The 143,270-nt window shown below is 38.0% G+C and overlaps 2 protein-coding genes across 4 annotated transcripts; both read right to left on the bottom strand.

Annotated features, from left to right (window-relative positions):
- Window positions 1-44,388: 44,388 nt before the first annotated feature.
- SLC13A1 (solute carrier family 13 member 1) lies at window positions 44,389-93,249 on the bottom strand. Of its 2 annotated transcripts, XM_085042132.1 has the most exons (16): window positions 91,884-92,371; window positions 70,543-70,676; window positions 68,520-68,648; window positions 67,594-67,730; window positions 64,165-64,352; window positions 63,513-63,570; window positions 63,360-63,423; window positions 62,716-62,876; window positions 60,000-60,119; window positions 58,739-58,837; window positions 58,548-58,649; window positions 52,686-52,789; window positions 51,694-51,803; window positions 50,881-51,042; window positions 49,205-49,342; window positions 44,389-49,106 (listed from the first exon to the last, which is right to left on the bottom strand). In XM_085042132.1, exons 2-16 carry the CDS (start codon window positions 70,639-70,641, stop codon window positions 48,963-48,965), a joined length of 1,815 nt encoding a protein of 604 aa, XP_084898258.1. In that variant the 5' UTR covers window positions 70,642-70,676; window positions 91,884-92,371; the 3' UTR covers window positions 44,389-48,962. The 2 variants fall into 2 exon arrangements, with proteins under 2 accessions (XP_084898258.1, XP_084898266.1); XM_085042140.1 differs by lacking the exon at window positions 58,548-58,649 and having other exon boundaries at window positions 91,884-93,249.
- Window positions 93,250-95,882: 2,633 nt separating this feature from the next.
- On the bottom strand, window positions 95,883-141,599 carry LOC146443294 (V-type proton ATPase subunit S1-like). 2 transcript variants are annotated; one of them, XM_085042155.1, is made up of 11 exons: window positions 141,259-141,599; window positions 134,965-135,091; window positions 134,794-134,862; window positions 128,577-128,770; window positions 127,499-127,542; window positions 123,816-123,901; window positions 122,137-122,238; window positions 108,748-108,989; window positions 108,115-108,168; window positions 101,423-101,660; window positions 95,883-96,572 (listed from the first exon to the last, which is right to left on the bottom strand). In XM_085042155.1, exons 1-11 carry the CDS (start codon window positions 141,387-141,389, stop codon window positions 96,363-96,365), a joined length of 1,497 nt encoding a protein of 498 aa, XP_084898281.1. In that variant the 5' UTR covers window positions 141,390-141,599; the 3' UTR covers window positions 95,883-96,362. The 2 variants fall into 2 exon arrangements, with proteins under 2 accessions (XP_084898281.1, XP_084898289.1); XM_085042163.1 differs by lacking the exon at window positions 122,137-122,238 and having other exon boundaries at window positions 141,259-141,581.
- Window positions 141,600-143,270: the final 1,671 nt, after the last annotated feature.

The raw sequence follows: 143,270 nt of genomic DNA, 5'->3' as shown, positions 1-143,270 counted from the left end.
ACTATATTTTGAGATACAGAACTGTATTTCTTAAGTATGACTAAGTACTACTTCATTTCAGGAAACCAAGGGCTTCTCAAGCCTGATGTTTCCACAGCAGGGATTTCTCTGCTAGCTGCTCTTACCCCTGTATTACAGCATTTTACATATCTGATGATTTGTAAATCTGTCGCACCATTTGCATGCAGCTGTACTTTTTGCACCACTACTTTGACTTAGCTCAGAGTCAGAGACAACTTTGACACAGAATTTCTGTGCAAAAAAAAGACCAGATATGGTTATTATTAAGCAATTGCAGGCCTGGATGTCTCAGCAAATCACGATGATCACAACCCTGTTCTGTCTATTGATGGCAACCATGCTGCCTCGCACTGTGATCTTGTTAGAGCTCATAAGCAAAGCAGAGCAGTGATAGTAAGGCAGCAAGATGGATTTACTTTGGAAATAAGGCAGAAAAAATAACACAAATTGAATTGGTAGTTGAAGAGGTAGTGTCTCATACAGGCAGCATTGCCAGTATACAGAATTCTATCCTGAAACTTCTGGTAGTGGAATTTTTATTGTCTCCTGATTTTCTAGGTTACTAAAGAAACATAAGTTTAAATTTAATTAACAAGATTCTAGATAGTAAAAACAGATTTGAAAGATATCCCATGTGTATGTGGTAAGATGGTAAACAATGCCTTCCTGTGTCACTCTTTAAAATACTCTTACAGTCTTGATGTTTGACTTGCAATCTTTGAACGCCTGGGCAGAAATGGAGCACTGCCCAGCAGTACCCTTCTGATGAGACACAGAGCTCACCCCACTGGGGCAGCTGTATTTCTGACCTCAGAAACTTTGTCAGGAGTGAAACCCCTGACCACCTGGTGCCTCAGGAAGACCCTGGGCACCAGCCTCTCTCTGCTGAGTAAGTCAAAGGCTGTGTTTTTCTACAATATCAAGTTTTTCTACAATACCAGTTAATATATTCATTGCCATAGGAAAAGTTATCCCTGCACTGTTTCCCATGCCTGCTGTGTCTTATCCTCACATCATTAGTTCCCTTGTACTAAGTCAACCTCCTGTCAGCTGTACAACAAAGGATTTAAGATCTTAAGTGGGTTAGAACACACTATATATGGAAAAAAAGGAGAGACAAAAAATCATAATTAAAAAGCAGATAAATTAAATTTGAAACAGTTTAAAAGCACCAGAAACCTTATGGATCTTAAAAATCATCCTCACAAACTTCTTCAACAGTGATAACCATAATAACAACTGGAGCTATGTATAACAGAATTACAATGAAAGAAAGAAAAAAGCAGCAACTGAATGCTCCTTGCAACACCCAGGAGTGACCCATCATCTAACTGGGTCTGACATGTGGGATCAGAGATTGGAAAAGATGTTGTTCTGCATAAGTTGTGAGTGCACTAGCCGGGAGGCAGTGTGAGTGGGTCGCCTGGTTTACCCGTGTCAGACCTGATGGACCTGCTGAGAAATGCTTTGCTCTCGGGCAAAGTGCTGGAGGGGTTCTATCAGTTTTATTGAATTTATTTTAAAGGTCTTTGAGTCATAATTTCTCTGTCTTTTCTGCAAGGCAATTCATTCTGTAGTTAATTGTGAACATAGCTGAATAGTTTACATTAGGCCTATAGCAATATTAGGGCAAAGGTTTGTCAAAGAATAATGTAGCTTCTAGATATTGAAGGTGCTTTATTGTAAATACTGGAGGCAAAAAAACTCCCAAAGCAAAGGATTTTATGAACTAGACAAATCCTTTGTCACATAACAATCTGCAGCATTCTTTCACGTAGTAGAAAAAAATACTTCAGAAATCAGAATAAATATGAGATACAAAGCTCTCTCACACAGTTTTGGCTTCTCTATTCCAGATTAAAAAATTGAAGTGTTAGAGAATAATCACATAAAAGTTTTCTATTTGGCATGTGGCAGATTATCCCTTTGCCAAACATAAATACATAAAGATCTCTGCAAACACTTCATCACAACTTGGCAGTAAAGAAAAATTGAGTCTTTGAGGTGAGAGATATATGAGATTATTGCATGGAGTGACAGAAGCAAACCAGGAAAGAATGTGCTACTTATCAAGATTTTCTGTACTTCTCCTATGCAATCTAAATTACATTAGGTCTTCTCCCACCCTTGGGCAGACAAACTATATAAAGGAATAAAGATGTCAAGCACAGACCTTAACTTTGCAAAAAGCTGCAATGATTTAAGAAGTTCCTAACCCAGAGGTGTTTCTTGGAACCTTTCTTCTGGGGATACTTGCTTCCCAAGCTCTCCTGCTGAACAGATGGGATCACAGAAGCGTTCTCTTTGGAGCATTGAAAGAGGTGATCTGAGTTAATTTGCCTGATTTTGCCTGAATTGGATGATGAACAATTCACCTCTTATTCCACCAGATCTGAAAAACCTCTGAGCTCCAGCTGGCTCTGCAAGGGCAGGTCAACTCTGAGTTTTAAAGTGCAGTCCACAAATTCACCCTAGGTCATTAGCAAAGCAGAATAAAACCCTGATTTTGTTAATCAGAGATAGTTATCTTTGTTCAAACACTGCACTGAGAAAGGTCATCATTTAACTGTTAACAATTTTGTCCTTTGGGTCTGTCCCTTGAGTTCCTCTGTTTCACACATGCAATTACTTTCCATATATTTAATTGGTTTTGAATCTCCTTGAATGACAGTGAATATTGCTGCCCTCTTAGACCATCAGTCACACTAAAATTAGCTCGTCTTAAAACCAGTGACACTCACATGAAAAATATATCTTTTAATATAACTGCCTTTGCTCATTGCAGCCTGATTTTAACTTGGGCTCTATAAAGATTAAAGCATTTAGCTAATGAGAGCATGTCCAAAATTACCAGAATAATGTAATATGCAATGCCTGATTATATACTTTTAATGCTTAGGGTTTTTTTTCAAGCATCCTTTTAATAAATAAGGTCCTCAAGAAGAAAATAATTAAACACGTTTATCTCACATATAAACACACTAAGAGTGCCTTTTATTTCTTTTGTATTCATACTGATGATGAAGGAGACATCAGTCACGTCTTTGGGTGTTTCAGTAGCCAAACAAACAAGTTTCTGTTTACAGCTGTGCCAAGCAGAGCAGTGCCATCTAGTCGTCTGCAAGGCAGTGATTCCCAGAGCTGCGGTGTGACCTGACACAGTGTGGGCTGCCATTCCCCAGCAGGTCAGTTCATATGGAGGACTTTTTCTAAACTGCTTTTATATCAGCAGCAACGAGGTTGTTTCAGACTACTCTTTTTTTCACTGTTTGTGGACTACCTTGAACACAAAAGAAATAAAGCTGAAAAACTGTTCACAGAGTTTTATATAGGTGGTTTGAGTTATAATCAAGTATCATCATGGCTCCTCCACCTGATAACACAAACTACATTTGCTCCTATGAACTTATATAAAATCCTTTTTTTTTTTTTTTGCCTTATTGGGTAAATTGCATTTCTTTAGTTAGCAGTCCCTCACAAAAGAATTAATTATCTTAGTACAGAAATTAAGAACACATTACTTAGGGAAGTATATCGCACTGAGTGAACCTAACTGATAACTCTAAAAAGCTGGGGTAGAAGTTTCTGTCAAAAAGCCCAAAAGCTGGAATCACTCATGTTGACATAAGTGCAGATACTTATTTTTGGAAGGTGCAATACATCATAGCAAAATTTTATATATAATTTGTAGTGAGGAAGTGACCCTGTGATTAAGGGGCAACACCTCTGGTTTTGACAGCTAAAAATGGACATGGTAGGAAATAAATGGCCTTTGCATGCTGCAAAACCATATTCAGATCTGAACAATGTATAGAGATTAACACAAAATTGTTCTGCTCTCCTTTCATCTGCTTTAAGTTCAGAGAGTCTACTGGGACCATCAAATTCAGCGACAGTGGAATTGGGACTCAGACCCTGAAGGATTTACATTGTTTCCATCATCATGGTGCCCAGGAGCCTGAAGCCCTGTCTCAGACTTGTTTATCCCAACAAGCATGACATAAGAAACAGCAGATTTGACATAAGGTAGGGGAGTGGCAATGGCCAGTGCTGACTACCATTGCTGGAGATGTTCAGTGAGAGCTTTGTGCTAATTGTGGAGGGAGGCAACTCAAAGGCCTCCTTGAAAAATTAAAAAGTGCACAGTGGAAGGTGGTATTACGTGAATGGAAGCTGTCAGTCAGCTCCTGACTCTGAATAAGAGGTTCCAGTGGAATAGACAGAGGCTGTGAAGAGTCCAGAACACAAGGTGTGTAGCTGGAGAGAAGAAAAAGTAGAGTCTGTGGAGAGACAGAGTGACACTGCTATAACCACAAGCCAAGAAGGTTCTCCTTGAATAAAAATTTTGATAGATACAATTGGGCAAGAAGACACACATCAGGAACAGCAAAATAAATTGTCACAGCAACCAAATACTGAATCATAAAAATCTGGCCAAATATATAGATTCAAGATAGTAAGAAATATCATAATTTAGAAATACTGTTTAGAAAAACTGTTGGTGATTTGGAATTCTTGCCAAAGGTGCCAGCTCTGCTGTGGGCTTGACTGACAGGCTAGATGGAGGCAGTTTCCATGGTCGTGACCAAAGGTGCAGCAGATGTAAACACCGGCAGAACCAGCTGCACACAAGCTAACTAAAGGGCAGACAGAGTGGGCGAGAATCAAGAGCTGTTGGGAAGTCAGGCTCACAGATTTAAAGTTGTAGAGAGGCAGAAAAAGATATGCATTGGCCTGCCTCACCTGGAGTGCTAGGGGCAGTTTTGGGTGATACAATGTAAGATATAAAGCTATTAAAGAGCATTCAAAGGAGGGCAACAAAGATGGTGAAGGATCTGGGGGGGAAGCTGTATGAGGAGCAGCTGAGGTCATTTAGTCACTTCAGCCTGGAAAAGAGGAGACTGAGGGGAGACCTCATTGCAGTCTACAGCTTCCTCGTGAGGGGAAAAGGAGAGGCACACACAGATCTATTCTCTGTGGTGGGCAGGGACAGGACTTGGAATGCCCTGAAGTTGTGTCAGGGGAAGCTTTTCAGCCCTCTGTTGCCGAAAGGCTGTAATTTGTAGCCATGCCTAGTCTGGCCACCTGCAGATTTTTTATCAGGGCAAAACTGAAAAATCCACATCACTATTCAGTGTGCCCTGTTTTCTTGGGAAGGAATGGGAGAGACCAGTCAGGGCTCTCCAGCGGCTCTTTCAATCTTGTCATCTAGGTAGTGTGTAACAGGGACCTATGTGGGTTCACATTGGAGAGTTCACATGTCCAGCAAGAGATTAAATTGACCAATAACCTGTCAACATCCCCTCATCTTACAAACCTAATTAGACTCTGTAAAAACAAGTGGTCTCTTGGTCAGGCTATATTTCTGATATCTTTTATTGCTTCGTTTTCTTGCTACTGTATTATTTATGGTCATGATCTTCACTAGCTATAGTGAATTCAAACGGAAAAATTGAAGGACCACAGAGTTGATAAAGTACTAAAAATTTCATGAGTAGTCATATTCTGTACTGAACCAGTGCCCTGGCATGGGCTTGCCTCCTGGAAATGCTGTCTCTTCAATTATTGATTAAGTTAAAGGTTTACTACTTGCAAGAACAGTGCTGTACAAACCTTCTCTGATTTAGCCTGAAAGAAAGTGTATGCCTTTGATCCCAGATATGCAGACTTAAAGGTGAGGGCTGGTCTGATAAGAACTGGGGGCAAAGCAGGCAGTCCTGGTTTCATTTCCTGCCTGTGCCTCAGATTTCCTATGTAACTCAAGATAAGGTACTAAGCTCTTTGTTCATTATTTCATGCTCTGTAAACCTGGAATACTAATACTTCCCTTCCCTTTGTATGCTCTTATTCTTGCCTAATAAAATATTACGCTTTCTTGCTCAATGTAGCTGGTTTTGCATTAGTGTATTAAGTAAACAAGTACATGAATACAGAACTCCCCTTCTTCATATCTATCCATATTTAGGACTCATAAATGCAAATTCATCTTGAATGTGACTTCTTGTACAGTCTGCCTGGTATATTCAAGTCTGGGTACTGATCAAGAGTAGTTTCCAACTGGACTTGATAAATATGATATGAGTTTTTGGGACCTAATAGTTCAATCAGAAACAAGATAGTTTTTTTCTTTATTTAGTGTTCATTATCAAGTAATAAGATTCATTCTGCCATATACTTCTATTACTTGCATTATTTGGTTGGAATCCTTAGAATATATTTCTTCAAGATTTCTAGTGCATTTTACTGGAGATCCAACAACTTTGTAAATCAAGAGCTTATTCATATCTCTTTGCTTTCCTGGGAACTCTTAGTTAATAAATTTTTAATGCAACTAACAATCAACTTGGAATTTTTACCTGGTATTATTATGACAAACTGTACCAGATGTGAATGGTCAGCCTACCCTTTATGATTTTTCTGATTATTTCCTTACAGCCTTAGAATTCTAAGTAAAAGTTTTATGGCCAACATTAGTGAAAAACTCACAACAAATGTCACCATCAGTTAATGAACAGAAATACATTTGGATCTAAGGTTGATAATGTGACTGAGCTGAGAAATGAAGTAGTGTTATTTACATTTCTTTATAAAAAACAACAGAAATGAAGATGTTTATCATGTATGCTGACTGATCCAAACTTGAGTAAATACATTTATTCTCTCTCCAAAATATTTTTGCAGTCTCAGTATCAATGAATTTATTCTTTATGTGCTTTAATCCCCAACAGGCATGTAGATGCTCATTTGTACCAAACCATGCTGTAGCCTTGAACTTAGCTGTAGGTAGAGGCATTGATCTCTGATGCAAAGCGTTGCCATTAGGGCAAATCACACCTCTCATCTGTGTCAATGACACCATCAGCTTGTGCCAAAGAGCATGAGAGAACAGGGTTATGCAATCCCACTGTCTTAATACTGTAATTTTGTTTTGGAACAAAAAGGTGCTTGTTGGCTCTAGTCATTAAAACAATGACAATTTTTCCTGTGGTTAGAATTCAAGACATATTGGTCCATAACAACCACAGATTGCTGTTCTTTTATTAAGCATGGGCCCGATCTGTTGGTGGCATATTCTAAAAATAAAAATGTTTAAATTTCACAGCTCTTGAACCTAAAAAATTAAATCAATAGCTGTTGATCTTTTGTATATCTTACCTTTAAGATTTATATATTAGATTTTTAAAAAATTTTATTTGCTTAGATGTTTTAATGCTTGGTAAATATCTATCTGCTTTTTTTGGCAGATACGAAGTAACAAGTGTCACAGAGGCTACTAGTACAGCTTAAGTCAATATGATTACTCTGTGCTGTAAGTATTGCTAAAAATTTCCTAAATCCAAAGTGCAGAATTCACCTCGTCGTTCGATGTGCAAGAGAACTGTAATTCTATTTCCTTCAGATTGATGTAGCTTTATAGTATTTTGCTGTGAAAGCCATAACCTCTGTCCTATGTTCATCACATTTAGAATCATAGTCCATGAAAGCCACCAGTACAGGTTGGGATAATGTTGTTTTCGGTTTCCTGTGGTGCAGGTAACCTCCCTGAACTCAGGTGCCTCCAACAGCAGAACTGTGATGGGGAGGAGACAAAGGGCACATCTCTAAGACACTACAAACATAGTCATGCCTCCTGTTGCAAAAAGCCACTGGATTACGGTAATGAGATTATGCCACAGAAGCTTTTGCATTGAGCTGACTCTGTTCAAGTGCTTATGAGGGGGAGCAGTTAAGACATTGGGTAGTAAAAAATGGTGATTATCAGATACTTGATGGAAACCAGTGCTGGGGAGACATCATCAGCCAGACAGCCAATAAATCAATATAACAAAAAAGTCCTTTTCCTCCTAAGTCACAGACTTGTTTTGTCTCTTGTAAAACCACATTAAAAAAAAAATCTCATTTAATATTACAACTAAATAGCTACAAAATGTAGCAATGAAATAATCCAGGAAATCCCCAAGAGTCCCTTTTACCAAAATTAAAAACAGCTTTTTGTATGAGAGTATATTTTCTGAAAAGTTGTTTGGTTGTTTGGTGTTTGTTTTTGTTTTGGTTTTGGTTTTTTGTGTTTTGTTTTTTTGGGGGAGGTTTTTGTTTTGTTTTTTTGTTGTTGTTGGTTTTATTTTGCAAGGGTCTAGTAAGTATTCCTCCCTGTGTACAAAGGAAAAGCATTTCTTTCCATAGTAGGTGTGATACTTCCTGGACTACCCGTCAGAACTCTCCATCTCCACTACTCTGCCTAAGGCCACTTTGGTGTTTGGAGCCTGCCCACGAGGAGTTGGCATTATATTGTCAGAAATGCTCCTTAGCTTTGCTGTGATGTCCTTTCTGGTAGCCTTATCATCTGCAGGTATATAAAAGTAACACCTGTTGAGTGAATTCTGAATAAGGACAGTCTGTGGAGGCAGCCACACAGAACATTACAGAAACTATCTGGTCACCTGGAATATTAACAAAAACATCAAGAGAAAAAATATTAATCCTATTCAGAACTCCTGCAGCACTGAAAAACAGACAATAGCACTCACATTTAGGAAAAAGATTGATCTTTCTGACAAAGGACAGAGATCATTAAAAATGCTAGAAGTTTGGACCAGCTCCACTAAAATTGAGGGAGTTTCTTTGAGTTTGCACAGACAAAAGTGAAGCAAGATATTAGCCTTCAGTTTCTACATTTTTAAATAGTCTACTAAATGGGTGCCTGTTCCCTTCTTCTTTACCAGAGGGCTTTCTATTTAGCTCACATTTCATTTCTTAATGAATCAGGTTCTTCTGAAAGAGACAGAGCTTTGTCTTCTGCTATCCTTTGATTCACTTTGCTGGAATTAAATGTTTAGCCTTTACTTTCCCATTAATATGGCATTCTAAGACACATCTATTTTATGTATTCTAATTCTTTATGCTTGTATGGGCTTTCATATAGAAACTTGCTACTCTAATATAAGTCTGAAAACAGTCCCCATGTAACACTTCTTTTCCCCGTTAATTTTTAATACTTTTTAATGCACTCATTATTAAAAGTTCTGATTGTATGGAGACCTTTGCTGCAGAGATTCACTTCATACGGACAGGCACATGTGTCCATTTGCCATGTTCAAGCAGGTCAAATGAATCAGCATGTAGTTGTTTCCTGACAGAGTTCATGTTATGCAGGACAAACTCTGTGTTGACTGAGTTGTGTCACGTTAAAGCCTTATAAACATACATAAATACAGTCTTTGATCATTTAGCTGGCTAATAGCTTTATTGTTTCAGTTTTGTGGAATCAATTAAAGGAAGGCTATAGTTCCTCTGCCACTGTTTTTTACCACTCTTTTCTGTAACATGACATTTTTTCTATTGCAGGACTGGAAAAGGCACAGAGATCAGACTTCATGCATCATTCAGGGATCCTCCTCTGCCAGAATCCTTATGATTCTTACATTCTTGGTTTTATTCATCTCAGCCTTGAAATGCTCAGTTTCCAGCTTAGGAACAGGGTATGGAAGAAACTTATCAGTTTGCTTTATGTGATGCATTGGCAGATCTGTATCACTGGACTTTGGCTGTAGGCATGGCAATTAAAAATAGAGGTTATGATTCATTTCACACTCATGCCACTGTCAAAGGCAGCCACAGTAAATGGAGATACAGTGATGCAAGACTCAGACTGGTTTCAGCCTTCTGTTACAGTGCTGAGGTTAAATTGTGGTTCTTCATTTCCCCACAAAAAAGGATGGAAACTTAAAATATTGGCCAAGTCATTTTTTCTCTCTTGAAAAGTGTGTATTTAACCATTTGGGTAATAGTGGCAGAGCAGCTTAAAATTAGCCACAGCCTCAGACTTGGGCAATGATCACAGAGCTGTTGAGTAATTCAGCTTGGCAGGGACTCAGGAGGTCATCTAGTCCTACAGTATAGCTGAAGAAAAACAAAGCACAATTCAATTATACTGCTTTAGTACTGCTGCCTGAGTCAAAATAAGAAAAGAAAAAAAAAGGTAATATTTAGAAGTTTCTATCTAAAAGGAATGGCTTCTCTCATTGTAATCTAAAACACTAATAATTTGTAAGTAGGTTTTCTCTGTATGCTGTGTATATGTTGTAAAAATATGTACCAACAAATCATGGCAACAGTTTGTGGAAAAAATTAAAACAGGAGCAAATTCTGACATTAAGGTATTTAATTTTCTATATGACTGTAGATTATTGTGATAATACCACAGCCTATAAAGGAAGACATCCCCGAAGATTTTGCCTTTTTTGAAGTTATGCACATATAATTATAATATGAAACATAATTATGGTACCCTGAGGAATATTCCATTGTCTTTACAAACAACCTGACAAGGAATTAAAAAATAGCAGGAAACAATCCAATAAAACAATTTGCATCCGTTTTATCTCATTATATAAATTTAAAAACAAAACTCTTAAAATAAAATTGTAATGCACTTACAACAAATTATTTTACAATGTGCTCCTTAAGACTACATGTAAAAACAAATACAAATACATTTATTCCTCCCTAGGGAGGTGGTCTTCTAAAGACTGAGAGATCGTAGAGCTATCTAGTATAACACCAAATTTTATTGCTTGGAAATAGTTTTTTTAAAGCTAATCTATTTTACATATATAGAGTTAGGAGTGCTTATTTTCATCACATCTCTGAAGTTACCTACACTGAATTTTCTGTTCCATTTTTTCACCCTGGACCATGCAGATCTCTGCGTTTCTTTACAGTGGTAGCTGTGTGTTACCTTTTGCACCCTCATTATCTCCACAATTATTGTTGTCATGTGTGGGTCCCATTACAAAAAGACGTGCATGGGATTATATAATATATGCATATTGAAGGATCTGTGTAGGAGGCAAAAAGAACTATGGTCAAGATCTGCAAAAATGGAGTTGGTACTTGGTGGATCTGGGAAACAGAAAGCTCTTCTCTCTCTTGTGCCTTTCCCCTGTCCTTGTGTGAAGCTGCACTGGGTCACCTGGATTGAGCTGGGTTTGCTCAAATTGCAGTGCAGTGTGGAACCAAAAATAAAGACGTGGGGGCACATGCATGCAGGTGTGATTTTTTGGCTACAACAGAACAGAGTTGCCATGCTGGGCTGATCTGCGTGAGATCTTTGAGACAAAGGCTGTGCTTGAGCCTCCTGTGGTCCATGTGTTCCTGCAATGAGTGCTAAGCACCCACCTGCAAATGCCGTAGCCTGAGAGCTATTAAGGCCACAGTGGATGTGAGGAAGAGACTTTATTACCTGTGGCAACCCCAAAGACTGGAGGGCAAGTGCACATCTCTGGAGTGATGCAGGAGTAACAGTTCACAGCATCTTCATGTGGCTAGTGGTACTGGAGATGAAGAGAGACAGGAAGAGGAGATCTTGACAGGTGCACATATTGTGCTAGGAACAGCAGTTGATGCAGTTGAGTGCCCTTGGCAGCTAGCAGACATGCATTGATGAGGTGGGGAGAACCACCCAGCACCATGTTTCTTTCTGCCCCACAAAACCCACATAGATGGGTGTGTGTTATTGTTTATTCATGAGAGGGCTTCTCACCTTGTTTCAGTAAAAATCACTTCTACTGCGAAGACTGCTAACATGGTTCCCATTTAACTTAGGTTTAAATGTTTTTCTGAATCAAGGTCAGAAGGCACTTGTAGGGACTGAACCAATAATGCTCAATGTTTTTCCATTCCTGGTTAGCTGTCCCAAATGTGACAATATCAAATATTGCATGGTTAAACAGGAACATCCTCATGGTTCAATAGATCTGACTAGAGCATAAGGTGACCTGCAGGTGGGTCATCCATGTGAGAAGCGTGTTATTTTGCCAGGACAGTGATATCTTCTAAGAATGAGACTTCTCATCTTCAAATTACAGCCAAATTGCCAGGTGAGCAAATATAGGTACTGAGCCACCATCCCTGTCCAGCTGAAAAGATTACTTCATCCTCTAAGGGTGTCATGCAAGCTGCTTTAACGATGGGCTAATTTAAATTTCTTATGCTTTAGCTAAGATTAGTTCATCTAGTGACATTTAAATTTCATTTGCTTGCAGTAATTTTGTTGTGCAGAATGTTACAGATAACAGAAATGGCAGATTATGTAAATAGCCATTTATAAACAGCAGCTTTTTTGAATCCATTGTTCTGAACATCCTACCCAAATTGCCTCGTACATGTCCCTCATTTTAAATATGTTTGTCTGTGACCAGACACTTTGCTTCAGCAAACTTTTTAAAGTTTCACCTGTCTCCCAATGAGTACACTAGTTAAATTAAAATTGCTGCTAAAACCCAGTTATTTCATCAAACAACAATAGCAAAAGTGTTCCTGTGCAAAGGGCAAAAGATATAACCCAGCCACCTGCTACAGTCAGCAGCAACAACAATGCCAAGGGTAAGAAGGAACTGGTAGTACTTGAAGTGAGATTGCCAAACAATTCGCAGAAAACCATATACATACCTTATTTTTCATTATGGTATTTGGAAGTCTTTTCTAACTATAGAAATGAGGGCTTGAGACATATCTTTAAGTTGAATATTCATACAAGTCCTAGCGCTAAACCCTGCATCTTTCCACATGTCTCTGATTCATGCAAGGACAGTGCTGTCACACAAGTAAGCAGCGCTGTTCTGTAGGGACTTTGTTGGGGTGGCATAAGCACTTGCTGCCAAGCACAGGGCTTTTCAAATCCTCCTTGAAAGACAAACTCAAGGAGGAATTTTTAAGTCTGGTTTCTGTTTCACTACCAAAATTTGAAGTGAAAAATTTTAAAAAAAGAGAGAAAGCAAAAGACATGATGGATTTGATGAAAAGAGATGATACTAGCCGAAGGCCAAACGTAAATTCTGGTGGCAAATGTCAGAGGGAAAACACAAAGAAAAGCAGCATTTCCAGTTGTATTCACTGAGGGTAGCTAAGGGATTGAATTAAGCGTTACTTCTCCAGTGGTGGTGAGGCTGTCTGAAGCTGATGTGGCCTGTGTGAATGCTTGATGGAGTCTTCCAGCAGCAGCAGGTCACATCAGCCCCACCAAGCATGAAGACTGCTTTCCTCCATGAGCTGCAACCACAGGTTGTGCCAGTGGGTTGGGCTTTTGCAAAACTCCCCATTCTCTGTATTGCTCCTCTCTGTATCTTCCCTTTCTGCATTCATGAGTGATTTTCAGAAATGCCAAGATTTAAACAGAAGCCAGAAGGAAATAATTTTTATGTGAATGGGATTCTGCTGGCCTCTTTTGGGTCAATTAATTATATTCAGCTTGATTTTAATTTTTCTGGGTTAGGTCTTTCAATGTCTGACTTGGAGAGAATCACATTAAAAATATTTGAAAAGTGCAGAGAAGTAGCTGTGAAGTGTTGTGGAAATTTTTCATAAATGATACAAAGTATATATTGCATAAATAAATGGTAAGAAAAGGAAGACAAAGTTGCATGAAGAGTGAACATGCAATTAACAGTGAAATCACTTAAACACAGCGGTCACTGATGAATATATAAGTATATGCATAAAAACCAAAATCTTCTAATTGTTTGATGATTATTAGTAACTATTATTGATGTATCTCTATGGTATTTATTATAATCAGATTTTTAATTTATTAATAACTATTATCTTAAAAATTATTCTAATGTAAGTACATGTGTATCACTTTTTTCAAAATAATGGCTGCTATGTGCTTTCATTATAGCTCAAATATAAATAAATGGTTTCTAGCACATTTCTTAAATATTGCCTAACTACTCAAATAAGTTCTTTTATATTTATGTTTAGGTAAACTAATTGCATGAACACTGTTTAATGGCAGATGCAGGACAACAAATTCAACTATGTATGAAGCTGCAGAGCTGTATTTTATACATATATATGTATATATGTAACATATATGTATTTTATACATACAGACAGACCAATTAGGTGGTCATTGCAATTTTTGGGGGGTAAAAATCAAAGAAAAAAAACATGTGATCTAATAAACTGTGACTATCCACTTTACATGGATCTGACAAGCATGACCAAAGATGAAAGCGTGAACCTGGAGAGAGAAGGATGGAAAGAGTTAGTCTGAGAGGCATTTAATTTTCCCTGAGTTCCATTGAGATAAGGATATGGATGGAGTACACTCCATAGAAGAGAGCAGTTGAACAGCAGCACTAGAAGCTTCCCCCATATTGCATTTATTAGCATGATAACTGGCTTTCTACCATCACAACTGTGAGTCATGCCTGTTTGAAAACTGTGGCAGCTGTGCAGAAGGTTTTGGTCAAGTTCAGGGGCAACACAAGCTCTCAGCACAAATCTCAGGAGCTATTTGGAGGCTGCAGTTAATGCAGAAAAAGCACAGGGAAGGCTGCCAGCCCCACAGTCTGCCCCTTGCATGTGGGATAAACACACAGGAGGTAAGCTGCTACACACAATTTCTGGTGTCCATCTCTCCAGCTAGGGAGAAGAGATGGTCTTCTTGCCTCAGAGGGTCAGAAGGCTTAACTGGACTGATATAAGGATGTATTAGTTTGAAAACAAACTAGAGGGAGATCACAAGTCAGTATTAAAATATAATTGGAAAATTAAAAATAAGTGCAATAATACAAGGAAAAGCACTGACAAAGCCAGATACAACCTGACACCCTGTTAGGGTGGTGGTAGCAGTCTAAGTGAAGTAGTTTAGTTGAAGCAGTGATCCCGTGGAAGGTCTGGTCTCCAGCTGAAGTTCCAATGGTAGCTCTTGTCCTCTGGGAACCCAGTAGACAGGGCTGCACTGGGTAGTTCCAAGGCCAGGTTATATCCAGGTGGGAATGCTTGGCTCATATTGACTGTTACCAGAGGTGAGTCATAGCAGGAGATAACAGCTAATGCCCCACAGCTGGTGGTAATAGAATAATGAATACATCTGTATTGTAACCTAGGACAAAGGACTAGAAGAAGTACTTTTTCAGGGTACATATGATCAAAGTGGGCCAGCAAGGACAAGCAAAAAGGCACTGTACAATAAAGGGGAGGGGGTTTGGTCTTCTCCCTCTTTCACCCATCAGAAGGAGGCACAAGGATGCTTCAGGTACTGTCTAAATCTCTTTTGGGCAAATGTATCTTGAGGGGCTGAGGAGAGGGATAAACTCCTCAGTTCATCTTTGAAGGATGAAGGATCTTTCAAGGGTGATAGCTGGTGGCAAAGGAAAAAACTCCCATTTTTGAGAAATGGAGGGATGTAATAGCAAGGCTCATATGCTGTGCCTGCAGTTTTTGTGCTGCCCACCATCTGCACCTTCCCAGATCATCAAGAGGACAATGTCCATCCTATTTTGGAAAAGAACATGTAAACAGGTACATGTGTACCTGCTTTGGACATTTTTAGGGTGCTCAAAGGAGGTAAGCCAGTGACAGGTGATTGGGTGACTGCTTCATGACTGCATTGAAGTCATCAACTAATATCCATTACAGCCAAGAGATGGTTTTGACTTTGAGACACTTTTGGTGTAATAACTAGGTCCTAGTTTTGATCTCATAGGTCCCTACTTTCCTAATATCATTTACAAGAAGATGTTTATCATGCAATTCAGAAAAATGTAGCTTTCATTATGAATTCTATACAGTTAGTTAAACCATTTAAATAAATTTCCACTATCATGCCATTTCTTATTGTCATTTTCAGAAAAATACAAAACAAAGTTCAAATTTTTTTTAAAAGTAAGCAGAAATACTTTCTCAGAATTTATTTTAAAACTTTTCAAAACTTGGTTAGTCTGGGATGAACTATTATATGTAAATTTCATTATATTTTTCTCTCTTTTGATAAAATGTATAAAAGGGCTGAGGTTGAAAGCTTTATTCAATACCAGAAGCATATTCTGGTACTGAATAATAATATTCTATATTCAGTATTAACTTTGGAGAGGCTATCTGCATTCCACACACATTCCTGAGAATTTGTTAGAGAGTTAAATAAATAATTGCATATATATACACCTTTTAAAGGTCTTTTGCAATCAAATCCTCTATAACTCCATTCAAACACCCCTATGGTCTTCAAAATTTGCTTTTTTCCCTTTTTGAGGTTAAGTACAAAACTGCATCCTGCTTGTCTAAAAAACTGCAGAAAATTTTTCCCAGCTTACCTCAAACCTTTTTTAATCTTCCTCTTCCCACTTCTTTCTCAGGTCTCTTTCAGAGGGTGCTTTTTTCATCTTCTCAACATGATAGGAATACAAAAACTCAGTTTGGGGATCTAATTCAGAAGTTGCTAGTCTAGGTGTCTCCAAGAGAAAAAAACCAGAGAACTACAGAGGATAATGCAGTTCTCTAAATAAGGCTGTAAAATAGTTGGTTGACCTAATTAGTTAACCTAAGTCTAGCCTGGTTCTGTAAGTGCTCTGTGCTGGTGACTCCCTACCTTTTAGCTGAATAAAAAATGTTATGAATACTTACAGAGCAAACTTTCAACTACAGTATCCTTTTTGATGCTCATGAGTTAAAGGCAGGTTTTCATTCATGCCTTGTGCACGAGAGTTATATGAAAAATAACTGGGAGCATGATGCAATTTAGGACTTAAAATCTTCTGATCAGAACGGAGTAAAATCTTCAAATACTCCCATTACCTAATTTTCTGTGTCCGCATCACTTTAGCCATTTTGCTTTCACCAAGATTAATTGTTCTCTGTTTCCTAAGTTCCTATGTTATTATTAAATGGAAAGATGAGATCTGAACTGCAGTATCAGAGCACTTTCAAAGTAGAATTGGTTATTAGTGAAATAATTGTCTTTATAATTTGCAACTTTTTTGTCTGTAGCATATGTATATCATTAATATCACTAAGCTTGGTTGGCAATTTGTAGATTTTCAATTGTAGAGGGACATGGTGATCAAGTAATTCAACCACTTGACTTATAAGAGCATATAAAAATTTTAAAATTCAGCAAATAATTTTGGCACTAAATCAGTTATTTTCTCTTTAAGCTACAGTGTCTCTCATTGAATGATAATTCTAATGTAAAGATATCAAATAATGGAAAATCCACTACAATGCCTTCATGGGCTGCATTATTACTTCTTTCTCATCACAGTGATTTTCTAAAATGGAATGTGTCTTGTCCTTCTGGAAGTATAATTTAATGATTACTGGGAAAACTTGCATTTGCTTTCAGTTGATTTTATATACTTTATTTCCAAAATTAAGTTTACTTTAAAAACTTTAAAAAATTAAAAAATTATAGTGTATCATTCCAACCAATTGCCAACCATTACTGTTCAAGTTAATTCTCATACTGTTTAAGTGAACCTGTCACTCCCACACTGTATTATTGTAAGAGATCACCAGCACAAGTCTGGCAGGGATGTCAGTTTCCAAGGCAGAGTAGTGTCATAGTTTTTAGTAAAAAAAAAAAAAAAAAAAAGATATCACTTGATTGTTCAGGGAAAACATTAATTAGCTGTACAGACCTATAGCAATTCTTTGAAAATTAAAAACACTTTCAAAGTAGTAGATGCTGCCTGCAGCTGCACGAGCTTGTAGCTTGCTCTCCCATTCTGCACTGATGTTGGGTAACACCTCACCATGCCCTTGGGATGAGGAAGAGTGTCCCCCTGCCCTGGGGAGCTGGGGTTTTTCAGCAGAACATGAAAGCCCAGTGTAATTGCCAGCAGCAGCTGAGACACCATGGCTCCCAGTTATCCTCTGAGCATGGGACCAAGAGCAGCCCCTGGGATGCAGATGTCGCCTGCGCAATTCCATCATCTGCAGTTGGTGCTGGAAGTCACAACGTGCCAGGTAGGCAAGAGCAGCTGTCATCCTTGCACACTGTAAGGTGTAATTGCCTAGTTTTCTCATTTTTTTCTATTCTGAGGGTCCTAAGCTCCCTATTCTTTCAAATAACCACTGAAGCAATGACACAGGGGCAATGTCTTGTCTCTGTGAACCAAATCAGCACTTTCTATGTGTAATCCATCTTAGTTCTGGATCTCGAGGTCTATTCTTTCCAATTTAGATTTCACTAAATATATATTCTCTTCTAGTTGAATCCAGTGGTGAATTTTACTTATGCACAAGCCAATGTGAACTTAAATCTCTACCATTTTATCTATATGGTCTATCAGGCTGTCTGTAAAACATATTTGCTTTTATGGTCCCTGTCACACAGTGCTGTCAGCAGAAAAATAATCAGGGCAGAATTTCTTTTACTATTGGGAACTATAACATAGGATAATGCAGAAGTCACAATTAAACCTCATGGATGCTCTCTGAAATGTGCTGGTGGTTTATTGCTGTCTAAAGAATGTCAATTTTCTCCTGTCCCCTGAGTAAGCAGATGGGACTCTGAATACTGAAAGAAATTATAAAAGAGACTACAGTGACTAAAAGGGTATTACAACAGAGCTTGATAGAGCTCCGAGCTGAAAGGAAAGGGAGAATGCAGCTGTCCTATGAGTATTTCTGACTTATACGACCCCTTAGGCAGTGCTAACAGGGAGGAAAATGGGTACAGCTCTCTTTTGTTCATCCCTTTCAGAATAAGAAATGCAAAGGCAGTGACGCATACCCCTGGCAAAGCCTCGGTGATGGTTACACTGTTCAGGACAGAAATGCTGTTTCCAGGACTGAGTAATCCAGTCGAACCTAATGGTATCTGCTGGTGTGAATTTTTTATTACAGATGGTAAAACTACAATGACTTCCTTTCCCCTCAGCCTCATTATTGTTTGAGAGAGATGTGGTGGGAGGAAATGCAAACAGAATCAATCTTGTTTTCATGATTCTAACTTGACACAAGTGCTGTTCCACTAGGTCTGGCTGGTGGAAAGATTGGCATCATCTTTAAATGACAGTTTTCATCTCTAGTATCAGAGGGCAGGGTTTTTCTCTCTCTCTCTCTCATCCGTACTTTCTGAATTGATTTGCCACAGAAGGTGGTAATCCTGGAAGCCTCTCTACTTTCTGATATCATCTTCAGGATCAGTCCTTGGATATCTCTTTTATTATGACAATCTACATATTAGATCAGCTAGGTGCTTCTGCTCTGGTTTAACGACAGAAGGAAAAAGCAGCATCTGTTTTCTGCTGGGGATGTGCTGTGGTGTCTCTTGACATGCAGGTCCCATCAGCAACCCCACAGGGCTGCCCAGCAATTCCTCTCCAGCTAAACTGAGGAGCCTGAAAAACATCCACTAGGAAATCCTGGGCCTGGTTTTCAGGCAAAAGAATCCTGGGGTTTCACTCTCTTCACAGAGCTGGGACATAGTTGGAGACTGCCAGGAGCTCCTGGGCTCTCTGCTCTGGATGTAGTCAAGAAGTTTGTGATCAGATGGCTGATTGTCCCTTCCAAGACAAGAAAAACTGAGAGGATTTTGAGTGTCTATTTCTATCCGATTTTTCTTTTAAACTTTGTTTTTAAATGATTAATTTATATTGCATGACATAACTCATTCTCTTTTGCAGTGCAAGGTTAGACCATCTGATTATCAAGCTTACTGCTATGTGGGACTCTGGATCCCTGAGGGTCTTCATATGCCAATAATCTTAATTGCAATTCACTGTAATTGACATCTTATCTATTTTGTCTACGTCTTGCCACTTAGAAAATTGAAAATGCTGTAGTATTGGGTGAATGCAATAATTAAGGAGGAATTGGCAGCCACTCCATTGTCAAACTTTTTTTTTTTTTAAGTTAAAATTGCATTTAAGGTTTTGGTGAGACATAAAGATAAAACTTAACTATAACCAGACCTAGAGTAGAACACTTGGGTTAAGTGATTGAACTGAATCAGCAGCTTTTGAGAGACAAGCCATGACAGGTTCCTTTCCAAGGGACTCCTACTATCAACCTGTTATCTATCCCCTTTGTGGCATATGTCACTCTGATAAACCTTTCACGATTAAATATCTGTCCTATTTCTAAACTCTGTAGTCTAGAATAAAAAGAGTGAATAACAATTTATTTTCCTATGAATTTTAGTTGATCTATAACTTAAATTAATGACATCTTGGTTGCACAGCCTCTTCTCAGCTGAACCTTTGTGTCATTCATTGGAGCAGCATGCTGACTATTGATTTATGACTGCTCTTTTCTTCACTGTGAATTCACACATGGTAGCACTGAATATATAGGCCAAAAACCATACACTTAGAAATTGTGTGACAGAGATATATTCAAGGTCATACAAAAGGAAGGGGTGTTTCACGCCATGCCTAATTAGACCAGAACTTCTTGCTCTGGAACATTATGGATGTTTGAAAAGGGTTCAAGGTGAGTGGAGAGTTATTAGACATTGAGAAGTTGCCTTTAGTGAACTACAGAAATTTTCGATTTTCTCCAGGTAAGCAGGATATTCTGCTATATGGATTTTCCTAAGCTTTTTCTTTCAGGCACTCTTGCAGGTTCCTCAAGTCTTGTCATTCCCTGTGGAATTAGAAATAGTCCAGAAAAAAATAAGGAAGAAGACTGAGAATGATCAGGGAAACAGTATTCTTTCTGTTAAATGTTTTTTTTACAAGGAGTCATGGTAGATCAGTGCACCAAACTAACTTTGAGGTTTTATGTGGTGATTTTCACTAATGTTACAGTGGCAGATAAAATCCCACACATGACTGAAGCACAGGAATGCAAATGAGGAATAAACTGATCAGGACAGGTGAATAAAGAGGAAGCTGACACAGAAGAAGCCAAATTCTGATATTATTCTGTGAAAGGGTGGGCTTTGCTCCTTTTCTGAGAAGGGAGGGTTGTTTTTCTTCACAGGGGCATAGAGAAGAGAAAAAAGATAATATTTTAAGAGGATGTTAAGGGAATTGTAAATTTGTGCTTAAGGGAAGCCAAAGTTTAATCTATAAGCATGCCCTCCTACTGCAGAAAGTCTGGGTTGAGAAAAGGGATCTGTAGTGCCTCATGGTAGTTTGTGCAGTAGAAGGGCATGTGTGTTTTTACATTGACATTTATTTTTATAATGACATTTATTGCTTACCTATATGCATACATTGCATATGTGACAGCATATGCATATATAGAGATATATGTATGCTTGTGTATGAATTGTATTGCACTTGATATACAAAATCAAATGGCATGAGAAAATACCCAAGATGGACTGGATCTGAGATGAAGCATGGTGGCTTTCCTCTGACATGAGCTAGGCAGTGGGCTTGAGAGGCCAAGCCACGTAGTGTTGGCACGGAGAGGATCATGTTCCTTCCATCATGTCAAGCCCTGCCCAACCTGCTGAAAAATAGAGCCTCGATAAGCCTTCAGGGATAAAGTTTAGCATCTCTTCTTACATTTCTTTTTTTTGGTGATGACATTTCTGGGTATTATTGCAAATAATACCTACTATGTATTTAAATGCTTTGTCCTACAGTGTTGTTGGGAGATGCTTTCAGTGCAAGGCTGGATGAGGCAGGCAAAATGAGAATAACCTGTCCTTGATAAGGGAGGGTCAGAGAGATAGGGCACAACAGTCTTTTAAAATGGAATATTCTTGCTAGTTTCTACAGATGAAAAACACTGGCTCTGTAACCATAGAAACATGATGGGCCAAGGATGATGTTGAACTTCTGATGAGTTTCTTTTGTTTAGAAGAAAAAGCTGTTTGGAGGCAGAGATATAATGTAGATACAGTGAAGAAATAACAGTGTTTTGCTTTCTTTTCTTCCTTCCACCTTAGGCTTTAGAATACTTTATATAGTTCTTATTATTCCATTTTACAGGAAAGGAATGACATACCCTGTGAAGCAAAGATCAGCTCCCTGAAGCCACAGTGCAGAAACAGGAATAAATCCCAACCCTTCTCAGATTAATCAGGCATGAATTAATAGAAACAACTAATATGCTTGCAAGCAGCTTTTGAGGGATCCAGTAAAACTTGCTCGAGATGTAACAGGATTTCCTGCCAGAAAGACAATATACTCAGCCTTCTCTTTGGCTACATCTGTACAATTAGAGATGTGTTATATACCTCTGAACCAGCAGCTCTAATATAGCCAAACTCTGGGCAATTGCTTGGATTTCTTGCCTAAGCTAAAGGCTTCACTTTCTAAAGGCTTCACTTTCTACCTCTATGACTTTTTGCTTGTGATATCCCACAGATATAGCTATACTTGGGCTAGTTTGATGTCCCTACCCTACATAAGTCACACCATTAGTAGCATGGAGATGTAGCTTGAATCTTTCACTCTGTCCATGACAAAAGAAAGATACTGTATAAATCCAAACATGCAACTTTCCAACAATATTTTGGGTAGTAACTCCTAAATACTCACTGAGGATTTAGGATAATACTCTGCTTTCCAAAAAATAATAAACTCTATTTACTTGGGTTTTTTTTGGTATGAATGAGGACAAAATCTGATAATGGAAAATTGACAAGATAACAGGAGCACAGTGAGTTAGTCTGAGCAAGAAGGGCAGCTCTGTAGAAAGCTGGGCACTCTTGATAAATGTCAGTTGTCCTACATTTTGATGTGAAGCAAAAGTGTCATCAACATGAAAAAATAGATGTCAGCCTTAGTGAGCACTGGAGATCATATACCGCAGTTGCAGAAAATAGATGGAACACAAATGTCTTGCTTGGAATTATTTGCCAGGAATTTGATCTATATCCAGTTTCTGAAAATACCAGCAGTGCAAAAGCATTTGGTTTCTAAACCCATAATAACTGCACTTACTCTGTGTAAGAAATTCCCTCTGTGAAAGAAAATGTTGATTAAGATTGTCAAGAGCCCTCCTCCCAAGATGAAAGAATACGTGCATATGTATAAGTATTAAGGGTACTCACCAAGCATTCACAGATATGATATAGGATATGATAACAATTAATGATATGGAAATTACAGAAGTAAAAAACAAGCTTAAATCCCACAGAAACTAGCCTTTCAGTCAGTAAAGGAGATAATTTTTCATGCATTCAGATTAAAATGGAAACTTTTTCTGTTGGAATCATGCCTACTTGAAAGAGTAACAGCAGGTAGTAATTCGTGCCCCAGACAAGTTGTGACACCCTCTTGGACCTTAGCTGTGGGATGGCAGCAGACCTTTCCTGACTGCAGGTGGGTGCCTCAGTGTCCCTTAGCAGAGAGTCATCCTCTATCTCACTCCGTGGGATAAGGGTTGGGTGCCAAAGGCAAGAGAACTTTCAGAGCTGAAACAGAAGCACCTGGGGAATTCTAGATTCAGTAGCAGCTCACTTCAAATCATTTGGTCTTCAATACCGGATTGTGCCTCATGGCTATTTTAAACACTGTCTTGAAGGAGAGTGGCGTTTTTATCTTATATTTAACCTCTGTGGTTTTGTAACTGCTTTTTCAGATTCTCTTGAGGTGTTATGGTTACTAAAATAATTAATAGTTAAAGAATCAAATAGAATTTCAGACATTTTTTTCATATCCAACCTTTCCGTAGAGAGAGTGCACATCAGCCCATTTGGATTATATGTGGTACATCCTGGGATTTTTTGGTCCTAGCTTCAAACAGCAGGATTCTACATCTGAGAAGAAATAGATTTAGTACATTTTAAAAACTACATATGCCTGTCACACTCCCTTTGAAATGCTAATGGCAGTAGAACTGAGATATAATTTTCTATTCTGATAGGCAAATGATTAAATCAGTCTGTCTATCCCTCTTCAGCCTCTGTTTGAGATGTCCAGTAGCCAGGATGCTTTGGCAATGAATTATGATTTTAGAGGGGACATCTGATCATGGGGCAGTTTTCCTTTGTATAGACACACATGTGAATATTTTGTAATAAAGAGAATTGGCTCTGAGTACTGCATGTAGCAAAGAGGCTGACTAAGTCTTTTGTGATAAAAGAGTTAAACTTCTGTAAATAAAACGTTGTTTACATTCTGTCAGGCATGAAAATATCACACTTATTTTTCTTTATCAGGTCTGTGAACATGTATTTCCCTTTGTACATCAGATGTCCACTCTGACCCAGCATTTTCACTCAGAGCTGATATTTCCCCAAGATTGTGAATCATTTCTACTTCTCTCTAGGAGACTTTCCTTGCTTTTGTATAACGCCCAGAGTTTTGGCAGCAGTTCTTGTAAACAAATTCTTTTTTTTAGTGGGAAACATAGGCAATTGATGCAGTATATCAAACAGAATATTGAAAAATTACCTGTTGATAAGAAAATGAATGAGTTTTACCTATGGAGTGCCACGTGAGACCATTTAAATTCTTGGTTTAATTGCAGAACTGGACTTTGAATTGTGCCAGAGCAGGGAATTTCCCTTCCTGTGAAGACACTACAAGGACAAAGAAGGTGCTTTTTGAAAAACTGTCTTTCAATAATAAAAGTAACTGCTCCTTGAAAATGTAAATTAATTTAAGATTGTTGCTATGAGTTTAGAAATGATCAGCAACAAGATGTGTGTGTGTTGTGTATATGTGTAGGAGGCAGGCAAAAAGGGGGCACCAAGGTATAATTCACACTCAGAAATTTAGGTCTGGAGGGGGCTAATTAGACTAATGAGTCTAACCCTTCCTCATCTTTTTTACCTCATCTTACTCAGTGCAAGCACACAAATAAATCTTAAACTCTATAGCAAATTTAAGGTTTCTGGTATAAACAATATAAAATATCAAAAATGTCAACTGTGCCAAGGACAGAGTGCAGGGGAGCTCAAGGAATTTTCCGGTGTCATGTCTCCCACCATCTCTGTTTACTTGGTATATATCTGTTGGAAATATAAGGAACTACAGTTTAAATATGGGGTATAAAAAAAGTAAATCTGTGTTAAAGTACAGCTCAGTAAGCACTTCTATACATTTTCTGTAGATCAGCATCCTGCAGATTAACATTTACAAAAAATCATGCTTTATTTAGAAGTTTGTGGGACTAATCTCAGCCATGGTACTGATCATTTTCTACAGAATTTTTTTTGCAGGAAATCTTTGGCCTGCTGACCTATTTTGCATGAATTTTCAGATGGTTGAATGTTCTGTTCAGTTGTGTCTCCTTGTAGTTTGCAAACATACGAAGTATGATGTCTGAATTATTCAGTATCTAATGCATCGTGCTTCCTCCAGTCCATCAGTGCTTTCATTGTCCAGTGCATTGGCTAGTTTCACATAACATTTCCCATTAAAGAAAAACCTATTAAAAATGTTTTTATTGTTTGTAGCAGACTCTCTTACCTAATTTCATCAACCTTGAGAATTCCTCCTACCTTATTAACCCAATCAGAATGTGGCCATTTTTTGGTTTCTTTCCTGTTTTCTCCTCTTAACTGTAAATATTAGTAAGGAGAGTGTATTTTGTTAGTTCAGTTTTGCTCTGAAATTCTTAAACTCAAAATATATTTATGTAAAGTTAATCTGTTATAACTCTCCACTTGATTTCAGATCTTGGCATTTAGAATCAATTTGATGTTTAATGCTCTTAAAAAGAGCATCACTGCTTTCAAAAAGAGCAGTATTATGAAGCAAGGCAATGGCTTCAAAGCTATTGTGACAGCATCCATAAACCAGACGCAATTTCAGTTTGCTTATATTGGAAACATTTTAGTACATTGGAAGTTGTAATAAAAGTCTTGCATTTATGATTAATCATATCTAGAGCTACATGGAGATGTAATAATTTCTGCAGAGATGAGTAAGTGGTGTACACAGCTGTGTTGAACCAGCACCATGGGTTAAACATGTGCATGAGAGGAACACTTTGAACCATCACAATAATCAGAGAAAGATACTGTCATCTTGGTCATATCTGCTCTCAAAATAAAACAAATACACTTGAGAAATTGTCTGGTTTTACTTAGGTGACCAAATCTTAGACTTCTAAGTCTAAGCTGGATATCCTACACTGCCTTAACAATCTACACAGCAAGCATGTAACCAGAGTATTTCAGATGTATTCTGAGATACATCTCTAGTATGAACCTGATAAAACATCAACAGGACATGTGTCTTTTTATCCCTCCATTAGAAACAGAGTACAACATTGGCAAAGGCTTAGGCATCAAATGTAGGCATGTCATAAATAAATGAAATAAACTTTACCCTTACTGAACAGATTTATGAAAACTGCTTTTCATATCTAGGTCTCTGATATACAGTACATCCTCCAAATCTAGATCTTCAAAGGATCTTCTGAACTCCAGTGAGGGAATTCATCTTTAGTATCTCAGTCTATGGATGGTTTAAATCACTGTCTACCAGAGTATAAACTTTTAAATTTAGAACAAGTAAAGCTTTAAATTGTAAAGGCATTAATGATCTATCTGGCATTCCTATTCCTAGTCTGTTTGTTCTTTTTCTTATTTTTGTGAAAAAAATATTGCCAGGCTTTTCTTTCTACTTGTCTTATTTTTGAGAAAAAATACTGCCAGGCTTCTCTTTCAACTTTTCCAGGAAGTAAGCTTTTTCATCCAAAGAATGTTTTTATGCAATTAAAATAATTTCTTTTCCAAGCTTAGGGTAAACATTTGACTTTTTGAATGTATTTGTGTTTGTTAGTTTGTTAGTAAATAACAATAAATTGTTATTTTTTTGAGAATAAAGAACATCATTCCCAAAATACCCAACCGATTTCACTGAATATTATGTTTTCCAGTACACAGGTGTGTGACATCCTTTTCTGAGCCAAAGATAATAAGAAAGCTCTGTCCTACTGCCCTGTCTTTGACATTCCAAACAAAGGGTGTGTGACAGGAACAGACACCATCTCTTTATGTGACATAATGTACCCTGTGAGGATGTACTGCCTGCTAATGAAGTACAGAAAGGAAAACTAGACAAGAAAACAGCAGCAAAACTTTTGACTGGGTGCAGAAATTGAATCACACAACAGAAATGTGCAGAGATCGAGGATCTTTCAATCAGATAGACAGAAAATCTTACTTTCATAACTTCAGGTTATTGCTTCTCTCATAATCAGACAGAAATGTCAAAGAGACTTAGAGGAGCCCTACATTAAGGATAAATCTATACAAATCTAGATAGGTTTAATTAGGGAAGCAAGGACACAGATTTTCTTATAGTCTCTGTTTTCCTGAGACCTTTAGAGGCAAAAACGACTTGGGCAGTAACCTGCATTCAGGGCATTGGTAGCCCTGGACTGAATTGCGGTCTCATGGATATCTAGTATGCATTTTCATGGCCTCACTCTTGTGCCTCACTGTACAACCTTCAATTATCTAACAGCCCAACTACTGAGGAGAAATTAATTTGATCTCTTATATATTACTCTGTGGGAATTTTGCAAGAAATTTAGCCGAACAGTGATAAAGGCCTTATAAACGAAGTTAGAGATATGTAGATAAGATAGACTGGATTTAACTTCAGCTGATGCAGTAAGAGCTTTTCAAGGACTGAAATAATATTTGTTAAGCAATATCTGTGATCACCTAGGCTGAGACAAAAAGGATCAAGACACGACAGAGAAAATATTCTGTGAAGACTTATCACAATTGACTCTTAACAGTCAAAGTGAAGGTCATGCCCAATGTCTTTGCAGTGATGAGTAGGTGACATAAATCTTGGAAAAGCAGATCCCTACACCAAAGCCAGATTGGTACATTCAGGCTCAGACCACATTTCAGGGTGAGTATCATTCAGGGAAAAATCTTCTGAACATAAACATCTCTTGCTAGTATTTCACATGGGAACAAAGCCTTTTTTTAGTTCAGTAATTTGGTAATTTCCTTCCTCTTATCTCCTTGCAAATTTCAGAAGAGCGAAAACTAAAAAACCTGGAGAACTCCCAAAAAAAAGTCTGCAAAACTCCTTTGATTCGTGTTTCCTGGCTTGTGCAAATTTTGTGGTTTATTAATCATTAGCAAAGGTTAAGTATGCCTTTGTTACTTAGCAACCAAGATAGGGTTTTAAAAGTTTTTTTCAAAATTTATCTTATATTTATCCATGTTTTTGTCTGCTCCTTTTCTCCTCACTGTAATTCAAACTCAAGAAGTTTTGAATGCAGCTGGACACCTGGACTCATGGTCTTTGCTCCTACCTTATTGAAATAAGCATGAAAAATGAGAACTAAAATGAAAACCAGAGCAAGTGAGCCATTGCTATCCGTTCTGCATGAGGAACTTAGCTGGTTTTTGATTTGCACTGTTATGGCTTTTTTTTTTTAATTTTCCTTTTCAGTGTTTTGGTTGTGGTGGAGCTTTGTGCTTTATCAATTTCAAACCAAAATTGGAAGCCTAAATTTAGTTCTGAAAAGTGTGAATAATTTGGGTACTAGTTAAAATATTAGCTCTGCTGTATTTAGATTATGTTCATGTATATTTTAACTTCAAATGAATATTTAACCCAGTGCAATATGAATATAAAGCCTGTAAGCCCAAAGGCTTACCTGTTTTTTGCTAAGTATGTCAGTTACTGCAATAAAAGATGTTACTTGTCTCTAAAACCTTTGCTTTGCTTCCCCATTTTGTCACATTAAGTTGACATCCCAGCTTAGCTAAAATTAATGGGAACTTTCCTACTGAGTTTCCTGGGGTCAAAATTTCACTCTGTAGGTAAAAAAACAAAGACAATTGTAGAAAAAAAAAATTAAAAATCATAGCCTGAAGATATGAAATGCTAAAGCAGCCAGCTGTCACAGCTGCTAAGCTTTTTTCTCTCCTGGGACCTGTGGAGCAGAGCGTGCATGTGAACAGAAACTGCTGAGGCCTCTGGCTGCTCAGGAGCTCCATGCTTGGGAACTGGTAGAGCAGAAGTTACTTGGATGTCTCTGGCAGCCAAACATTGAGGTGGATTCCACTTGTCAGGGCAAACAAACCAACCTGTTTCAACCCCCTGTAGATATCTGGAAAGCTTTAGAACAGTGACTTTATATTCACAGGATGAGGAAGGTAAAAAAGGTAGAACTAGAAGGACACGGGGAACATTTGCTGAACTCTTTCTATTTCACCCTCTTTGGGAGAAGGCTTCTGTACTTAATCTCCTATAGGCAAAAAGGGAAATTACCTGAGGCTGATGCCATGGGAAGCAATGAAATAATTTGAAAATTAACAAACATTGGTGTGGGCAGAAAGAGTAGATTATTTGGCTGCTACTTGAGACTTTCAAGAGCCTAATTTGTGCCCTAATAACTCTGACTTCAACATTCCCACCCAAGAAATTGGTTTGAACTCTCTGCTCTGACTTGGCTGAGAGCAAAGGTAGTGTGACTGTTCTTCAAAGTGAAAGGTTCTAGACCAAGCTCAGTGGAGAAGCACAGAGAAGCAGCAGCAGCAGACTCCAAAAGAGTGCTGGGCATGGCCCTTTTGGCAGTAGCCAGCAGCAGCGTGGGTGGTGTGGGAGCCTTTTCACTGCACAGAGTCGCTCACACCTCACCCGTATGCTCTGGAAGACCAGCTGCTCCTCTGCATCTCCTCTCAAAGCCTGGGGAGCTTCAGACAGGTGTCCAGACTTCTCATTTCTCCACGAATAGGACTTTACATCCAGGAGAACAGTGAAATGTCTGAGGAAGGTTCTTAATTCCAGGAGAGTTCTACAGATGTGTGCCCAGATGGGAACAAACCTGCAGCATAAGTCACTCTGATTTGTCCATCAGTGTTTTTATACCAGTATTAGTTGCGTGGTGTTTGGGTTATTCAGACTCATCAAACTGACCTCATCCTTTTAATGTGCTTGTGTTTTCCTCTACACAAAAAATAATGGCATTTTCTAGATTTAAACACCAGATTAAGTTTTTAATAAAAACTTAATTAAATTCAGATTAAGTGAATTTTCAAGATTTCCCCAAATTTGCTTTTAGAAACAGAAACTGACATTTCCTTAGAAAAATAATAAGGGGGGAGGAGAAAGAAAACCATCCCTGAGCTGACAGAATGCAGCAGTAGGAGGCAAGCATTCAGCTGGCAGTTACTTACTTCCTGGCATGCAATTTTAATTAAGGAGTCAGCATGTCTGCTGCACAAGCCCACAGGAGGCAGTAACTAAAAATGACTGGGAAAATGTCCATGGATAAAAAGGTAGGAGAATTAAATAATGCAACTATATTTTGGAAAGCTAATTGAATATGTTCATCCCTACTTTTTTCCAGATAAGACCTATTACCAAAGGAGAAGCAAGCACCAATTGCCATATCAGAGTATGCACAATAATACCTACTTTGCAATGTTTAGTCAGATATTCACTAGTGATCTCGGATAAATCAAAGACAAAATAATTTGTTTTTCTTTTCAGAACTCATGTTCTGAGATATCAATTCATATTTTTAAACTTGGCCAGAAATCTTTCTTTCACTAGACCATAGCTGTAGTGATTACCTAGCTAAGTAAGTCAGCAAGTAGATTGCTTTAAATCCCTTTATAAATACCTTTTTTCCCCCGGTATGGTGATTTTTTCTTCTTCTCACAGAGCCAATCATTAGGACATGGAGGCTGATTCATATCCTGTACTTTCAACAACCATTATTAATCATCTATCCAAAGAGGTGCTGTGAAATCTGCATTGAAATTTCATTGTTGGCTCTTACTTTCTCTATTAGTAAATATTCAAATGGAATGCTAAGAAATAATAAGGAGGGAGCTCATGCATCTGCCTTGTTTTATATCCATACAGATCAAGCTGAAAGAGCTAGGATTAAAAATAAATTGTGAAGGAGAAACAAATCAGTCTAGTATGACTTAAAATTAGAATTATGTGTTCTGTGGAGAAAATAACTGGTCAGCTAATCTCAGTCTTTCAATCTTTCTGTCACTTTCATTTATTAAGAGCTCTTCAGTGAGCAGGTACATAGTTTACACTTATGGCTAAGTAAATTGCTGTGTGAATATTACAGAATACAATGAAGTCAGATGGCAGAATGAAAAAAGATTTCAAGCATTATTTTTAATTTTTATAAATATCATTTCACAGGCTCATTATCATAGGATCATAGAATGGCTTGAATTGGGATGCAAATTAATGGTCATGTAGTTCCAATCTCCCTGTAGTGGGCAGGGATGCCACCCACTAGACCAGGTTGCCCAGATCCCCATCCAAACTGGCCTTGAACACTTCCAGGGATGGGACATGCACAGCTTCTCTGGGCAGTACAGTGTCTCATCACCCTCACAGTGAGAAATTTCTTCCTTATCTTCCTATATCTTCCTGTTTAATCTAGATCTGCTTCCTTCAGAATAAAACAGTTGCCCTTTGACCTGTCACTAACAGACATTGATAAAAACATTCTCTCCATCTTTTTCATAAGCCCTCTTTATATCTTGAAATGCCACAACTTCTCAGATACGATGGAGAGTAGCTTAGCCACTTTCTCTGCCCATTCCCTTGGAATTCATGGATGCATCTCATCAGGTACCATGGGCTTGCATGCCTTCAGATTTCTTAGATGGTCTCCGATCTGATCTTCTTATGTAATGGAAGATTCTTCATTTTCCCAGTGCCTGCTTTTACCTTCTGTGACTTGGCAGTGTGGCTGCAGCACTTGCCAGCAAAGACCAAAGCTAAAACTTTGAGCACTTCAGCCTTTCCTGTATCCCAGGTAACCCAGTTTCCCATTCTGGAGAGGAGCTGTATTTTCCTTAGTCTTCCCTTTATCACCAATGTGCCTATAGAAGCTTTTCTTGTTGCCATTGTCATCCATGATTTGTTTTGATTCTGTCAGGGTTTTAACTTAATCTGATCCCTAGCTATTTGGGCAATTTCTCTGTATTCCTCCCAGACTACCTGACCTTGCTTCAACCCTCTGTAGGCTTCCTTTTTTGTCTTTGAGTTTGACCAGGAGATCATTTTTTGTGTATGCAGGCCTGCTGGCATTTTTACCCAGCTCCCTTTTTGCTGGGATACATCACTCCTGAATTTGGAGGATGTGACCCTCGAATGTCTGCCAGTTTTCTTGGGGCCTTGACCCCTCCAGGGTTTTATCCCATGGTACTTTACCAAGGACAGCTCTTCAGAGAAAAAATCTGCTCTTGTAAAGTCCAGTGTAGGGAGTTTGTGTGCACATTCCCTGCTCTCCTAAGGATCTTAGGATGAACCTCCACCATATCATGGCCACTGCTTTCCAGGCTGCCCTTGAGTTTCACATTCCCCACCAGCCCCTCCCTCTGTGTTGGTGAGAACAAGGTCGAGCATTGCACCTCTCCTTGTAGGCTCCTCTGTCACTGGGACAAGGATTGGTCATGTCTCATTGTGTTGTCCCTTCAACGAATACCACTGAAGTCCCCCATGGGGACCAGGGGTTGGAATGTGGAGTCACTCCTACCTGTCTACAGAGGGCCTCATCCACTCAGCCTTCCTGGTCAGGCAGCCTGTAGCAGACACCCCTGCAATGTCACCTGTCCCTGCTCTCCCTTTAATCCTCACCCACAAACTCTCAATCATCTCTTCTATGCTCACGTGGAGCTCCAGGCCCTCCAGCTGCTCACTGATGTAGAAGGCAACACCATCCATGCATTACCCCTGCCCGTCCTTCCTAAAGAGCTGTGTCCTTCCATTCCAGCACTACAGTCATGGGAGTCATCCCACCATGACTTCAGGGTGCCAATAATGTTATAGCCCTGCTATGGGTTAAAAACTTATTTCTCAGGGAATGTAACTTGAGATGAAACACTGAATGATCACTAATGACTTTTAGACTTCTGTTGGAATGCCTTTGTGAATCAGGATTGATGGGATATTGTGTGGAGCAAGCTGAGACCTTGTTGTGAGTTGTATGATGCCGTACACATCTCTGTCTATTTTGTTTCTCCACATCCCTGGAGACCATATCTAAAAGATTCTACCATTAATTATGTTTTGATGTCTTTCTCATATGAACAAAATTAATGAGAAAGTTGTTTTCATTTTATTCCTTTTCTTTTTTGTCTTAACTTAACACACAGGGATAAATTTTCCTTTTCTTTTGCTGAGCGGAGGAGAAAATATCCTTGATTTTTTTCTCATAACCTGAGAACTCCAGATACTGACAAAATAGCCTGAAGATTTCAGTAATTTAAATCAACTGACAATGATCACTGTAGGAGTCATAGACTCCCTGAAAATTGCCATAGTTTACTGACTGTCAGTTGCTTCTCCTACCTGACTTAAGGTACAAAATGCCCTAAAGGAACTACTGAAAGGGATTAATAAAGACCCAGTAATAAGCTCTGTACCACCTTATCACTGCAGCATTCCTAGAAGAGTATTTAGAGAAAAAATTGGAGAGGACAATAGGTCTAGAGCTACTAGTTTTGCTTCCAGACCACAGCCATGTCTGATAGAATTGAGGGGTCAGGGTCTGCACTGCACAGCCATGCTCTGCACCTCTCAGTACTCATGGGGAACCTTGGGTTGATGACATTTGCCACCAGGTTTAACCAGCTGATGTTTCTTGGATGTTTGTGATAAATGGCTTGAGGCAACAGTCGGACGCAGGCTAAACTTTTAGATGTTTTACTGTGAAATATCTTGTCTCAAGCATCCTGTGGTGGATCTCTCTCCCTTGTCTCTAGAAGGAGTCATTCCAGAGGGCAGAAGCTCTGTAGGGTAGCTGCTAAGTCAAACGGACCTGGGCATCTCCCTCTCTCTCTCTCTCTCTCTCTCTCCTTCTCTCTCTCAATTAAGAAGGAGCTCCAGGGAGGAGGATTAATTGAAAGACCTCTACTGTAGATAGCTAAAATATAGGGCAAAGAATTTCATGCAGAGAAAAGTCTCCCTCTATTTCAACGCCAGATTTTAAATGTCTCAGCTCCTACTTAAGCCTGTACTTTAACTTGGTGAACCTCAGATTTGAATATCCTTTGAACAGCCAGTCTAGGTTTTAAGAATTATTTACTTTGTGCATGTAAAGAAGGGGCCAATGTCCAAATGATGCTACAAAACTGCTTTAAATAAATTCAGTTAAAGCCAGTAGCATGCCTATAGTCTCTCTCTATCATTTTGTATGAAGACATGAAAAAGTTCTTTAGATGAAATAAAGTTGCCTTCAGGCAGTTTTAATTTTCAACAGAACTGGTTTGACTGATCCCTGTATTGCAGACAGCATAGTTCCTGGCTGCACAGCAGGGATAATATTTTTATATGGATGAGTTGTTCTTGATTAGTGTATTTGTGATGGAAAGCTCAGCTAGGCCTCTGTGACATTGGAGTGTGGTTACACTGTGATGGTCTAAATATGTACTCACATATTTGTTCATTTTTTATATTTAATTCATAGTAGCTCATGAAGAATATTTCCTCCTGCCCATGCAAAAGCTGAGTGATCCCTCCAAGGCCACATGAGTAGTCTGGGGAAGGCTGTCCCACTAAATGCATCACTGCTGATGGACATCCAGCAGGGCTTGGAGATGATTTCCCAATTGTCTGTGTACATTATTTTATCCTTTAAGGCATATCACAAGTATGAATGAAATTGTAAGGACAATACTCCTTGACAAACATTAATGATCTTTTGAACTTTTCTAATGGAAAAGCAATCTTGACTTTTAAATTTCTAAAACTTAAATTAAATGTGCAAGAGTTATTTGTTTCTATTCCAATTCTGGTATCATCCTTACCTCCAGTTTCACTCTGCCAGAACATCCTTTTCAAGGATATTCCATAACATTACACAAACTCCCCTCTTTATATAAAATTTCTCCTTCAAACTCCCTATTATGAACTGTATTGTTTTGGAGGTTATGTAGCAGAAACTCAGATGTGCCTCTGGACCCAGGTCATTAAATATTTAAATATCAGTTCAGGTTAATTTTAGTTTAGTGTATGGTTTGCATGAAGGATGTAAGCAGTTTAGAGGTTGGCCAAGCCAAACAAAAAAAAAAAACCAACAAATAAATCTAAAGACACATGTGGGACAGAGTCAATGAAAAGACAAAACAGGAGAACAATTGCCTCTGGCATAATTTTACCGTTTTTAGATAAGTTTTGAAAAAGTATTACCTCATTTTTTCTGTCATTTATGTGACTGCAGTCTCTGTGATCATGAAGGAAAACAGAAAACAACCCAAAAAAACCCCTGGTTAGATGGTCTTGGAGCTTTAAAAATATAATCACTACTACTGAAAGAGAATATCTCTTATTACAGATATTTAGGCTTGTTATTTTTAAAGCATTAATCCTGTCAGGCACCTGGATCCCCTACATGACAGCTGGAATTTAAATAAATAAATAAATATGGCGTTCAGAGTAAATCTATTTATAACAGAGAGAAAGAAAAGCACTTGGGTAGGTTCCCAAAATGAGGAACAAATTAAGATATTCTTGGGTATATCCAATTGATGTTATCTAAATTTTATCCATACAAATGCAATATTAAAAGCTCAATGGACTTTATCTTGCTTTGCATCATTGGCCACTATCCAGAAAAGCACTTACACACTGGTAATTTTAAGGACATGGTGCCCTGGTCTCAAGCCAGAACACCCAGCAGCATAGTGTAACAAGATAGTGATAAGCAGTTTGACAAGCCTTGCAACAAATTCTATCTTGCTGCTTCTCAAAGACACCTGTATGTAGTTGATTCAAACATATTATTTTACCAATATGTATTGAAGAGACACATAGATTATAATTTTTCCCCATTTTCTTTCAGTGCTAAACTGAAATTATAGGAAAATTGTTGTGCTCTCTCCAGTCTAGCATCCGAATAAATAATATTTCACTTCTGAATATGTATTTGTTAAAGAGAACAGAACAAAAGGGAGTGCTGATGTGCATTCCTGTTATGGCAATTTTTCACTGCCATAATTTTACAGAATCGGATTCCTGGAGATGCTGTCTGTGAATATACCTTTAGTTCTTCCATCTTGTTAGGAACACATTATTAGATTTTCATATCTGTTATTTGCTTACCACAAATGCCAGTAGCTACTTTTTTTTTCCCTTACTTTTTTTGAACTGAAAGGATACTTTTTCATCCAACTTCAACCTGAATGACTAAGATAACAACAAGAATGCATCCTTCCACAACATTTTAATTCATTCCCAGCAAAAATCACATTTTAGAGTATCTTCCCTTAGGTGAACTGAGAACAACAAAAGAGCCATGGTCTTTCCAACCAGTATCCAGCCCATGGATGATAAGAGTTGCTGGTGTTAAATGTATTAAAGGGTAAATTCATATGCCTAGAATTTTTAACAGCAGACAAGACAGATTTTTGGATCTGAAGTCATCGTTAGGCTTTAAGTTCTGTAAGTCACATTAATGGTACTTCTATTTAGTAACTAACAAATAGACAATCTTAAATTCTCAGGGAGCAGTAATTGCTCCTAAGGTAAAAAGACACTGATTTGTCACAAAATGGGACTATTAAATTAAACTTTTTTCCATGAATAAACTGTATTTATTCACAGACATCTCTCTCAGTTTGCTGCATGTGGGACCCTCTTAGATGTTTATCTTTTCAACGGCCAGTTTCTCTTGGTGCTATATTTTCAAGGGATGTTTCAAGAAGAGGGTGTCTTAAATAAGTCATAACTCTTTCTTTTGATCTCCACATGCTAGCACTCCTGTATGTGTGGGGGATGTGCCCTGATGCCAACTGGCAAAAGGAAAGCAATGTTCATCAAACAGTTATTGAGGCTATTGGAAATTTGGGATTTATTCACTATGTGACATTTTTGTACAAAAAAACCAGTTCTATTCTTTTGTGGACATCTGTACACGATCAGCCAAAACCTAATCCAGTCTCTTGAGGGCTCTCTAGGCAATTGCTACCTCTTAGTGCATGTGCTAAAATATTTCTTTCTGGGTAAAAAGAAAGTGACAGAAGAGAGGAGAAGACTGTTTTTGTAAAAAGTAGCTGGAAACTGACCAAGCTAGGAAAGATAGAGAGCCAGTAGGAAATTCTCTAGTTTAGATGCTGAAAAGGATTTGATGTTTCTTTAACTGTTTGAGCTTTTCTTTAAACTTCTTTAGCTTTAAACTGTGAGGTCGAGGGATCATGTTTATTTTCACAGGGCTCTGCTGTCTCAGGAAGAGGCTCTTTCACCTGTAGATATTTCTCAGTCTGGAAAGCAGTTTACTTTAGTTGACTTTGTTATTGGTACACTGGGAAATAGATGGTATTATGATGTCATCTTCAACATGAGTATACATAGTTTTAACAAAACAATATGGTGAAAATTTCAACACACCATGCATTTTGTCTGTTATTTCACCCTGTTCTACTAAAAGCATTAATTCTAGCTTGAATAATATTGAGCAACTTCTTTTGAATGTCAGCAATCCTCTAGAAGAATGTGAGAGTGTTTTTATTCCATAATCTTCAATAGTATTGGTGGAAAAAAAAAAAAAAGCACAGAAAGGTTGAGCTACTGGTTAGAATGAGGCAGCAGCACAAGAGCGAAGAGAAGTCCACGGTGCCTATCTCATGGTCCTTTTTTAGCCACTACACTGGAATTCTATATACAAACTCTTTCCTGGTGAGAGCTGAGTGGTGATTATCATGTTGCTACATGAATATAAGTTATTACTTTTTCATAGATCCATGCTTTTGATGCAAATATATTTATAGCTGAATATGTAATGTTGCATATTAGCTTTACTTAACTGTAATTAGCTGAGGCAATGCCAATTAAAACTGAAACTACAGAAAGTCCATGTATGATTATTTAACATTATCTTTCTTGCATTTTTCTAACTGCTACCTGTAGTCTGATTAGTGGCATAGGCCATTAATAAATTCAAGGTAAAATTATATTGCCTTTCTTAAAAATAATAAGGAAATCAGTAAGAGGAACTGGAAATAACAACAAAGCAAAGCTCAAGGACCCTAATAGGTTTACTGACCTTTATTCTTGAGATAAGTTAGTATTTATTATGGTGCTGTGAATGTTTCCTTAAGTTATTTAAATGTCATTGCTTGCTTCTTGGAGGCACTTCAGCAAGGTTCTGTGAAGCCAGCAAACCATGGATACATATAGACAGTTGTCCAGAAAAAAGGAGACAAAACTGCTACTCCATTACATCCTAAGTAGATACCTTTAATTTGCTGCTCAGATTTTTAAAGAACTTCCAACATGCTCCTGAATATTTAGTTCAATAATGTTGTACATCCTGAAGCAGGAAAACATGAAGCGACAAAAAGTCCATTTATGTGTCTCTTCACACAGGGAAGGTTTCTTCTATTTCCATTTTGGCAAGACTCCTTCATCATGGGTGGCCCAGTAAGAAAGAAATCAGATAAAGAGAAGTCATAGCTTAAACCATATGACTGCCATAATTGAAATTTAAAAAAAAAGCATAGAACTCAATGTAAAATACTAAAAATTAAGTAATTCAGAGATTAATTTCTTTTTTCTCAGATGAATTGAATGTACCTTCTGTCTGCCTTAAAAAATTAGTGACGAATCACATCCATTCTTTTTTTATGCACATTTGGAGCAGCCTCATAAAGGGTACAACATCTGAGCTCCCATGGCTTTTGCAATTACAGGGTGCTGAAATTTAGTTATCTGATAATGCACACATTTCTGCTGCCTGACACACACAGACACCAAGATGAGCAGAAACCATGAACTAGGACTGCTTACTGGTAGCCACTTGTTGGTTCTTGCATTTTCAGAATCCTCCCCAGCCGGTATTTAAACTGCATTTCAAGGAGCAAAGAACATAAAAGATACAAAAAATATTGTTTCGCAAACAAATTTGAAAGAATATAAAGTCTAGGCCATAGCTTACAGGGTAAGAGGAGTAATTCATTATGTCACGAAGAAGACAAAATCTGCTGACCTTTTACTTCTGTTTCAATTTTCATACAAAAGGTCAATTGAGACCAAGTACTCAATAAATGGAAATTATTAAGGGTGTGGGAAGAAATCCAGAATAGGAAAAGAACAGGTGAAGGACATTTGGATAGATACGATGTACTCAGACCAGGGGTAATTGATCAAATTTTCCATCTTGAAGACTTCAGGAATTTACATGAAACAATTTCTAAATAATCATCACTTCTTTGTGAGAAGATAGCACACAGCAAGGTCTGACATGAGCAATCAAATGTGTCAAACTCACTTGGATACACAGAATCTGTCTCCAAAGAGTCCACAACCTACAAAACATTTGTTACCTGTAAATTTTATTATATCATTCCCTTACACGTTACCAAAAGCCAGTCATATCAGAAAAAACAATACCTTCTCTGCCCTCTCTGACTATGCAGCAAGACTGATCTAGTAGTTGAAGAAGCAATAAAAATAATGTATCTTAGGTTTAGAAAGGTTTTTGTTTCACAGCATTCTCCTAAGTAATTAACAGTGATATGAACTACAATAAAATTACATAGTGTGGGCATAACACATATACAGTGTGTTCAAAATCTGTGCTCAAAAAAAAAGGGTCATTTGCCAAAAACAGTGGAGGCATATCTAGTTGGTTACCTTTGAGAAAATTTTGGTTCTGGGTTTTTGTTGCAGTATTTTAATCTGCAATTTCAATAACATGTAAGGGAATGATATAATAAAATTTACAGGTAACAGAAATGTTTTATGGGTTGTAGACTTTTTGGAGACAGATTTAGAATCCAACACTGTATTGCTAATTGGGTAAATGTTCTGAAATATGATCAAAGCCCCATCCAACGTGGTCTTCAACATTTCCACAGATGGAACATACACAACTTCTCTGGGCAACCTGTTCCAGTGCCTCACCAACCTCTTCATAAAGACTTTCTTGCTTTCATCCATTTTCAATCTCCCCTCCTTCAGTTAAAACCATTGCCCCTTGTCAGCAAGGCTGCTCTAAATCCATTCATCCCCCAGTCTGTACTGATATTGGGGTTTGCCACGGTCCAGGTGCAGCACCATGCTCTTGGCCTTGTTGAACTTGTCGAGGATAAAGGCTTCATGAAGGTTCCTCATGAAGGAGTCCATGAAGTTAACTTCATGAACTGAAGGACTTCTGACCTGGACAGCAGTCGGACTCAAAAAGTCCAAGGTCTGTAGTGGTTCATAAGCAGAGAAAGATGCTTCTCCAAAAGGAATTAAGAATTACATAACTTTCAGTTTGGGATGTAGAAAAGGAGCATGGGTTATCAAACTCAGAGCTGATAGGGATTTATCTAGATTTATCAGGTATATATGATTGAATACACAGAGGTCCCTACCTATGTGGGCACCCTGGGCTCAGAAGGGATGTGAATATACTGCAAACTGTCCAGAAAAGCACAAACAAACAAACAAACAAACAAACATAAAAGTTAAAAAAATAATTTTTATAAAATAATCAGTTGATTTAGCAATAGAAAACTATCTAATGATGAAAAACTCACTAGTCAGACATCCTAATGAAAGTTTTCCTCTGTCAGTTAAATACTTACACTTTGCTTAAAACAGCATGACTTTTTCCATACTTAATTGTGTCAATTTTTCTGGGTATGTGGGAACTCAGGATACTGAACTTCACAAAGGAATTACTGCTGCTACATACCGATAATTACATGAGCAGTACAAATTATCAGACTCAGGTACTGAGTAAGGTGTAAGTTGTCTCTGTGCTTGTCTACCCATGACTGGCCATTGGCATTGTGCCTGGGAATTTACAGAAACATCTTAGCTGTTTCAGTCTAGAGAGCTGAAGTCTGATTGAGTGACAGAATGGCAGCTCAAAGTGTTAAAAACAAAATAAACCCTTACAGGGAACACTGATCAATTGATCACCATGTCCTCTGGTTCTAGCTGAGATGTGACTAATACATGTGAGAAAAATGTAAATTATGTGTCACGGATTGGAATTTGTATTATGCAACTTGCTGTGCCACCAAAGTCTAATTTCTTGAAAGCCCAGTAGATGAACCCAGCATTTACCTGAAAGGAGTTCTCTTTCTCACTACCTCTTTTTTTCTAGCTAGAGTAGTATCCCCTGAAGTTGATAGCAGCATTATCACCTGCAAATGCTAATATGTTAACCAAATTCAAAACATTTAATTATTTTACCATGTTTTTTGCATTTTCAAGTATTGTTAATACAAGTTCCTTACTGTCTGGACTATAATCAAAATTACAAAGACTCCTTCTTGTAGTAATAACTACCTACAAAAACATTTTGCTACTGCTATGCTTTGAGGTATTAGTAGCCACAGGAAAATATGAAAAAATGCCCAGACAAGTTCCACATTCCAATCAATATTTAGTTACTTTCACAATTAAGATAGAAGCCAATATAATGCTGACAATTAATTGCTTGGTCCTGCTGAGAGGCATCATTTTATCCTAGGGGAGCACGTATCTTGGGAAACAGTTCTATTTAATTTGCAACTATAATCAAGTGATGTGATTTTATTTATGTAGGAAAAGTGTATGAATTTTATTTAAAAATGGATTTCAGCAGGATGTGGCTCACAACCTCGGGTAATCACACTGCGAGGGCTTACAGCTATTCTTAAGAGTAAAATGAGTGGGATTTTCTGTAGCTCTGATCCACTGCTAAATAGCTTAAAACTTCCATTAATATTGTCTGTCACCAGTCTCTGAAAGCGTTTTTTACTTTCATTTGCTTTGCTAACCTAAAAGAGCACCCACAATTTTGCTAGGGCCCTACACAATACAGTAGCTAGCAGTAATTAGTACTATTGTTTTATTTTAGTATCTTTTGCTTTTCTGCTAACACCATTTACTTGTCAGGAAAACAGCTCAGAGACTTCAAATCAGAGATGGGCTGATGTTTCCCAGATGTGGACAAGGAAGAAGAGCCAAGACGTGCTGAGGGGATACGCATTCTGGAGACAGTTGTAGAAGCTGGACCAAGTTGAGGATGCCTCTTTGGACTGTAAGCTGCTTGTATGGGCATCTATTTTCAGAAGAGAACCTTGAGAGCAATCCCAGGAGCTGTGCTGCCATGTGACAGGGCAAGGTAAAGTCCATGGGAAGAGGTTGGCTTAGAGCCCAGCTAACATTTTGCTACTTTTGGTTGTGACACAGTTTGAGGGAGCATTTTAGGCAAGAGCCCTGTTTGGAACAAGATCAGCTGTCTACTGCGGTGCTTTCCTGCGTTTGAAGGGGAATCAGAGCAGATGGAAGTTTCCATCTTGGATTAGCTAGGAGGAGATTTATATTTCCTGTGATTTAGTTGAATCATATCTGTGTAACAGAAAGAGAAAATTCCTAAGCTCCTGGCAGCTTCATTGACCTTGTCAGCATCATGTGTAACACAATCTATTTTCTCTATGTGGTCTGTAAAATCATCCTGTAAGTGCAATACAGCTTGAGAGTAAGGAGGCAAGTGGCTGCAAGAGGGCACTGAAAGTTCAGCTTTAGTTATAAGGCTTTAGTCATATTACATTATTACATGAAGAGTACTCCGCAGCTAAGAATTTCAAGAGTGCTGTTCAAAAATGTCACCCATGAGGTACTGTCTAAGCCATATATTCAATAATTGCTACACTGAAATATGCAACTAGGAAAGGCTTAAAGGTTTATTGAAATTGAAGAATTGTTCTTAATAGATGCAAAACTCCATCTGCTTTCACAGTGAGAACAGGGAAAATTATGGCAAGATCTATGCCATCCATTTCCTTCTCCTCTGATGTATTATAACAGCATCTAAAGAAAGAACTAGCCACCACATGGTTTTCTATATTATGCAAACTGAACTTTTCAAATCCATGAAGAATGTCAGGAGAAGTTGTCAGTCTTGTACACGGATCATTACCAGTTTTGAAAGGTGAGACTCTGAACTGCAGATTGTAGGTTAGCTTGTTTCTCTCCTCTCCCCCTTCCTCTCCTTCTTCCCTGCTCCCTTGCTCTTCTCATCTATTTTTCTTCTTCTTCCTTTTATTTCTTTGAAATAAGAGGCAGAGCTTTTCAAGATAATGTAAGGGGACAATTGTTCAGAGAAATCATCTAGGAGAGAAGAAAATGCTTTTCCCATTTGAAAACGCTTTTTCCATTTGTTATGCATTCAAGCAAGTGCTACAAAAAAACAACAACAAAAAAAAGAGACTTTAACATTGTTTACTTCTGCTGAGCCAAGTAGCAAAAACTATCAAGTATTTTGGGCTTAGTTATTCCAGATTTACTTAGCTTGGAATGCTAATGTTTTGTAGCTTTAGTACACATGCGTGCTTTGCTATCTACACACGATAGGCACAAGAGAGGATGGACATCCATCCATACAGCATGAATTACAATATTCAGGATGAAGAACAACTTACCTCAGTGGTGCTCTGTGTACCATAAAGGTCGAGCCTCTTAGCTTGTTGAATCATGTTGTTTTAAATCTCACTTATAATAAAAAGACTGTTTTATTTTTAAAGAAAACACCTGGCCTAAAGAGCCAGCTGTCTGTATTTTAGTATGAGCTTTGAAATTACTTATTTTTTTCATGATTACTAATCTAAAGAGCTATAACCAAAGAAAAATCTGTGAATCTGCTTGTCTGCCTGCTTAGTCCTGGAAATATTAAATTACTCTCTCAGATTTTTCAAATTGATTCCTGATTTAAGTATCTCTGGGTGTCACTATGCCTGTATCTCTCTGTGGTGTATGAGACCATAATCCAGCTACAGCAAAACATTCTTATCCTCAGTTTCTCAGGGTGAAATTCTCTCCTGTGCCTTAGAGGAGGCAGCAGTGTGAGACAGCACAGGTCTGACTGTGTTCCCAGATGCCAGACCCAGGGCTTCCCCTCACAGCTGATTGCCCATGCTATGGGCTTAAAGCTCTCTCTTTGGGGCTCAGGAATTTTTCTCTGTTGGCTGTAAGGTCTGTCAGAAGGCATATCCTGGTAACACTGGTCTCTCTTTTGCAATGTAAAAAGTATGGGTTCAAACTAGTCAGTGTTTGAGGAAGGATCACAAAAAAAGTTTTCATACTTCCTGTTGTGTTAGAGGATGTTGGAGAATGAAAATGGAAATCTCTAAGGGAAGGAAGCAACATGCACAAAAATGCCCTGCAGCATTCTTGGATTGATGCCTGAAAACAAGAATTTCAGGCCCATGCTTTTAATTAGAATTTTATTTTGGATGGTTTGGGCGTATCAGCTTGCTAGTTCTTTAGAATTCTTGTGGTACCTTTTATCCTACATCTTGTACAGACATTTAGCAAACTTAAGACAGCAATCTGAAATTTGCACCCAGGTTTCCCCACTTCCCACAACCGGAGACAGCAGAATCTGAGACCCTCCACTGAGAGATGACCCAATGAAATGCTTCCAAGTGACTCTTCCAGCTGTCCTTGTGGGTCTGCCCTGCTTCAGCATCCTGACCTAAAATGATCATTCCTGAATCAGAAACCAGGCACTGAAGAGCTATTTTGCATAGGTATATTCATTGCTTTCTGATTTCTAATTTCTAATTAATCCCCAAAGAGTTTGAGACTGCGTTTATTCTGTGTTTGTAGAGGAACCTGGCAGAGAGCAAATTTTTCACTATAACTTCTTTTCAAAGCTGAAAGATCATTCTCCTTTTTAAATTATTTTAAAAGTGGCCTTTTCAATATCCAGCAAATTCAAATTATTCTCAGCAGGTACTCTTTGCTGCCATGTATATCAAGCATTGAGATACAACAATAAAAAAGGTTTAAGAAATCTCAGGCACTTTTATTCACAAATCTCTTTTCTCTGCAGACCACAGTTTTAGCTCTTGTTAGTTTATCACTAATACATGTTGGACTGTACAGCATTTAGAAAATATTTATTTTAAAATAGTAGATTTGTATTGTAATGGAAAGTTGTACAGATATTGAACATTGTGTGGGGAAAACAACATACATCAGTTTCCAAAACCAAAAGACAAAGCGTTAAGGAATAACACTGACAAGAGTTCAGTTCAAGTGATTGATAAAACCATAAATCATCAAACAAACTTTGCAAAGGCAATGAACTTAGCTGATGACCGAAGTTATAATTTCTGAGCAATAGCTGCAAAGTGATCTGATCTATGTGCAGGCTTGACCACAGCAGGATAACCTCAGGTGCTCTGGGGCAGCAGTGTGTCACCATCAGAGCAAGTGGCATCCTGCTGTGGGCAGCCAAGGGCAGGGCAGGAGAGGGGGCAGGACTAGACATCTGGACATCTAAGGGGTCACTAGAAACCTTCCAGTCCTGCCAGCAGCTGCACATAACATGCAAGAGTATTTTTGTTGTTATTCACATGAGAAGTGGTCTGTTATCTATACCTAATCAAAAAGTTGTAAGATCCAGGATTTTTTTGTTTTGCTACACTCTTCCTGAGCTGCTGTGCTGCATTTCTCCCCAGTGAGCCCTTGAGCTATAGGCCAGTTGATTTTAAAGAAGCAAGACCCTGGCAGTAAACAAACACAGTCATTTCATTTTAAAAGTACATGAGGGGATTTATTCTGCAAGATTTATCTGACTATCTAATCGTAAAATAGAAAAGTCAGGAAGATTTTTTCAGGGTTCACATGGTTTGTGGTTTCCGGTAATCTAAATGCATATCTTCCAAAACAAAGTGAAAATACATTAAATATAGCACGGCCATAGAAAAGAAGAACAAAGACCTGGCACATATCCCCAGTGAAGTACATGCAAAAGCTTTTAATTCATCAGGAATGGGACCACAAATAAATAGTAAGTCATAAATATTACTTATGTAATAATTACTATTACAGCAGACTAATTAAACTCATCTGAGACAAAGTAAAAAACCCCATCACTTTATATGAAAATTATGCACAAAGCAATTTACAAATAGTTAATGTCATCATATATTAATCAACATTTAAAATAATCATAGGTGCATTTCCACCATTTGTCCCAGTATTCACATATTCTGGTCAAAGCAAGGAATATGATAGAGTGTGATATGAAGAATGTGTTTCTGCTGGTGATCAACATGGTGCTCCATGCCTGCAGTCAGAGACAAATCCATTCATTGGGCACCTAGAGCTGAAATTCATTGACCACTCTGAAATTAATTTTCCTCCATTTCAATGCTCTCAGGTGAGGAACTTCTAGCAATACTGGTCTTTGCACTGGGAGTTGTTAATTTTTACTTAAAACATTCCTAAATGCTTTAAAAATAAGTTAGTAATAACAACAAGTAATCTCAAAGACTGTGTCTGACCCATTACCTAAACTTCTGGCAAAACAAGTTACAAATCCTGGTGAGACCCTATTTTCCTGCTATTACCAACTTGATTATTTACAACTGGCTTACTTACAGGGTATGGTCTCCAAAAATATCATGCTTGATCATTTATTTTGTCACTAATTTGGTACATGATGACACAATTAAGATGCTGGTCACTGAAAGTCAGTTTATATGTAATTCTGTGTTTCTTTTCAACAAATTATAAAAACACAAGATCCAAGAGATTACCAACTTTACTTTAAAAATCTCTCCCTTCTTTCTTTGTGTATTATCCACTGCATTCACCAGTTTTAGTGAAAATAGTTTTTGAAAGTGCATCCTTCATTAAACAATTTGATTCTTTTTTTCTTGTTTACTGAGATACTCAACTATAATTTCTACCCTAAAAAGTACTTTAGGGAAATTCTGTGGTCTGAATTATGCAAGAGTTCAGAAATGACAGGCCTTTGTTGTCATATTATCTATGATACTATGAGTAAACCAGAAAGTAAAAAAAGTTAACAGCTGAAAATCAGCCTGCGTGAGCTCAGCTTCAGCTTTACTGAAAACTGCATCATTTGTTATGGTTGACAGCTTCTGAAAAATTCTAAATGGTGCAAAATGGTTATTTTCTTCCATGAAGATATACAACTTCAGGACAGAATACTGGTGTCAAAGCCTGATTTAATGGAGAAGTGCATTGATGTACCCCTGAAGACCTCATTGTCATAACCAAGGCTAAGATTACAACAGCCAATTCCACATTGTGAACATTAATAGAACTCAGTGGCAGTTCAGAAGTGGTTAACAAATTTCCTTTGGCTGAACAACAGTTGCCACATGATTATAAGACTTTGCAGAGCAGACCTGTGGAGATTGAAAATATCACATCCACTGGGAGTGGTGAACATAAGGCCACAAAGAGGACTGTGTTCCCTTTTTCATGTTTCATGAAAAAGTAAGAAAAACAGTTTTACAAGCAGAAAAGAACCTATCCCAAATAAAAGGGAGAATAATAAGTCTGTTAGCCTAAAATTAATATGTTTGTTCATTTATTTAAAGACAAACTATTTCACCACAAGGACAGTAAAGCATTGGAGAACATTAGCCACTGAAATTTTGCATGTTTGGTTTCATGTTGGAGAGTTTCGAGATGACTAAACAAATCCCTGAGCAATCTGGTTTGAATGGAATAATAACCTTTATTTGAGCAAGATTGGATGCAGCGGTCTTCTGAGATCCCTTCCATTTGAAATATTCTGTGTTTCACTGTTTTCCACTGCTCTTGAATAACTGGGAAATTACTGACAGAACTGGAAGGGGATACCTTAAAATAAAAGCACTCTTTGCTGGTTTTCCTCTCTATGCCTGCAGGACCAAAGGCCTGAATGAGCCATGAGCTCCTGCACTGCACATGCTTCTGGGAAAATACCATACAATAAAACCCAAGATTTGTATCTTGGATTAGTTACTTGTATAAGCATTTCCCTCTGGTACCTGACTTCATTTGGCCAAGTGTTGTATATCTGTAATCATAATCATTACTGTGGGAGATCAGTCACCATTATTTGTATAGTGGCAGCTCCTGATTGCCCCAGTGATGGCCACAGCCCTATTATGCCACTGTATAAAAAAGTTACGATAGCAGCCTCAATCAGCCTTAAAAGCATGGTGTCATTGACAGACACCAACACTTACACAAAACTGTTCATCAAGAAAAAGTGCTTCTTTAACAATTCACTGCAGCTGAACCTGCAACTAATAGCTACAGGAAACTACATATACCACAATGCTATACACTGCATTCCGGCATTATAGACGTCATGACAGACATCTCTAAATATGCACTATCAAAAATAAATGTAAACCATTAATCAAAAACCAAAAGCATTTTTTGGTTGTTGTTAGAAAAAATGGACACTATCTTTAAAAGATGGATTAATGTTGACAACTATCATATGGATGTCCCCAGGCATGATCCAATCTAAATATATGCAGCTTTCTTCAGACTACTAATTACATGCTCTTTACAAATTGTCATGGGTCTTCACACCAGGTAAGGCTATAGTCCTTATGGTAAAAAATGTGTAACAAACAAACAGAATATCATTATTTGAAAATATCTTTGAACTCCAACTTACATTCTGATTACATTGCACTGTTTTGTGTTTAGAACATCACAATATTAACACAGTCTAGTAACCTTAAACTGCCATCTGTCCTGCAGAGATCAGGAGCCTCCTGGTGAAGATGCACTTGACTGACAGATTGACTGTTAAATCTTCAGCACTGTCTTATGGTTTCATTACTCAAGGGGATGTATCTCTACTTTTGGAAGATAATAATTTAGTCTCCTTTTGTACAGATCAACTCAGACCTACCAATATATGTCTATCCAGAGGAATATATTTATTTTTTTTATAAGAGCAACAACATCTTTTAGTAAGTCCTGGGAGGATGTAGATTAAACATATGCTTAAGTATATATTCTCCTTCCAGGTTACAAGGTGCTTAATAGTAAAGTGCAGTGTAAGTGGTCATGCTGCTCTTCTCCATTTTTTGGTGCATTTTTAATGGGACTGTAAACTCTGTGTTCAAGATAACACCCTGCCTGATCCTTTTTTTTTTTTTTTTTTGTGATCAACACTGTTTCAAACAGAGTTTGAATCTAGAAAACAGAAAACCAATATGCTCTCTGACAACTCTCAAAAAAGTAGCAGCAAGGATTTGTATTTTAAATAATAAAATCTAAATTTCATTATTCTGCTACCCTGAGATTGGGGGAAAATTGCCAGTGATAATGGCTATGTGTATTTTTTTCCTTCATAACATGAAGATAGAAAAATTCAGACTAGCTGAACTAGATTAGAAAATGGTTCTAACTATGATCTTTAGAAAGTCTAGCACTCTTCCTGATTAGACTCTCAGATTGGATCATCAGTCTCTGGGACTGTGAAATACAGCATTTATAGTAATGTAGATCCTTAGCATTGTGGTGACTAAAAGCATTTTAAGTGACTCACCACATGTCAGAAAAATAGAAACTTTTTTTTTTTTTTTTTTACAGCCCAGTGCCATTTGTAGATGGAATGTTGGGTACCCAGCTTGGAAAAGTATAGAGATCAAACAAAGGCACTATCCATGTCATAATTCCAAGCATAACTACAGCAACTCCGATGATGTTAATGCCCAAGCCAGCTTTCACCTAAAGAAGAGGAAAAAGAAAGCAGAAACATGCATCAAGACACTGAAGAAAATTCTTAAAATGCCAAAAATCCCCTTTTAGTTTTGCTTAAAACTCACCATGTCCATAATTGTTAAATGACCATATGAAAATACAATGGCATTGGCTGGGTTTGCTACAGGAAGCAGGAATGCAAAGGAAGTACACAAGGTAGCAGGTATCAAAATGAAAAGTGGGTTCACATGAATGGCTTCAGCCTACAAAAAATTAAAGAGAGTACAGCTGTCAAGGGATGCATTTGCCAAATTAAATACAGAAATACAAACTTCTTATATTAACACAAGTGCAATGTGAGTAGAACTGCCAGTTTCAACAGTGAGAAATCACCTTTTTTGGTAACTCATTCTTTATTACACAGGCACAAAATGCAAAAACACTGCAAGAAAGATGATAAAGTTGAATTTGTATATAACACATTATTGATGATCTGGGTGAAGGGATAGATTGTAGCCTCAGTAAAGCTGAGAATGACACTGTGTTGGGTGGGAGTGTTGATCTGCTGGAGAGGAGTGACAGGACAAGAGGAAATGGCCTCAAGCTGCACCAGGGGAGGTTCAGCATGGACATCAGGAAGAATTTCTTTCGTGCATGGGTTGTTAAATATTGGAATGGACAGCCCATGGAGGTGGTAAAGTCATCATCTGTAGAAGTGTTTGAAAAACAACTGGACAGGGCACTTAGCGCCATGGTTTAGTTGGCAAAGTGGTTATTAGTCAAAGACTGGAGATGATGATCTCAGAAATCTTTTCCAACCTAAATGATTTGGTAATTCTGTGAAAAGAGGAGAAACATTTCTTTGAAAGACAGAAAAGGCATTAGTAAATGTCAAGGCAGATCAAGAGGAAAAGCTACAGACTAGAAGACCATCAGTAAGTTTTGAAGAAAGAATCAGATGTTTTGATAAATACGATGAGAAGAAAGGATAGAATTGAGCTAAGGACAGAAGAAATGAGAATTACATATGAAACACATCTATAAGCTCTGTCTTATCTTTGTGACAACCTGCAGTGTTAACCATTTTCACTGAAGATGCAGTGAAGAAGTCCTAAGAGCTCTGGCTGAGCAGTACCTGCACCAAGCAAAGGCCTTTTCTACTTTTCTCACTGCCACACTGATGAGGAGACTGGGGTTGTGTGGGAAATTGGGAGGAGGCACAGTCGGGACAGGTGACCCCAACTGACCAAGGGATATTCCATACCATATGGCATCATGCTCAGTATATAAAGCAGGGGGAGTTTGGAGTGGAGTTTATTGGGAGTTTGGCATTTCTTACCTCAAGTCACTGCTACATGTGATGAAGCCCTGCTCTCCTGGAGATGGCTGAACACCTGCCTGCCCACGGGAAGAATTAATTCTTTGTTTCGCTTTGCTTGCATGTGGGGCTTTTGCTTTCCCTGTTAAACAGTCTTTATCTCAATCCATGAGTTTTCTAGCTTTTCCCTTTCTGATTCTGTCCTAGATCCTGCTGGTGTTAGAGTGAGTGAGCAGCTGGGTGGGGCTTGATTGCTGTCTGGGTTTAAATCATGACATGAACTTTTATCTAGTTTAAATAATTTTTCAGCATTTCTTGTTAGAAATAGCTAAAGCAACCAAGTATCCAATGCACAATACAGGACAGCAAAAAACCTGCATTAAGTATTTTATTGAGACTTTTTAAAACTGCTTCTTTGAGCACCTGCATTATTACATGGATGATAGAGTAGATTCTGATTAAAAATAAGCTTGTTATACTTACCAAAGGAGAGAGTATGGGCAAAAAGATCGTAATGGTAGCTGGATTGCTGGCTACTTCTGTTACTGAGGTGACAATAAGGCAGGATACCAGGATAACCAGCCACAAGGGTAATGACCCTAGAGGGGTCAATTTACTTGCTACCCACTCAGAAAGTTTTGAAACCTGCATAAGGAATATGAGAACATGATAGTTAGCAAGTCACTGAAAGGAAAATTTTTAAAATTATATATAACAGGACTTTACTCATCTGCTAATTGTGAAGTATTTATGTAAAAGAGAAAAATCTGAAATATCTTCCATATTTCTATCACATGTTTTTGAGACCATTTTTCTTATTCAACGGTGCCCTATAGGAGCCCATGCAAACTATATTCCATTTATATATATTTGCATCTCTGTGGTGGTTAGAGGAAACTTAATCATAAAATGATAATGAGAGAATATTAAGCTTCATGACCAGAGTCTAGGCCAAAACCTTGATTTTACTGGAGAAGCCATCAGGCTCAACATGAGAATTTTCTCTGTTACATTAACTCTAAGGCTTTGGAAACAGTGGGCCTTCACAACTCCGGCTCCCATCAGGTTTAAATTAAATAAGAAACAGTAGTCTTAATTATGCATAGTCTTGGAAGACATAGGAAGCATCTTTTTCTCTGCTTTCTGAATGTCTTGAATATTCATCACATTTAACCTGTTCAATATTGCTACAGAGAGCCTTGCTAAAACAAGAGAATAACTGTGAATTCACAGTGTGTCTGAATTGCTCCTGATTGGGTCAGATATTTGTTCAGTATCTTCTATAAAGTGCATTACCTCACAGCCGTCTGCCAGTGCAAACCCACCACCAACAAGGACAGCTATTTCCCAGGGCATGCATGACTGAAATTCCTTCCAAGTAATCAGTGGAGTGTAACCAATAACAGCTAGAGAAAAAAAAAAAAATATATATATAGCCCCACCCAAAACAACATTTAAAAACATATTGACAAGCTCTTAAAATAATCTCCCTGAGGAAATACTTGGGAAAACTTCAAAGACAAAAATCTCATCATTGTAACATGAACTAAGTCTCTGACAGGAACAACCTGCACTTCCTGGGACAGATCATTAGCTGGGGAAAACTGTCACAGCTTGGAGATATTAGAGCTGTGATGTTTCCACCAGTGGAGCATTGGCCCCTTTCCCCTTCTTTTCTATGTGGAAGATAACTGTAGATCAATGAGTTTAATTTATTCAATAAAACTGCACTATTCAGACAGATTACTGAGCAAATGCTGTTTCACTTAGACTCATTTAGGTTCTGGCTTTGCATTCCCTGTGAACCCCCAGATCTCACTGATTTCAGCAGCACAACTGAATGCATAAAGAGGACAAGCCAGATGCATATTTTAAAGGAAAAATCCACCTTGAAGAGGAAAAATTACATTATAATGAATTAATGTACGATTTTGAATTTTATTGGGTACTCTAATTAGAAATAACATTTTCAAAAAATAAGCCTAGCCCTGCCCCCTGCAGTCCCATTTCAAAGCTCATTGCAGTGGGTGGAAAGGTGGTTTCCATTGGTGTCCAAGGGCTGCAGGTAGCAGCTTCCTACATCGCACTAGCACTTGCTGCTCACATTGCAAAATTTTTGGCACTGACTTCCAGGCCAGGGATGCTTTATATCCCAGTGCTTTATATCCTCTATTAAGACTTTAGCATTTGTATTTAACAATATTCCTCTAACAAGTGCAATAATTTACATTTACAGTAGCATCTTAGGTATCATATTGTAGTAAAATTTACAGCAAAATATACTCAACTGTTTTCTCCATTTGACGTCCTAGACAATGTTTTTGCTGGAATAATGAAGAACAGGAGGCCTACCACCAAGGCAGCTGTAGAATCCGTAATATAGCTTTTATACCTAAGGAGAAGTTAACAAGAAAAATACCACATAAATATATAAAGTCAGGAGAAGGAGGGGAAGAGCTAGGAGGAGGATGGAGTAGCAGGAAAAGGCTGCTGTGGACTGAGCATAATCCTCTATTCCCTATCCCTTGCACCACTAGGCGTGGTGGAAAGAGGTAGAGGAGTAAGGAACGAAGGAGTTGAGTCCAGAAAAAAAGAGGATGGGAAAAAGTAGTTTTGTTTTTGTTTCTCACCATCCAAATATATTTTTAATTGGCAATTAAATTAATATTTCCCATATCAAGTCTGTTCATTGTGGTAACTGATAAGCAATATTTCTGTCTTTATCATGACCCACAAGCTTTCTGACCTTATTTTCTCCCCTGTCCTGTTGAGGAGAGGCAGTGAGAAAGTGACTGGATGGGCAGACAGTCAAGGTCAGCTCCTCACATCTATAGAAATATTTGGTGCAGGTCCTCTAAATTCATAAACAAACATCTTGGGTAAGCTTGTGTTATTTTGCCACACAGAAATAATCAGGGGGAGGGAGAGTAGGAGTAGTTGATGCTTAAAAAACGAATTTTCACAGTTCAATGATAAATATAATAATTTTAATATGCTCTGCAATAGACTAAGAGACCTTAAAAAGCAGTGTGCATAGTCACAAAGGGCAATGCTTTTGTAGCTAAGAAATGGCAGCAGAACTTTCTTATGATCCTCCTATGGCTATTACTACTGTGGTCACAGTTACAAGGGTCATGTTTGTTTTGGCCACTTCCAGTGCTCAAAAACTGTTTGCACTACTGTTTCTTGAACTGCTTCAATACCCTTTTAACTTGTACAGAGTAGCCCCAAGATCAGACAAGGTGCAAAGCTGAGCCCCAAGGCCATTTTAACACATCCATCTGAGTCTGTTATGCAATATTAGCTGGTGACGTATCCCAGTCTGTCTTATTTCAGTCAAGGTGCTCATTAAAATGAATAGAGATTTTACTGAAGAAAGCTAACCAAAGCTAACATTTTCTTAACCTTGTTATTTTCTTCTATTTTCTGCAAGTTCTTCTGTAAGATTTTCTGAACCAATACACCAATATATTTGTTCTCTCAGCCTCAGACCATATGCTTTTCTGAATATTCAGCCACAGTAAGTCCAATAATAACTCCCCATCAGGTCTTCCCAGCAGCTTAATGTTTTGTACTGAACCAGAGTTTTCACTGAAGGGGAAAATGTTCTCTTGGTTATATGCTGCAAATGGATAACCTCATGGATCCTTTTGCTTTGCTAGGATAAATTAAAAAATATATTAATATGCATAGCTGATTTACACAAAAACTAACATAGTTTCAGCTAACACTGTCACAAAATAAAGGTGGCATAGAAATTGAAGTAATTCTCTAATATTTTCTGTGTCCTGCTTCCTAGCTTCTGCTGGCACAGAACACATTTTGAAAAATATGTTATTATATTGTTGTGGTTTCTTAGGGCAGAGGGTTCTGCCTATATATCACCTTTAGCCTAGGACCAGATGCACCAGGTCTAGAGATCCAGAATCTCTTCCTCTCAGATCATATCCTACATTCTCTTAAGACTTGTTAGAACTTTTGAAGGAAAGCAAGATCTAGATACAGAAACAATCCATGCTGCCACTTTCCTCTGGGCAGCTGCATTTCCATGTAATGGTTGAGTTTGAAAAGGACCTCAGGGTCCAACCTCCTGTGGTCAGGCAGAGTCACTCAGAGCCAGCTGCCCAGGACTATGATCAGACAGTTTTTTAATTTCTCCAAGGATGGAAAACCCATGACCCCTCTGGGTCACCATCAGAGGTAAAAAGCATTTCCTGATGTTCAGGAGGGATCCTGTAAGTTTTGTGTTGTGCCAATTGTCTCTCATGCTGTCACTGTGCACCATTTAGAGCCTGGCTCTTTCCTCTTTGCTCCTTACCACGTAGTTTTAAATATTGTCAAGGTGACCCTGCAGCCCTCTTCCTGCTGGGCTTATTCTTCCCCAGCTGCAGGACTTTGCACTCACACTTGTTGAACCAAGGAGTGCAATTTTTTGCTCATGAAACTTAGTATTCCTGATACAAAACACCATTTTCAAAAAACCTGCTTGGGACACACACAACATCCTACCATCAGTCAAACTATTATGAGGACACACACATGATGCCATTTCAAACAGAAGCTTTTCAATCATTATCAAATTTTGAGATAAACATTTTTCAAAGTCCACTTATCCAAGTTGTAATACAATTGCATATACAACATCTACCTGCTTATAGGGCTGCCAGTCTTATTGTGTTATAAGGAAGCAAAAAACCTGTTGGTTCAGGAGATCTCAAAATTACTCCAGCTGAGATCATTGTAGAGAACAGGACTGTGGGCCAAATTACTTAGTGGTCTTCTATTAGAAGTAAAGAAAGCAATAAACTATGAACAAAAAAATACAGTACATTCAGGCAAAAATCTGAGGAAGAGTGAGGGAAGCCCACCTTGCCTATGTCAGCTGTAATCAGCTGCAGCCCAGTGTTGAACTTTCTGTTTCTTATGAGTCTCATAAACCCCTGGCCAAAGGCCAACTTGGAACTCCTCTAACTGAAGCTAATATCCTACAGCCTGGAAGCAGGCCAGGACATAGAAGGAAACTTCTGTAGCAGAAATGATGTGTGACCCTGTGCTGTCAACAGATGGGAAGGAAACAGGCTTTTTTATCCTGTGCTGCTCTCTGTAGCATTATACAATATTTATTAAAACATCCTGCCACCTGCTCACAGAAGGAGGTAAAGGGTGCAGGGCAGGACAGCAAAGGAAAGATTAGTCTTTAATAGATTTACAATATTTTATTTTTTTAAGAAAAATTAACTGGTAAAGGTAATGTGTTTTTGAAAGGCATCTGCTAAAGCTGCTAAAAATGAGCTCTACTCAATACTGCTACACCAGAAATGTGGATTAAAAATTTGCTGGCATTAAAAAAGTAGCTCTTAAAAAAGAAGTACGAAGGTATCATAATTAAATACCAGTATTTCTGCTGGGATTTCAAAAATGTCAGTGTTTCCATATTAAAGGGGTATTCAGTAACTCATGAGGATGCACACAAGAGCCTTGGAACAGGAACATGAGTGGTGAGAGTGATGGGAAATTTTGTTTGAAGCAAAGCTTTAAGCATTGCATTTAATTTGTCAAGAAAAGCTAATAAGGTGATAAAATTACAAAAGACATATATTTTTAAAGCACCTATCATAGAAAAGTTTGTAATCTAACAAAGACAAAAACAGATAGCTGGAAGCTATGTTCAGAGAGAAAGCAATATGTGAGTTTATCTTTCTTAGCTTGACAACAGACATGATTATGAAGGAAAATAGCAAATTCCAAAATCTGAGGAACCTGGCCTTTGCCACCCTAACACCAAGCCTCATTTCTTTCTGGAAAATTTATGTTCTTAAAAAATTAGTCCCTACTGGGCTTAACACACAGAACAATGTAACTCTTTTGATCTTCAGGATGTTAGAATAAAGGATCAGACAGATTTTCCAGTTTAAGATCCTGAGGGTGGTGTGATTTCCCCCTAACAGGACCCACACACTAGTTTGGGAGGGTCTTGAAGTCACTTATGGCTTTGACATTATGGCTTTTGATAAGGTCAAAGCTCTTTTCAGGTGACAGAATTTCCCTGAGACCTTCTTGAGATTGTGGGATAAGACCCTGGGGAAAGCAAGTACTATCAGGTTTCTGTAAGGGTGGAGAATATTTGCTTATAGTTTCCTGTACCATAAAATTTAAGAAGTTATGCACAGGCCTATCTGTGTGCTTATATCCAAAACACTGAGCAATTTTGTGAACAGGGACCTTAGGGAACAAGTGTGTAAGAGATGTGACCTGCAGCTCAGGGCACTGCTAGAAGCCTCTTGGACATCACAGTGACAGAAACACAGTTCCTGGGTTTTGAGGTTGTTTTCCCATTTCTTTGTTGCTGCTCTTGTTTGGTTTGGGTTTTTTGTTTGGGTTTTTTTTTTTTTTTTCTAAGTGTATGGCTTGCTCACAGGTGTACCTGTGCTGAACCTATGCCCCACTCATGTATTTTCAGTAAGAAGTTTTTTGTTGCTCAGAAAGTATTGATCTAATTGACTAGTTTTATGCCTTAAAGCTATCTAGAAACAGGCAAGGTATGAATAGTAAGGAATGCTTTCTTTCATCTTAAAGTGCATAACAAAAGCTTTGTTTTTCTTCAGGTCATCTCATCCAAATTGCAGCATGATTGGGACTAATGTGACATGATGCATGCTTGCAGTTCCTTCCAAGGACAATATTAGAGGGCACCCCCAAAGCCACATCCCTGCGCAGAACCTGTAACCATGCTTATTTTTGAGAAGGTTCTGGTTTTCTCTAACAATGAACAAAATCCTCAGATAATGGTAACAAGTTTCAAATAGGAATATGTGGCTCTCTGGACTGAAAAAAAGTAATTTGAGCCTTAAGTCCCATAAGTGCTTGTTTTTCAGTTTTATATGCAGCTCTTTAAACAATGTTCAGTGAGCTCTTGGTGTTAATGGGAAGCAGAAAAAGAAGTCAACTCAGCCTGATTGCTTAGCTAGCTGATTGCTTGATTAGGTCACCACTCCAAAACCCTTTCAAGAGTCCAGCATTTGATATGAGACAATGATCATCAACTCTGCTGTTGTTACAAGGGAAAAACAAATGTTCTTTTACAATTTTTTTGGTAATTGAAAGTAAATAATTTACAAACTATCTTAGTTTTTAATACACTTTTAAATAGTATTTTTATACAAAATAATTGTCTGTTACATTTAAATCTTTGAAGTGCTAAAATTATTGCTTCTGACATCTCCCAGGCATGCTGAAAGAGCACTGGGAGGTGTGCAAGTGGTGGAAATATTTTAAAGAGAGAAGGTATGATGTATGTGTGTTCACATGTCAGTTATCACAAACACACAGGAAATCAAAATGCAAAATTACCCTCCTAGTCCAGCACTGGCCTTTGGGATATCCAGTAATAAATGTTAAATCCATAAGGACCTAAGCAGCATTAAGTCCTACTTGTCCATATCCTGCAACTACTTCCCAACCACCCCAGAGCGAAACTCAAAACTTTATCACAGAAAAACAGAATTGAAATTACAGTAATTACAGCAAGAGAAAAGGAGATATCACAGTAATATAAGCTCCTGTAAGACAGACTGATACCTTAAAGAAAAAAATTCAGGTGATCCTGGGGAAGTTGCAGCAGAAGGCAAAAAAATACGAGTTTTTGAATTTGTGGTGTTCAGTTGAACTATGATGTTAAGGGAGTTATATACAAACAGATAATAATTTATGTAATTAATTTTAAGTGTCAAAGCAGGGGATGTTGGCCAAGATGCATAAAAGTGTTCTGTCATTAAGGGCATTAGATTAAAAAATTCTGACCAGATTTATTCTTCAAATTTCACATTTGATGAGGAAGTGTGATACTGTGGCATCAATCATTATGCATTCTCCCTCACCAGGTTAAGCCTAAAACCTAGGCATAATCCTTTTTAGGAGGCACTTTGTTTTATTCTGTAATTTGGTTGATATATTTAAGCTACTGCACACATACATACATGAAATTGCTGGAATTTACCTCCTGCATACCCTACAAAGGTTTGCAACAACCTCAGCCTGGCATATTTCTGAAATATTAAAAGTATTTTAATTTTTGAAATTTGATAAGAAAAGAAGGTACGTAGTTAAGACACAGTACAGTTCTTTTTGGTGTATCAAAAGAGATCACTTACTTTGGGAAAAGTGAAGACCATCCTGGGATGAAGCCAGGATCTCTGGTGAACCACAGAAGGGTCATTAGAATGAACAGGACAAGTGTAACAGTTTCTGGGTAGCTATAGCAGAAGTAGAATGAATTATAAATTTTCCTGAATTCACACTTGAATTTACCTGCACTTGTTTGCAGATTTATAGTTTGAAATACCTAATTGGTCCAAGTTTCTTGTACTCCTCCTTAATCACCCGTGATGAGGCCTCTTCTCTAAATGTTTTCTTCTTGCCACACCTGAACATGTTTTTAAAACTGGAATGTAAAGCAGCAATATTGAATGATGAATTAGCAATATATACAGAAAAAAGAATGTCCAACCTTTGCAGTTACCATAGCACTTAACAAAAGTAAAATTGTCACTTAATAATGCAGTATCTCCCATTTAATTATCACACACCAAACTGAGCATATTGGAATTAATTGGCAATGTTCAGTGGGAGATGACAGAAGCAGCAACAAAATGTGACCAGTTCATTTGCCCAGGAAGGATGAAACTTTTATCATGTGAACTAATTGAAACTATCAAATATATAACCTGTCTATTTAATGAAAGTCACCTATGGCTTTGCTTTACTTTGTTTTGGAATTAAACAGTTTGTATCACGTAAGTAGCCTGCATATTGATCAGCACAGTATTTGCTACAAGCCAGGTTTTCGTTCCTGGATAAGACTCTTACACAGTGTTAAAAAGACCACTATCAAAACAAGCAAGAAAAATGAAACAATAAATGTTCACATATAGAGTGGTAAGCATGGGATAATTCTGTCTGCTTAAATCTAGTCTCACTATTCATATCTTGCACCATAAATAGCCATGAAATGATGGAAGACTGGTGTCCCATCAATCTCTCCAGATGTTAGTGAGCTCATGGAGAAAAAGGCTTTGAAGAATCATCCCAAAAGTATTGTACTCTCCAAAACCATAAAAGCCCAAGCTCTGTGGAGAAACAGAAACCCTACCATACCACCACATACAACTTTAGGAAAAGCAGAAGTTTTTACCTCACATTTACAAATACAGTCATCCAGTTTATAACACAGACATTGTTCAAGTGTCCAAACTCCAACAAAGGGCATACTCCTATGACTCTTCCAGTCCGAAAAACTGTGTAAGATTTCAACATTCTTCTGTCTTGCACACGTGCACTGTTTAATGATGTGTATATTATAAAGGAACAAGAACATCCTTTTGTGATCTGAGCTTTTCACACTGGGCTGAGTAGCCCAGGATCCTTATTTTAGAAAATTCTTGTCCCATCTGGAGATTGAGCCATACTAATCAAGGCTGCAAAATCATTGTTGCTGCATTTTCATCCTACTAAGCCTGTTAAACTAAGATGCAATATTTAATCCTGGCAGAAATTATCTTTCATATCAATAATCTTTGGTTTTATTGATTATACCGTTCACTTACTCAAACCCAAGGAAAAGCCACTGGAGCCAGACCCAGGAGAGCAGCAGAATAGTAACTGTGATGGGGATGGAAAGGATAAACCAGGATCCAAAATTGATGCACTGGCAATCCGGGTAACGTCTGGATGGAAAAAAAAAAAAAAGATCAGTTGAGCTTCACAAAGGAATGAAGACTTGTGCAAAGTGTCAGAAAGTACTGCTGCAGGAGAATACTTCTGGCTGGCAGTGAACTTCAGCACGAGGTGGCCTCTGGTGTCCTCTTACCTCGCCCTCCCATCCTGTTCCTGGTCATCATGACCACAAGAGGAACCAGCTGTGCCAGTGATCTGAGCACTGGATCAGCAACGGGTCTGGGGATCTGACAGTGACTGAGCTGTGTCTAAAGTGAGCTCAGTAAACAATGGAGGGCCATGCACAGCCTAAGGACTGTTAGGACTATAAAGAAACAGAACTTGAAAGAAAGGAGTTTCTTGAGATGAGACTTTAGCACAAGAAAATATACTCAAATGCAAAAGCTCCAATGAATGTAGGAGATAACAGTGGAAGCAACATTGAGACTTGTATTGCTAAGATTTCCATAAGTGATTCAAAACTTATTAAAATCAAAATTATTATTACTAATTTCCAGGAGTGTTTATTGGCTAGGTGGATTGTTTCTCCACTCAACTTGTCTCTTTGAGGCTGTCTTAATCTACTGTTTATAGATGTGGGTCATTCAAGCAGAGATCTCCCTTCCATGTGCATTTAAGAAAAGGAGAAGGGCTTTGGTCTTCTGAAAGAAATTGCCTTATTGTTGAATGTGATAGATGCCACATGGGCAAAAAAGAAGGGTAAAACCCCCTGTTTTCTAATTTACTTTGTGGACAGAAGTTACTCTTCTTTTGAGCTCCTACAGCTCTGCTGAGAGAGCTTTTAATTCTAAACGTGAGAAAATTCACATCTCCTTGAGCAGCCTTCCTCCTTGACGCAAAAATCAGATGGAGGGGAAAGAAAAATGTCCAGACAGAGTCCCTAATGACTATTTCCCATTATTAGCCAACCTTTTGTATTTCAGGTCTTGCAAGAAGGAAAATAATTTTGATTATTCCATAGTGTTTTGAAGCTATAAATGCTTATTATAAATGCTCTCTCAAGTATTGTGCAAATTTTAGGTTTGATCTATATTTACTATGAGGCTTACGTATATCACAAATGAAGTGCTGGCAGGGACCAAACCTACCACTCTACCCTCTTTTTGAGGTGATGCTCTAAGTTGCAATTGTACATAATGATGAAACAGTGGAACTAGAACAATATAAAGCATTGTACTATTACATAATTTATTGATTACATGGTTATGTATCTCTTATTACATGGTTAGCCACATCAATTTTTGAATGTAAAAGTTCCAAGAGAGGAAAAAACTGACATCAGAGTAGTAGCGATTTAACATTTCATCATCACTTGCTAAGGTGTTTATGATCTTTTCTGAAATACATGTGATAATTTCCTATTGAGCAAAAAAACAAGGTCTAAAAACTTAATACTAAAGAGTCAATTACATTATCAAATGTTAATTTATTGTTATCAGGTTCCACAGTAAATTTGTACAGGGCTGAAGTACAGTAAGTACTTCTAGCAATCTGAATATTGATGTTAGGTAGTCTTCATCTCCAGAGGAAATATTCCTCAGATAGAATGGATGATCACTTTAAATTATTTTTAAAAACAATCTATTACATAGTTCTGGTTGGACTATCTACTGTTGTTAGATAATCTACTACAGGTCTTGCCTGAAGCAAGGATGCACAGAACACATTTATTTTCTAGACCTATGTCCTCTGGAAAATGAAAAAATGTGATTGATTTTAATAATCCTTTTCCTACAGTGATTCAGTGTCAGTAACAGTAAACTCTTTCCAGGCAAATGCTGCAAATGTTACCAATAGCTGATCTTCAACAATTTGCTATGTGCATTACAAAATAGTGGGTAGAGAGGAAAAAAAATTAAAAAAGGACTGTACTTTATCTTGTTCTATTTCAAAATTGGAGTAGGACTTTCTGACAATGAGTAGTTTGCAGAAGAAAAAATGTTGAGCAAGAACCATTGGATTTCAATGGGTTTGGAATAAAATCTGCCAATTTTCTTTTCAAAGCAGCTCTACTTAAATATGAAAAGGAATGTTAAAAAATGCTTTGGAAAAACCTTAAAATGAGGTGTTCCATTGAATGCAAAGTTTCAGACCGGTTTGAAATGATTTGCTTTTTTGTTGATTAATGGACCCTGATTTCTCATTTCAACAGCCTCTTGAAAGTCTCCTGATGCTCTTTGCTAAGCAGACTGAACTCACCTCCTGCTATATTTAGAAATTAATAACAGGCCTTTACGGCCAGGTAATGCCTGTCTTATTCATGCTAAGCAGTGTTTTCCTCCTCAGACAAATCTATCTTTTTCCATGCAGCTACCCAAAGAGTAAAGTACTACTTAACCAAACAATGATCATCTTGTTGCATGTGTTGGCAGATCACATATAGACTTTCCCTGTGTAAGGCAAATACAACACAGCAATTTCATTTTTTCTCCTTAACAAACAATTAAGATAAGCCATAGAATCAAATAATAGCAAATCAAAGGGCAAGGTTTATAATGTGTTTTAGGGGACCCATGTGACAGCTCAAGAAAGAAAGTTAAAATTCTGGACTAAGAAGAATACAAATAATATAATATAATCTCTTACGAATTGAAGTGCTCAGTAAAAATCAGATTAGTTGATGTTCCTGTGATTGTGGTCAGGCCTCCAATGGTAGCAGAATAAGCAACACATAAGCACATCACTTTGAGAATCCCACTGTTTTTGTCCTTTCTGCTTTTTCTCTCTGCTTCAGCAGGTGGTAGGTTCTGTTTAGAAAGTATATACACCCATTAATATATAAGAAGGGCTCATCATCAGGCACAAAAATAGAACTCAAGGACATCTCAGAAGAGCCAGACAATTCACTGGCAATATAGTTGTCTGCAGTGTGGTTTGGTTTGCAGCTACAGTAGTAGCAAAATTATTCATGCAAAGGAAAAGGAGGCAGAGTCAAACCCTGAAATCCTTTTCCTGATCTGTCTTAGTCTTTACAGAACTTCCTTTGTCTGGACTGATACACATACATACACCAGATACACAGAGTTTGTACTTTGGTGAGGTTGCTTTAACTTGTGTAAAATACACTGGGAGGAGAAAACCACTAGAGAAATAACTATACAATCAAACTGTGTGCATATGTGCGACTACAGGTGTATCTCTTATTCCCATATAACCAGCTTCACTGCTACCTGTACCATGTTAGGAGTCGCATGGAGTTACACTGAATAATAAAAAGACACTTTAAGTACCTGTTCCCTTCCTTTTTCACTTTCCTTTTCAACTGTGCATACTGTATTACCCATATTGTTATATCTGGAAAAAAACAAAGGCATGCATTGTAACAAACATATTCTATTTAGATGAATTCTTAAAACAGCCTTTAGTAAATGAATAACAATTACCCATTAACTTGTTTTTCTTTCTCTTTCCAATCTGGCTTTTCACATTCTCCTATATTTTCTGCAAGAAAGAGTTGCAAAGACAGATAAGACTTTAAGGGAGCAAAACTGGAAAGGCTCCATCAGCATGTCTCATCCTATGCAATCACTTCACATCACCCCATGAATACATTTGCAAGCACCAATCTCAGAAAGAGTTGATTTGTGCTCTACTCCTTCATGACTCCTATGCCTGGGAATCTGAATCTTCTAATGAGGAGAAATATTTCTAATTTACAATCCAACTGTGTAGGTAATCAGTTTAGATTCATTTGTTCTTCCAACATTACCCTGTGGCTTAAAGAGTTCCTTTCTTGTGCTAATGTTTAAGCCTTAGTGTATCTATAGCCCAGAGTCATATTTCTTTCCAGCCATTTTATTAGGCTGGTAAACCAACCCCTTCCCTTCTCCCCTCCTCTCATCCAAGTGCCACCCTCTGCTGCTCAGTTTTAATTAATTGGTGTGATCATGAGAGAGCTCACACACAGTAACCCAAGAGATGTCTCAGAGTGAAGCACATAATGATTACAGTCCTTCTCTAGCTATTTAATTGTGTTTGCTGCATTCTTTACTGCAGAACGAGGGTGGCAAAGACAGCACTGCCCCATGTGCCTACCGTCCAGCTCCAGTGCTGGGTTGATGGAGCCATTAGAGCAAGATATCTCCAGCTGATCAGCTTCTGCTTCAGCTTTGATGATCTGCTGAGCTACAGCTTCCACAATTGGCATCACCATGGCAGCAGCAGAGGTGTTGCTGAGCCACATTGACAAGAAAGCACAGCTAACCATGAAACCCAGCATAAGCCTGGAATAGGAGAGAAGAGTCTGTGGCTGTTACAGTAACACCTCCTATCATCAGTCTATTTAATATAAATTGAGAATTTTGTCAACAGGAAAGCTGAAACACTGAAAATTTAAAGCCTGTAATTTTGAGAACATTTTTGAATAAAAAATTGTCTTGATCTAAGACACTGAAATGATCGTATTTTAGAGGTTCAAACGTACTATAAAGTGAAGCAAAAGCAATAATGTTTATTTACACTATTATACTGTATTTAACCATCTTTGAAAAAAGAGAACCATGCATGTCAAAAATTCAAATGAGAGTTAAAATGGCTATGCTGCTGATGTCATTAATCTTGTATTGTACAATCTAGGTCAAAACCCTGGAGTTATCACTTAGGCTGTAAGTCCTGTAAATACCAGTTTAGTTGTTATTGGAAGAAATAGTAACAATTCAGTAAGTGATACTTAAATTTGTTCTTAATCAGAGCACCGAGACAGGTGTAGACATATTTTGGGCTTCAATAAACATCATCTTTGATATTAAATGGGAAAGGGAAGGTCATTGCAATGCCTTAATCTGGCCTTGGCTTTTTCTAAGCTTATTAGTAATGCAATACACTGAATTGCACCAATGCCTGAAAAATCAAATATTTCATGTCAGTCTGGTGAAGCTGGACTGTAAATTTAGAATACAGGTCAGAATGTTGGTTTTAATGCATTTCTAGGGGTTGTAAATGTGAACAGTCCTCTTGACTCCCTGTTCCAAGGTGCTGTCACTGTCATTAAAAACCTGCCGTACATCATCACAGGCAGAGAACTGAGTGAAGGGATGGTGGTGTTGCACCTTTCTCTCAGAAGTCATCTGTGCAATTTGTAGTGTTCTTTGCTCAGCCTTGATCAGAAACGTCACAAAAAAATGTCAGGTTTACTCAGTACTTGAAACCAGTAAAAAAAATTATATAAAAATCATGTAAACATTATTTGATGATGTAAAAATACCATCAAAATATCTCTCATAACCTTTCATTTCAGCTAGCAGCAACAACATTTCAAACTGGATTTTTTGTCAGCAGGGGCACCTTGTCTTTCCCAGTGCACTTTTAATTGCATGGTGATGAAAGGATCTGTAGACCAGCAAGTCACAGACCTGATTCAACACAAATTGTCATCAGTAGTGTAAAACCCATTAATTTAACAGTTTTTTATTAGATCCTCAGACAGAAATTGAGGAAGAATAGTGTCTCACACAGAAAATACAGGTCAGAATAAGCACAATGAACATGAAATTTCACACTGTCAAGAAATGCCATTTTAGTAGAACTTGCAAGGGGATTAAAAATATAATTAAGACATTCACTGAAGTGTTTCAAAACTCTTAATCATAAATTTCCAGCATTAGATGGACTGATGAATAGGTAACCCTTTGGTACAATGTGGTGGGCTCTAATGAGGGACTTTAAAAATTATTACAAATTAATAAGATCTATCCTGTTCAGCCCCAGTTTTTCTGCATTATTTTCCCTGTGGTATTGTTTAAAAAAATATTATGCATAGACCTTGGATAATTATTTCATTTATATCCAGCTGTAAAGTCACACTTTGTTTTATAGTGCACAATCAGTATTTTGTTGCCCTTCCTAGTTCCTGCAGGTTGCACAGACATATTCACCCTTCCCTGCTAGTCTGCAGACTACACTGCATAGCTCAAAAGACAGGAGGTCTTCACAGGCTCAAAGAATAATCTGGGCTGTGAAAGACCCTTAAGATCATTGAGTCCAACCATAACCATAACACCACATCTCCACATCTTTAAATACCTCCAGGGATGATGACTCAATCACTTCCCTTGGCATCCAGTTGCAATGCCTGACCAACCATTCACTGAAGAAATGTTTCCTATTATCCAATCTAATTCTCCTGTGGTCCAGCTTGAGGCCATTTCTCTTGTCCTGTCACTTTTCACCTGGGAGAGCAGGCTGACCCCCACCTGTCTACAGCCTCCTTTCAGGGAGTTGCAGACAGTGATAGGTCCCCTGATCCTTCTTTTCTCCAGGCTAAACAACCTCAGATCCCTCAAATACTCCTCAGCGGACTTATGCTCCAGACCCTTCACCAGCTCTTTTGCCCTTCTCTGGACAGGCTCCAGCCCCTCTGTGTCTTGTTCTCCCTTTCAACATTTCAGCCAGAAGCTGAGAATTTAGGAGTGATCAAAAGAGAAGTTTAAATAACTAAACCTACATAGCTCAAGAATACAGCTTAGATAACTGGAGGCAGTAGGAAAAGACTGTAAGGAGAATTTTTTTCCAAACAGAGCTGCCAGCTATCAAAAGAAGCAAAATTAAATCAAAATACTTGTGATATTTAAAATTAGGTCAATCAAATCACTGAGGAATATAAATAATCCAGCATTTCCATGAAGTATCATCAGTTAAATCACCTAAGAGCCATCTTATTTTTTAGACCTGGGTGTCTGGTTTTCTGACCATTTGCTTCCTGTCTGTTTCCTGGCAAGGAGTCATGAGCATGATGTATTATGGGAAGCCAAACTTGCTCTATAGGTCTTATCTGCAGCCTTACTAATACACTGACAGATGTACCTGCCAACCTAAACCATTTCTGCAAGTTTGTAAAGCAAGCAAAGGAAAGAGTTTTCACTTCATAAGACACATGTTGATAGTGAGTAAGCAGAGTGTGATTTCATTTCCCTTATCACCTCATCCAGCTAAGTTCCTATCCTTTGATATTTTTTTTATATGTAGACAAAGGAAAACACCAAAAGTAAAGACAGAAAGTTGATGTTTTTCCCTTCCTCACCACCTGCTCAGTTTTATGAGTTTTTCCCCCTCACAATGTACTTGAACTGCTTTGTTTAGATTTTTTTGGGGAGGGGGCATGTCCAGAGTTTTGAAAATACCATCAAAATAAAAATAATCAGCTTGAAACAGATTTTATGTTGTAGGCATTTGGTGGGAATGTTCCAATGACCATCAAAAATGGGATCCCTATATTATTCATAAACATACTTTTTTAAGAAGGATCCTTATTATGAACAGAATCACTGCAGGGAACTTTCAATTAGAATTTCAGCAAAATAATAAAGTGTCCCCTACAAATCAGTCATATCAATTTAAATATCTACTTTGTTCGAGTAGAAATGAAAAGCTGAATTTCTGCTGTAGAAAAAGCAGTAGGCGATTATTTCTGGAATACATAGCTTTCCACAAGTATTATTGGCCTTCAAGACATTGTTCAGCACATACCATGCAGGGTTGACACCCACCAGCATCACCATTTTTAAAGCCACTCTTTTGTGGAGATTCCATTTTTCTATTGATGTTGCCAAACAAATTACTCCAATCAGCAGCAGATGAAACTCTTTAAAATAAGCAGATGCCACCTGAAATAAAATAAAAATAAAAAACCAAATAAAAGAAAACAAACAAAAAAATACCAAACAAAATCCCACAAAAACAATAAGGAAAAAGAAATCAGATTTTTTAAATTAAAACGTGAATTTCCCTTAGCATTTGGTATTATCATTTAAATGAAAAAATACAGTAAGATTATATAATGAAATTGATAAAGAAAAATTATTTTGGCTTAAAATTAAACTGTTAAGTTCATTGGAACTGTTAAATTCATTTAACCAAATGATGCAAGAATAAAATGCACTGCAGTGCATATGTTTAAAACAAAACTAAAGATAAAGCTTATGATGGAACAACCTAAAATCATCATCTCACATACATACTAAACCACCAATGACATGTTGGTTTTATTACTTTTTTATCTATCCAACAGATAAAATAACAACTTTAAGCATAGGCTCAGAGTATGTTTTTCTGTGATGTCATCTGTTTGGCATGAAGGTGTATACTCAGCAGTTTGCAAATGGGTCATTGTTGTGACATTTCGCCTCTGTAATATTAAGAATATTTCATAACTATCTAGCATTTTCCCATCCACTGGCATCCAAGCACTGAATCACAATCTAGAAAAAAATATTAAAGAAATATGAACAAGTCCTGAAGACAAAGCATGTAAGCAAGTCTTGAGGCAGAACTATCACAATTGGCACTCAGCAAATCCATGGATTTGTCTGATAGGTTTCAACATTATGTGTTTCATTCTTTGGAGTTTTGATTTCAGATATGCACAATGTAAAAGAGATAAAAATAAGGGTTACCTGCTTTGATGCCATTATACCAAACAATGGGAACATAAAGGCAGGGAGCAAAGCTGAAACAGCCAGTGGCAAAGCTTCTGTGAGCCAAAAGATGGCAACTACAAACAATGTGTATGCACATTCTGCTTCCTGGAATACAAAAGGCACCAACAAAAACATGACTTGATCATCCAGGGGAAAAAAAATCACAATTCAAAAAGTACAGCTACATCAGTAGAGAAATTCCCCACACCTGGAAAAAGTATGAGTCAAAGGAGCTGCATTTGGGGTACTTATTGTGTGCTATTGACAATTCTGCTAAAATACGAAATGCAGTCTGCAAAATAGTTCTAAAGAGTTTTTTGGGTTTTTTTTTTTCTAAGAGACAGTAAGATTATTTAAATTTTACCACTTAGAAAAGGTGGGGGAAAAAGTCAGCTGCCTATTCCTTCAAGGACAATTAATCACATAGGTCAACCTGGAGCATTCTCAGACCATGAATTTCTATAAACAGCCAAACATTCTGCCTCTGTAAGCAACCCTTCAAAGCTCTAGGGGTACTCACAGTCAATAATAGGTCAAATTTTGTCTCTCCTGTAATCAGTGAAATTTTGACATCAATATCAATAAGGCAAGGATATAATCTAGGAAAAAAGGTACTGTGCAAGACAGAAAAGAAACACAGCTGTTTCTTTTAAGATTTGTAATTTTAGTGAGTGTCTTTTGTTTAAACTCCTGAAAACCAGGATGTGGTATTTTCTGTTGTTGTTGTTTGGTTATTTTTTTGTTTGGTTGGTTGTTTAGTTGGTTGGTTTATTTTTCTCTTTTTTCCAGGGGAATCTTTTCCAGGGGAATGCTGCCTGTAAAATGCAGTCCCAGACAAATAGAATGAGGTGAAGTAAACTTAGTTTCTTCCAGAATCTTGAAAACCTCTTTTGTGTAGTTTTTAATTTATATTTCTGGTTTTAGGGAAAATGATTTGGAACTTTTAGTGCCCCTGGTTAGGGCATGAAATCAACAGTAGCAGATATGGTTTGTACTGGGAAAGGAACAGCTCAATGATATGGCTCTTGGAACCATTGACTGGAAAACAACAACATTAAATCTAAGTCTGTAGCTATCATTTATTTCAAGGAAGTTTTTCTTATGTAAGAAACAATTTGAAAATATCCATTCACGATGCAAATGTTCATCCCACTTACATCCTGCCACATTAAGAATTTCCCGTGAGTTTGCTCTCAGAAAGGAAACAGAAATATTGGTATTGTGATGTGAGAGTGAGAAGCACATTGCTCTGTAACCATTGTCTATCCAAGGGCTATGCAAGGACTTCTGAACCAAGCTTTCATGTATTTTCATACATTGTATGTATAATGCAGATGTGAAAACACATCACAGAATTCCATTTTATTCTGCTGGCATCAGAGCTACACCAAATAGAATCACTAATGACATTGTTAGGTAGCTGTTTCATCAGCTTGGAGTTGTCACAAGAGTTAGTGAATGCCAGAATAATTTATTTCAAGTAAAATAATACTATGATGTCCTGCCATAGATTTTGCTCTGTTTAGGAACCAGAGGGAATTTATCAGATCATTGATTTGAATAATTTCATATCGAATGGCATAAAATGTGATGAACTTGAAATCCGTCATCAAACAAAAGAGTAATTGCAACTCTCTTCCCGACTATTCATCTTCATTTTCAATCATACAGAGCAGTTTAAAAGTGTCCCTAAATTAATAATGAGAACAAGAGTTTCAAGTAGTCCAGATGATGTTAAATGGGAGAAAACATTTTGGAACAAGAAAACAAATGTGCAATCCAGAGCTTCATATAGAAGGTTAAGTTGAAGCTGTCTTCTCTGAATTTCTGTGTACATACAATGAGTTGACAAAAAAAATTCACAATGCAAACATAATTAATACATTTAAGGTCCCTTCCAACTCAAGCTATCTGTGATTTTGTTAATCTGAAAAGATCTGGGAATCTCAGTCTTTACATAAAGGTGTAAAATAATTACCTTTCCAAGCAGGTCACTTACCTTGGTTTTGATGATAAGCGGAAGTGGAAGTAAAAGCAGTGGGGTGAGGACAATGAGGAGGAACCTTCGGTAAGCCAGGAGGTAGCGAAGAATCTTCATGGTTGATGGCTGGTAGATGAACTTCCCTGAAGAAACTGCCAAAAAACATGTCTGACTTTAAATAGCTGACTCTGATTAATATTTTTCCAAGCTATCACCTTTAGCCGTTGCTAAAGCAGGCAAGTAAAGCAAGTTAAAATTAAATCTGGCTCTTTATTGTTTTAGTGAGTTTATTAACAGTAGGCTGATAAGATAAGTGTTCATCTTAAACCAAGGCTAGATGTCAGCCCTCTCAGGACTTTCTCTCCCTGCCCTTCCTCATAACATATTTATGTAATTAAAACAGGTTTTAGACAGCTAGAAAAATAAAAAATTCAGGCACTCTCCCAGTCACTGTTGACTTTCACAGGAAGTAAAAACGTAACATACATAGAATATATGTTCAAAACCAGTTGTGGCATTATGTGAAATCATTTGATTGAACACAATTAAAAAGTCTTCATGTCATTTCCATCTCTGGAGATATTCAAAACTTGATAGGACAAGATCCTGAGCAACCTGACCTGAACTTTGCTCTGCTCTGAGCAAAAGTTTGGACTAGATGACTAGTCCATTCCAGCCTTAGTCTTTCTGTTGTTTTATATATCTAGAATCTAAGGTATACCAGAAAAACAGGGACTTTTTCTGTCTTGCTGGGCAGGGAATATATGATAGTTCATCTTCTCTTCTCATGAAGAAACAGGATAAGGTTTTTTTATGTACATCATATAAAGTTTTGAGGAAGTCTAAGAGTAGGGAGAGTTTTTGAGACAAAAGTAAAAAATAAATAAACCCTTTTGCTTGAATTTTCCTATTTTTCAATAAAAAGAAAATTTGGTACAGTCTTTGTAATGCAACAAAATAGCATCAAATAAAGAACAGGAAGAGATAGGAAAGAAGCTTGTACACTATCTGTGGGTGAAGATTAAAAGGGGGAAGAACACACTGTTTTGTGCTGAAGATCTTACATGAAGCAGAACATCGGAAGAGGAGACAGATGAAGGAATCTTTGAGCTGCCATCAGAACCATCCAAAGGACAGGTAATAAAGGTAGAGTTTCACTATCTATATAACCTTTTGATTATAAGAATCCCATGTGTCAGGGTGCAGGCAAACTCGGTGATCAGATTGTCACTGTTGAGTACACACTTCTGGTTTCAGGAAGGTAGGACTTTGGTTATGGGTAAGCAGTAATATCTCATATCTGTCAGAAAGCAATTGAGTGAAAACCCAAAGGTGGGAAATAAACTGGGGTAAGTATAATGAAATAACAGCCTTGCTACTGGGGAATTGGGAAAACAGCTTTGCACAACCTAGGGAGCTAAGACTGAGACTTCCTGGGAACATAATATAAGGGATTAAAGATGTTCAAGTGAACTGGTAACTTTTGAAAGAGGCTGTTCTAAATATATGACCACAAATTTGTTTAAAGAATTCAGAGGCAGCATTAGAAAATCTTCTAATATCCAAAAATCAAAACTGAATTGTATGAGATCTGGAAAAATCTGTGCTATAAAGGAATAACAAACATTTAGACTGATAAATTCAGAGCAATTGGGATATGAAATATATTTCAGTTGGAGAGGTCAAAGATAATTTCTATTAAAGTATCAGAGCTAAGAGGAAATGAGAGGAGAGTGATTTAGTGAGCAAAAGGGAAGACAGACTGCAGACAGTTCTGGAGTTTTTAATATTTTCTTTGCTTGAGTCTTCACAAAAGTAAATGGCAGTCAATTAAATTAATTTTAACATGAAAATGGGAATGCACTATGGGGACGGTGCTGGTGGGAGTAGTGAATATTTAGATTTAATATATGTATTTAGATTTAATATATGTATTCAAGTCAACAGTTTCAGATGCAATTCACCCATAATTCATGGGTGATAATTCATGCAGTAATCTGAGAACTATTTTAGAATATATTTGAATATATTTTGTTATGCCAAATATTTGAAAAACTGTGGAGTATTACAAGTTTCTAGAAAACTGGCCAGACATAAATGGGAATGAAATATGTCACATGTACTCAATTTAGGTTTTTTTTTATGGGGCAACTAACTTAGTGACCAAGGATGTAAAATCATATGCATTTTATTATACTTTAATAAACTTATTAGATAAACTAAGAGCAAGTCAGAGGTAAGCATAGAAGAAATGGTCATGGGGAAATTGTGTCTGTGTGCAAAAATTATTTTTAAAATGTTGGTTTCGAAGAGCAGTTGCAATTGTTTTACATTCATACTTTGAAGATATTTCAAATGGGATCCTTAAGAGATCTATTCTGCTTCGTTTTCTAGAACATATTTTTGTTAAGGGTTTTGAATTATAAACTGGTAATCAGCAGGACAAAGCTTATACCCTCTAGCTGATTCTAGACAATAAAAGCTGCTTTTTCAGCATTCTTAGAAAATCATGGCTATAGCAAAATGCTGTGTGGAAATAGGAGTCCAGAACAAAAGAGAAAAGGGAAAGAGACTTTCAGTAGTGGTTCAAATAAAATATTGCTGATGAGGAGTAGAGATTGTCCTGCATCATTAACACTGAAATTCTCAAGCTTGTCTGTAGTACCCTGATCTGCCATCAGAGATGGTCAGGGCAGAATAAGGAGTTACATAGAGGAGGTTTCCTTCCAAACTTATGCTGAGATGTTTCTGAAGCAGTCAAACTTCTACAGATAACCTGAGAATTGATTGACAGATAGATGCTCAAGGAGAGAATGAATTTTCAGTGGAGTAAGTTTAGTAGAGAAGGTCTTGAAGGCTTTCTAAAAGAATGGAATTTGGGAAAAAACTTTCCTTACAGGCAGGAAAGAGGAACAAGAGAGGATATGCAATCCTGCTTACAAGAACTTTAAATATAAATCTCTGCATGGGAAGACAGAAGGGGTTTTAATGTGATTTGAGGTATTACTGAGTTATTATGAAAAAAATTATAAATTCAGTTTGAAAAATAATTAAGGATATATTTGCAACACTGGAAAAAATTTAAAAGAGGCAGAGTTTCTAGGGAAAAAGAATATTTATTGTTATGCTTGCCAGTGTTAGCTGATATCTGGGCCAGTATTGATCCCTTAATCCCTAGTCTTCTTGGAATGCTGAATTTATTTTTGTTATGTCTTGAGTTAACTGTGGACAACTCTTGTGTAGTTTCCCAGTAGCTAAATTGAGTTTTCTGGTTCTTTTTTTCAGACCTCATGAAAGCCTGTGGGAATGGTCCTTTTATGTTGAAGTTTTGTGCAGATAGCTGTATTTGCAGCTTGGCTGAGGACTGCTATTTCTCTTTCATACGTGAAGAAGGCCTTGTGTGCTTACAAACTTGTAATTGTGTGGGACAACAAAGCAGAAAAAGCTTTTGAGAAAGAGGAAAGAAAAATTCAAGTTCTTCCAAAAGCTGATTTTTCAATAAAACAAAGGAAGATCAAAGACTTGTATGAGAGATCCAGCTATGGAGAATGAAATGGCAAGAGGGGCATCATCACACCCCAGTAGATACAATCAATGAGACAGCAGTCATGTCCCCACTGGTTAGCAGAGAAAGAAAAATAAACTGAAACTTTCCTAGGCACTACAAAAGTCTCTAAATGCGTATTCCAGGACTCACAGTCAGCTTGTGAGGTCTCTCTCTTGAGTGATCCAAAAGAGCTGTTTTGACTGAGGCCCTGAGCAAGAAGCTGCTGCACTGATCAAGCAGCATATAGTGCATGCAGTCCCCATGGGCCACTCCAGACAGGACCAGATGAGAGAAATATTCTCTATGCCACTGCCAGGAAGCATGGATCCACTGGAGTCTCTGGCAGAAGGCACCTGCAGACATCCAGGGAACTCACCTATTTGTAGGAGGTTGTCAGTGTTTGCCTTTGTATCCATTATTGCATTTTTTATTCCTCTTTTTTTTTGCTTATCAAATGTTTTTAGCTGTTTGCTCTTCCCATTGTCTTCCCTGTCCCACTGGAGTCAGAGCAGCTGAGTAGCTGGGTGGTGCTTTGCTGATGAACCCAGTCAACCCACACACCTTGTCAATGGCCTTGTAAATTACTCTCTACTTTAACACTCAGTTAAAAATCTTTTGATCATCACAGACACAATGGTAATATTAACAGAGCAAGAAGAACATTTCAGTTATGCAATACTTCTTGGGAATTTCAAAGCACGCAGAATTTAGTACAACGTGCAGCAGGGCAGGATCCATAGAAATGTGAAGGAGGAAAATAAAAATCACTCTTTCCTTGTCAAAGGTTGATCATGCAGGATTAGCAGGATATCTTTATAGAATGAGATAAGGACTATTTTAGAACAGCACTCTAATCTAGAAGGAGAGATTTTTTTATACCAATATATGACTAATTATAGTAACAGAAAGTCTATATATGTCACTACAAGAACTGTAAGATGAGTAAGGTAAAACCCAAAGGGAAGAAATCATTGGGAAAACAGTCAGGGCAAAAGAATGTTTTAAAAGCAGCTTCTCAAAGACATTTGAAGGATTTATGCTTCTCCAAAATTTGTTAATGATTCTCAAAATTATAGTTAGTGATGACAAAAAATGAGAAGAATTACCAAAAATGTTTTTTGTATAAGAACTTCAATTCTGAAGTTACTATGTTCCTCTATGTGGGGAGAGAGAAGAAAGCTCCAGAAACGGTCTGGGTAAGCATTGTGCTGTGATTTACTTCTAATTTTACACATCTGTAGCTAAACCAGTCACCACAACCTTTGTTTCACAACCTCCAGAGAGATGTAAGTATTGTCACCCTGCTCAGCTGAAGTGCTTGTACCAGGCTGAGGTGAATAACAGTGTTTCTCTTCAACGACTACAAAAGGCCTTACTCAAGGCATCCAGCTTTTAGATGTCTGTGGTAGGACAGAGTTGTTATATCCTCTGTTTTTTTGGAAAAAGTCTTAAGAAGCTACCTGAAGTCAAGAATAGCTGCAAAAGTCCTGGAGCACTGAGCAAGGAAATAATCTTCTTTCCTTGGGTCTTAGGCTTTAAGCAAATGGACATAGCATGTACCCATCATTAAACAAGATTTTATCAGAATTTTAAACTTCATTATTATTGTTGAATAATTAGCTTTCCCTCCTTATTATTGGGAAAAAAAAAAAAAAAGAGAAAACATCTCTAATTTTATTTGTTATTAACTTGCCAGTGGCTGGGATCAAAGGGTTTCATTATTGCCAGAGAAAAATTAAATATATTCAGTATGAACCCAACACTGATCTCCACCTTTTGAAAGAAGCCATTGAGAATAAATTTTCACTAAATAGAAAGCATGGAAATTAAGTCACAAACACTAATTCCCCAAGATCTTGCGTATTCTGCAAGTCTTTTAACAGGCACTGGAAAATTTGTCTGGCTGTTTCCCATTGTTGCTGTTCATTATTTTTCTTCTAAAACATAAAAGCTTTTGGGATTCAAAATTCTATTAACATCCCCATAAAACACATAGAGAGAATTAAACTCTCCTTCTCCTTCCCTTTTTCTTGTTACAGAAGTGAAAGCAGTCAGAACTGCACTGAGTGCAATTCCACAGTGATGGAATTGGATGTGTAGTCGTGTTGCATCCTAAAGTTCTCCAGTTTCTAAGTACATATCCAAGCTGATAACAGACAACTGCTCCAACAATTATAAATGCTCTAAAAACTAGGTTAGTAAATCTTTATGGAAATGTACTTTAAACTGTGGGTTTTGGGGTTTTTTTCCATTAGTCTTCTTTTTTTAAAGTATCTCATAAGGAACAATCTCTTCTAAGTTTAGCAGAATGCTATTAGTGACAACAAGATTAGTATGGAAAAGGAGGTAAACAATCAAAACAAAAGTACCGTTCTGGAATTTTAATAGCATGAAATTCTGAACAATATGTGACATTTATCTCCAGATTGAAGATGGAAGTTGGAATTTGGAGTTGTATTCCTATGTTCTTGGCCTGACATGCTAAACAGCAGTAGTTTAAAAAACACTAAACCCCATTTATTTCCATAATTTTCCTTGCATTTCTGTTTCCACACTACAGAACTACTGATGAAGTTCTCTTTGAAAGAGGATATTGATACCTTTTGAAGAAATGGTTCACAGAAACCAGATTAAATCAATTTTCATCAGGTTAGGAGAGAAGAAACACATTTTGTACCTACATTCAGACTGTATTTCTGAATAGAAAGTATTTGACATGTTGAATACACTTCCACACTCTTTACTGCATAACAGCAAACAAACTGAAAAGAAACAAAACCAAATAATTCAACACCGAAAATTTTAAAGACTGAGAAGTCCACTATTCATTGTAAACATGTTCCTTTTCATTCTGAATAAAAACCCACTGTGCCTAAAGGACATTAGTGTCGTGATTTTCCAAGATGACCTGTACTTAGAGCCATTTTCTTTGAATCAGTTCAAGTGCTTCAGAAATAGCTATATAATCTTCCAACTTTCTGAAGCAGAACATTCTCTTACAATGATGCTAGATAGCACACAGCTCCTCCAACACACTCATTTATCCTGGGTGCTCTGTTCCTGTGATGCTTCCCACTGGAATTACTGCTCAGTGACACAAAGAAGTATTTTCAAGACATAGGCTACAGTTAAACATCTTGTTCATGTAGAATGTGAAATACAAAGGAATAATGAGATTTTAAAACAATAAAGAGCCTATATACAGGTCTTCTATACCTGAAACACACCTTGAAAGCTTAAAAAGTCCCAGTTCCTTGAAATTCATTACGCTAACTCTGTCTCTACATCAATCTGCTTCTCTCAAACAGCTCCTTGATAATGCTTCTGTTCACATCTGAAATAGCTGTAAGCAGCTTAACTTCAGAACTGAAAGCAATTTCGCTTCATCAATGTGATATTGTGCCTGCAGCAAACAACTTCTGTTGAGAGTTTTTCCTGGATGGAGCATGACATTAACCAGAAGAGTCAAATTCCACATATTCAGAACCTATCCTGGACACCTGTCAGGCAAGCCTGCAACTCAGCTTCCACAGCAGGTTATTTACTTGGCCAGGACCTCTCTGTAAGTACAGCTCTCTTGAATAAGGAGCTTCCACACTTCCAGTTTGTCCAGTGTTTTGCTCCACCCTCATTCCAGAAGCTTCACTGAATGCCTCAGCCTCCTGTACATGGTTGTCCAATGTGCTTCTTTTAAGGAAAACAGACATATGCCTTTTGGCAACTGACACCATATGCTGGCAAATTTCCCTTGTCAATAATCAGTAGGGGATAAAAAAAACCCTGAGGCCTTTAAAAGCTTTTCATCTTCCAGCATTTTCTACTCATCAACTGAACAGGAAATAATAATCTTTAAGAGACACGTCCTCTGGGCTGTTGTCATGTGCTCCTGCCACAAAACCAGAACACAAACCTTGAAGCATTTATAGGCCTAATTTATCATTTAACAATTTTTTTGCCTCCTTAAAATATGTCTCTGCATTATACTTGTTGAATGACATGTAGCTGGTGCTGAGTGAACCCAAGGCTACAACCCAAGTGCAACAAGCACTTTAACCTGCAGTGGCTCTGCATGGACAAGACTTCTTACCAGAAAAGACACTCTCACAGCCTGGGAGAGTCCAGGTGGCACATAGAGTTGCTGTAAAGGCAGAACTGTTTGACTTCCACCATGGTCTAATTCTCTACTGGAGTTTTTAGCACAGAGTTTTCAGACCCCTTCCTACTGAAATGTGCAATGTCTATTCATGTAAAAGAATAGAGATTGTGCTAAAGTTAACACAGATTTGTAAGACTTCCTTTCATGAAGTGCTAATAATATTCCTCAGACTTACAAAACACAGGCTTGGTAATGAATTTCCAAATGTGCATCTGAAAATAGTCCACAATTGTCAGCAAACAATCTGAGCTGCAAAAAAAGCAGATGTCCTCCGATAAAACACCATACAATACTTTTGATTTTTATAATTTTGGAGGAGGAATTTTGTTTTAAAATTAGTTGCATGATATAACTCCCAGATCAAGGTTTTAATTTTTGGAAGCCTATACATTCAAGGCCAGGTTGGATGGGCTTTGAACAACCTGGTCTAGTGAAAGATCTCCCTGTCAACATCAGGAGATGGACTTGATGATCTTTAAAGGTCCTTTCCAACCCTAATTCTTCTATATTTGCTTTTACACAGATTGCAAAAACAGCAGGAAAAAATTCTGCCTACAGTGGCACTATAGAATACGCAAGGGATTTCCCTTCATGACAGCAAAATCTCTTTTATGTGGACTTTTATCAAATAAAATATGAGTCAGTGTTACCATAATGATGTCTGTTGTGAAGCAACATGAGAAGGAAAACTATTTAAATCATTTCACAAATTGTTCTCTAGCTTTTCCCTTTTTATCTATTCCAGCTGATGACAGATAATTGGAAGTGGTAGAGTTATACTTTTTGCAATTGATGTTTTCTGTGTTGTGATGACATGCTAATGTCATCAACCATGCTGTGTTTCATCTACGATGTTTCATCAGTTGTGTTATTGTTGAGGAAAGATGTTAATCAGCCAAAACCATTAACTATTATGTTTGACTTAGAGCAAATTTAAACTTTCGCTTCCTTGATAAATTTATTCTGGTGAAACACAAAATTGAATAAATGTAGTTTGTCAAAATTACATAGGAACTTTTAAGTGATTGATGTAACTATACAAAATTTCTCTGTGGTGTAATTATTCTAAACTGATCATTCCTAGAATTAATCTTACTTTTTTTTTCATTTTTAATTACTAATGCCTTTAACAGTTGGATTCTTCTCAGTAAAAGTCATTTTTATTTCCATTTTATTAATACTCTTTATAAGCTCTCACATTTTTTTCCCCAGGTGACATTTTGTTAATCAAGTCTCTGAATAAATTTGTTTTGTCTTTTGGAGATTTTTGGAATTCTTTATTCGACCTTTTCACACCTTGAACCAAAACTTCACATTAATACTTTGTTCTCCCAAATAGTATCTTTTTTTCAGAAATGTCCACATGTAAAAATACACTAATAAATGCATCTTATAATGTGTAAATGCTTGACTTCATAATAGTTTGGAGTTTAGGAGAAAATCTTTTCTGACAGTCTTCTTATTGTGATAATGGCTGCAAGTTCCCCACACCCCTTTCTTAACGACTGTCCTTGTCACCTATTGTCCTGCCTTCCCTACTCCAGGTGGTCCTAGCCACGCCCCCAGTTTTCCCTATTGGTTCCTGTACCCTAACCCCACGTGGCCCTGGCCACTCCCTCGGGTTTCCCCTATTGGTTCCTGTACTCCTAACTCCGCCCCTGTACCTCCCCTGTACCCAGAGGTCACTGGGCCTGTGTGCTGTCCCTGCCCCTCTCTGTTTCCCTATAAAACCCCTTACCCTCCGCCATCTTGCTGTCTATGCTCCACGTGTGTTTATGCTCCACATGTGCTGAGCATGTGAGGCCTTTGCCCTCGAGGCATCTCTGCCTCGGGGAGGTCGTTGGCCTCTGCTGCACCATGCGAATAAACATCTTACCATGCGAATAAACATCTTCCATGGACACAACGCATAGACCCTCCTCGCCTCCTTTATCACCGCCGGTTGTGGAAGCAGACGAACCAGAGTTAGCCTTATGGCTCCCTGGCCGGTGAGAGCGCAGTGTCCAGCCCTGGGACAGAGGGTTTGGAGCACTGAGGCGCTGAACCGGGCTGGGTAGAGAAGCTCTAGGGTAAAGTCTGCTGTAACATCCTTTAAACCGCAACATTTTCTTATGTACTTATTGTCTTTATAAAGTTTACTAAACTATTAGAAGACCTCACCTGCAGTTTTCATGTTGACAGTAATGTATTTAACCAACCTTCAGTCCTGTTTGCCTTTGTTCCTTTCTTAAGCTTTCAGTCATCCTTTGTCTCTTGAAACTTTTAGTAATCAGTTTATTATAAACAAAATTGTTTCAGTCATTTATGTCTGTAAGGTCCTGAGAATATTTCATAGCCAGATCAAAAAGCTTGGCTTCACTTAATCAAGACATTACTCCCTACTCTTTCACTAATTTTGGACAATAAAGGCACTAATGTTTTTACTCAGGGATTCTTTGTAATCTTGACTTTCTCAGAAAAAAATTCTATGGTGTCTACCATGAAAACAAATCACACAAGTACTCCCATTGCCCCTTGATGCTGCAAAAAACTCAACTTACAATAAAATTTACTTGTGAAATCTCGGAGTTAGCTGAACATATTCCTCTTTTTCCTCATTCTGTTAAGACCTAGTAAACACTCTCCAGGCTTGTGTTGACAGAGTGTCTCCCATGGAGATGAGTGATTTACTGGTAGTGAATGTGGGCTCATAACATGCCCCAAGTAAGGCAGTACAAGTGAAATGGGCCAGGCTCCAGGAGTAAGCTGGTGCTTGAATAAGAGAATAAGGTACTAGCACACATTTCATATCTCCAGCCACATATGTGAACAGCTGAGGAAATTTCCTGTTGACAAAGTTAAATTTCAGGCTGAAACTGCAGCAATGAGAGGAGTCTGTAGGCAAATAACCTCCACCAGGGTGGAGCAGAAGGGAATGAAAACAGTCTCTGCTCTTCTCTTCATGCCTATATCCATGCATACATGTTTTACTACCTACTGAAATCAATCATAGAATATTAGGGTACCTATGTCATTAATAGCATGTCTTAAGAACAGTCCAAAATGCAGGAGCAGTGCTGGGATGTCTGTATCTACATCTGCATTGTCCCCTGTTTACACTGCCCCTGCCCAAAGACACGCAATTGTCATGTTAAAGAAAAGCATCTCAACTTTGTAGAGTAAATTCTGCTGATAGATTACTTCTTTTACTATCACAGAAATTCTCTGAGGGAGTATTGGAGGGGCAGGACAAAAATCACCCAAAGAGGTATTTTTGAAAATGTTAGTGCTTATGAGATGAAAACTGACCAAGTGCAAATTCTCTCATTTCCACAGAATTAATCTGCATGAATTAGCATGTGTCTTCCTTAATTTAGATAAGGAACTTTCATTGAGGATTCCCCTAATGTCTTGTGATTTAGGCAGCATGAGACTTACATTGTGATGCCGTGAATGTTTTCTTTCTTGCAAAAATTTAATTTTCTTGCAAAACATTGATTTGTTGTGGGATGCAAGAGCAGCCTCCTAACCAGAGAGAGTGTTGGTATCAGTAATTTAATCAACAGTAAGGGAAAACATGTATTTCAAGGAAAACACATTCCAGTGATTGAAGACTAAAATTCTGATGTGAAATCACACTACAAATCCCACTTTGATTCCCATAATGTGTTTATTAAAGTAATACAAAAGAGAAAAATATTAATCAGTAATTTCTTAACCATTAGTATTTTCTTTTAAAATACACCAAGCACAGAGATCAGGTCCAGAGTTGCACTGAACCAGATTTTAAGGCTCTTCGAATTTGCTTCATTTGAATTTGATTCAGTATAAAACTCTAACAGCATGAAAGATATCAGGGAGCACTAATTATGAGGTTTGACTAGCACCCATTCCCTTCTCTCTTATTCTGAAATAATTATTAATTCAGGTTCAAAGCAGGCTGTAAATTAGTATTGTATTGGCCATGCCGTTTCTGTAGAAAGATTCAGAATTCTTCTGAATTGAACTTAGGAGGATATACAAAAAAATGCATGAAGAATGCTATTACTGTGTTATTAGATGTAATTCTGAGCCTGCCATAGGTCCCTGGAGCTGCCAGGCTCCAGGCTGGCCAGCTCAGTCACACGAAGCTGAGCCTCCAGAGCTAATGGGCTCATGCAGGTTTGCATCAGGGGTGCAAGGCCTCTTCAATGAGTGATTTCAACAAAAACTTAGGAGATGGATCTACAGCACATCAGCTATTACCCTTGTGGGGCAGATGTGAAGCAGGAATAAATGACCATAGATATTGTCATATCAGTGACAGCAATGCTGTCAGGTGGCCAGGCTACATTCCCAGCTGCTGGTTTCAAAGCCAATACCAGCTGAACAATTTAATTTTACAAACATCTTATGCCTTAGAAATATATGTTCCCCCTCTCTTAAATTTCTAACATGCAAGATTTTTTTGCCCTTAATCCAGTTTCAGTCTGATTAAAAGCGAAGGCAAGTTTGTATATTAACAGCTCCTGTGACCTGGAACACACAGCCTTTGACAGCTCTATTGACCCACTTGCCAGAAGGATCTGCTTGCATCTGGGAGGTCAAATCAACAGATCCAGCTGGTGTAAATTAGGAAGAAAGTGGAAAAAACAAACTTTATGGGTCAAAAAACAAAAATGTTTTTTATGTCCTATAAATCAACAGTATTTCTTTTCAATTATATGAAAGGCTTCATTAGATGTATATTTCCAATTCCCAAGAAAATCTGAAGGACAAGGAAGAGAGAGATACAACACCACAAATATGTAAAGTATGGCAATCTGGAATTCCTTACTGAAATTAGTTATGGAGAGACATCAATCACTGTCCCCTCTAACCTGACTTCAGGTCACTACATTTACAATCTTTGCAAAGATTAACAATCAGCCAATTTACATATATATAGCTCTGTAAAAGATTTACAGGTTCAAGTGGTAGGAATGAGCTTCAGATATCCTGGCAAACTTCCTATCTTCACGGTTCTTCCAAATTAAATACCAGTATATGCTCTTTTCCCCACCACCCTTCCCCCTCCCCAAAAAATTAAATTCATCCAATCATAGTGGAACAATAACTAAAAATAATAACAAAAAAAAGTATTTTGTTCTGACTTTTTCAGAACAGGGTCATTTTTTCCTAAAACATATCCTGAGTGGTTAGAGCCTTACTTATGAAGAAGGCAGAAGAATTTAGTTCATGGGAAAAGGTATTTTTGTGTACTGGGTAGCACAGCACAGCAGCACTGGGCTCTCAAGGGCTGGATTCCTAACAGAGCAAACTGAACAGTAGTAGCTCAAAATAGCTTCTGGGCCAACTCTTAGATACATTTTAAAAAAATTGTCAGCATTTCAACAAAATTAACCTTTCCTTTACTGTCCTGAGGTGTAACACAATAACTTTCAAAAAAAAAAAAAAAAAACAGACAAAGCACTCCTGGTCAATTTCCCTTATGCAATGAAAATTATCGTTTTCTACCTGATTCAGCAATTTAAGATCTCACTAAAAAACAATTATTTATCAATACAAAGAAAATACTTCTTGAAAAAAAATTACATTACCAGCTCTGGTACTCAAGGCCAGATTGATACAGTACCACCGGCTTGGGCTCTCTGTGTTTCAAACCCTGATGAGGACAATACAACTCCCTTTTTCTGTCTCCAGTAATAAGATTGGCACAACTCAGTGCTGGCTCATCCCAAACATCAGCTTTTCCTATGGTGCAACACCACTGGGCTTGTTGCTTTTCTCTGAGAAGAGGCAGCTGCTGGTTAATAGGAATCATTGGCAAGCAGGCACATTCCTGCTGCCTGCCCAGAGCTGCCAGCGGGGAGCAGAGGCCAACTCTGCAGCCCTGGTCCAGAGCAGGGCTGACAGCTTGACCTTCAAAACCAGACCAGTCTCTTCTGTCTGTGAGGTCAGGACAGTTTGGAATAGAGATTTCTGCCGTGTGTGCTAACAGCATCCATCAATGGGCTCCCATTTCACTCAGGGTCCTTGTGCACTAACTGTGAACAGGTAATAAGTGCTGCTAACCCACTGCAGCCAAGCACACTGAGTGGTCACACTGTCTCTTAGAAGATATATATATATATTGTGTGGCTATGCAGATACACACCACTTTCCCCAGGTACTCTGAACAGTAGGAGGTTAAAGAGAATTTCTGTCAGATTCTGAAAACTCTCCTGGCTACCCAAGCAGTCTGCAAATTCCTCTGTCACAAGGTTCAATGCCTCCACATTCCTTTGCAGAGTGTCAGGGTGATCTAACAACAGGAAACCTACTGTTTCTGGTTGCAGAGCAACCAAGGAGAGAAATAATTATACGTAGTGTAACAATTTCGTCTTCAACCAGGCTCAGGTTAGTATTGGTGGGGCCAAAAAATAGTCAATCAGAGCTGGGTGATGAGACTGAAAGATTTCCACTGTATTCAAGTATCTTCTGTAAAACACTTTCTTGTAGGTCTCCTCAAAGGCAACTGAGTGGCTTGAAAACTTTAAAAAACAAATGAACAAATAAGCAAACAAACCCCTAATCCAAACAGTCTTTATTATAATATAAAGTGAATCAGCTAACATTTCAAATAGAAAAAACACAACTACTTAATATGCTAAGAAAATTAAATATATAAATATTAGCTTTTTAAACTGACCTGTCCATCTCCAAAACAGTACTTTATTCTGATCCTAGTTTAGCTAGTAATGTAGCTCCTGACCAGAGCAAATTCTGGACAGCCCCCCTGATGTGGAAAGTTTTGCCTCTGAACCTGTCAGAGCTGGCCAGCTGCTCTCTGCTGCTTGGAGCAGTTCCTATCTCTGAGCTACAGGTTCCCAGCTCTGTGCCCTGATCCTTTGTTACCCTCCCTGACAGCTCTTGAACCTGCCCAGTCCCTCAGCACACTCCTCAAGAGCAATTCTCCCATCTTGCCTTCTTTCCAGATGGCTGCAGCCAATTAAGTGTCTATTTAAGTGATCAGCATGAATACATCTGTAGCAAGAAATCAAATGTTAAATCTGCCTGGCTCAAAATTTCTCACTTGTGTGACCAACCAGCTTTTTGGTGGGCAGAACTTTGGGTAAGATTAGTTAAGCCCTGCTGCTCAGCCTTGGAAGCCAAGGGAACTGTGCTGCCAACAGCCACTTGTTAAGAGCCATTAATTCTGTTAATATCTTCCTCTCCTGTCTTCTCTCTTGACAGATCCCACAGCAAATTCAGAAAACTCAGCTCTGGACGACACTTGCACAGAAAGACCTGGCAGTGTCACTGGGGCTGTGCTGTTACTGCCACATTTCGGTCACCTCAACAGTCTGCTTTGCACCCTGGCTGCCTTCTGCAAGACTGAGGGGACACACATCAGCCCTGTCCCTGCAAACTGACTGCAAAAGGGCTGATAGGATCCCCTGAATCTGAATGGCATCATCAAAATTTGAGAGAGGCACATGCAGACCTGTGGAAGAAGGCAGGGATATTGTGGAAATGGCCATTGTAATTACAGTCCATCCCTTTTAAAAGGAAAAAAAAAACCAAAACCAAAAACCAGAAAAAACAATTAAAACCCTCAATCAGGATAGATTAAGCTGCAAAACAACATTCTTGTTAAGTCCATGCCCTCTGTTATTGAGACTGCAAGCAATGGGGCTATAAATATAATTACTGAGGAAACTCCTGCCCTACTGCAATTTAACATTGACAAATCTCTATAGCTGAGCATACTTGGTTTACCGCTGGTGACAGGTGAGTGGCTGTCAAATTCAGGCAGTGAGGTGAATTATAGCTGAGTAAAACACAAAACACATTGTGCACTTCTTAGGTGAGTTTCAAAAGTGTATACAGCATTCCCTAATCTCCTACTAATTCACTTAATTCTGACTAATTTTGCATTTACATTATTTTTTGGCAAGGCATCTTTTTGCAGTGGTTCTCCATTGTTTGCTGTAGCATGATTTAACAATTTCTTACAGAAAATAGCAGAAAACAGGCTATTAACACATTACAGCAGAACTATAAGTTACAGAAAGCACATGCTGTATTTGCAATGTGTGTGCCAAATTCAAACTCTCAACAGAGCAACATGAGAAAATAGTTTTAATACTCAGAGTTTCTCGTAAGCTCTGCAGTTACAAAGGTCAGTAGAATTTTAAAGGTAGTAAACTTTCAAACCTTTTGCTAGGATTATTTAGGGGCTACCCAGTTAGTCCATAACAAGAAAGATTTCTTTGTTGAAACCTCTCAGTAATCTTCACTTATATATATTTCTTTGTGTCTTATCACATCCCAAAGGAAAGAAAGAAGGAATTTTTTAGTGGGAGAATGGTAGGGAGGGGAGGTACTTTATGTTTGTTTATATCTCTTTTGCTAAAGGTTCTGAATTATTAGTGCTCTGTTGTTAAAGCTCATGTGTATGTCCAAGGAGTTTACATTAATCAACTGTTAGTCACTGTTTACCACAAGCTCACTAGAATATCCACCAAAACCAATCAAAAAAGATGACATGAATACAGTCAAAGCAAATCCATTTAGAATGTGAATAATTATTCATGGTATTCATCCAAGTGCAATTATTATATATATTAAACTTTCCTGCCTCTGGACAGTGGAGCTGAGCCTTGTTTGTGGTATCAGAAGCATTTTTTTCACAGGAAAAACTATATTTTCCAGTGTTTCTTTTTCTCATCTCATTTTTGGTATGTCCTGTCATTTCTGTCTCTCTGCTCTCTTTCCTTTCTCTGCTCCTCAGTGGACTTGCTGGCAGATTAAACTACAGAAAAACTTTAATTAAAAATGGTTCTTTTCCCTGCTTAACAGGACAGAGTCCTCAAAACTCAATTCATTTCACAACAGTAAGAATTTTGTCACAGTCAGGGAAAGAGTTATTACCTCAGGAGAAAGGGAAAAGTTTTCAAAACTGGCTTTTCAAAGGACTCCGCTTCACTGACTTGTTGAAAATATCCAGGCTTCACAAAAATTGAATGCTCTGTGTCATTTGTCTCTAATTAGGTACAAAAATGCCCTAATAACTTTAATTCATTCTCCAGATAATGAAATATAATAATTATTATTGTGGTCGTGACATTCTAATGCTTACCAGGCTTGAAGGATTACTTGTTTAAAGGGTGACTGAGAAGGACAAACTTCTACTGCAGGAAGAGTAAGGGATTATATGTGTCTGACTTTTTCCACATTGAACTTTCAAAAAAAATCTTTTGAATACAGGACTGTTTATGTATTTAACTGAATGAATATAATTGAAAGAGTACTTTCCAAGAACACTTTGTTTTCAGACCAAAATCCAGAGTTTTACGCAGCTACCTTATGGCAAAATAGTCCTTAATAGGACTACAAAAATACTGTGGAGTTTATGCTCTAAAACTGGATTCCTTTTTAGCTCTCAAAATTACCTGCATTAAAAAAACTGCCGCATCAAATGAAACATGAACAACAGGAGATTATTAAGTGGGTACTTTATTTTATATTCTCAATGTCTTAATGCAATCATCAGGCAAAGTAGGATGCAATGATAAAATAAGAGGATAAAATGCCATTACTTGCCAATGATTTGAATATCAGAACACTTGTCCTTCCCAGATGCTTTCTAGGAATACTGGACACAGAACATCCATGAGCAAAAGCTGATCAAACTATGATTTTGTAAATATCTATCAAAGCTTGCTGTGCTTCTCAAGAGCCAGTTTAAAAAATATGGGGGAGAGGACAACAAAAAGACTGCATCAACCATTTTTCATCAGTTCCAAATACTTTCCTATTCTTTCACACTGAATCACAAACAAGTATGTAACTTGCTAGAGATTCCTTTGATTTCTGGGAATAGATAGAAAAATTCCAATGCCTCTGAACTAGGCCATAATTTCCAAATATTGCAGCCCCTTAAATACCATTATCATTGCAAGGCACCTGCCAGATTGTGTGGGCAGAGGAGGGAAGGGGGCACCACACTGTGCTGGCACATCCCCAGTCAAAAACAAGGGATGCCTGACAACTGAAAGAAATCAGTGCCAATTTGCTCATAGCCAGCATAATGGTTAGCAGAATAGCTATTACTTCACTGATTAAATCATCAGCTAACTAACAGGTCAAATTCAAAAGTTAAAGGAAACTTCATATTGTTGCTATGTAAAATTCTCTCTCTTCTGTTTTCAAGCTGCTGTGTGTTCTGGTGAAGACCTGCTTTGTCTCTCAGAGCCTGTTGCCATGGAAGTGACTGAAATATTGCTAGTTAAACAATAGCCTCTATTTTCTAAACAAATAAGCAGCTTCCTTCTGCAAAGGGCTGTGAGTGGGCCTTGTGCTGCTCTCAGGTGTGCATTGCACTTGCCAAATGCTTTCAAGCACAGAGCTCAGCTCGAAGCAATTGGGTCACCTAACAGGAAGGACCAGCTAGAAGGTGTTGCCTTGTGTGGGCAAAAGGGATCTCAAGTTTCACACTTCACTGTATTTCCAAATCAGATCAGGTCAGGCCTCACTTGTGCTGCCCACTGGCAAAGAAGGTTCATTGCAAACTTTGAGAAATGGAGAGACAGTGTAAGTTTCAACTCAGGCAAAGCTTAAAGCCAGATGTCCAGATGGACAGCATAGCCCCGTGAACAAAAATGATGAAGCAAAACAAGACCCAACTTTCAACTGCCAAACCACTTTTGCATGTTAGGTAGAATGATAATACTTTGCCTGTTTGAAGACATGGCAGGAGCACCACACTGCAGAGGGGGAAGATGTAAATCTGCAGAATTTTCACATTAACCCCTCAGGTTTTGGGGAGAACTGCTAATTTTATGGTTTTGGACAAACCATATGGACTACAAAACCAGTGTTATCTCAGACATAAGCTGTAGCTTATATACAACAACATGCTGTAGCACACCAGATAAAAGAGGCTGTATGCTGACAAAAAGCTGCAGTTTTTATGTACACATGAACCGATTTCCATTCATACCTCTTGATTTGGAGAACTTTTCTGTATCAGAAGCTTGTATTAGTACCTGGTATGAAATGACTACCACCACAGCACCACCAGTAGAGTGAAGATACAAGAAAATCTTGTATTCCTTAAAGGAAGTATCTAATAGGAAATTGTTTAACGTTGGCCTAAGTGTTTAAAGGGGAAAGATCATCCTCCTCCCAAACACACTAAAACAATAATTTGCAGTGACAATAATGAAATTATTTCACTTAGAAAACTAATGGCAGACATTACCTCCTCTGTGGCAAGTGCCCTTTAGGGTGCAAAGTGCTGTAACACAGATTCTATTGCAGTTGAATGGCACTGACACTGAGACAGCAGGCCCTGTATATTATACTATCAGAGAAGCACACAAGCTATAATTTTGATCACCGTGTAATTTCCAGTTACAACATAAACAGCTTCTGGAATAAAAGTCCCATTGCAGGGCAGCTGAATCCAGCCCTGGATTTGCAGCTGATGCTTACATTCCTGATTAGACAAGGGGCAGATTTACTTAAAAACATGCAATCTGTCTGAATCTTTGAAGTGAAACCACTTCAAAGTGTTTCATCTGTTTTCCAGATGAAAACAATGACTCCACTGAAGGAGGCCCTCAGCTTTCTGCTAAAGCAAGGTGGTAAAAGTAACTACATCAAATGTTAACCAAGAGTTTCATAACAAACAGAAGATAGTAATTCATTAGGCAAAAATCTGTCTTTCTTGATTCTTAGAATTCTTCCAGTTTTATAGAGAGGAGACTTTCAGATACTACAATTCAGAAAAGTCATCATTAATCTTTAACTCATTTACCCATTCCCAGAAGCATGCTTAGCCCAAGAAACCCTTTCTGCCCCCTTGAACTTCAGAGTGGTATAAAAGCAATTATAGCAGAAATGGGTTCAAATTGTGTCAAAACATGTGCAAATTATAAATTCCCTCATATACCCAGTAAAGAATTTTTTGCCATTTAAGGGGAAGGGGACCCAGACAAAATCCCCACCATACTAATTTATCTTCATTTAGGTATCTATTATTCACTGTTAGACCACAGAAATTGGTAGCAGTAAGCTATTAAGGTGTAAATTCTGATGTGAAAACCAATCAGTACACTGGCAAAAACTCCTGTGTAAATCTAAATCAATGAAAACTGATAGAACTGCTCCATTCTTGCAGTACATATCCATGAAAGCTCTACAAGCTAAAGCACACTGTCTATTTTGTTATTGTAATACTAATTAGTAATAAAAAGATAGATGAAAACTCAGATTTTTCTGATCAGAAGTCAGGTTTCTGTTTCAAGCACGCTGGGGTCCAATTCTGATGTTTCATGCAGGTGAGAAGAAAAATGTGATATAGCTGCACTGTGCCCTCCTTACACTCCCCTTCAGCTACCTCAGAATTTCTGGAGGGCAGCCAAAGCAGTGACTCCTGCCTTAGTTTGTACACAGCCCCAAAGAGTTGCTCTGGGAGAGAAATAGGAAGGTTTGAGCAGTGTTCCAAGACAGCCCAGCATTGCACAGGTGTGCACATCTCCAATAGAAGTGGCTGTTTTCAGCCTTGCTTTTCCAGGCAAGGACTCTGGAAACCACTCAGAAGTGCAAGGATTCTCACTATTGAGGAAAATATTATGATCTCTACTGCCCTTCGTCTTCCACATCTGTTTTTCCTCTTTTTTACTAGAGAGAAGGGTTGAGACTTGTTGGGGACCTGACACATCCCTGTTCTGTTGCAGTCTGGAGACACAGAATGAGAGAAGGTGTCCACAGCTGGATCTTAGGGGTCTTCATAGGAGGATATGAAACACAGCACTCCTGAACTTGCCCTGACAGAAGCTGAAGTGTGTTGAGTCATGCAGAGACAGAAAACACATTCCCTGAACTGGAGCTGGTCAGGCTATCTGTAATGTTGATCCTGACAAGGCACATGGCTATTTGTATCCTTCCCCGCCCCCCCCCCCTCCCCGGTTTTGACAACTGTAGTAAAAATCTTACCCCAGTATTGCTATATGTTGAGACATCAGTGTTTGCAGCTATCTGCTTTTCTCCTCTGCCAGGATTGTATTAGTCAGCAGCAGGAATGACAGACTCAGTCAAGAAACTGCATCTGTATTACTCCAGTGCAAAATCTGATATATTACATCTTTAGTGGAGCACAGCAGTGTGCAGCTGAGGCACAGATATACATGAATGAAAGACAGGGCAGGTAGCGACAGCAATATCTTAAATCATGCCAGTACACTTCAGTGAAAGATATGTGTTAAATAACTTAATTGATCATTCTGCTATCCATATGCATCCATATTTGCCTAGAGCAAATAGGATACACAAAATTATGATTCAAACATTACATCAGAAAGTCCTTAACTTATCCACCTTCCTAAATTACTTTTATGAAAGCATTTGTTAGGGTTTTTTTAAACATTACAAACATTATTTTTGCAGTTTTCATTATCTAAAGTTAGTTGCATGTGATGTCATGGTGTCTGTACACCATTCATTTTACGTTACTTTTACATAATTAGTTAAAGAAATATTAAGAAAGACTAAAAATAGGTTTCTCAATCTTCCACTGGACACTTACATTGCTATTTACAAAGCAGAAAATATACAATCATTCAGTAAACTATCTTCTACTATGGCAATAATGAATGACACAAAAAGCAGTCTAAAATGAAGCTCAACTATAATAACTCAAGAACATACCAGCTCCAGGGGTTATATAGAAATCCAGATAAACTGGAGCAGGGGACCTGTGTTCCCACAGGAGGTATACAAAATGTTGTGGAGGAGAGAAGGAAGCCACTTCATTTGTGGGACATCAACAGCAGCTGATTTGCTCTTGGGCTCAGTCACTGTGGTTAGTCCCCTTTCCACCTACACAAGTAGGAAGACTAAGAAAGACACTGGCCCACATTCTGGCAAGGAGAGACTGCTTGCTTAAGGAACCACCCCTTGGCACAATACCTGGGTTGTTTTTTTCCTTGTCCCACCTCCCTGCACTTCAAAAATTTTTATGCCATTAGAAATCTGAGTTCTGAAGAAACTGCTCTTTTCTCCTTGATTTTGCATTACTTTTTGATAGGTAATGGACTAACCTGAGAACAGAACCTTTATTAGCAAACTGAAGATCAGGATTTTTTACTGAAGGTATTAGACACCATAGAATTTTTTGGCATTTGTGCAGACTGAAGGCATTGTTTTAGTTTTGTTTTGGTTTCTTACTACCCAATATATTTTAATTGGCAACAAATTGATCTTCCATAAATCTGTTTTGCCCATAATGGGAACTGCTAAAAGATATCACTGTCTTTATCTTGACCAACAAGTTTCTCCATCTTATTTCTTTCCCTCGTCCTGTTGAGGAGGAGGAGGAGGGAGAGTAGCCAAGTGGGCATCTGGCAGCCAACCAAGGTCAATCCACCACAGAATGTAAGATTTAAAAACAGCCTTCAGGAAAAGGAGTCCCTGCCCCTCTTGTGCATGTTCTCATCCTTTTATTCAGGGTAAGGATAAGACTGTCACTATACTTGCCCTGAAAATTATCACCACTACTGCTATTTGTTTTGCCTGCAGTGACCATTATCCAACATTCAGACTCGTTCTTCTGTCTCTGATTATCTTAGGAATTAGCTTTTCAAGGTCATTCCTTGTTTTCAGCCTCTACAGCTTATCCTGTTTGACCTCAGTTTATGCTGAAATAATTACAGAACCCTTTAATGCCTGGCCACTGCCTAATAATTCAGCTGATTTAGCTTTGCATATAATTTATTAGTCACACAGAAAGAAAGGCGGAGCTAATTACTTCATTGAGTTTTCCCTTGCAGATGGAATAATCTGCCTTCCTTTATTGCCCTATAAAAATACTGTTCTTGGACCATTTCTATTATAATTTTGTGTCATTGTAAGTCATTGCTGGGTTTCTATATGATTTGTGAAATGAGCAATTTTACAGGCACAAATCAGGAGGTTCAGATTGTAGCTCCATCTCAGCTATCCCTTCCAACAAATGACTATTGCTGAATTTTGTGATGAAATACCTTATTCCTTCAGGACTTTTGTGTTTAGTTTTGGGATTTCTCTGGTTTTAGTCTTGATTCTTCAGAGTTAAATTGATTTTTTCAAGTTTTGCCATAGTTTTTTTTTAAGTTACTTTTTCTCATAAAATGTAATTTATATATATATATACACACATATATATATATATGAAAAGCTTTTACTTTTCTAACTAGTACTCTTACCCATCATCCCCTTCATCTTTATTATATATATATTTTTTAATTGGTAGAGAAATGAGCTAGCACACACAGAAGTCAGTACTTTTGATAAATTCATTGAACTCTGGTAGAAGTCCTAAAGGCTCACACTTTTCCAGACAGAGCTAATATTCTGTCTGGAACAGCTCCCAAAACAGGCATGTTTTAACAAGTACATTTATGATTAAGCTGAATTGTGAAATCAGAAGTACGCAGAACTGGAAGGCCCCTGACAGGTTTTAGCTTTATTCAGAAAGGGAAATAAACACAGACAGGTGCAAAATCCCCCTAGAATTTCCTGATGCACAGTCCTGTTTCAAAATAAGGAAGCCAGCCCTGCTCAAGTACGTGATCAGCTGTCTGTGTGGCCAGGCACAGGGCAGTGTGATGTGTGGCTGCAGAGCTTTCAGAGGGCATGGGGACTCCAGCAGCCTGCACAGCCCTCTGAGCTGGGGTTTGGGATGTCTGTGTCCAGGTGGCCTGAGCACCAGGGTGGACATTTGCCAGCAGCCAAGGTGAACCCATCCCATGTGGACAGAGAGCAGTTCCTTTCCAAGACAGACAAGCCACTGTCCCCAGGGCCCAGTCCACCTGGCCCCCAGGACAGCCCCAAGATCAGCCTTGTGGTTTGATCTTTCCATCACAAAGATATCCCATGTCGCTATAGAAACAGACAATATCCCCCCACAGGCCCTACCTGCCAAAGCCTGGTATCATTGCTGTGACAGAAGGTAGAAAGAAAAAGCTTTTCCTCACTAAAAATGCCTTCACCTTCACCCTGGAATGTGTAACCTCAAACACAACAAACAGCTCTTCTGAAAGAGGCTTATCTTTCCCTCATGATACAATCAACACAAGACTGTTTTTCTCTTCTCCAGAGTCCATCCCAGGCAAGCAAGAGAGGATATAAACATTCCCAGTGCCATACTACAGTCAGGACACTGTGAGCTCCAGGGGAGCCCACAGGCTCAAGAGGAGGCTGGACAAATTCAGCTCTACCCAGAGTTATTAAATACAAAGACAACACTTCTGGTGGAGGAAGCACCTGAGCTAAATGGTGGAGAATGGGAGAACATCTGCAGGGAGTACTACTAGATGCTCACCATACCTAAACCACTGCTGGAAATAGAATCCTGAGCTACATGGCCTGGTAAAGCTGTTCTTCCATTCTTCTTACCATCACTGTTGAACAAAATCTGTTCCAAATTTTATTGAAGCTAGATGAAGGTCCTAAGAAAGTTGTCTTCTACAGACCAAGTCCTTTGTAACAGCCTTTCTGTCTTCTAGCACTCATTTACATGACTATTATGTCCATTTTCAGTTGTCACATTCCTGCAACTTCCTTTGAAGGGAGAATTAATAAAACAAGTCCAGTTGTCTCCTGGCAACTAATTTGTGCAAAGAAAACACACCTTTCTAACACAGAGGTTTTGTGTAGATCAAATGCATTCTTTAAGGTTCTGAAAAACATTTGGGAAAAATATTACAGCACAGGAGACACCTCTGCTAGTTATATGACTTTGCTTTTATGTTTCAGGTCAGGATTGAATGATTCAGCAGGAATAGCTTCAGACAGCATTTAATTTACTTTTTGGACTGCATAATAAAAGTATGACACCCATAAATGATGGACAGAAACTATTCTCTGTCTAGTTAAATAGTTGATTCCAACTGTCTTTCCTCTGTATCATTGTACTATGACATGGATCAAGATCAGAAAAGTTTGAATATTTCCCATTTCACAAATGTAATTTTGCAAAATGGTATTTTTTGATTTTTCAGCTACTAATTGAACATGCACAGTCATAACAAAACATTCCAGAAGAAAGAATAAGTCTTATTTTTACAACTTTTTTATCATTTACCATGGCTCTTTTACTGTTTCCTAGTTCTTCATAAAATTTAGTAATTCAGTCCATAATCAGATTACCCAATTAGAAGATGTAGTGTTTCTATTAACTGCAGAAGAATGAAGCACACTGTCAATGTTTTCAGGCTTCTAGAAGCACTGAGATGACCATAAAAAGCTCAGACTTAAACAGTACATTAGCACAGTGCTTCTATGATTTTATCTATTACTTTTCCTGGGTTTTTTTGTATGAACTTCATAATGTCTCCAAAGAGGGGTGGAAAATGGAGGAGGCCAAGAAAACTACCTTATCTCTGTTAAGGTGCTGTCTGCACCAGCACATTGAATTGTAATAGGTTCTGAACTTGAAAAGCTGCATTAATTGCCATGACACCAAATCTAATTTTGTGATCAGTTTGGACAAGGACCTATCTTGCCTAGAACCCCATCAGCTGTCCATGGCTAAAACAATCACAAGTCAGCATTAATCAACATAATTCTCACAGGTATAAAATAACAGTAGATGGAAGCTAAATCTTAATCTACCCATTCTCCACATCTGAACAAAGTGATGTATTTTGAAAAGACTTCTCAGGACCATTTATTTAGTGACTTACACTTTATTAGTTCTGTACATTTCTCAATCTTTTAATCAAGAGAAAAAATTACAAGACACAGTTAAAATTCTTAAGATGTATCATCATCATGACATATTTACTAAAGAGCCTTTAGAGAGACAAGTATTTTCAATATATAGTTTCCCATAAAATATTTTAGCCTTCCCAATTATCTATGTTGTGGTTTTTTTGCCAATAAAAGTTAATCTGCAGGCAGTTTTTAATGGTCAGAGAGAATAATAATTTCTACAGTCTCACTTCAGAACCTTAACACAAAAAATGATCATAGTAACAAGTAGAATTATTAATGTTGCCAAGCACAAGGATCATTTTTATATGTAGCTTAATTATCTTTTCTTCCTACGATATCTTTTTAGGTCATACATATTATGAAGTAAAAAGGTTATAAAAATCGTAAGCATCAGACCAGGAAAAGCCACAGTAGCATTAAGTCAATCCATGGCTATTCTGTCTGAGGAACTGACAGAGCTGGACCTTTGGGATCATCAAATCTGTTGTTTGTTGTGAGCTGCATGATCATATGGATTCCATAGGTCAGGATCCACAGTAAAATTATAGATGTTACCAAGGCCATCCAGATTCCAGGAGTGAAGAAAGCTGTACAGTCACTTGCATAGGAAAACTGGTTGTTTACAATGTTGAAGCCTTGAATCTGAAAATGAAAGGTAGATAGGTGAGTGTGCTTAAGTACAGGGCGTAGTCCCCACTTTCAGCATATATGTGGTAATAACAATAAACCACACCTTTTAACTGTCAATCACACTCTGCCCACTAAATAAAGAGCGAGAACAAATCCTCTGCAAAACAATTTTCCAGGTCTCCTCTTCACCTAGGAAATTAAAGATGCAGAATCCATGTATTTGTAAGAAGTAGGCTTCCCAGTTCACAAATTTGTATTACATTTAGAAGTGAAGTCCCAGAAAGGACATATGATCAGTATTCTGCATTCATTGTATTCTGATCAGTATTCTGTATCCACATAATCAGTATATCAGTATTCATTGATCATCAGCTCAATGACCACTTCAGAACCAGGAAGCTCAAAGCACTCAAAGGCATGAGAGTTAAGGCTGTTAGGATCATGAGATTTGTTGAAACAGTCTGAGTTTTAGCTAATAGCTCCTTGACAAACAAAACTCCTGGAGCCCATTTTAAAATGCATCTAATAAAGATGACCTTTATTTGGCTGAGTTTTAGTGAAAGTTCAAGGAGAAAAAAGTTGTGAAAACTTTCTTCCTCCTCTTCAGGCAGCAAAGACTCAAAACAGAAGGGAAGGCTTGGTTTATTGAGGTATGGGATATGTATTGTCTAGTAACTTATGAAAGCCATATAAACTTTTCCAGCAGATTGAAAAGTTTGTTATATGTCTGCTTTGACTGAACTCTCAATGTCTGTCGCTGATTGACCTCCTACCATATTATCCTCCTCAGAAAAATCAACAAATTTGGAAATACATTCTCTGCCTAGTCACCAAGTGTTCAAAAATATCATCAAACAATGCCTTTGAGATCAGTAACTTTCTAGAAATTTTGTTCAAACCAATGGAAGGATTAGTGTGTTGGTTTTGCTTAGCCCAGAAGGAGCCTGGCATTTGGCCAGGGTCAAAACATGACATTTTGAAAACTATGAAGAAAGGGACAACAATCCCCCCACTACAAATGTGCACATAATGGCATAAGCACTGATTCCTTTAGGGGAAAGGGAATCTAACTGGTGGAAGAAGAGGAAGGAAAGAATTAATCTGATCTAATTTTGTTTAATTCTTAAATAATTTTATAAAGAAAAATGAAGACTGGGATTCTTATCCATTTACAGAATCTTTGAAATGGGTGTGTAAGCAAACCACCAAATATCATAAACCCACTGGTAAAGAAGCAACATGTTAAAAACTACTATTTTGTATAAAATATTATCAAATAAAATAGAAAAGCATTATTTTACTAAAATCATTCCTCTCACCAGGCAATAAGCAAGAAAGCAGAAGATCATGGATTTCTACTTTTATGTATTCCCACTCCGTAAAATAAAATAAATTGAAATGGATTTACAATAAAATAAATTGAAAGCTTGAGTTTATTCGTGGTAATAAAAGATCTTGTAATTCCTAGGAAAGGTGTTGGTACAGACAGAACAAATCAGTGCCCTGCACACCATGCTACACCAGAAAGCACTCTCAGTTTCCACTCCCTCACAACTCAGGTGCCTGAAGGTAATGTTTATGTAATATGTGTGTTATGAGCAGTGTCTGTACCTTCCAGAATGCTGATTAATAAAACTATTATTATCCAATAATAGTTTTATTAATCTATTTAATAATAGATTAATAGACGTCTCTTTAGACTTTAGATAATGTGAAGACAATTTCAGCAATTCAACCTTTTCCAGGCCTCTTAAAAGAACCTTTCCGAGTCAGATCATGGTAACTCACAAAAACTGTCTGCTTTCACCAAAGGTACTCAGACTTCTGATTAAAGCAGGATTAGTGAAAATAAGCTGTAGGCCTGGACAACTGTTTGCACAGTTTTAGAGAATACATGTGATTGCAAAAGCCTTCAATTGTTAAGCCACTGCTTTGACCACAAGTGAGAATGTGAATAGGAGCGATGAAATGTAGCCTGAAAGACTTACTGACAATAAAACCAGAAAGCAGGTGATGATTTATGTCATTTGTGTACCAAAAAATGGATTGAAATTCTGTAAAACAATACACACTTCTTACCACATTTACAAGGACTCTCTGAAGCACTTAACAGGTATATTCAGTTTAGAAGGGCTTTCTCACTCCTCACTTAGAGCCAGAAATACTGAAATTGATATTTCAATTCTAGTGGTCTTTTTTTTTTTTTAAACAGCATTATGCTCATTGACCCATAGAGGTGAAAGATTCAATTGTACATTTTTTACATCCTCTGCCTACTTTTAAGCAGAAGATTAAGAATATGCAGGGTTATTTTATTGTTTTTCTGAAGCTTCATCATTTCTGTGGGGGTGTTAGATCCCAGGCAGGAGATAAAAATGAAACTCCTAGCAGCATATATAGAAAAGTTAAAAATACTTGCATGAGGTTCTTTAATTTTTATGAATGCAAACGCCTGTTGTACACAGGCCTCTGTACTGTGGAAGTTTTAATTTTAGTGTTTAGACCAGTCATTTGTCTTGGTCATACAAGTCAGTATTTACTGTTAATTTTTAAATATTTTTGAATGGAGATTTCTCATCACATGACCTTTGACAAAAACTTCAAGTAAAATATGTGGATTTTATGGCTCTTAAATGCACACCAACGTTCTGATTTTTGAACTTTGAGATATTTTAGCCACAAAGAATCCTAATATTCTTGATTTTAAATTTTTTTGGTAGTTTTTCATAGGTTTCAAAGTGCTTCAAAACCCCACATACTAAAGAAAAGTAGTGCTTTTGGTGGCAGCCTCTTTAACTTCCCTGTCAGTTCTGAGATCCTCAAAAGGACAAAGGTATTATGGCAGAACAAACATTCCTGTAGCAACAACAACCAACAAAACCCCACCAAACACAGAGCAGTTTTGGTGCTCTGTACAGTATGAGTGGTGACACCCTAGGCTGTGAGCATGCCTAGACAGAACCTCACAGTGGTTCTCTAGATGGTGGTGAGGGAACCAGCCCCAGAACTGAAGTAAAAGGCTACACCAGTTCAATTTTGCCTAGGAACAGCTTATGCAAGCCTTCCCTGTGCAGCTGCCATCATCCCTCTGTTACTGTGATTCTGCTTTCAGGACCAGCATTGCAAAGTGCAATTGTGCCAGTTTGATTGGCATTGGATCCTGGTTTCTAATCATTGTGTATAACACTGGCATGAATATCATGTTCCTCAGTTTCAGCAACAAGATTTTGTGCTGGCTGCAACAACTGAGCACATCCCACGTGCTTTTTTCACCATACAATGGAGTTCAGGGGCTTCTAAACCTTATGCAATAACAAAGACTGATACTGAGATCACCTTTCAGTGGAAGATACCTGGAAAAGTATGATTTAGTTCAGATAGAACTTGGAAATGAGCCCAGAATGGTGACTTTCTGTTTTCTCACACAACAGAAAAAATCAGAATGGGAGTTTTCAGGTTGTGTTGCATGTTTAGGACCTGATCAGAGAGAAAGTCCTTTCTCAAGAGGAACTGGAAGTTGTGTTGTCTGAACAGTGGAAGCAACTGCTATTCCAAATCAACAAGGAAGGTGAAAAACTACATCTACTCTTCATTAAGACCACAATGAAAGGATGCCTACTAAGGTTGGAGCAAGGTGTAGCTAAGCTTTAAGAATGTAGTAATATCAATGCATATAGAAATTCAAGGAAAAGACAGATGCTAAGTGAACACTTTTTAATTTCATAGGCCATGTCCTTTCATACCTTAGTGATGCAAAAGCCTAACTCCAAAGAGCTGACTAGGCAAAGTACAGTTGCATGTACGATGGTATTTTCAGGCCTTTGCATAAAAAATACCATCATAAGGAACCTTCGCACCTTTGGTATATATTGCAACATTGTTTCTCAAAAAATGGTGAGACTTGATATTGGAATTTGTGGAAAATAAATCTAAGCACTGATGTTCCTTCTTTGAGATTTCCATTGTTTAAGCAGAAATGTTAAGCCTTGAGTCAGATAATTGAGATTTGGTTTGTTATCAAAATTATAAATACAATTATATCAGCATTTGTATCCAGTTATTGTGCGGTTAGCTCATGTTTGACAAATAGAATACAAATTATTCCTGTTATTTTCATGATCTCTTTTATCAAAGAGATCCCTTAGTGCAATATTATTTTAAGATATAAATGTTGTTATGCTTCTCTTATGTCAAGAACAAAGCTCAAAATAGTAAAGGTGTAATCATCTACACCTCGCATATGTAGTCTGTACTACTGTAATAAATATGCAGAAAAGCTACATGTCATTCAGAAAAAGCCATCTGCCTTCCTTCTGGGCCATGCAGGACCTAGCAGCGTTGCTGATTGAAGTCCATGGCAAACCTCCCATTAAATCTAATTGCACTGGCCTTTATTTCTATCTGCAGGAGTACAGACAGTCCATGTCACTGAAAACAGCAGCCACACTAAGCTGTACTTTCCTAGGAAACAGTGCCAAGAAATCAAACAAAACCAAAGTAAGCAACATAAAGCCACCCACCTAAGAGGCCCCTGTTTCCAAGAGCAGCCCAATTCATTAAACAGGCATGAGGACTTAGTCATTCTTTGCCTGATTAAGCACATTTGGTTTAATTGGTTTTTCTTTTTTGTGGACAACTACATAGTTTTGTTTTTCAAAACTGTGCTTTCATGTTCTCCTTGTTCAGCAACTGGTGTCTTTTTTACCCCTCTATTGAATAGCTCACCTAGGGGAACAGCTTTTCTTTTTCATTTTCCCTCAGGCTGAAATGAAGTAAGGACATTATGAATGCGTATCATCCAGCACCTACAATACAAAATAATGGTTCTTGGAGTTATCTCTGAAATGGCAATGCATACTCACTTGCAACTTGGAAATGAAAACATCCCAATTTTGTGCCTCCTCGTTGGATGGAACCAGCCTTGCAGGATAGAGATCGCTTGTTCCTACCAGCTGACAATGAAATGAATACTCTGCAGGGGCAGAGATGGCAGAAGCATTAAATTTAGCAAACTTTTTTCCATCTTGTACAATCTCAACTGAATCTAAAGTGGACCATTTTCTAGCCGAGACTTCATAGAACTTGCTGGTCATTAAAAACCTAGGAACACAACAGAGGAGGAAAACAAAGTCAAAAGGTTAGAAGGAATGAATTAATATACATTTGATAAAGTACTGGTGACATATAAAGGTTCAGTATTGCTGGCTGCAAACACAGCTGATGATGACATGGCCCCCCATGTCATTAAGACTGTTCACAAGTGAAGAGATTCTGTGAATGTGTTTATTACTTCTTAGAGTTTCATCTCACAAGCACAGCTTTCTATGGCTATGGCAGGCAAGAACCAAATGCCATTTCATTCTTCAAGGGCCTCTGCCAGTGCCGTATTTCATCAGTTACCAACTGTTTATACTCAGTGGTGGGAAGCTGAGAAAGTGCCAGTAAGACTGCAGTGGCTCTGAATAAGCATTTTATGGGATTTTTGGAAAATTGGTTTTATGATAGGTACAGGCATGACAGCCATTCTAATTTATCATTGCAATTCTTTCTTGGTTCAAATGACTAAATGGAAATTTCCTTTGCAAAGGTCTGAATTTGACATAGATGACAGTTTTCTCTCAGTGGAGGGTAGAGAGGGATTGTCAACTTTAGTTTCACAATTTTTGAAGTAGTCTAGGCACAAAAACGTATTTTCTTATTTTGAAAGCATCTGTGTATGTGTGGTATTGCAGCAGTTTCCAGCAGTTTATAATAATGGAATTTATATGTACGTAACTACCAGCGCAGTCTGAACAGCTCCCAACAGAAATAGAGAACATCCAGGAGTACATCCTGATCCTTTACAGATCAGGACTATGTCCTAATGTTTACCACTTTTATACAGTTACTTTTAGGCATTCAAGCTATATCATAGGGAAATGATAAACATTTCTCCTTAGCGTACATTAATACTTTAACCCTACTTGGTCTACGCATGTGTTTCTCTATATAGTTTGCTGATGAGAAGATTTAGAGGAGAAATCTATTTAGCAATAAATGAGACTTACTACAAAATTAAATATTCTAATATGTCTATCCACAATGGGTAACACTGTATGTTGACTTTAAAATTTGAATTAATAAGTTAGATGCAATTATGATTGATTTGAAAAAAAATGTAGTCATCTTAAAGGTGGCACAATATAGACTATTTTATGTTCTTTATGTTCTGTAGGGTATATGTATATAGAGAGAATATTCTCTCTGTAGAATATTGCTTGTTTGTTCAAATTAGTTACTTTCAATATTGTGTCATCCACACAACATAGACTCTAACCACAAATGCTGCTTTCAAAAAAAATTATTAATAATCTGTTGATTAATTGATTCATATAACTTCAGAAACCTCAGGAGTTTCAAAGTGCTCAGAAGGAATTCCAGAACATAGTGTCACTGAAGTGAGAAAAGAATGTTTTGTCTTATGGTATTCCTTATGCTTTAAGCCTGAACAGTTCTATCCATAAAATATTCAGCTGCAAGCATCAGTGAAAAAGAAAAAAAAATTGAATTCCACCCAGAACACATTCACAAATATTTATGGAAAATATTCTATTCTTATACAGTTACAAAATTAAAGCCTTGATATTATTGCTAGAAGAAAGGAACCTTTTCCTGATGTACAGTACAATATGAACAGAATTTCCATGGTGTCCCAGGAGCAATGCTATAGGCACTAGCGGAAAGCCAGCTACAAACACAGGGAAGATAATTAAGATGTTTATGCCAGCCACAGAGGCTGGGTGTGGTCTGTACTGAGAAGATGAGAAAAGTGGTAAAGAAGAAAATTCCTTGTAAACTGACCGTATGAACAAAAAGTTTTGTATGACCATATATATGAGTACAGTCTAAAGTGATTTCCAGGAGAATGCTGTCTCTTCACATTACACCAAAGACTAAAATGTTGTATTACTTGCAGACTTATGAAAATTAATATTCTAATTGGTTAACTAGTTGAGTACAGTTAACTTACTAATAGTGGCTCTTATCCTTAGCATTTTTCCAAACAACTAACAGTGAACAGCCAACAAGCACACTCTTAACTGATAACTGACATAACTATAATTCATTAAATTACAAGAAAAAAAGACATTCAAACAACAAAAATCTATATAATTACTTCATTTAGTTTAACATTTTCTCAGATGAGTAGATAGCAAATAGAAAGAGCACATTATAGCAAATTAATAATAGAGAGCAGAGAGGGAACAAAGCTTTTATCTGCAGAACTAAAAGTACCTTGGCTTTTTAAGGAAATGTTATGTTCATGTTAAACATTAGAGACAATTATGTACACTAGAGACATTATGTACTTTATGTAAGGTGGCACAAAAAATTCCTGGTCATGGGCCAGGCTCCCTTTGTGCCAGATAACTGTATGAACTCTGAATGCCACCACTACTGATCATGCCTCATGTGGCTAATCATTACAAGCAGAAATATTTCTGAAGCGGAAGATAGTTAGAATTACTGTTTCAAAGATTCAAAGAAAACTGTTAAGCAAAAGACTTTAAAAAACGCTTTTTTGGGTAAGCTCTATTCTATCCTATTTATCGAGCAACAATAACAGCCAAGTATGTATCAATGTAATATGGAAAATACTAATTCTCTGCACTTCCATTCACTTTGACACTTTTTCCCAGAGAAAATGACAGACAAGTGCTTGAACAGCTGGATGGCATCAGTTTCTAAGAGAGCTGAAATGATGCTTCCTCCAGCAAAGAGCTACTGCCCACTGCTCCCACTCCTGCAGAAGCAGCAGCTTACTTTTCTAACACTATCACAACACCACTCTACAACCACTCCCTAACAGCTCCCCTCCCAGTGGCAAGTGCAGGAGGATGAGTGAGACTGTAGCTCTTGCTAGAGAGAGGGAGAGGGAGGTGACAGCTTGCACAGGATGAAGCAGCAGTGGCAGCTGTTAGTGGGAGGTGGGACATGACCAGCTGCTCGGTATGTGGGCATAGACTGGTGTTGATAAGGGGAGCAGGCTCTGGAATCCACTCATGCTGCTGGAATTAGAGCCTCTTTTATTGATGAATAAACTGAGCTACTCGAACATGGTCCTCTCTGGAGTCACTTTCTGTCTTCAAGGTATGCTCTCCTGCACTCAAGTTAATGGGCTTTACAAAGGAAAAAAAATGCAGCTGTGGCTCTCAGCTCTGTTCTTTCCCAGCTCTTTGCCGTGGTTGTGTCCTGTTTGTTAAGGCAGACCATAATCTTACCAAGGTATAATCCTGAACAAGAAATGTAATCAAAATGAACCAGAAGGGGAAAACAGAGGTTGTAATTTATCTCTATAGATTTTAGAAGATCTTGACAAGAGACATGCTGAAATACACAAGGTGAATAAAGTATCAGTGAATCATGAAAAAAGCCAATGGCTTGCTGTCGTTCTCTTCTGTATATCTTATTGTTTCCATTATATAGCATGCAATGTTGCATTATGGTAGCTAACAGAGGCCTAAAATTACACCATTTTCCCATAAATCAAGTGACAATCCAACAGAAAACTACAAATAATCAGGTGAGTCTTTAGAACAATTTTTAATTTATAAAGGCTCTGAGGTATTATGTGTTGATACCAGCCATCCACCAAGCACCCATTTATCTGTTTTCTTACTGCCCATCCTCAATAGGACAGAGGGGAGAATAAAAAGAGCGAAAATGAGGAAACTTGTGGGTCAAGATAAAGACAGTTTAAAAAGTTAAGAAGGGAAAACAGCAGTACAGAAGCAGTCACTCTACCTCCCACACACAGGTCAATGCATAGGTCCAATGTGAAGGTCCAAGAAATGGTTACCCTGGCTCCCTACATTCTTCCTCTAGTCCATTTTATATTTCTAAGCACCTGCGTCATACATAAAAATTATTCAGTTTAGACTCATCTGTGTTTAAATGCCCTGAGGGTCTATTAAAAACTTGGATCACACATGGCTCGATGGAATAAATCAAATTCTCCTGCAAAACACAGCCAGCCTATGCTACTCTTATTTGCTGGGCATGAATACATTCAGGACCTTACCTGAACTCTCTTTTCAAGTCCTCACCTATTGTGCAGCCCGAGTTTCTTATTCCAGCTTCAAGGGCTATTTATGCATTTTGGTATTTATATAATGTGTTCAAGTAGAAGCACAGGTCAAGAAAAACTTTGTGGGTATTTCTGCCTCTACTACAACAGGCTCAAAGGATATAAAAAAAGTTTCCTGAAAAAGAAAGAAAATATGAACCATTCACCTTTTGTACTGACATTTTCCTTTAAATTACAGTTAGTTTGTCTGCAGAGTTGCTTCAAATTTCTTCTCTCCAGATGCAACTCAGATGCATGCCACATTAAAGTTTTCATCCAATAACTAATTAAAATTATACATTTTAAACAAACAAATTACTAAACATAAATCTAAATATTCTTCACTACATGCATGTGTGCACTAACATCACATTTGATCTTCTGCCAGCTGCAGCAAACAAAATCTAAGATAAATGTTTCAACTGCCAAAGGATTTTGTTTCTATAGTAGCGTCTCGAGGTTTGCAATTTGCTATTGTACAATTAAGTGAAGCCTGTTGACTGCTAAAGAAAACAACACCTTTAAGATCTAGCAATTAACTAGTTTTGATGCACAGTGCCATGTTTCATAGGATACTTTGTGATTAGTATTATTTTCCTGGAACTGTAATTTTACTAGAAATGTTGATATTATGCTGAGGTTAGTCATATTCAGGACAAATGTAGAAAACAACCAGATTCATTCATACAGAAAGAGATTACAGCAGACCAGCAAAGACATGTACCAGGATGAGCAAAGATGAAGAATGAGAATCAGAGCAGTTTTGGAGGGTCTGTCTCTATGAGAGTGGGACAGCAGCACTAAAAAGCAGGCAGAAAAGCATCAGGGCAGCAGCAGAGAAAGTGATATTTTGGGACTTGTAGTAAAAGGAAAAATACAGCTTGGGCAGAGTCTTGGTTTGGGATCAGTATTTTTTGAATGGGATCCAAGGAAAATATTTCCCCATTGTGTTTAGGGAAATACATGTCCCTCTGATAATTAACATTATTGAGACCAAGGCATGCTCGACACCATCACCAAGGACAAGTCTCAGGGAACCTATACACAGCTAACCACAATAGTCAAAAAGTGAAAATACTACACTAACAGCAATCTTATCTGTACATTATACTCTTTCACAAAGCTCTAGATGGTTGAGGGAGAAGGGATATGCGAAATAACAAAGTATGTCTTTTTTCACCACCTGTAATGACTGCAAGTGTCTCTATGCACTCTGAGTACCAGTCCAAACACATCACTGACTCTCCGCAACACAAGTTCTTTTACCTAAATGCAGAATGTCCTTATGTCTCGATGTAAATAATGGTATTTATTCATTTGAGCATTCATCTGGACAGGCTGGATTGATGTACCCAGGCCAGTGGTATGAGGCTCAACAAGGTCAAGTGCTGAGTCCTTCACTTTGGTCACAACAACCCCAGGCAGAGCTACAGGCTGGGGACAGAGTGGCTGGAAAGCTGTCTGTGGAAAAGGACCTGGGGGTGCTGGTCAAGAGCTGCTGAACATCAGCCAGTGTGTACCCAGGTGGCTAAGAAGTCCAATGGCATCCTGGCAGAGAGGAAGCTCAGGGGTGACCTTATCACTCCAACAACATGACAGGAGGTTGTAGTGAGGTGGAAGTTAGTTTCCTCTCCCAAGAAACCACAGGACAAGAGGAAATGGCCTCAAATTACACCAGGAGGTTTAGGTTTGATATTAGGCAAGATCTCTTCAGCTAAAAGGTTGCCAAGCCTTGGAATAGGTTATCCAGGGAAGAGGCTTAATCTCCATCCCTGAAGATATTTAAAAGCCATGTAGATGTAACACTTAGGACACGGTTTAGCAGTGGACTTGGCAGCACTGGGTTAAAGGTTGGACTCAGGGATCGCAGAGATATTTTCAACATAAATGATTCTATGATTCTCCCTTTGGTTTTTCTTCCCAAGTCTTCCAATTCCCTAGCTTCTCCTCCCTCTTGTCATGCGTGGTAGAAAAAATATGGTCTTGTCACCATCCATGGAGCTGAAAAGACTTTTTAAGCCTTTTTGCACCCCTCATTAACCACAAGCTAGCACTAACAGAGTGCACTGGCGATCCACACTAGGACTCAACACAGCCCTGGCCATGCAGGTAGACTTCAGCCTGTGTAGTTTTTTACAGATCACAGTTAAATTTACCTGAGAAAGGACTGTGGAACAATCCTGTTAGAAAAACAGGAAGCTGCCTATACCAGTACCTTACAGGATGGATGTTTGCCTACAATATTTTTTCAGAACTTCACCTGAACATACTAGTATCTTCTCTGTATAAAGACTGTATTATTGTTTTCCGGCATAGTGACTCCTCAGAAGAGAAAGCAAATAATAAATTCAAAAATATTTTCATTTTATTTCTCTATTTTTTTCTTCAAATTTACTATCAGGCATTGTAAACTACAAAGATCTATTTAAAAAATAAATCACAAGTTACCTTATCTCTAGGCTGCTGATTCCACTCACTGGGTTTGTGTATTTTAGTGACAATCTAAGAATAAAAAACAGATTTTTAATGTTACAGTAGTCAGCTTTAATTAGATCATTGTGACATTTCAATTTGAGGGAATATTCTAAATCAGAAGGCAATTACAAAAGTCATATAGCAAAGGTTCAGTACACAGTAAAATATGCCTAAATATTTCTAGGGTTTTATTTACCCAAGAGCGGGTGCTTCAAAGTAAAGGAAAACAGAGATGTTTCATTATTGTACTTCCAGCTGAATTACTACCTCGTAACTGGCAATATTACCCCTTCAAGGGAATGAAATTATGATGTTACTAATGCCAGTGGAGATTTTTGTGATTGTGAGATCAGGCACAGGGAAACCTGTTTGGACCCTACACAAACAAACAAGGAAGGAACATAAGAAGAAAAAATTGTGAAAATAAAAGGCCTCATCTGAACAATTTCTGTGGTCTTGATTTAACTTTTTTCTTCTAAGAATATATTAAAAAATTTGGATCCTTTAGGAGAAGAAAATTAAAATAGCACTAATTTTACATTGCAATATTTCTCATAGGTTTCAGAATTCCATGTATTATGATATGAAATTTCTTGTACTACTCACGTTGTGTTGCTCTCTGAGCACTCAGAGGCAGAAATATCCACATCCCGTGTTAAAAATGTTGCATTTGTCAAATCTATTAAAACTGAACCACTGGCTTTGAGGCTGAAATTACCAGCATAAAAAAGGATGCATGTATGATTTCCAGTGGTCACATTCAGAGGAGGATATGATAAACTGTCTTCTTCGTCAGCAGCCATTAATTGTCTTCTTAATTCTGCCACCACATCAGTTCTTCTAGAAATCTGTAATAACAGCACATTAACAATTTATCCCTTTGTAAGAGTCATTTCAGTTAAAAACAGACCTTCACCATTCTGTACCATGAGCACCCATTCTTCCTAAATCCTCAATCAACCTCAATATTTATTATTGTCTGTCTATTTAACTGGTGGTGTGGAGCCTAATGAGGCAATGCTAACCTAGGTTCCCATGGCCAAGTGCCCACATGTGAAAACAAGCACCACTGATATTAGGCAAATGAGTATCCATGATCCATGTTAGTAGTGTTCTCTTAAGATAGTAGTATTCCTTAGTGCTAACAGGTAGAAGAATTTATTTATTTTTCCCCAGAAGAATATACTGAAATAAATTGATTTTTTTTTTCTGCAATAGAACTATAAGAAAATTTCACCTTGCTAGTTCAGTGACATCCCCCTCCCCCCCCCCCTTAAGCAACAATTAGAGTTTTTGCAGTCTTCATTTTAACAAGCATGAGAGCAGGCTATTTAACTACAGCAAGCTTATTTTTAGATTCTCCTGATGGCTTCTGAAAAAAGATTTTTGCTCATTTGGCTGATGTGGTGAACTCCTACAAGAGACACACATGCTTTTAGGATATTTCCAGGAATTCCATTTAGTAGGTAATGCTTTTTAAAAATGTGCCCACGGCATCCCTGGTAAAACAGCCCCACTGATATCAACAGTTAAAGCTACCTGACCTTATCACACAACAGCTTTTCCTATTCTTATGTTACTCCTCACTTCTTACTCTGTTCATATCTGGGATATTCCACCTATTTTTGAGTCCCATATCAGCCTTACAACTTTGTACACTACAAGTGGCCTCTATGCTAGTATAACTTCAGGGTGTAGGAAATGAAAGGCATCACAAGGGTTACCAGAACCATAATTATGTGGAGCTATTGCCCAGAACTACTTTTAATGGATTTAAAGACAGTCAAGGACCATTTTCAAGTCCAAAACAGAGACTATAATATCTCTTTCTAACCTGCCTGCGGAGAGGAGCCCCAGAAGATTTTGTCACCTTAACAGCTGCTCTGTAAACACTATTGGCCATCTGTTATTTACAGCTTGTCTTTGCAGGCACCTCATTCTATCAATTAAGCAGAATAGGCTGCATTAAAACCCTTTGACTAAATGCTCTAGTGAAGATTGCAATCTTCCCCTCCCATACATGCATACTTTATGAATTTCCTTTTAATCCAGAGTAGTGCCTTTTCAAATACATCAGAACAAGCGTTATTTTAAACGAATACCATTTTCTTTAAAAGAAGAGGGTACAACAAAAGAAAATATTCAACTTTTGATATAAAACTTTTAATCTTTCCTTAGGCTCTCCTGAAATGTAATCATTTTATTTCAAACTGAGAGGAAAAGCTGAAGTCTAAATTATATCCTGTCTAACTGTTGACTTCACTACGTGGGCCCCATTTATCATCTAAAGAGGGTTTTAAAAACCACCTGCTAACAGCTGAAAACAATGCAACATTGGATACTGTGACTGGGATAACTGGGGGGATTAGGTTTAAGTACCTTAAAATAAAAAGAAAGCTATTAAAATATAATCATAAGACTACATCTTTATTTCTGTTGCTCTCTGGGCAGTACTTTGCTATGAGGCTCTTACATAGAGATTCCCTTCTCCCTCTGAAAAAGCATATGACCCAAAAGAGTGTTAACCTGGAAAGAAGGGCTTTCAGGGAAAAAGAAATCCACTTGTTTGATAGGAATCAGATCCATCAGATCACTGCAGGGCTCCAAGGCTGATATCAGTAGAAAAATTTTAGGTTTGCTGTCCATGGGATGATCTACTCAACACATGATCCATTGACACCTGATGGGATGTACCTGCCTCAGAGGGGAAAAGGAGCTCTAGCACAGGAGCTAGCAGGGCTTGTTGGCAAAGCTTTAAATGAGCTTGGAAGGGTGAAAGGAACAAAATCAGGCTGTCCAGTGATGAGCAATGGGATGGTGTGCCAAAACATGGGGAAATGAGCACTAATGGGATCCCTCAATATGCTTCCAACTCAGCATATTCCGTGATTCTGTGAATTAAGCACACTCAAAATCAGAAAGAGATTTTTAAAAATTTAGTCTTCTGGCTGGGAGGAGGATCTCTGAAACAGCCCAGCCTGGGACCCACTGGAGACCTGAGGACAGCAGTTGCTCCTTCCAGGCGACCTGCAGTGGGAAGTTGAGATCTCCCCCACTATTTCCCAGCTTCTCTGTTTAAGGAACATTTTCTTTTTCTTTTATTGATGCACAAACATGAGCTTACTGAATTAAAATCATTCTCCCTGTGTCATACATTTCATACTAAACTATAAATTACAAGGCACTTCCTTGACAAATCTATTATATTTACGCTGAGTTATTGTAAATCAAATTAGATTATTTAGGAACAATTCATGGTGAAGTGTTGCCAATTGTTAAAACACATTTAATTCTGTTGTTTAGTGTGCCCTTCTCCTTCACCTAATCTGAAATGCAGGATGTGTGAGTCATTGTCTTGTTCTCTGAATTTATCAATGGCATTTTTGATCTCTGTCATGCAGTGAATTGCAAGACCTGATTAAATACCATACAGAAAAGAAAGGGTGCCACTTACATTTTCCTAGACCAGAACTGAACATTGTAATTACAAACTGAACCTGCAATAGAGGTAGCCTGAACAAAATTCTTCCCTTTGATCTGTTTCTCAAGCCTCCTAATTCAGAGTCATCTCTCTTGAAATGGCAAAAGGAAGCAGATCTGGCAACATTTTGATACACCAACATACTAATCTTTTTCAAAGCCAACAGACCTTACATCCAAAATTATTCATTTGATTTGTTGTTGTTGCCAAAGTTTTGTTGGGTCTTCCAACACAGAGTGGCTAGAGACAACAAAAATTTTGGGGCCATTTTATACATTTGAAATTACAATTGAAAAAAATACAAATCAAATAGTTGTAAACACATATGAAAACAATACAAAATACTGTGCAAATGAAACTTTCATTTGCTGAAATGATGAATGGTAATTAACAACAGAAACAGACCACATTTTACACTGGTTACAACATGGGATTTTTGAATATCAGTTCAACAGATGATTGTGCCTTCTGTTTCAATCTTGTGTTTCTTGACTCCTTACTGCTGTGTTAAGGTGTTCATTCACATCAAGAATAAGAAAACTGTCCTGGTGTTGCTTGCTGCTTCTTTTCATTTCTAACAGCATCTAACTCATCTAACAGATAAGTACATCCTCTCTGTGCAATTGCTGCTCTTAATGAAGCAGCTGAGGGAAGGGGAAGCTATTTCTGTACTTTCAAGGAGGGAGGTGAGTAGGCAGAAGGGTCCATTCCCTTCCTCTTTTTAGGCTGTGTCTTAGTTTAGTCCCTACCTCCATAATGCATTGTGCACCACAGTGCATACTCTGTATATACCTGACTCAGATGGCAAATGGTAATTTTTCCAATTTTAGTCATAACATGATTAAACCAGTTGTTAGTATCGCAAAACTACATAAGAATCCTAGCTTCTACTTTAAAAAAATAAAAAGGTGCATGATCAGAAGCAGATATTGCTTATTAGCATTGCACAGCATAGCACAAATCAAGAAAAGGACCAGAAAATATTTAGGGAACGCATATAGAGACAAGCTCAAAGTACACTGTAAAAAGAAGAACAAAGAATCTTTTTGGGTCACGTATGATGGCCTAAATCTTGAAGTGCAAGGTTCAACAAGGGGAGGGAAGGCACTGCAACTGCTACAATAACACCCCAAAGACAAATACCTTTTATCTAAACTGGATTTTTGGTTTGGTAGATGGAACTGCATCTACATATCATGTACCAACTCTAATTTTTTTGACAGGATTCCAAAAGAACTGTGTGCTCACATTTTCTCAATTTGCTTTAACAGGGACCATCAAAACCTTTTCTTTGCAAGCTATCCTTTAAAAAATGACACTAGGAGACTGCCATGTTCTCAGTGCAGGGGTACTGCAGAATGGTAGATCATGCTTCTTTCTGGGGTTTGGCTGTGCCACATCAGAAACCACTCAGCATTCACATCCCAGCAAAGTATCAGCACATCTCAAATGCTTTTTCTGAAATCACCATTTCATACTCCTTCCCACACAAACAGATCAGTTTTCCTCCATGTTTTCTATCTGATGTGGCATCATGGCCTCACTACAGATAGCATCACCACCACCCCTGCTAATACATCCATTTTCCTGAAGGACAGTGTATCACAAATCTGTGATGCAGGCAATCTCACTGCTCAAGGTCAGCAATTTGAAAGGCAAGCATTAGAATTTGGTATAACTGTAAAAATGTTCTTTGTGGTGTCAAGTTTACAAAATCCCACACACAGCAAACAGAAAGACAATATTTGATTGGATTTATTTCATTCACCTGTCAGTGCAAGACTGTAGCATAGGAGTGTTTTAAGCTGTCAAAATCTAGAACATTAAGCAGAGTTACCAATTATCTCTATTTTTTAAAGTTTTAACTGTTTACATTTTTATGATTTCTAATATTTTGGGGGTTTTGTTTTTTTAATTCTCCTCAAGGCTGACTTGTGGCTGCCCCAGCCCCAGAAGTTTTTAAGGCCATGTGGGACAGGACTTAAGAGCAACCTGTTCTAGTGGATGGTGTCTCCACTCATGGCACAGGGATTGGAACTGGATGATCTTTAGGGTCCCTTCCAGCACTACTTCATGTATTTTTACAGACTGTAAGCCTAAACAAGACATCAAAATAAATTTCAGTATCATGATCTTTTCCCCAGAAGAATCCTTCACTTCTATTTCCCATCCTTATTAATACTCTGATAAAGGAGAAAAAGAATGCACAGAAATGTGCATTCACTTATTAGCAATGATTACTATCGTTTTAATGACTTCTGTGACATATGACCACCCTTACTGTCTCATGTTAGTATCTGATGGCTTCCCTGTTGATCAATGCACACTTCTACCAGCAAGCCAAATGGCTTGGCAACTGTGACACTTAGCTTCTACCTGCAGGTCTGCATCACTCAGGGCTTTTCACAAAAGCAAGGCTGGGACACGAATGTTAAAGTCAAAACACACATCTTACAGTAAGAGATAATGACCTCATTTTAAAGCATAATGTTCTCTTTCATAATTGATAGAACTGCTGTGACTTGAGGAGAATATCCAAGTCATGAGCAAGCACTTCAAGACCTTCTGTTAGAAGACAATAAAATTGCAGTGTTTACTATGCTGCTCAGTTCAGTGGCCTACATAAACACAACCTGCAGTGTCAGCTCACATATTTATGGCTAGATGTGCTTCTTCACAGGCATAACCTTTAGCAGAACTGGGCTGGATAAAAGATCTCTGGACTGTCATTTACAGAGAATGGGACTACTCTGTGCCACCAACACTGCAGAGACAAGAGAGTTAGCAGAGACAATGCAAGCAACAGAACCCAGAGCAGACCAGGGTGTCCTGATGCAGCACTTGTGACATCCATTCCACTTGAAAGACTAAAATAAGACCATGTATGGCACATACATGCACATTTGTAAATGCAGTCCCAATTTTCTGAAGAAATGTGTATTTCCTGTTATCTTCTTGCTACAACATTCAGTGGATTTTTATAACACACTTTTTCATCTAACTTAAGAAAGAGCATGGCTTTATCAATAAAAATTTCCTGATTTTAGAGAGTAAAACAGAGTATGTATAAACTGGAATAGCAGCTGGAAGGAGCTACTACACTTTATTTGCCACCTTACATTTCAGTTAGGACAAATAAACCAAACATAATTATTTCAATGAAAACAATGCCTTGGTCATTTTCAAAAGTGTTAAAACTTATTTACACCTTTTTAGTAAACCAGATTTTGAATGCAATATACAAAAGAGGGGAAAAAATTATTAAGAACTTGCATTGTAAAACAGAATTAATCCTGAAAGGAATCTACCAGACAAATCATTCAAGGCATATTTGCTGATGCCAATGCCCCCAGGTTGAGCATTAGATTCTGGGACCTGTTTCAGGCAATTCTGCCATGGAGATAAAAGAAACTACAGATTTTGCATAATTTTCAGACTGCTAGGGGAATACCCACTTCCAACTGATTATATCCCCCACTTTCTTATGTCCATATGTAGAATTCAAGTTGCTATGGGAGATGTGAAAAAGGATGGAGGAATGTCTGCTGCAATAAAATGGAACAGATATGCAATGAGAGTTGGATGGAGGTTACATAGGGGTTTGGTGGGTTACTTAGGTGAAAAACACAGACAGGAGCCAAAATGTGTTACTCATAGTGCTGGGAGAGTTGCCAGCACTGTTTGTTCCAGATGTAGGCTAGTCACAGGGAAATTAAAAATCTAAAGACCCTAAAGTTCTCCCTCTACTTAATATTTTGATCCTGCAGGACTTTGGAATATGAATCTGCAAAACTGGCCAATAAATCTAGCAAATTGGATCTTTTTGACAGGGAAGTTAAAACAAGCATTTTTTTCCCTGAAAATCTATAAAAAGGTTTTTAACTTCTACTCTGCTTTCTTGCGCTTAATATCCACGTAATTTTTCTGACAGTAGTGTATGTAAGCTAGAAGGTGTATATATATATATAACTGAAATCCACATCAGAAAGTCTAGACAAAGCTAATCTTAGAAATAATATCCCTGCTCTTTTTAAGATTTCCATGCCTTTGTTTCTTTTGATAAACCTTTCTTCCTCTTCCAAGTTTTTGTCAAAATAGATCTGTTTCCACCAAAGCCTAGTTAAACCTTAGTTAACACACCTCAGCCAATGTCATCAGCCTCAATTTCATAATTTCCTTCATCTCCTACCTGTCTCCAGCCTACAGACTGAAACAAAATGAGAGCAAAGCATACAACCTTTCCCAGCAGTTAGGTGGAACTATCCTGTGGCTGCTAGTTATGAATGCTTGTCACAATGCTTTGATATGAAACTTTGGAAAACAGAAATTTATAAGGTGAGGCTTATTAGAAACAAACACCAACTTGCTTCCAGCATTCTTGTGGGACTGCTTTAGCAGCTTAATGCCTATTGCTGCTCCTATCCATGCTTCAATGCCAGGTAATGGCAAGCCTGCCAGGGAATTTGGTTCAACCACGGTCAGTTATTCCTGCTGGAAGTTCAGATTCTGAGAAGAACTGTGGATCAGGAGCAAGGCATATTGCTAAGGCCATAAGGAAATCATGTACTGGGGAGAAGGAAGGAGTTTTTATCAGTGAGGAGGCATGGCAGAATCCAACATTCACCTTCCAATAATTCTGCTCAACATAAGGCAAGACACCCTCCCTGTTCCGTTACAGAATTTTGCAAGTGATTTGGATGGAAGCCCCAGAGGAAGAGATATCTAGCTGTTAAAATAACTGGGGTTTAACTTTCCTACTAAAAAGTAGAATGTACTTCTTCTGATTCATTATATATCAGTCTAGGAAATCACTCAATCACTTGAGCTAAGCAAGAAATCACATCTCAGAATAAGAGTCGCAGTGTTTCAATAAAATTGTAAACACTGAAGTTTTTATAAAATTGAAAAGACAGAACAAGAACAAACTATGCCATGCAATATCAAATTTGATGTCAGGTATCACTTTATGTACAGCTTTTAAAGCAACGCCTCCATCAACAGATTAAAAAATACACCTGTGGCACTTTGGCAGGAAAGAGAAAATTGGGAAAGGATTCAGAGCTCCCAGAGGCAAGTTGCAGATGCTTAATCACAAGGATCTTGAGAGTCCAGCCCAGTTTCATTGCACTGAAAGTAAGGGAAGACTGCACCAAGATTGAGCTGCCATCTACCATATTTTCAGCTGACACAGTCACTTCTCCTAATGGATTTCCTGGTTGCTACCAGAACAAGGATTTACATGCAGCAGGTTTTTTTTTAATGATGTGGCAATTATTTTCATTTTCAGAGGTGGCAATTCTACAACAACCTAATAGCCAAGAATGAGAAAGAAAGTCATGAACTTCTTACAGTGGAGCTTTGCTTTCTCTGTTGGCTGCCTCTTCTGGCTCTTGGCCTTTAGTTAAATAAGTTACATATTACCTTTCACACTCCTCTCCCAGAGAAATGCTATGTCAATAACCCAACCTTCCACTGTCAAGACATGAGACCAGCTAAACTGTGTGAGAGCAAAGGTCCACCTAGCTCACAGCCAGAGCTCCTGATAGTAACTGGCAGCTGAAATAAGAAAAGGGTAAACATAAACAATACTTGTCCTAGAATGCCCTCTTTGATTTCTGAAATCTTTGTGTTAGAAATCTTTAGGGCTGAAGGTTGCATTCAAATCAACACACGGCATAGGATCTTTCTGAGCATCTTTCCTATCTTTCTTCCATTAGTTTATGTAACCACTGAAATCTGTGTGCTTCTGTAATCCAAAAACAGTTCACTTTGTTTCTTAAAAGGCATTTGCTGCCCCTGAAGTCCTGTGTTATGGTCTGAGTGATGACTGTCATTAATATTTTCCAGAGACAATGAGTAATTACTTCCTTTTCAGCCTCTACAGGTATTTGGTGGTTTTATTTATTATTCCCCTCTTCAATTTCCCTCACTTTTCCAAGCTGAAATATTTTAGTTGTGTAGTTTGACTGTATCCTTTGGAGATGGGGTGGCCAGAACCACATGCACTATTCCCCTAACAGACTTGCACTCAGTAAGGGCTTAGTGAACTGAAGCTTCCTGCTTTGCCCTCCTCCTTTCCAAATGGTGGGTAACACTCTGCTTGTTATTCATCCTACTGCTGGCTGCTGGGATGTTCCAGGAGATCTACCCACGTTTGTACTGTAATCCCTCTTCTGGGAAATAGCAGCCACTCACCACAGTGTTATATGCATATTTAAGATTTTCCTTACAAGTTACTTTTCTTCAGACTGGATTGTATCTGTCTTTTCATCACCCAGTAATGCAGTGATATGAGTGGTTTCTCCAACTTGTCAGTGCATCAGCAAACTTTGGCACCTTTGGATTTCAGCCCCCTTTCCATACTAATGACTCTGCTGAACAGCACAGGCATCAACATCAATCCCCACAGAATCCCACTGGCAAATACTCCCCACTATGAACATGAATCCTTTCTTTTTATCCTTTGTTTCCTAACCTTTAAATTTTTTATTTCTGCTCCCAAACAATTCCACTTTTTTACTGTTTTTACTCTAGCAACACAGTCACTTTTACCTGCACATCTTATACCTCTTGGAGAACACTGAATCTACACTGCATTTTCTTCATGGATCCACATACTTATGACTTCAGTTTCAACTCTTTTTGTCAATATGGAAGGTAGGTTTCCTGGTTGTATTTCTCCAGACATATGGAGCCTTTTTTCAAGCCCCATGTCACACTTGCAACATCCTGATCCTCTGGGATGAAGACTAAACTGTTTTATAATTTTCATATATATTATAAAAATTTTAACTTAGAAATCGTACAGTAGAAAAAATGATAGCAGTTTGGGAGTTTCTTATTTTAGTTTAAACTTAGGTGAATAATATCTGACCTTGATGATATGACACTACTAATTTTATTTATTCTGAAATCTCTTCTATTGGTAAATTAATAGCACCAAAACATTTTGAGGCTCAATGACTACTGAAAAAGTGTTTGAAGTGAGAACTTCTCTATGTTCTACCACAGCATTGATCAACACATAGGCCATTTGGCTTTGCATTGTCATTCATTTTTCTGAGTTCATCTTTTTTATTAGATCCAGTGTTCTCTGAAAGAATTCCTGTCTAATGTTTTTTTATGAATAACTTTTGTGTCTGTGCACATTATTCCTCTGAATCTCTTTAGGATGTGCCAAATGATTATGCACTAAACTTGCAAGAATTTATACTCCTTTAAATTTTCTGTATTATAAAGGACTATGCTTTTTGAATCATGACTTTATCGCTTTTAATAGCCTCACCTCTTTCACTCTGTTAATTAAGACACAGCTTGGGATTTTGCCATGTGGGAAGCAGGGTGAGGGGAAAAATTCTTTTTTGACATACAATTTGACCTTTTAATATGTTGTGTTGAAACAGTTTGTATTCCAGATATAAACAGTGTCAGTCAACATAATTAGTGGAGAATATTGGGCAATTAATCAAATCACAGATAGATGGATTATTTTGACCCTTAGGCTAAAGACATATCACTTGGATGCTGTGTTCAGCCTCAGCCTTCAAAAACTGTTCCTAGAATAGGTCTCTAGAATTCTCAGAATATTTACCTTTTTCTCCTGGAATCCAAAGTTCCTTTAGGACACAACATCAGACCTTTACAGCTCTATTCTGTCACTCCAATACTTTTTTACCTAGGCATCTTCCTACAATTGCTCCTTCAAATGTAAAAATACAAGACTAAATGAATAAGGCAATTCCTGTACTCTAGGATGCGCGAGGATATTAAATCCACACCCCAACTCCTGCAAATGGCATTATAAGCATTTTTCTAATGTTTTATTCATTGGGAAGCTCACATTATGTAATGTTTAAGTATATTAAATGGTCAAAAGCATTCCATTAACCAGAAGCTGTGAAGTCAGTGGGGTGGCTGTTGCAGTGTTTAGTCTCCTCAGAATGGTAAACTGAATAGTCAACAAAACAGAGGGGAGCTGGAGGTAAGTGGGAGATGCAGCACAGCAAAGTATGATGCATTTTAAAATAAGCATTAGATAGAAGGCAGAAACAATGAGAACATAACCTCAAGCACTTGTCAAAGCAGATAAAAACTTTTCATACATTTTCCAGCTAGAGTGCACATCAACAGCACCTAAAGATACCTCCAAGAGACACTTTTTAAGTGTCAAAAGTAACCACTTGTGAGACAGATTCCAATGTTACTGCTGGCTGAATAAAGTTCCTGTAATTCATACTGCTTGGCTCTGAGTGGTATCAAAGACTCAACACACAGAAACACCAACTAGAGCAGACAGCTTGTAGAATGAAGGAGTCCAAAGCTGATGGTAACTGAAGCTCTCTGAAAATGTGGAGGCAGTAGAGAAAGTTTAAACAGCATTTCACAATGCATTTGTAAAAAGTGGAGTCAACAAAATGAATATCAGCTGGGATGTAGCCATAAATCTCCTTTTAGCAATATGTGGTACCTCAGCATTCAATCTAACTGGGAAAAGATAACAACTATAAAACTGTCTTGCAGTTTCAGAAGAAAACTAGTAAAAATGTTACAGGGACACCTATGAGGATTGGAAGGATGGAAAACTTGATGAGATTTATGATTTGAAGCACATCAGTCTTATCACTGCAGCCCTTTTAAGGTCTCCAATTACAAAAGCAAGGTAAAACTATGCATTACAACCATAACCAAAAAACTAACCAGACTAAAGCACAAGTAGAGGGGTGACCTTGATCAAACTCCTCAAGAACACAGAAATTCATATATTCATGACAACTCCTGATGAAAGAGTAGCATAAGGACTGCAGAGGGGTTTGGTTCTCATGAAAAAAAAAAGCTGTCAAATGATTTCCAAAGGGAAGAAAAGTCTTGGCAGGACACTCCTCATATCTTAGGAGAAGTTTCTTGTTTTTAATGGAAAAAAATTAGAGAAATGTTGAGTGAGAGTTGTCTGACTATATGTATATGTCAAGATCTAACCTAAGCATGATGACTGCCTTTAAGGGTGGACTTCCTTTTCATCCTGCAGGAGTCCCCTACAAAACAGTCAGAAGGATCATACCCCATAAAGTCCTTCATTATAAAGATAACCCCGGCTGATGACTTCAGATGTAGACACACAGGCTTCACTTGCCCAGAATTAGGTGATACACATCACTCTCTCAGTGCCATGCCAACTCATCCAGAGCTACAAGGCAAAGCATTTCACAAGAGCCACAAGAGCCTTGCTGGAGGAAGGCAGGTCCTTTATAAGATGGTGGGAGAAATCATCAACTGATTAGCTGATGATTGTTGAAAACATTTCAAGTAGGTCACCAAAGGGTATCTCTTTCAGAGTCTTATTTCTGTCTTCCAGCTTCAAAACACAGAATCATAGTATGTCTTGAATTGAAGGTACATTAAAGATCATCTTGTTCCAACCCCCTTGTTGTGGGCAGGGACACCTTCCACTAGACCAGGTTGCTAAGGGACTCATCCAGCTTGGCCTGGAACACTTCCAGGGATGAGGCATCAACCTGTTCCAGTGCCTCAACACCCTCACAGTAAAGAGTTTCTTCTAATATTGAACCTAAACCTTTCAGTTTAAAACCATTACGCTTTGTCCTATAACTACATCCTCTTGTTAAAGGTCCCTCTCCAGCTTTCCCTGTAGGCTCCCTTCAGGTACTGGAAGGCCAGCAATTAGTTCACCCTGAAGCTTTCTCTTCCCCAGGCTGAACAATCCCAATTCTCTTAGCCTTTCCTCATAGAAGAGATGCTCTAGCCCTCCAATCATGGTGAAACTGGAACAGAACAAGAACCAGCCTGAACAAACGTCCATCATGCAGTGGGGTAATGAACTGGTAATTATGATAGCCCAAAGGCATCTGTGTGTCTGCACTGACTAAATTAAACAGCTCTTTCCCATCAAAACAGAAGAGACAGTCATTCATAGGTGAGTTTTGCTCATTAATTCATTTTCTGTGAAGCCAATACCAGACTGGAACCTTTTCCAATATATGCATTTCTCACATTTTCTCACATTTATTTTCTCTGCTTGAGGCAATGGAAGAACTAATGAATATAACATGGCAATGCTATGAAGCCATAAACTGCCCAACACCAAGGAGGTAGAGCTTTCAGAAGAGAAGCATCTCAAAACCAGCAGTTGTTTGGGAGCTTCACTGTATAAAATTAATTTACCTAACCAGAAGATCTCCTTTTTTTTTTAAGTGTAATACCTAAAGCTAATTTCCTTCATCACTGAGAATAAGGCCACTAGTAAATGCAAATCTCACATAGTGAATGGTTGCTATAGAGTTTACATAGTGCATTTGAAAATCATTCTCAACATGATTAAAGCTTTTTACTTTATATATATATTGATCTTGGCTATCACTGGGGAGTGATCCTGTCACTTCTAGATCATGGAATGTAGTTTTTGTAGTTTAAGCAAAGGGAGTTAGTACTTTCCCTGATGGTTATGAAACAGTCCATACCTTCCACAGCTCAAGCACAGCCAAATCTGCAATACATACCAAGAAGAGGTCATATGCAAATATACAGCATGATGAACCCTCAAAAGTACACTCTGCTTTGCCTTTTGTAGCTCTGTACAGAAGCTGATAACCTTGAATGCACTGAAATAGCTTAAAGTTATCGTGAGGGGACAAAAATGCTTCAAATGGTTTTATACAGCATTGAATTTATACAATTAAGAAAGGTTTAAATTGCTTATATTTTAAAAATGTAGAGCATCTTAGAATACATTGCTTTAATTATTTAAGTGTTTCAGCTGCTCAAACTAAGTACTTAAGAAAGCCTGTTAAAATACGTATAAATTTAAAATTAAAAGAACTTCTAAAAAAATTGGTAAAAAAATTCCTTCTCTTAATTCCAGTTCTTTCATTAATTAAAAATATTTTTCATTCTAATTGTTCAAATTGCAATTTTCAGTTAAGAATGCCCATGTGCCTTTGATTTCAAACAGTAAAAGGCCACAATAACTAATTAATTCTTCTTTTTTATTTTGGATATATTTTAAAACAAAAAATAGAAAGAAAGGCAGATCACAAGTTCTGGACTAATATTCTGTCCTTTGCCAGAAAAACACACAGTACACAGAATATCAATGTGAGCTTGCTTCTTCACACTACTGGTTTTTTATTCTAAGTTTAGTATTCAAAATCCAGTCTCTGGAAATTAATTTCACAGGGTGAATTATTGAAGAAAATTATTGTTTTTCTTCAATAGAATTAGCCTTTGTCCTAGAGCCTGAAGGGACTGTTCTGATCACCTTTTTGGAGAGTCAGAGATTCAAGAAATTCAAGGAATTACTGGATGTGGCACTCAGTGCTGTGGCTTAGTTGACATGGTGGTCATCAGTCAAAGGTTGGACTCAATGATCTTGAAGGTCTTTTCCAACCTTAATGATTCTATGATTCTATTATCACATTAGGAGCTCAGATATGTTACCTCTGAAACAGATGGACATGTTTCTTTCAAGGCTGCATTTTTTAGGATTCAGACCATCCTTCAAATATTTCTCTTTTTAATGGGAACTATTCTGTTTCCTCAAGGTAGGACTGTCTTCCATTTATTCACACTAAAAATTGAATTAAAAATTGAGTATTTTTTGATTGCAGCCTGTGTGTCATACAAAAAGATAACTCTGCATAAATAACTATCCTGCATTGCTACTTACTATTCATGTGATATGATGTGATGTACAAATTACATTCTGACTTATCAGCAAGGGTGAAAACTTTACCTTGCAGTTGTAAATATGAAGTATTGTTTAAAAGAAATGAAACCAATTAATTTTAAATTGATACTTTAGTAGCCTTCATTTAATTAATAACACTCTGTCTATACTAACCAGCCACACTAGGAAGCTTGGTAACATTTCACATAGAACTCACTACAAAACCACTAGAGTTAAACTGCAAAAAAAAAAAATTCATTTACCGTTCTAAAAAATAATAGTAAGTTCTACAGACAAAGGCAGATTTATGGTCTCCTAGTACAGTAAAACTTCAATAGTTATGTGATAGAGCTATCATATATGAAAATTCAGGCAATCATTTCTGGTCAAAACCTCATATAATATAGACTGCTTGCCTGTATAATCTTGAAAATCATGTACAGAATTCTTCTGCAAACATTAAGTTGTTGGATGATAAAAATCTGACAGTTCTAGGCACTGAAGATTACTCACCCTTGAAGGTCTCACTGCAGTATAAATTACTGAAAAATGAATCCCTCGTTCCTGCAGATCCATGGTCACTCTTCCAATTATTTTGTCTGTAAATAGAAACACGTATAATTCAACAAACTCTGTAAGCTGAGAAAGCCAAAATCCTAAAATAGTTGGAGAAGTAATGAGCTAGATGTTTAAGCTTATTTAGTCTATTTAAACAATTTAAGTGCTCATTCCATCTACAGGTCAATAGGTACAAATAGGATACAATACACATTCAGTGTCTCGAAAAATGCACAATTTCAGTGAGATAATATTAAAAAAACTAATTACAACAGTTCAGAAAAAGGAGTGATTTTGAAACTCAAAAGTAAAACCATGGAAAATATACCCAAATATTTGAACTTTGGGCAATTAAAAGCAAAAGCAGAAGAAATCACTTAGGAGATGAGAGCAGGATGCATATACTGTTACTCAAGTGACCAGTTAATAAATAAATAGTAAAATTTAAGCAGTATTATTCTGTGAATTACAAAATACACAAAACCTATCACTGAGAAACAATACTCAAAACATGGTGTTTAGTGTGGGGCATGAGATGTATAATACTGGAAGCAGTATTTCTTTTGCCCTCAGTGGATTTAAAGCCTGCTTCTGCACTCTGAACAGGATACAAAAAAATTTTCCTGTTGATTACATTGGAAGCCAAAGGAGAAATATGGTGGAATATTTCTGAAAAAGGAAGGAGAAATCAAGTAAGGAAGAAAGGGCCTTTCAAAGAGGTCCAAATATGCCTCTACAGATGATTCTCCTCTTGTTCTGAAATCACAGGCAGTTGCACTAAATACTTACAACTGATAAATGTTTTCAAGCTTTATGTAGAAAATGAGCATCTGCTTATAATGAGCATAATAGTTGTGAATCATGAACTATTATGAGTGTTGTTATTGGGACTGCCAGAGAAGCAAGCAAGTGGACTCATATTTACTGTTTCAGTGCCTTCCCACTTCTCATTCATGTACCAGCCTGGTGGATGGGTGTTTTATAACCTGGACATAGAAACTACTCAGATTTTGAGGTTATACTATACAGAAGTGGTGTTTTATTTGCATGTGCTGGAAATAGAGTTTATATTATTATCCTCTTTAACCAGTTCTATTTACTGTAATTATGGTGTCCTGGCTGGGTAATATGTTTGGCTTTTATAAGAATGCAAGCACTGTTTTTTCTGCAGGGTTTCAACTGAACTAATTTCCTCATATCAGTCAAAATCATAGCTATGCAAATTTTCCTTCTAAAAATTATTGCTAAGAGAATCTACTATAAGAAATGTACTTACTCAGAAAAAACAACTGCCTAAAAACTACTACTGTAATTACATTGGTTGTGGAGATCCAAGACATTATATAATATAGATTTTGTATTCTGGATTCATAGATTATGGAAATTCTTCTCAGCCTTAGCAAAAATTTGCATAAGAAGAAAATAACAGATATGAAAATGCAGAGATTGACTTTGGGTTTTCGTTCATTAAAGCAAACAATAGCTTTCTGAAATAATGTTATTTGCATTTCCCTTCAGAAAGGAGCTACATGTAACTATAGTTACCAGTAACATCTATAACTCTTGCCTTTGGGAAGATTCTAGAGGTAATTCCTTCATCCAAAGAAGCTTCTGTGAACATTCTTATGAGAAGAGTATTGATATAGAACTTTGTTTGCCTGTGATCAGAACTCTACTTTTCTTAAGAAGTATTTTCAAATTCTCCAAAGAAACGAGCCCAGATTGTCCACCATATTTTAGAGCATCAACATTATGTGCCTACATGGGAACAATAGTCAGACTTTGCACTTGGCCATGCAAAGTGGCACATCTTCCCTAACCACACACTCTCTTCCTGATTAACACCTAGTTGACACTAACCAAGAAGTTGGCATAGCTTGTTCTTCCATCCTCCCACAGGTTGACTGTTAACTTCGCTTTCCCAAAACAAAGTGGCCTGAGACAACAGTTCCATGAGCCCACACTGTGCCCTGGCAGCCAGGAGGGCCAACTGTGTCTTGGGGGGCATCAGGCACAGCATTGCCAGCTGGGAAAGGGAAGGGACTGTTCTGCTCTGCTCTGGGGCAGCCTCACTCAAGTGCTGGGGGCAGTTTTGGGCGCCGCAATATAAAAAGACATTGAGCCATTAGAGAGCATCCAAAGGAGACAAGAAGGATGGTGAAGTGTCTGGAGGGGGAGCCTTATGAGGAGCAGCTGAGGTCAATTGGTCTGTTCAGCCTGGAGGAGACTGAGGGGAAACCCAACTGCAGTCTACATCTTCCTCGTGAGGGGAAGTGGAGGGCTGACACTGATCTCACCACTCTTGTGATCAGTCACAGGACTCAAGGAAATGGCACGAAACTGAGTCACAGGAGGTTTAGGCTGGATATCAGGAAAAGGCTCTCTACCCAGAGGGTGCTTGACCACTGGAACAGGCTGCCCAGGGAAGTGGCAGAGCACCAAACCTGACAGAGCTCAAGAAGCATTTGGGTAATGCTGTCAGGCACATGATGTAATTCTTGGGATGTCCTGTGCAGGGTCAGGATGGATGCAGTGATCCCAGTGGGTCACTTCCAACTCAGCACATTCTATGGTACCATGATTCTAGGGCTTGGGAAGTTTATTCTTGAGTCCATGCAGCTGATGAAAGAAATGTCCCATACAGAAAAAGCCACTGTTTAGCCAAGACCGGTATTAAGCCAACTCATTAAGGCTCAACTACCTAATATGCTCTGGGGACAAAAAAAAGAGAACAAAATAATTCCTGTGCAATTCAGAGATGAAAACCCAACTGCTTATTTTAGTATAAAACCCACTAAATTTGGACTACTATAAAAACAACGAGAAAAGAATACGCTACTGATTTCAGTACAAAGGTATTTTTTTCCTGATTTTCAAATCTGCTTCTGATTTTATAACCCTGGTTCTGAGAAGAAATGGTCAAACACTGTTTAATTATCAGCCCACTACACTTTATACTCCCAAAACTACCACTTCAGTGATTTGCAGGCTTTGTAACTCGATCTCTAATTTAGAGTAGTAAGTGAAAGCCCTGCAAAAAAATGAGATGCCTCTCAGTGCCATTTTCATGTATGGCAACTCTTTTTCAATCAGATACTAGGCAAGAAAAAAAATTTATAGCATTATATGGAGAGATTCAACTTTAACGAGCAGTGTTTAATAACTGCAAAACCAGTAAATGACTGATGTCAAAGGCAAAGAAAGCCATCAGTATAGTTTTATAAAGATTAGAAAAACATTTCCCATTCATGCAGACACCCTTTGTTGAGACCAAGGCCTTGGAACTGGCAGATGAGCCTGGCACCTCCAGCTGCCATGTGCCAGGTGAGATCAAAGGAGGCAGCTTGAGCTGCACAGAGAGGCAGGGTTTGTACTCAGAGAATGAGCAAAGGCCCATGCCTGAAGAAGAGGTGAATTATCATTACATTTCAGGTCACAGAGCTGTATCCATGTGGATTTTGAATCAGACACTTAGTATCCCAACACTAAGACACCCATAGTGTAGAAGAGGAGGGGGATAAAAACCTTTAAATATTAATATTACAGCAAAGCATGGGAACTAGAGAATTCAACCTGCTCAAGTGAAAAAACAAACTTAAATGATGAAATATTAGTTATATCTAGGCAATGTTACTCACCATTTTCAGCAATTGCTTCCAGGGTGGAAATCTCTTTTAAACCACTAGAGAAAATGAGGGAGAAAAATAATTAAAAATTTTTTCTAGGCAAGAATGATGTGAATCAGAAATGTATGAAGATACTGACTGATAAAAGGCTTACTGTCAGTCCCTTTGTGATTCTTTCATCTCCTCCTAATGACCCTTTTCTTCTGCAAAGCCATTAAAAATACAAGAATCACATCTTCAGCTAATTCTTAAACCCCTCAAACATGCTAGGCAGCAGAGAAGACACACTGCTGATATTATTTTGATCAGTTTCTGAGGAGCTTTTTTTTGGCTTGGTGTTGGTCCCTTGTTTAACATTTGTACAGGAGCTCCTTAAAATTAGTCATCGTGCCTCTTTTTGTACAGTAATGTGACAACTAAAATTGCATTTCTCTAGGACACATTGATACTGGCACCTTACACCAAGGTATACAAATACCCAAGTAACAAGCTGGGAAGAAGAATAAACAGAAGAACCTGAGAAACTGAGCCTTATATTTTCTAAATATACAGTCACCTGAAGCAACAGTCTTTCCCTATCTCTGTTAGATCACAGTCCTCATAGGGCTGGAAACATGAAGAATTATACCCCCCTTCCTTCCAGAGTGATGAAAATCAGGCTCTTATAGCTTCAGGTTTGTTTGTATGTTTATTTGCTTGCTTATTTATCCTGCCAGTATTTTTGACCCCTGGAATGCCTTCTAGCAATTAATTCTTCAGGTTAATCATGTGTTGAGTAAAATAATTGAGCCTTTCTGCTAAAAAGTGTGTTGCCATTTAGTTTTATTAGCTGCCCCTTTGTTCTCATATAATGAGGCAGACAAAATTGGAATGCCTGACTGCCTTTCTCAACATAATTCATCTATTACACCTGGTAAATTCATCAGGGGACTTTGAAAAACACTGAATTCATCCTTGCAAGAAAAACAATTTTGATAGCCCTACAAGTTTCCGCTTTGTTTTCTGAACTTCCTGAATACAGCTGGCATTTTCAAAAGCTCTAAAAATCATGCACACATGTGACTCAGGTCTGTTTGTGATAAGCTCCTACCTGGCAAGTGGCTGTAGCTGAACCACCAGTAAATTTGGGTTAGATGCACTCAGTTCCAGCTGAGAGATATTGAGATTAGTTACATTTGTTAACTTCCAATCTTCTGATTCCTGTAGGATGCTCAGGAGATACCTGGTAGCCTTGCAGTCAACAGCTGGCAAAACTAATGATGAAGCAGAAGACTGAAGAATTTCCTGTAATAAATTTATGAATAGTTTATTTACTTTTTTAATATTTAATTGCTTAATAATTAAACACAACCTTTTCTTTAATGTATCCTTAATTTAATATTCAAGATGAGGAACCACCACAGTAAACAGCACATGAACTCTCACCAGCCTGATGGTGGCTGCAGGCTGCTCCTGAACTTTCTTGTGGCAAGCTTAAAGCACTTGGGAATAACGAATTTTTACTGTCCTTTCCACATGTATGGTGGAAGAGGAGAGATAGATGATGTAGAAGTTCTCAGGCTAAGAGTGTACTGATTATGAATGCTGCCAGAAGCAAAGCTCAGGTGACTTTCTAATGAAATGCTCTTGGAGGTGAGAAAGATCAATGTCAGACACCTCCAGTTCCAGCAGCTCTATTCAGTTAAGAGTCATACTTTGCATAATAAACACCCTGCATTTATGTACATCCTGGTGGTATAGCACAGGGTACAGACAAGTGTCTAATTTGTAACTATTAATTTAAAAAGCTGCAGATTTCAGTGTCTACACAGCCTCCAGACACACACAAAGAAAACTCATGTCATAAACTTTCCATCTTTATACTCAAGGTACAAATCATAAAGCTCAGGCTGAAATGGTTCATATAAAGCATCAGGGTATCTTTCACTTTATTTACAATTCTCACAGCTGATAAAGATATTTGAATGAAATGAATTGAAAAATATTCTCATTCTATAAATTTGGAACCTGCATAGTCAAAAAACATCTTTTCAAGGGTCTTTTCTTGATAATAAAATCAACTTGAAATATTTGGGGAAACAAAATACAAGATGAAGATTTGAAAATCATCAAAATTAATGTAGTCCATATTTAATGTTGCAGTGGTTAACCCTGGCCTGATGCCAGGTGCCAACCAAAGCTGCTCTACCATTGCCCTCTTCAGCTATACAAAGGAGAGAAAATAAAAGGCTCATGGGCCAGGGAGAGGTCACTAACCAATTACAGTCACAAGAAAAACAGACTTGGGAAAATTATTTAAACTTATTAACAATCAAATCAGAGTAGCATACTGAGAAATTCAGCCAAATCTTAAAAACACCTTCTACCCAACCTTCTCTTCTTCCAGGCACATTACCTATGATTCTCCACCTCCTGCCCTGCACTGGTGAAGGGGGCAGAGAATGGGGTCTGTGGTCAGTTCATCACACATTATCTCTACTGCCTCTTCCTTCTCGGGGGAGGACTCCTCACACTCTTCCCCTGCTCCAGCATGGGGTCCCTCCCATGGGAATCAGTCTTCCATGAACTTCTCCAAGGTGAGTTCTTCTCACAGGCTGAAGTTCTTAATGAACTGCTCAAGCGTGGGTCCCTTCCATGGGGTGCAGTGTTTCAGGAACAGACTGCTCCAGCACAGGAGTCCCACACAGCCACAGATCCTGCCAGCAAACCTGCTCCAGTATGGGCTTCCCTCAGGATCACAGCCTCCTTTGAGCATACACCTTCCCTGGCATGGGACCCTCTAGAGGCTACAGGTGGATTTCTGCTCCACCATGAACCTCTATGGGCTGCAGGGACACAGCCTGTTGCACCATGGATTTCACCTCAGGCTGCAGGGGAATCTCTGCTCCAGTGCCTAGAGTACCTCCTGCCCTTCCCTCTTCACTGACCCTGGCGCTGGTTTCTGTCATACATTCTCACTCCTCTCTTCTCGGGACGCAATTGCTTCTGTGCAATAACTTTTTCACCTTTTAAAATATGTAACCACTCTTGCTCATGGGCTTGACCCTGGCCAGTGGGGGTCCCTCTTGGAGCCAGCTGGCATTGGCTCTTTCGGACGTGGGGGAAGTTTCTGGCAGCTTCTCAAAAAAGCCACCCTTGTAGCCTGCCCGCTACCAAAGTCTTGCCACAGAAACCCAGTGCAAATATGAAGACTAGAATACACTTTTTCACTGGGTCCTAGTTTACACCTTGTTAACTTTGCTTTCCTATTTTCTACATTTAAGTCTAGATTAAGTCTGTCACTAGATCCAACATTCAGATCTTCAGGGTCTTAGAGACTCTCTCCCTCTGATGCAAATGGTGTGGTACTCCTAACAGTTTTCTCCAACTATTACTTCTTTCCTTTTTGTCTGTTCTTTGACTGTTTACCACTTTTCTGACCTGCTCTGATTCTTTCTAATTGCTCACATTTTCCTCCCTAGGCAAAGGCTATAGTAATTTTCACATTTCTATAGATGCTCATAAGGGAGGATTATGCAGTGTTGTCTGATTTTCCAGACTGATAGAATAATAACTGCAGAAATTAAAATAGAGCTGAAAGCACTGATCTTGTCCACAGGTCTTTGAGTGGCATTTTTAGCACTTCTCGGAAGAAAAAGATTAAACATTTAATTTTGATTTGTTTACAGATTTGAATTTAGACCTGAAATTCTGAGCAATTCAATGATTTTGTTTTATTTTCAATATTTTAATCCCTCGTCCCATAGCAGCAGCCAGAATGGCAACAGCCACTTCTTCCAAGGATATATATTGAGCAGATTACTCATTTAATGTAGAGCAAGATATAAAATGTAACGTTACTGAGTAATACGTGAACTGTGCCTCTGCTCTTAACCAATGCTTGCACTGCCATCTGTCTCCTCTTCCAGCCACTGGTATTCAACTGTTTTTCATCTGAAGGGTAGACACAGCTGGATGCCAATCCATTAACCTCAGGCAGACAATCTGATCCCATGCCTCTTGTTTGCCCCTCTTGACATTTAGCAATTGTGCACTTTTCTTTGCAATACCCATATGCTGCTCTACACATTTTAGGATTTCAGCAACCATGCTTGTTCAAAACATGAAAACTCCAAAAGGGGGTGGAGAATGAGCAGGATATTGAGAAACACCTGATTTTGTATTCTGCTAAAGGAAAGCACAGAGTAGCTAGGAACAGAAGAGGGACAGGGAGACAACTTCTTGGGCAACTGAATAACTAGTAAGATTCAATGTAAATTGATTGTAGCACAGTACAGGGTGAGAAGAAAACAAACCTAATTTTATATACACAATAATAGGTAATAGACTCAGTACTGAGTGCTACCCCAAGTAATGAAACCTTGAATGTTACAAAAGCTCTTTGAAAATGGTAATTCAGAGGTTGATAGTGATCGGAAATGAAAAAATCAAGTATTAGTAATATTAGAAAAGGCTAGAGAAGAAAACATCATGTCACTGAAAAAATCTATGATGAACTTTTATCTTGATTATTATGCAATTCTGTCCATATTCCCTTGCCAAAAAATAATATAATAAAATTAAAAGAAAGGAAATAAAGACAATCAAAACTTTATTGGAACCTTTGTATCACACATGCTCAGTCTATGACCACTGAGTGAGGACAGGATGGAGTTAGACCACAAATGGCAATGACTTACAGTCATAATTATGTAGCTGCACAGCTGGCCACTAATTGGAGTGTGTTAACATACCCTGCAGTGCTAAGGAGCTGAGCATTGTCTGGGGAAACCCAAAGCTAATATTAAAGAAATATAGTTTGTATGGTAGGTAACTGCTTGACAAAGAAGTTCCCCAAATGCTAATCTTTGTATTTTATTATTTAATTTAGAAGTTGCTTGAAAGTTCAAGATAAATGATCTACGTATAAGATTTCTTTTATATTAACTGGAAATAGAATTCTTTTATTGCATGCAAACCCATTGATACCAAAAGCACAGAACAGCTGCTAATGTGGCTGAACAAACCTAATATCTGCAAATCTTTCTGGGCTTTGCAAGCTCATAACTCTTTTTCAAATAACACTTTCTTCTTGTAGTACACATGCTGCTACATGCACATATACATTCTAAATGAAATCTCCAGTTTAGGTTCATGAATAAGTTTGCATTTCTGAAGCTCATAAGGAGGATGCTTGAGAGCAATGGAACATTTATTTAAGCGTCTCTAATCACTTGTATAATATAGACTTTGAGGATAAAACTTGTGATTATGCAACATCAAAGATTCTAATTTCCCCAGTGAGAAAATTCAGATCTGACCTTCACTTTGTCCTGTATTGTGTGAATATTACTGCAATCGTTCATAGTAAGATTAAGAATCAATTTCTTACCCAAAGTATCTCAAGTGGAGTTCAACTAATACGATAGCAACTGCGCAAGTTTCTGTACACTCTGTTACATCCAATATGGATGATTATAAAGATCCTTTTCTGGCCCTAAAAAGCAAACTCTAGTCAATAGATATTGACAAAACTCTCTCTATGGGCACCTAGGTGAAAAAGAAGTATGTAATTTATATATCCCATTTTCTGTCACTCACATTCAGCACCTCACATCCATGAAACTACTCTAGAAAAGCACTGAGATTGCCAAGTCCAACGGAACAAATGTAGGAAGTGCTGAAGTTAAGGTGAACAATTTGTGAAAAGAAACTTTCCAGTTTTAAAGAAGCCACAAGAAGGAAAAATTTCTTCAGCTCCAGAGGGAACAGAGGCAAGATCAGAAAGCAAACAGTTGCTGACATTTATTCAGATTGTAAAAACTTGGCTATAAATCTTTGATCTGCCAGATACAGACTAATGATTTACTTAAACATGTCCTTTTGTTTAGCTGAAGATCTCCTCACCAGCCCTCACTAGGTCCCCAGTCTCCCCGTATACCACCTGATTTCTAAACCTTTCAGTCTTTGGCCTCATCTCTAGACTTTAAAGCCTTTAATCTCTATCTACAGGGCTAATGGAGTCCTGATTACAAGGCAAAACAATAATGCTTTAAATACTTTGATATCCCTCCTCTTAAACATCCAGGGCCTACTTAAATAAGACCACCATATTATTAGGAACTTGCAATGTCATGCATTGCAATGCATTTCGAACAGCTTCTGAAATCAAACCAATTTTGCAGTCAGGCAGCAACAAAAATTTGCTCCAGACACAGCCTTGCAGAGATGTTAAACCCTGAGAAGATAAGGCACAGCAGAGAAGAACTAGTGCATCTGCCTGCAGACACAACCACTGATCCTTACAGTATAAATGATTATGATTCCCATTCATTCCTCAGAAAACCCATGTAAATACTCTGAATAGTTCTTCTGTTCCAGCATCAGTGTTAAAATGCTGTTATATGACAAAGAGACGAATATCTCCAGTTCCAGTGATACAAGGAAGATGTGAGGTTCTTAGTATAGATGTAGAGACAGGTAATATGTGAATATTTATGTATTTAATTACATATAGTGCTTGCTGTGTGGTGCTTGGGAATTTACAATTCCTTGTGTGCTCTGACACCATTTACATTACTAATAGCTCTGTTCATCCTGCACTGCCTCCAGGAATGTCTTCATGTCTTTATGACTTCTACAAGTGAACATTTTGTCTAATTACATTTCAATAAACTGTCATGTAAGTACAACCATAGACGCTGTGCACAAAATCCATAAACTTTCTCAGTGAGGACAGAATTTGAAGCTGTTGACTGACTCAGGAGGATTCCATCTTAAATTCTATGCCTAGAGTTTATTTCAAATCAATCAACTAGAATTATTTTTTTCCATGAAGATTAAGGCAATACAGCATCTAGTGATATATTAATTCAAATATAAAACAGCTAACTCCCTGAATGAGCTTCAATTTCTGTGAAAACAAAATAGGTATTAAATTCTGAAAATCAGGAAACAGTCATTGGTTCCTATAACTTCTTTTCTTCCTATGGTTTCAAAACAGAATTTTGGGGTGTTGGTCTTGAAGTTTATATTGTTTCTTACAATAGAAAATTGTAGCATATTTAAGAACAATTTTGTCAGTTATGATGAATTGTGAAAACAGTCTTTAAAAATATAATAGCTACAAAGCACATATCTGCAAACTCAGTTGATTTCCTTTAACACATCTGTTTAAACTGGAATAATCTCAGTAATTTAAATAGGAAAACTTCTTCAACTCAGTTCCATTTTCCCAATTGTCATCTGTTTGCATCTTTCTTACATCTTTCTTTTTCTTTTTAATTTTAAATACTGCACAGAAAGAAATAAAAGAGATAAATGCTTGCCTGAACATTTTGAAACGGATTCTTGTTGCCATAGGATTCACTGAAGTATGTGAAATCATCTATGCTAAGCTGAAAAACAAAGAGAGTAGGCTGGTGAGAAGGAGCCATGGCATCTCATTTAGGTACAGACTTGTGCTCAGTACTGGTGAGAAAACAAAATGATTTACGTACCCTATCTTGCAGGAACAAGACGAGGTTTCTGGAGTTCTGGGTAAAAAGGGGTTGCAAGAGTACCGTCAGCTCCTGTGCTGAGACCACGTGTCCTTCGTGCATAGCAGCGTCTGCATTCCACTGTGATCTACAAAGGAATCATTTCTTTTTCTGTAAAATTTGTTGCCAATGATGATACTTCTTCTTTCTTTAAATATGCAGAGGCAGGTAATGAAATCATCATCTTTAGTTTAAGATCAACTTTGCTGTTCAGTTTACTTTCATTCTACTCAAGAGAAAAAGAACTTGACCATTTGTGTCCATATCACATTGACTGTGTTACAGCAGGAATGAATAGGGGTAATGTCTCTCTCTATTTTCTTGTTCGTGTACAACACCAGAGCTGCATTCTTCAAAAAAAGTTACCAACTAACTGCAATGAAGAAGATGTCAAAAACCTTCAGAGAATTCCCAGAGGGCATCCCAGCTCCCAAAACACTTTGCAGTGCTGGCAGATGGAGGTCAAGAGGTGTAGAACTCAGACTAGACCACAAGTTGTCACAAACCTGTACTTTTTTGTAAAACTTTTGTTAAGTAGAAGTGTCTTTTCACTGTTATTGTAAACAAGTTCTCTCCTAAGGTTTTCATGATGAAGGAACCGTTCTACAGAACCTGCTCAGAAAAACTGCCTTTCCAGCAGCAGGAGCTCTTCTGAATGGAATGACTCAAGACACCCAGCTTACAACTCTTTTGCCAACCTGTCATTATGAGGACTGGACAGAGAAATAACTCAGCTATTTGGTTTTGTTGCTACAGAAAACAGTTATGGGCAAAACAAGAGGTGGTATTGCTCTTTCAACACAACTGGGATTTTAACAGTATGCAACGCAGGTCTACAGTTTTATGAACATTTTGATCCTTGATGTTTTGACTAATGAACAGTGTGTATAGAAAACCCTGAGTTTGATGTGTTATCTCCCATCTTCACCCAGGTAAAGGTGTAAATCAATTGCTACAGCTTGAGAAAACAGGTATTCAAGAAACTCTAACTGGTTCTAATTACAAAGACTCAAATCTAGAGAATTTTTGTGTGCTCTAGCATCAGCTCTTATATGATTGCAATTGGATGAAGTTGAGATAAAAACTAAATTTTCTAACACAAAGCAATTTGCAAATGACCCTTGCACAGCAAGTTTTTATGAATGAGAACAACCTTTGCAGTCCCTTAAGATGGAGGCAGAACAGGGTAAATCAACACACAGGTGGGGTTCAGTGCTGTCTTTTGGATAAGGGAAATCTGTATTGCACTCCAAGTCTTCCCTGTAATTCCAGTGAAGATTGCTAAAAGTGAATTGAAAGCCTCAAATTGCACCCATGGCAGAGACAAAAACAGCGCAGTCCTGAAGCACTAGATGATACCTATTTCACTTCAGACTCTGGGGTTTTGGAAAGTGTTAGAGCAAACCCTGTATGTGGAAGACTCCTTCAGGGCAATGTGCTGTAGAAGTGAAAATTGAATTCTAGTATATCTTTTTTTCAAGCTTTAGAATTAAATCTTGCTGAGATGAAGGATTTTTTTTAAATTGGTTTAAATGATCTGATATTTTCTTAGTTTTACTCAGCATCTTCACTTCTTTGCCAATTTGTGCTTGGAAATCCTCATTAACTTATATTTATGAACATAAACAACTTGGAAATTGCAATAGGCATGCCTCAACTTTTCAGAGAAGTCAAACCTCAAAATTTCAAAAATTTTAGTATAACCTTTAAAATCAATAAATTTGAAAACACAAAAACTCCCAAAGATTCTGAATGACTCTTCAGGAACTGACTTTCATACTGACTTTGTGCCTTGCATGGCCACACCAAAATACTAATGATATTAATGGAAAAGCAGATAGATTAAATTAAGAGATGATAAAAAATGGCTTGTGTGAAAGAAAATGACACTGAGTATCTTGGTATATTTATTTTTAAAATAACTAAATAAATCCATTTCATATATAATCTTAGAAAAAAATTGAAGCTTTTGAGAGCTTTGGGGATTTGCAATTAAGAATAAACGTTAACAGAAAGCACATCAAACAAAACTAAATTATTTGCAGCAGCACAATGGTAAAGGCTTTTTTTGTGAACTCAAAACCTCAGAAGTTTAATGAGCCTCTTTTAAAGCATTGTTGCTTCTAAGAAATTCCCTGTTCCTTGAAGCAGCTCTTGCTAGCTCTCTAACCTTGAAAACACCTTTTTGTGACACTTTTTAACTTTCAAACAGTCAACTTCAGTAACTTCATAATCATAAAAACATAAATCTACATCAGTTAGTTAATAATTCTATTACAATGCAGCATTTGCCTTAAATTTATGATATTACATATGCATTTATTTTGTTCCTTTTAAACAGTTTGCTGAGCACTATGCATGGCCGTAGCAAAGGCTACATCCTTCACTGAGGGTGCTGTTGCTGTCTGCTCAGAGCAACAACATTCTCAGCATGGTTCAGACAGGAATAGAATCACAGAAACAGGCTGGAAAAGACCTCTAAAGTCACCAACTCCAACCGGCAATCCAGCACTGCCATGTCCACCACTAAACCATGTGCCTGAGCACCACATCCACGTGCTTTTAGAACATTTCCAGTGATGATGACTCAACCATTTCCCTGTTCCAATGCCTGACCCCACTTGAAAGAAGAAATTTTTCCTAAGGTGCCACGTAAATTTCCCCTGGTGCAACCGGATACTGTATCCTCTAATTCCATCACTTGATAGTTGGGACAAGAGTCCAACCCCCACCTGGCTACAACCTCCTTTCAAGTAGTTGTAGAGAGCAATATGAGGTCTCCCCTCAGCCCCCTTTTCTCCAGGCTGAACACCCCCAGCTCCGTCAGCCACTCCTCATAGGCCCTGTGCTCCAGCACAACCTTCCTTGCCCAGTCAGTGTGATTCACTGGGTGCGTCACTGGGAACTGCAGGGTGAATGGAGCTCTGTGGGTGCCCCAGGTCACGGATACACCGAGGATGTGCATCAGTGCCTGCAATCAACCAGGTCACCCCACTGAACTCCTGCCCCCAGCAACGGATGGCATGGTGTGAAATTGGCACTAGGCCTGCACACATATTGATTGCTGCCATCGATTGCTCACTCAGGATTTTGTGTCCAAGGATGCCTTGCAGTCAGCCACATGCCAAGTGCATCTGACTGCCCACCACAGAACCACGGGGGCTCAAAGTGACAAGCATCTCTGCTAATGTATGCGCTTTAATGTGTGTGCAGGGGCACATAAGTTTAAGGAAACTTAAGGAAGCTTAAAGTGTGAGGTAACTTAAAACTCAACTGCTTTCTCTTTCTTCCAATAGTCAAACAATGCCCTAAAGAAAGTGAGGAAAGCAACGTAGCTTCTTCTTTCATCTCACTGCTCTGCCATGACAACATTAAGCATACAGATTCTTCCCTGAACAGTATTCTTTCTGGAATTTGAGCAATTAGGTTTGATGAAAGCAAAGATTTCAAGATTTCCTGTATCTAGACCCACCAAAAGGGCAAGATAACAAGACTTCTATCACTCTAAATTGTGAGCTTACATTTTTGCTTTGTAACTGACTGAGAACTCTTTACTACAAGTTATTCTTAGTTGTCTCTTTCAGTCACCTTGTGATTACCATCTAAGAAATCATATTTTCCCCTGCACAGCAGAAGTAAACTGGCATTCATGCTGGCACACAGTCTCCACAGGCATCCAATAAAGCAATAGCTGAATAAAATTTTCCTTTTTATGTTACACCTTCTTTCAGCAGATTTTTCAGTAAATTCCTTGTAGTTCAGGAAACAGTGCAAACGTACTAATTGGCATTAATGCCTTTTCAAAGTCACTTATAATCTGGGTTTGCCAGAAAAGGATTATTTTCCTTATATAAGCACAGCACAAAAAAGGGGAAATAATATATTTTCAATGACTGTGGGCAAAAATCATTCCTAAAACAAACACACGAGGGGGCAATCACAAAAGCTAATTTTAATTAATTTATTTCCTCAAACTACTTCTCTTTATCTGTGGAGAGGAAGAAATTCTTTCGAATATTGGTTCAAAATGGCTCAATCAAATTTCTTCTGTGTATCATATGCAAGAAGAGCCTCTCAATCTTCCCTGCTTCACAAAAATCCCCAAGGAATATTAGTTTGAAGGCTGATTTAAAATAAAGGCCAAATTTTCCACACCAAAGTTATTTGGAGAATATCCAGTGATATATTCTTTTGTGAAAAACAGGCTACTGTGACATACTGAGTTATTCTCTAGTTAAATGGAGAAAGATTGTTGTTTTTTTAAAAAACCCTTACTTTTCTCCAAGTAGAGATCTGCATTTTTCTTCCTAGAGGAAAGAGGCATTTGATTTACTAATGTCTCTGTAAGAACTGGTATCACACTTCCCTTTGCTTTCTGCACTGCATGTGTTCATCAGCTGAAGGTTTCATCTCTTTCTGGCATCGAACATTATCTTTAATAGCATGATTACAGTACAGTAATAATGCATAAAAGAGACTAAAGTGTTACATTCTCTAATATAGCTGTCCTGAGATATGGCTTAGCAAACTCTGACTAGCTCTACATTAGAACAAAATGTAGTATCCTTCAACTATTTGGATTTCAAATAATAACATAACCTGGGAAAGGGTGATAGTTCAGTGAAATGCAATTTCTGTTGATTAATGAATTGCTAAACTTTTAAACTGGTGGGACATGTTCCTACAAAGTGAGTAGTAATACAATGGTAATAGCTGCAATTCTGCAGTTAACTTTCCTAAGACTCTTAATAGTAGTTTCCAAATTTCATAGGCCTGTAGATCACACACTGCAAACCTTGCATCACTGTGAAGTACCAAGATACAAAGCACAGAGTTACGGGTTAACAATCAAAAGTTGCTGTTAGTATTACTTTATTTTATAAAATAACAAAAAACTTTTTTTCAGTTGCTTAATTGACCTTCACCAGAACTAATTTTGGCCCCACAAGAACTTCTCTTTTCAAAATGCAAATGTTATGGTAGGAGGAACACTTCTTCCACAAAACGTTCTGTTCCTGTAAACATGGAACTAGCTTACCCAGTCTGCTATCCTGATCTTCTTGCTCAAGATTTGTATAAACCAGAACAATCTGCATTAGAACAAGCTGCTAATTGCATCTTGATGGAAAGTTTGCTTTTATGACCACGTGGGATTAAGTGATAAAATCTTGTTTATATTGACAACAGGTGTGTTTTTTATATCAACCAGGAAGTAGGGCAAAGGAAGCATTCTAACCTTTCCTTAGATGCTTAGCATCACTTTTAACCTAAGAACAGTGCTTTCCAATATTTACTTTGTTTCTAAACACAGGGGTTAATACTCGTATGTGTGCTTGTCTTATATAGTGGTGAATCACTAAGTATTTTGAATATAAAAATGCCTTGATGTTGAGACATCCATTATTTTTTCTTTCAGGGGAAAAAAAGAAGTCAAAGCTAAAAAATCAAACCTTTTCCAAACTTGTGGATTGTTATATGCAGAGTTTCAGGTTTTGGAAATGCATAAGACGAGTAAACGTATGGCAAAGGTGGTAAATAAATGATCCACAGTTTTCTCAAAACTTTACATACTCAGTATCCACCTGAAGCTACTGAGTTGCCCAACCTGCCATATTTCTGGAAATCCCAATTACCAGTACAAAATCCTTAAAGTGAGCATGAATAAAATTCCGGGCTGGAAACAAAGAGGTCTATACTTGGTTCTTTGAAGACAGCTTCAAAGTCCTATTTCATAGGTGTATGCAAACCCCTGAATTTCACGCGTCTCTGGATCTGTCGAGACTAACAACTGATGCATTGATGCATGTACATACAGCAGTGTATTTAAGAACCTGTGTTAAAAAGAACATTAAAGTGAAAAGTCAGGGTTCAGAAGTTAGGAAATGCAAGGATTAAAAAACTGTCACACAGTTTTTGGTCAGCTCCTTTTCGAGTCACTGCCTTATGCTGTGGCTTTAAGTCACAACATGTGTAACAGTGAAGTTCAAAGATGCCTTAGGGTGAATAAAGCACATCTACTTCACATTTTTAGTTTACGGAATTCATTTACTTCATTCTGGTCAGCTTAGAATACTAAAATTATAAATAAAAATGGGTAAGATCATCTGTTAGGTTGTTTGATGGCCAAGGTGCAAATTTATTTACTGGATAATTTTACTGCCCAGAGCTGATTTACCAATAATCGAGGGCACAATATATTGTGTGCACACACACAGCAGTAGCATAAGCAGGGATACACTTTTATTCATTTCTTACCTCTGAGTTGACCAGAGCAGCATCGGCACATGATCCCCTGCCAGAGAGGTTCTGAGCAGCACAGCAAGGGTGCAGAGCAGCAGGGCTGGAGCAGCAGGGCAGAGCCGTGTCATGGCTCCGGGCGAGTGCATGCGGAACTGGCAGAGCACTGGGAGAGCTGAGCCTGTGCACAGCTGCACTTCCCGCTCGCCCTGCTGGTAGCCGGATCCAGCCAGGCTGCGGGGTGACGCTGCTCTCAACAGCAGGGGGAACGATCAAAACATCAACTTCCTTCACTTGAACTTGGGAGTCACTCGTATTTTTAATACTTTCAGGTTTGTGATTTAAGCAGCTCGTAAAACTCTCTGCAGTGAAAGCACTGACAGTTCCTCTAACCTTCAAGTGCAAGGGAGAGGCATGAAGTCCAAACTCCTGTCCTACGCAGGCTGATAACAGAGTTATGCAACTTCAAAATGGAGTTCACAGAAAAGTTTTCTGTACTGCACAAAATGTATTCTGCACAAGTTCTATCTTCTTCGCCTGCTACATATTTTCATGTCCCTCGGCTTAGTTTTTTCACATGTATTGAGATCTGGCGTCACACATTTGGGTGTTGACAGCTTTGAAATCTGCAACAAACTGCAGATTCCAGCAAGAAGGAAGAGAGAGTGAGAGAGAGAGAAAATGGCACGTTTGGAGCCACTGAAACACAGAATTGTTAAGCTATCTTTCACAAAGCGATGCTATCCCAGAAATCAAAAATATCTAAAGTCGGGGGCAAATTATAATGACTTCAGAACGTGACATGACTTCAGTATTTCCCAACTGTCATGCAAGATCAAAACAGTCATGGAGAATTCCTTCATGCCAGGAAGCAAATTGCTCTGGCACACTTCTTTGTGCCTGCCAAATACCGAGCTGTTCCTACACCTTGTGACTGCATCAGGCAGCAGCAATCTTGGCACGTGTTTGGCTCTGGGCACAAATGCCTCTTCACCATCAGAACAGGATGTTAGGGATCATACACAGAAGAAGTTCTGAGCTATGTTAAAACGAGTTGTGATGAGGTAAAAATAAGGAAGCACAATGGAAATTGTACAAGAAGACACAAACAGATGTCAGAAGACATGCATCAGTGTGAATCTGAGCACACTTAGCTGGATGGGTTAAATCCATTTAGCCTTAATTCACAGTGTATTGTTATAATGTGGTTGCCTAATTGGTTCATCAACTAAATCTGAAATCAGATTTCTGAGACAAAAATAATTTTGAAGGTAGCAATAGAACATTGTCATGCTCATTTTCTTCTCCATGTTACCTTTACATAACTCAGAATTTAACTCTTGAACTCTACTTTTTCCTCTTCTCCTCAGAGATGTATTAGAAATCCTATCTCTTGCCTGTAACAAGGCAGGGCTTGTTTCTCTGTTTAAGGGTGTGTACAGGTAAGAGACCAAACCAGACCACAAAGACAGAGGTAGAAATGGAAGTGCCTAGACGGAACAAAGGAATCACAGTATTTCCAACAACTCAGTTTTGCAGAAGGACAATATTTGACACACTAACCAATTCACACATTGTTGCAAAAACATCAGATGCACGAATTGTCTACAGGTTCAGTCACATTCAGAAGAGCCAGTTGGGTTCAAAATCAATGGTTTATTTAATGCAGCATGTACTGTTCTTTGGGATTGCTGGTCACAAATGCAGTAACTGCAGAATATATAGCATTAACAATATGACTCCAAACACAAGTTTGATTTCCCAGGTCAACACTCAGCATAGCTGAGGACCCAAGACTTACCAAAAGGTATCCTTTTACTGGAGGGCGAGGACAAACCTGTCAATCTGCCCCTCAAAATTCTGTGTCAAATTCTCATCCCCCAGTGATGTAAAAAATTGAGGTACATTTTATACCTTATTAACCACAATTGTGCAAGGCCCTGTGGCCAAACCTTGCATTCTGTGTAGCTGTGTTGCATGGAATATTTCCTGGTAGGAGGTGCACCTGGTTTGTACAAAAGATTTCTGAG

This window comes from Lichenostomus cassidix, chromosome 1Aa, assembly GCF_008360975.1.
Source record: "Lichenostomus cassidix isolate B80296 chromosome 1Aa, HeHo_3.0, whole genome shotgun sequence".
In the NCBI taxonomy this organism is placed as follows: domain Eukaryota; kingdom Metazoa; phylum Chordata; class Aves; order Passeriformes; family Meliphagidae; genus Lichenostomus; species Lichenostomus cassidix.
The sequence above is the reverse complement of the archived record's forward strand: the minus strand, read 5'-3'. Positions and strand labels throughout refer to the sequence as shown.

Coding starts and splice junctions, on each gene's coding strand:
- SLC13A1 (XM_085042132.1), bottom strand. CDS start 70,641: ATGAAGATTCTTCGCTACCTCCTGGCTTACCGAAGGTTCCTCCTCATT. Junction 67,731..68,519: donor GTATAATGGCATCAAAGCAG/GTAACCCTTATT, acceptor ATTTTATTTCAG/GTGGCATCTGCTTATTTTAA. Junction 62,877..63,359: donor GTGAAAAAGGAAGGGAACAG/GTACTTAAAGTG, acceptor CTTTCTAAACAG/AACCTACCACCTGCTGAAGC.
- LOC146443294 (XM_085042155.1), bottom strand. CDS start 141,389: ATGCACTCGCCCGGAGCCATGACACGGCTCTGCCCTGCTGCTCCAGCC. Junction 135,092..141,258: donor CTGCTCTGGTCAACTCAGAG/GTAAGAAATGAA, acceptor ATTCCTTTGTAG/ATCACAGTGGAATGCAGACG. Junction 127,543..128,576: donor CAGCTACAGCCACTTGCCAG/GTAGGAGCTTAT, acceptor CATTTTCTCTAG/TGGTTTAAAAGAGATTTCCA.